The 141,501-nt window shown below is 52.9% G+C and overlaps 1 protein-coding gene across 2 annotated transcripts; it reads left to right on the top strand.

The window, feature by feature from the left end:
• The first annotated feature begins 60,096 nt into the window (after window positions 1-60,096).
• On the top strand, window positions 60,097-113,814 carry DISP3 (dispatched RND transporter family member 3). 2 transcript variants are annotated; one of them, XM_054009485.1, is made up of 21 exons: window positions 60,097-60,171; window positions 88,122-89,067; window positions 91,188-91,407; window positions 93,458-93,594; window positions 94,444-94,578; window positions 94,870-95,030; window positions 96,062-96,201; window positions 97,372-97,517; window positions 100,259-100,420; window positions 100,942-101,103; window positions 102,705-102,827; window positions 103,542-103,678; window positions 104,383-104,564; window positions 105,356-105,486; window positions 105,597-105,772; window positions 107,116-107,242; window positions 108,553-108,698; window positions 109,412-109,571; window positions 110,069-110,182; window positions 112,016-112,182; window positions 113,360-113,814. In XM_054009485.1, exons 1-21 carry the CDS (start codon window positions 60,169-60,171, stop codon window positions 113,720-113,722), a joined length of 4,038 nt encoding a protein of 1,345 aa, XP_053865460.1. In that variant the 5' UTR covers window positions 60,097-60,168; the 3' UTR covers window positions 113,723-113,814. The 2 variants fall into 2 exon arrangements, with proteins under 2 accessions (XP_053865460.1, XP_053865461.1); XM_054009486.1 differs by lacking the exon at window positions 60,097-60,171 and adding an exon at window positions 60,308-60,630.
• The last annotated feature ends 27,687 nt before the right edge of the window (window positions 113,815-141,501 follow it).

Below are 141,501 nucleotides of genomic sequence, written 5' to 3'. Positions count from 1 at the left end.
GAGACAATCTCTGCCACATCTGTCACATTTAAAGGAGATGCTTTGGCCCTTTGGGGCTCTGCTTTCCATGAGCTCTTTTCTCCTCTGCTAAGTTGGATGGCTTCCTCTCAGAACTCCGGAGACCTTTGTTAAGCTCTTGTTTCCAAAGGCTGTGTCTTGAGTGTGATCTTCCCATTTGTCTATATCCGCGTCCATTTCTTTGAGGTCTTGCTTGCACACATCCTTGAAACACAATTTTGGGTCTTTTTCCAGATGCCAATTTGCTGTGTAGAGGATGTCCTTTGGGATGCACCCATCATTGATTCGGCACACATGCCCAAGCCAGCGGAGGCGTCTCTGTTTGAAGAGTGTTTGCATGCTGGGTATGCTGGCCCATTTGAGCACCTCAGTGTTGGTGACTCTGTCCCTCCAGGAGATTCCAAAGATTCGACGAAGATAACGCATATGAAACGTTTCTTACCTAATGCCATGAGAATGATTTAATGTTTGCAAAGTGCTTTGGGTTCCCAGGACAGATCCTTGGCTGGTGTGAAGTGGGCTAGGTCCATTGACAGATCTGGCCCACAAATGCAAAGTGTCATAATATCAGATTTACAGCCAAGGGGGGCGCTGTTTTTTTTCCATCTGGTCCACCAGGCAATAGGAAGATGCAAGCCTCCTATTCAGGAGAACCCAAGTCAAAAGATCTATTTTTCAGCAAGGTGTGTGTGTGTGTGTGTGTGACCCTCCAGTGTCTAGTTTACAGGCAAGATAAAGGGCCTTGGGCCAGGACTACCTAGGGCAGTTCTGCTTTAGCTTAAGTGGCAGAGGGCCATGCTATTGGAGCTACACAACCACTGTTCCAGTCTCTACTCCCACAATTATGTAGTAATTGTTTCTGTTTCAACAGGACATTGGAAAGAGCTTCTGTGCAAAGAGAGTTCAGGACTCACAAAGGGGCTGAATTTCTGTCATGAGCCGCTGTGTTTTGAGAGTGCCTGGGATAATGTACCGCACCGCTAGTCTCTGAAGGGTTTATATCTCTTTCTAATGCACTGGCCAGGGAGTCGTTCCTCTCCTGTGTCACAAAGGCGAAGGGAGCGAGCGCCAAGCTGGCCAGGGCTTGTTTCACAAATGGGAGCTGGAGAGCGAGTTTGTTTTTCATTGTGGGTCAAAATTGCTGATGCTGGTTTTCTTCTTCCGTTGGCGGTAAATGAGGCCTGGGAGGGAGACAGACAGCGAGGTAAAAGAACAGCCCACAGCCTGTCAGCACTCTTTGATCAATAAATCTTTTCCCATTAGGAGCTAAGGAGACAGGATGGGTCTCATGGCGCAGTGGCTGGGGCCAGATTCTGACCTCACTCTGGCGTGGAGTCAGTTGAATGATTCCAGATTTACACTGGTGTCACAGAGCACAACCTGGCCCGTGTTCTCCATCAGGCTGCGTTACGGCCCAATGGCGAATGCTCTCCTCTTCCCCCAGAGAAGGAAGCTGCCTTGCTTCTTGGGGTTATGTTCAGGCCTGGTTCCATGGGGTGCAACTCCATTGGCTCTGTTGGTCCACAATTGTTTCTAACCTAAAGGCTTTTGTCTCTTGCCCGGAATCCCCATCTACTGCTGGGAGTGATGCAATTGCTTTACGTAAGGAGAACTTGGAAGGGGCAGAAAATGGTAGAGCCACGCTGGGATGGTGAGGGGTGGCAAGGCGGGTGGTGAGCAGAAGGGGAGGGGAGAATTGAAGAGAGAGGACCAGGTCATCAGCTGATGAAAATTGGCATTGATTTCAATGGCGCTAGGCCGATTTATCGTCAAATGAGGACGTGGCTTATTGTTACCTCCCCCTCCCCACTTTACTCTTACATTAAAAATCTGTCCGCCTAGCACAGCAGTCACAGGTGAATGCTGGCAGCACCAGGCGTTGTCAGAGGTGAAGTGGAAAGGCCTAGACGAAGGAGAGACTTGAATATCAAATGCAGATCACAGCTGGCGAGAGACTTTAGATGTGGCGGCTGGGACATGAGCACGAGAAGGGACATGGAGAGAGCATCCCAGGAAACACTGAGCTCTTCCAATGGTCTGTCTGCTGGAGAGGCAGCAGCTGTCAATGCAGATGATTGGATGATGGATTGGCACTGCGCTGACAGAGATGAATTGCGTTTACTATGGAGTGGGGATTTTTTTTTAATGATGCGTTACTTTTTTCTGCTCTCCTGAATCAGCCAGATATTGGGCCAGATTCTGATCTCAGTTGCATGCTGTTAAATCCAGGATAAGGCCAAGTCATGGTGTCGTGGAAGTTTTGCCTTTCACATCAGTAGGACCCTGATTTGGCCCTAACTCCAATGATGTCAGTGAAGTTGCTCTGGGTTTGCGACAGTAAAAGAGAAATATAGAATTGGAAGGGACCTCAGGAGGTCATCTAGTCCAACCCCCTGCTCAAAGCAGGACCAATCCCCAGACAGATTTTTGCCCCAGATCCCTAAATGGCCCCCTCCAGGATTGAATTTACAACCCTGAGTTTAGCAGGCCAATGTTCAAATCACTGAACTATCCCTCCCCCTGACCAGCTATTATCTTGATGATATCCGTGTAACCTCTGACTTCAGTGGGCTTGTGTGCTTAGGGAACATGCCTAGGACTTGCCAGAGCTGGGTTTGAGTCTTTGCTCTGTCATAAACTCCCTGGGTGACCATAGGCACCACACTTAGCTTCTCTGTGCCTCCATTCCCCCTCTGTGAAACAGAGATAGCAGCATGGCCCTGCCTCGCCGTGGTGTTGTGAGGATAACTACACGACAGACTGCGAGACGCTGCAATCCTATGGTGATTGGGGGGCGTGGATAGCTTAGCTTGATAGTATAACTGAGGGCAGAATTACACAGTGTCAGAATTGCCCTGGGATTTTTCGGAGTCTGTGTATCTCTCCTCCTTCTCCTGCCTTGAGCCTGATCAAGGGTTGATTTCCAATTCTAATCAGATTCATAAAGCATTCCTGTGTCTCCGCTGCATCAAACCAGTCCTATTCTGTGCAACTATTAAAAACCATCCCTGCAACCCTCTGGAATGAGAGTCCCTTCTCCCTCCATGCCAACTGCAGAGTCTTCATTTCATGTGTTCAGCTTTCTAGCCACTTCCTTCCCAGGGCACGTTGGTTCCACTTGGTGTTCGGCCGGCAGGGAGTCTTTGGGAGTGGGTGGCTCTGCCAATGTATAGGTCTCTAGCAGCTAGCTTGGGGAGTGAGAGCATGTTTACACTGCAATAAAACACACATGGCTGGCCTGTGGGGTTGTTTAATTGTGGTGTAGATATTTGGGCTTGGTCTGGAGCCTGGGCTCTGGGATCTTCCCACCTCACGGGGACCCAGAACCTGGGCTCCAAACATCTGTATAGCCCTGCAAGCCCTTGCTGGCTGACCCAGGCCAGCTGCAGATGTTTTACTTCAGTGTAGATGTACCCTGCTGCATCTGGAGCAGGTCACTGGGGCATCAGGATTTTGCTGCTGCTTTATTTGTCCCTGTCCCATTGCCCAGTGACATTGAGGAAGGATGTTATCATGTTTTAGTCTGGGGGGAAAGAGGCTAGCTATTGTGCCTGGACAGTGTGTCCCATTGTGCAGCCAGACTGGGGCAGGGGAGAGATGTAGGAGCACGGTGATGAGAAGCTGTCTGGCCACGAGACCCGTCAATCAGGAGAGTTTTCATGTCAGCTGGGAGAGTTGGAAACTTCAGAGACAGGGAAGGGTGGCGAGAGGGGAAAGGGAACTGTAGGGGGACCCATGCAAAGGCAGAGAGGAAAAGGCAGAGGAGAAAGCAAGAAAGAACTGGCATCAGAGCGAGAAGAGGAGAGAGACCAAAAGGCAAATGAGGACCTGATCCTGCCTGGTGCTGGGCCCCTCCTGGGAAGGGCTAGGTGATCTCAGTGGGAGGTGTCATGTATGTATGTATAGTATGTATCGTAGCCCTTTGCCATAGTTACAAATGGGATGGGAGCTGAGTATGCTCAGGGCCTGGCAGGATGAGACCCAAAATGACAGAGAAAAGCAAAAGTCGTCTCAGGGAACAGGAAAGGGAGTTATTCTAGCACGTGGAGTAGTGAAAACTATCTCTTTAAGTTGGTAAGGGATTTTCTGGGCCTGCTCCCAGGCTACAGGGCTCTGTAGGGAAGCCTGTGATCTGGGCCTCACAGCAGTCTGTCCAGAGAGCCAGCCTAGTGCCCAGTGGGGTGAATTGTGCCACTCAGCTTCAGCGAGCAGCCTGCTTTGTGTCCCTCTGGTTTTGGGTCCTTGTATATGAGAGTTTTGGAGTCTAAAACCTATATAGAGAGAGGTGTGCGTGTTACGTTGCAACCTTCCAACAAGAGTATTTTATGGTTTTTATCAAACTTCTGTGTGCTGTGAATGTGACATAGCGCCTGTCCTCCCAAGTCTCTGAGCTCATTCCAAACACAACGGAAGTCCTGCAGCACCCTTCTTGGGCACGCAAGTAGCATTAACCCCATTTTACAGCAGAGGAAACTGAGGCTCGGAGAGAGGAAGGCTCCAATTTCCAGAAATGACCTCTCATTTTGGGAGTCTTCATTTCAACTGTAGCCACCTAGCTGGTTTGACCAAGGTTGCAGATTTTGTTAGCAGCAGAGTCAGGGATGGAACCCAGGAGTCCAGGCTACCAGTCCCTTGCTCGGACCATTTCCTCCAGGAGCATGATACAAAGATCCAAGAAACAGTCAAAAGGAAGATCCCTCCAGCCACGTGAGGGAGGACTCTGCGATTGTGCAGCCAGTGGATAGTAACCGGGGGGAATATTCATTTACTCTTAATTATTTAGAGCCAGAGTTCATTTTACAGTTCCACTGGCAGATTTTCTCTTTGTTTTGGTAGTTAGGGAACTGGCTTTGACTCATTTCCAGCTCTCCAGCTATTGATCAAGTCTTGTGAAGGCTAATGTGTCACCGGAGCCAGCAATGTCTCAGGGCAGATCCTGAGCAAGGCAGAATTTATCTGCATACTTACACGTCTCCCTTTTATTTTTCCTTCCTAAAGAGATGATAAAATAAAGATACATAAACCCAGAAAGAAAGAAAGAAAGGCTTTGCCCTGCTGAGGGTCTGTATTTTAGGGGTTTGGCTGGATTTCATTGTAAGTGCTGCTGACTCGAAGAAATTCTTTTGATCATCTAAATCCTGGCTGGATTAATTCACCAAATCCCTTTAAACACCCTGGGATTTACAGCTGATGTCGAATGAGAGATCACTCCATGGCCCCAGCCAGGCCTGCCAGACCTTTACCCAGAGCCCTCTGTCCCCAAGGCTGTAGGGCAACACTGGAGAAATCATCCTTAATCACTCGGCTATTGTTCAAAGGGATGAGATGCTGCAGGGGCTGTCTGATCCCACCCCAGAGACATGGACTAGAAGGGGGCCTGGATGACAAACCAGGGATGCCCCAGGCCCTCTGGGGGGGGGGGGCTCTCTGTGCATGTGTCAAATGAACCCCAGGAGCCGTTGGGTGCGGCAGTCACGAAGGGTGGTGGAACGCAGGGAAGGGAGGGCAGATGACGCTAAGGCAGCATTGTGTGATCTTTATTAGTCCCGGCATTGCAGATCTGTCACTTTAACTCATCACCACCCCCCCCTCCATCACCCCTATGCGTCTGGGACACTAGGAAGAGCTTATGTTATTCATAACGGTAACTAGTGCCCAGGCTAACCAAGCCAGAGCAAAGCCAAAGCTCCATTTCATGCCCTGTTTCCACTTCCCCTGGCTTGACTCTTCTGCTCTATTTGTCTGAAATGGACAGAGATGAAGTGAAATGAATTATCGTCTCTCTCAGGACCTAGAGCAGTGGGGAAGCTAAGTGCCAGTGCAGCTGGCTCACAGCCTGTGACTCCTTCGCTGCCAGGTAGCTGCTTCCTAAGAAGTATCTCCTCCTCTCCCATTTTAATCCTCTCGTCTGCACCTACTCCCCTCCTTCTCCCCTTCCTGTCCCTGCTTCCCCTCTCCCCTCTCACCCCCAGTCCCTTCTCTCCCCTCTCCCCCACAGTCCCTTCTCTCCTCTCCCCGCCAAGTCCCTTCTCCCCTCCTAAGGATGGTGTTTAACGTCGCACAGGACTTGATCCTGCCAGGTGCTGAACAGGTTCCAGGAGTTCCCATTGAGGGCCTGATCCAGAGCTCGTTGAAGTCAAGGGAAAGAGGCCCATTGACATCACTGGACTTTGGAGCAGGCCCTGAGGGTGCTGAGCACCTTGCCTGGGTGAGCCCTAGGACCGTATGATGGAGTCATCAGACCTCTGATGGATGCGAGTATTTGCTCTTAGTCCCCGTGTCTGGCACATGCTCATACACCCTTAGCGTTTGGCTTGCTGGATGTGGCACTAGTATCCTGAGCAGTCACAGCAGGTTCTTACTTCCTGCCCTTAGATGGAGTGGGCTGTGGAGCGACGCCTCCGTTTTAAGCCCAATTCAATGGAAGGGCTAATCCATCCTGAGCCCTGGCTTCTGGCAAGGTCCCCTCCATGTCTCTGATCACAACTTTGGAACAACCAAAGGAAAGGTAATTCCCAAGAATCCTTCCCAGGTTTTACAGTGAGCCTAGGAGAGGATATGGAGGGTCGGGGGGTTAGGCCATGCCTGCTGTGTGGCTGCCCAGGCAGTGTGGACATGATCAGTAGAGCTGGTAGTTATGCCCCTCCATTGAGTCCAAGGAGCGAACAGGAGTGACCCGGGGCACAAGATAATCTGCCCCCTCGCCCCGCTGCCAATTCACACAGAAGAGCCAACAGGCTGTGGGTATAGGAATTAGCCTAGACTCGATCTTAAGCGTTTTCTTTTGGAAGTAGGCACAAATAATGTGACGATGGCAAAGTAGATAAGCAGCACCTAATATGACAATGCACGCTCAAAGGGACATTGATCGATATGACCCTATCCTAGGGGTTGAGCCTTCCGCCTTGAGTCAAACTGCAGCTGGAGGGCCCCTGAGTTTTCTGAGCAACAGCCAAGTTTGCGCCAAGAACACCCACCCTATTTCTCCCGGAGCACTATTCTGGTTCAGACATTCCTCCTGTCCCCTGTTCTATACAGATGCCTCCAAGGGTGTGGCTTTGTTCCTCCTGCTTCGCTAAATGAGTTTTCAACCACCAGCCTGAAACTTAGTGGATGGTAATTATGCTTTGTCATTAATATTTAAACCACAAACAGAGTTAACACTCTAATATCATCCCTGAAGGCTATCGCTCATTTAAGTTTTATTCTTATGAGACTTAATTATTGTCAGCGATGACTCCTAAAAGGCAAGAAAGATTAAGAATGGAAGACGGAACCTTCCCTTGATCATTGGAGCCGTGGGGTAAGGGCAGAACATATGAAGAGCGCCTGGGTGGGTGGTACCATTCATGCTATCACTGATGCGTGTATGAAGCCCCATTTTAGGGCGTATTTAGAATACTTTGCTTAGCACCCTCCATACAAGGGTCTCAATGCTCTTTACAGACATCAATTAATATAGTCTCACAAGAGTCCTGGGAAAAACCAAAATGGCACTGCTCCCATTTTACAGACGGGAGAACAGAGGCAGAAGGAATTTAAGTGTCTTGCCCAAGCTTACCCAGTAAATCAGTAGGAGAGCTGGGAATAGACTCCCGGTCTCCTGGACTTCCCTCCTACCTATCCCTTAACCCATCCCTCCGGTACAGCCTCCTGGCAGGCTGTATATAAGGATTCAGCCCAAGATCACACATTTTATCAATCTGTACAACCACAGTTAAATTACAGGGACATCACAGAACCAGCATGTCATTTTACATGCTCTTTGGCATTCTGAACAACAGTATTTTATTTGCAATCCAATGGTGTGTGTGTGTGTGTGTGTGTGTGTGTGTATAAAATATAAATTAGCTGAATTATTGCTTTATTGTTTAAAAATTGGCTTCTGCAAATGCCATATAAATTTACTTCTGATCTATTTTTGCTCCACACATCTCTATTAACGACATCATAGTCCCAATGACTGATCGATAGAAAAAATATGAATTGGTGCATCTCAGCCACTCTGGATGATTTACCTCCGTCTTTTCTTTTCTTTCTTTTTAAAGATGTACTATTGTGTTCTACAATAATACCTGGTTCTTATGTAGCACGTGCATCCTTAGATCTCCGGCAGTCTACAAAGAAGGTCACTTTACTGATAGGGAAACTGAGACACAGTTTGGGGGGGGGAGTGACTTGCCCAAGGTCACTCAGCAGACCAGTGGCAGAGAGAGGAGCAAAACTCAGGTCTCCAGAGTCCCAGTCTAGTGCTGGATCTACTGGACCACATTGCATCCCAAAAGTGCCAAACATGGCAACTTGCTACGGTATCACCATGAATACGTCCAACCAAAATTGGCAATCCTAATGATCAGTCTTAAGTGGGACTGAAGTGGTGCCTATATCTTGCTTTGGCCTCTCAGAAGTGGATTTCTCCCAGAATGAGTCCTCTCCAACTTCACCAGGTAAAGAATATGAGCCAGTTTCAGCCCAGGTGTCACTCCATTGTCTTCAGTGAGGTTCACATCACAGATGAACTTGATCCAATTGATGGGGGCTCTGGCAGTGTAGAATCTGCCCCAATGCCTATTTACCCAAGGCATTTACCTGGTCCTACCTTCCAGTTCCTTGTGTGAAAATTTCCTATTGACCTGAAGGTGATTCCTGAATGCAGATCTGGGTCCCCCATGAGCAGGTCTGAGGTGAAGGAAGCCCAGCGCTGTTGGGGGGGCGGGGTCCCATTAAGTTTGAAGTGAAGATGCATTTAGTCATCAATCGCCTGCAATGCAAAAATTGCTGTAAAAGCCAGCATCCTTTGTGGCCGCTCTGCTTAGGGGAAATACAGGTGAGTGAATTTTCCCAGCTGATCTGTTACAGAAACACCTGTAAATAAAGCCAGATTCTCTGGTGGCACCAATGGATTTATGTGGGTAGAGAATTTGGCCCAGTATTTTTGTGTTGATCCTCAGTGCAAAAAAACCTGCTCAGTTACTTTTCTGAATGTTTCATGCCCCTGAGCTAGTGGCTGCATGCTGGACGGCTGCATTGCAGTCTTCTGGAGCAGGGAGGAAGGCGTCCTAACATGCTCCTTTCTGTGCCAGCACCAGCATGCAGATAATATGGTGATGGGAGATTAGAAGGGCCTAATGTAATTACACAGGGTGTTGCTGATTGGATTCAGAGTGCTCACTGTTTTGGGTCTTTAACCCTCCTGCATCAAAATCTGTCTTGACAGCCCTACTGGTGTCAAAAAAGTTTCCTGGGATGGAAGTGCCCGATCCAATGCCCACTGGGGTTAATTCTTCTGTTCTTCAATGGGCTTTGGTTCAGACCTCAAACCAAAGCAGAATTGGGTCCACTTTATGATTTTACACTGATAGATTAGGGTCAGGGTCTGTTCTCAATTATGCTGGTATAAATCAGGATTCAGTGAAATTACACCAGGGTAAGACTGGAATGAGAGGAGAGTCTGGTTAAATTGTATGTTGTCCAAGTGAATATGGATGGGTTAAAGCCAAAGCTCTGCAGAGCTTGTTAGTTTCTATTCAGAGACCTCTTCTGTGCTTCTGATTCAGATGCAGTTAGGTTAGTGCCTCCTGAGTTTTGCTTTGTGTTCTGAGTGGAAATATTCCCAATGAAACCGAGCAGAAAAGGCCAATTCCACCTTGTTTTGTGCAGAGGAACTGCCTGTTTCCTGTAGTTTGGAGGGGAAACCCTGAATTCTATGAGGTTTGATAAAACTGGACTCAGCGTGAAGCTGGACAGAGGTTTGCATAGAACTGGGTCTCAGATCTTGACATTGGGCTCAGGCTTGCTTGAAAGGTTCACAGGCTTCAGCAAACCTCTATCTGAGTCTGGGCAGAGCGTCAGTCTCGTGGCCAAATTAACAGGTGAGCTTTGCCTGGTTTGAGATTTCATCATCTCTGCTTTGCATGGCTCTAATTAAAATGAATGCGGGAGGCTGAGTTCTCTCTTTTTTCCCTTTGGAGCTATATTTGCCCATTAGCAGGAAATGGTATCGTGTGTGGTGTGAAATCTAAGCCCCATCGTAGGTGAGAAATCCTCAGACATGACTGTTCAGATCAACTATGGGCTTCTTGAATAGTCACAAAGCCCTTAATGGAGGGCAGCACCAACTCTACCACCTGCATCCAAGGGAAGGCAAGGCTGATCCCATCTGCTCCATCAGCCTAGAACTAATGAGCACATTAACTTCCAAAGAGAGATTCATTAGCTTCTGTTATCTGAGGATTCTGAACTGGGGATGTTCAAAGAGTAGCCTGCAAAGATGACTTTGGCCAGCTGCGCGCTATTATATTTAGAGACACCCATCGGAAGGCTCCATGACTCACAAAAGAGCACATGGTCTTCCTTGGGGGTGAGAGGTGTATGAAGGCAGATTAAGCAAATCATTTCCATGGAGAGCACCTTCCAGGCAAGGAGCTCAAAGCGATTAGCTGGCATTTCTGAAGCCTTGTCTGAGTGTGGTAGAAGCACACCCGCCTGGCAGAGGGCTTTAAAAAAACAACAACAAAGCATTGAGGGGCTTGGTTCTGTTATCCTTCACGTTGTACGGCCACTCATACCAGTGACAAATGGGTGTAAAACATGACCAGCTCAGAATGGTGAGTGGCTTATGTTCCCCATGTGCTGGTGTAAATAATTGTGCAGAGCAACGAATAATGAGGCCCAAAGAGTTTAAGTGACTCAACCAAGGGAGTCAGTGACAGAGCCAGGAATAGAACCCAGGAGTCCTGTCCTACCCCCGCCCCCAATCACTGTAAAGTGCTTCCTTTTATTATGCCCTAGCACTGCATGAATTTTCTCCATATCCCACTATTCAAAATAGATTTGTCCTCCCTTTGAGTGTCTAATTAGTCTCTATTTAACATGCTCTTGTGCTCTGTTATAAACGAGAGAGCTTGATTTGTGGATAGAGGCATTGAGGCTTGATCTGTATTTAAATTTATGGGCAAACAGCGTGTGGGGAGAGACACAAAATTGGTGAGGTTCCCAGTGAGGTTGATGCCGTGGGCTTGATTCACCAACATGTTTACTCCAGTAAATCAGTGGAATTACACGGGCATAAAACTGGAGTGACACAGAAGTGAACCAGGCTCTGTGACTGTAACCCATGCTGGTTTGCTGGGGAAGAGGTGGGGAGCATGGTAGTATGTTGAATGCACATGCCCTAGCTTCACTGCATTGGATCGGTGCTGAGCTGAGCAGAGGTGGCGGATGTGTGTTTCTCTGGAATTTGAGCAGCAACCCTCTAAATTTTCCAAGTAGCTCATATGGGGCTCAGTCATGTGACTCCCATTACAACAATGGCCGTCACATGGCTAAGCTCGCTCGTAAATGTATGTCAGAGCATCGTGGGATGTGACTAGCGGGAGCCATTCTGCATTCGCCAAGCTTGTGAGCGCGGTAAATTTCCAGGCTGTGTTTCCTGATGAAATACGGTGCGGTAGAAAGCTGCTGGGTGCCAGCTTCTTCGCAAAGGGAGATGTGAAAGCTGCTGCCGCTGTCGGCGTGGTTGAGCGGATGGGGGGAGGTGCGGGTAAGTGGGTTGTCTGCAGAGTAGAGGCAAATCCAGAGAGGTGCTGAGTCTCTCAGGACTGGGGTTCTGTGCAGACAGTTTAATGAAATTAAAAAAATCAGAGGAAATGGTGGTGGTGGTGGTTAGTTTAGTTATAAACATTCCCCTGTAAGGCAGTGCAAAGGAAGCCATTTGCAGTGCACAGCAAGTTCTATTGTGAACGATATTGTATCTTCTGGAGCTCGTTCTACTGGCACCTTATCTATTAATGAAATCTCTGCACATACATAGGTATCTCTCTCCTCGAGTACTCTTGTAACACCTGAGATTCCAACCCCAGGGCGTCAGGCTAGTGCAGGAGGACTGGGAAGGGATCCGGGCTATAAAATGGAAAGCATTGCTGAACGGGTTAGGGCCCGCTCCTGAGGGGGGCTCCCCACCTTCCCGGAGCTGCTGGGGCGGCCTTACCTCTCAGCTGAGGGTGCTTGGTGATTCACAGGAGGCGCTGGGCATTCGATGCAAAGGTGATGGGTGTTTTACAAATACCTACAGCAGATTAGATTATCTCAATTGAGGGCCAGATTCTGATGCACTGACTCACTCACAGGAGTACCTTTGTGAGAAGTCCCGCTGAAATGAACTGGATGTCTTGTGGAGTAAAACGCTGCTCGCTATGAGTAAAGGGGATTGAGTCTGGCCTTAAGTGAACTGCAAAGAATTAAGAAAGTAAAAATGGTGAAAAATAAATTTGGATTAAAAAATGTCTTCATTTCCAACAATCTGAGCGGCTTTAGTAACACAGGAAAGAATAATTTTGTACGCGAGTAGACTTACACAGATGAATTTGGCCCGTGGTTTTAATCTTTCCACTGTCTCTTTACATTTAAATATATTGATCTCTTTACATTTATTTTTTTGTTTGGTATTTCCAAACAGAGATTATTCCATGCTGTGGTGCAATCACGCGGCAGTTTGAGTGATGCAGCATGGCCTGTATATCCAGTGATTTAAATGGAATACAAGGGAGAGCCACTTATCTTGTACCCCAAGGTGTGTGTTTGTTCATTCTTTCTTTCTGAAAACTGGTAAAATTGCATGTGAGCTGAGAGATTCTGGGCCAAGTTATGGCACGGAGTTAAAATTTCTGTGCCTGGCCATGAAAAAGAGAAGCTGGGGGAGAAAAGGGTGTTAAGACGGAAGTGTTGAGACGACCTTAACTGTAGCGTCATGCACAGCAATGCTTTAATTTATTCAATCAATTTCAGAGCCCCTAGGCTGGGAGAGGATAACGCTGGATATTAAATCTGTCCCTCTCACCAATCTGTCACTGCTGTGTCAGAACACATTGATTCTTCTAGTCCTGCCTTTATTAACTGTCTCCTCAGTGTGGCCTCTCAGTCTATCAGACTCTAACCTGCAGCCACTTGTGGTGGCTTGAAAAGCCACTCGATTCTCTGTTCCTGCCACCCCTTTGCACAGTTGGCACAGAGCGGAGTGCCCTGCTGCTGAAGTGTTGACTGCACAGCCCCAGCGACCCAGAGATTGTCACAAAAGAACAAACCTGTGGACCATCTTGTCCTCTATTGGTGGATAGTGACCAGTGATAGGTGCAGCAGAAGTTTAATGCACCCTATTGTGCTGTATTATCCCAAGGGGAGACATTTCTTCCTGACCTCAGCTGGTGAGCAGATTATGCCCTGAAGCATGGGAACTGATAGCCCTTGTAATCTGAGTGCAGCTTCTCCAGTTTAATTGCACATGCTATTCATATTCCCATATGAAGGCTGGCATTTGCAGCCTATGAAAGAGTTGGGCCCTGGGGCTGGCTCTGCCATGTGAGGGGTCGCCTAGGGCAGCAAAAGGTTTAATAGTAGCTTGCTATGCAAATGACTCAGAGCTGAAAGGCAGACATTTTCCAGTTAGACTAAACCACCAGAGCCCCTATAGCTGGCCTGACCAACTCCCGAAAAGTCCCTTCACTTACAGTATTAGAGAAGTCAGAGATAGGTAAGAAGAGCTAATGGGCCAAATTAATCCCAGGTGTAACTTGATTGGCTTAAATTCAGATCAGTTTGGTAAAACGTTTTTAAATCCAGAAGAGACCACTGTGATCATCTAATCTTACCTCCTGCATAACATAGGCCAGATAACCTCACCCTGTAAACCCTGAATCCAGCCCATGACTCTGATCTGGGCTAGGACATGTCTTTTAGGGAGACATCCAGTCTAGACTTAAAGACTGCAAGGGATGGAGAACCCACCATGCCCCTAGATAGGTGCAAGAATGTTTGCAGGATCAGGGTTGAAGACACTTCGAAAGAGTGTGTTTGTTTTTTCAGAGGGTGACAATCTTTACCCCCAGCATTTTCTGAGAAAGGCCCCTTTAAGGTTTGTCAAGTGGGGCACCCCAAAAACGAAAGCATCTAGACACACCCATGACTTTTTAAACCCTCAGCCTTTGTGCTGCAGGTTGTGGAATCAGGAAATGGCCAAAACACGAGGCAAGAAAAGCCCTCTGACTCCAGGGTGGTGAAGACTGCAGGTAGAACCTGCTAATGCTGCATAGACGACCTGGGGGGTTAATACTTAAGGACTTGGAGACTAGCAGAGGAATCCTTTGAGTCCTATACTTTGGAAACTCTGTTTGTGACACCCCCCACCCCACGGTACAACCTGGACTGTGGGACTGCTGCGTCCCCTTTAACTCTCTGGATCAGGGTATCCTGCACACCACTCTGCTAGTGACAAGCAGCCCCTTCAAGGTTTGCTCTCACACTGCAATTAGTATGTGAAGGCACACCCAAAGTTACACGCAGGATCTCTCAGCCTCTCATGAACTATACACAGGGAGACACCAGCAAATCCACCCCACCCCCCAGCCTGGCACCCCAGAAATGTACCATCTTGTACTGCTCAAGACCTTCTCTTGAACAATGCAAGCTTATTAATTAGTTCGCCATTTCATCCAAGGATAGTGGATGTGCACTGGCCTTTGATCTGAGTAGTATCAGGGGGTAGCCGTGTTAGTCTGTATCTACAAAAACAACAAGGAGTCTGGTGGCACCTTAAAGACTAACAGATTTATTTGGGCATGAGCTTTCGTGAGTAAAAACCTCACTTCTTCGGATGCATCCGAGGTTTTTACTCACGAAAGCTCATGCCCAAATAAATCTGTTAGTCTTTAAGGTGCCACCAGACTCCTTGTTGTTTTTGATCTGAGCAGATTCCTCAAACACTTTAGACAAACTCACTGGTAAAGATAAAACATGAAAATAAGTTTATTAACTGCAGAAAGAGATTTTAAATGATTACAAGTGTTATGCAAAGAGGTTAGAGTTCGTTGCATAAGAAATAAAAGGTAAAATAGTGGTCTAAATCCTAAACTTTATCAGACTAAGCAGGTTTTGAATCAAGCAGTTTTTCTCACCTCACTAGGTGTATTGTAAGCAGTTCAGTTTTTAATACATAGGCTGAATTCCCTGCTCAGCCTGGGACCAATCTCTGAGCTAATGTTCAATTTATGTTTATAAAAATCTCAGATTTTAAAAAAAACGAAGTGCTTATGCTGCTTTCGAAGGGCATTTCCCGTCTTGGTCCTAAACCACAGTTTTTCTTTTTCTTCTCCCCCACCCAAAGTCTTTCAAGATTTTCCCCTGTTTAAGGTTGAGGGCTATAGGTAATTGTGTTTCATCTCCATGCATGATGCAGCCTGATCTGGTGACAGGTTCCCAGCCCTGCGAATAAATAATGAAATAAATGCCTCCATTGATCTGAAAGCGGATTTCTTTTCTTCTGTGTGTGTGTGTGTGTGTGTGTGTGTGCGTGCGCGCCTGTGTGCATAATTACTGACTGCTCGTCTCCAAAGATCACGGTATGACGGGGGAGGCATGAAAAGCCAAGATGCATTATCATGCAAATCCTGGGAGAATGTGTTTTCCGCGTGGGGCTGGATTCTTCACTGGTGTAAATTTTGGCCTAATCCCATTGGAGCCAATGATTCTCCCCAGCTCAGGTTCTGGCCATGGGCTTTTAGCAGGCGGGACAGAGGGAGGATTTGTTTCTAGGATAACTCATGAGTGCTGCTGGGCTTCTCGGGAAGGCGGATCTCCCTCCGGTGGCATTTGATCGACAGCCCTGATGTGCTTCCCCCTCCCGCCCTCCTCTGCTGCAGCTTTGGGACTAGGCGGAAATTAACAAAATAGAAGACTTCCTTCTTTGTTTAATTAAAAATTAAATATTAACGGTAATGGAGGATGGTGCTGGCTGCCCAAATCCCCCCGTCTTATTGAAGGGGGCACCCATTGCAGTCCTCGGGCAGCCTGAGAATGGGCTGCCTGAACAATACCGGAGTAGCCAATTAGGCTGAGGGCCAGCTGGTGCAGGCTAAATTGGCTGACATTGCCCTGAGGGAAACCATCTCCGACTCCAGCTTTCAGGAGGAAAACTTCCACTCGTTTTGAGACTCATTATTCTGTAATTGGCAGTTGAGGACTCTGGCTCGGTGATGGGCCTGTTTCCCCTTCCTCCCTCTGGGTCCGACGTTGTGGGTGCGAAAGTGAGCGAAAGTGAGCGTGGGGCTCTGCTGGAGCAATTCTACACAGGAGTGAGAACACCAAGGGCCCTGCCCACTAGCACCCCTGAAGCGCTCCTGGCATTGCTCTTGCAGGAGTCGGTTATTAAACACAGTGTACTGGCCCGATCCTGCTGGGAGTCAGTGCCTCCTGCCTGCCCGCCTGCCCCCTGCCCTTTCATCTGGCTACGGCTTGACTCCTCTTCCCTAAAGTCAATGGCAAAACTCCCACGGGTGTCAGCGGACCAGGATCAGACCCTCCCTCCCCTCCCCCATTGTGTGTAGCATTCCCGTGCACGGTTTAAATGGCTGTTGTGTCCCTCCCAGATGCCGCTGCCTTTCAGGGGTGAGGGCAGTGATTCCTATGTACAGCATATAGGGCAATCTTGTGCCTGTAGGGCCCGAGCCAAAGTCAATGGAAGCTTCCACTCGCTGCAGTGGGCTTTGGCTCCGGCCCCTAGGACACAGCCTTGTGCGGGGTGCATTGCCCCCGTGGGAGGGATTGTGTCAGCAGTTCTTGGAGCTCTAGGGAGCTCGCCTGCTGCACTGCCCTCGAAAAGGCAGCAATAGGACAGGGAGGCTGCAAGTCCGTCGGCTCCACTCTGCCTCCTCCGAGAGGCTTGCAGTGCTGCCTTCATGCAGTCTGTGTGCATCCCGAGTGCAAAGGCTGCTCCCCCTCCTCTGCCCAGGGGATGGAGACCGTTCTCTTGCGCAGCTGACGAGCAGGCAGAGAGTCGACTGGAGTCTGACTGTCCCATGGGGTAGAACGCTGCTCTGTAGAGTGCTCCCCCGGCCCCACAGTGTTGGGGGCAGGAGAGTGGCACCACAGAGTTGGCAGGGCAGGAAGTTAGTTGGTGGCTCTCCCAGCAAATCAATTTCTCACACATAAAACATTGCCATAAATGAGGAGCAGGTTTCTCATCTAACCACTTTTTCACTTCTGGGACCAAGAGGCGGCCCTGAAGTCTCAGAGAAATGAAATACACCGCGTGCAGGATGGCTCAATGTTCTCGCTTGTGGGGGGAAAGGGTAGGGGAGAGCTGTATTCAAGATTAAAGGGGGAGATAGCTGCTACCAAATGGTGCACCATTTTCTAACACAATTTGGAAAGCGAGGGTGGGAGTTTGTATGATGAGAGATCAGGGAGTTAGAGAAAGGAATGGATTTACGTTTCTCTTAGGAGGTTGTTTTCCTGTCACTAGCAATAAATGATGTGTGACTTGCAGTTCATATATGGCAGCCTTGTACAAGAGCGATAAGTATGGACAGTAAAATGTATTTTGCAATGTTCTTATCACTGGCTAATTACATGCTCATTTACTTACAGAGAGGAAGAAAGGGCCAGCAGCTAGGAGACCTGACTTCAAGTCCCTGCTCTGTGTGTGACCTCAGCCAAGTCACTTAGGCACCTAAGTCCTAGTTTTAGGCTTCATTGTGATTCACCGCTAAACCCTGTAGGCACCTAAATTCACTCGTTGCCTAAGGCTTTGCAATGAAAGTTTCCTAAGTATCTATGTCTGTCTCTGAGCCAGCGCACTGGATGCCTGGCTCCCGCCTGAGCCACAGAGCGATTCACAAACCAAGGGAAGACAGGTGTCCAGCCACCTAAGTGGCGTGTGGGGCCCAACCTGGTAGGCGTGCTCAGAGGCCGCCCACCGGATCGGAACCCTCGGGTGATTTCATGCAAAACAGTTGGACTGGACCTCTCTTGTGACTTTTAGCCCAGTGGGTTGGGGTACTCACCAGGCCTGCAGGAGATTCCCAGTTCAAGTCCCCCCTCCATCTGATGAGGAGAAGGGATTAAACAGGGATCTACCACCTCTCAGGGGTGTACTCTAGCCATCGGGTCATTGGGGATGCTGATGTGGAGCTCCCTCAATCTCTCCTGTTGAAGCTGTTTCACTCTGCTTAAATACTTAGTCATCTGGGCCAGAGAGACCCAGAGCACCAGAAGGGAATGACTCTGCCCTGGTGGTTAGAGCGCTCCCCCAGGCTGCGGAAGACCCACCATCCAGTCCCACTGCTCCAATGACTCTTTGATGATAGTAGAACAGCCTCAACAGAAGAGACTGAAGGAGTCCTGTGATAGGGTGTCTGCCCCACACTGGCCCATAAGGGGTTAGAGCAACCCTTTGGAGGTTGCGCAAGAGACAGCCAATCAGGAGAGAGATTATAGGAGCGCAGATGGCAGCCAATCAGGACCGGGCTGGGCCATATAAGAAGGGCTGCTGGGCAGAGCAGCTGGAGTCACTCCCTGGAGCTCAAGGAGGGAGGACTGGCTGCCTCGCAGAAGGAAGGAAGATAGCACCTGGGACAGAACAGTGCTGGGCAGGATCAGGGAGCGAGCTCCCGGCTACCTGCTGACAGGCGGAGGCCCTGATACAAGGGCGGAGAAGGTGCTAGGGCTGTGGGGAAGTGGCCCAGGGAAGTGGACTGCGGGGCTGGAGGGGACACAGCACGTGACTGCCAGCTATCGGGTCCCCCCCCACCTTTTGCCGCCACTCGCCACTGAGGAGGAAGTGGCTGGACAGTGGATTGCCGGTCCCCCCAGAAGTGGGGAGAACCAAGTAGGGCACAGCCGGAGGGCTGTGTCTGGAAGAGGACACTGCGGTCCTGGGAGCGACACGGGCTCTGGAACAGAAGTGACGGTGGCAAGATGTCCCCAGATGAAGGCGCACTGGTGATCTAAGCTAATTCCCTGGACAGCCAGCAGGAGGTGCCACAGCGGTGAGCCACACCGTCACACGCCCCCCAACAGAATAGTCCATAGCCCTAGGGCTAAGGGACTCGCTGAAGAGGTCGCAGCTCCTCCTAGTGGGCCATTGAACTTGGGGTCTCCTACGTGCTAAGTGAGTACCCTAACCAGTGGGCTAAAAGTCAAGGGAGGGTTCCCCCTTTATTCCTCCGCAGCTTGTTGCAATAAAACACCCTACGTGCCTAACTCCAAGTGGATCGCCAGCAGAATTAGGTGCCTCCCTGCAGCCTGGACTTAGGCACCGATGTCTGTGAGATGAGCAGGGCTTAGCACACGTCCCTGACGTTGGCATCCCCTATTGGCTGGCTTAGGTGGCGCCCCGCCTAGTGTGCTGGCTTTCATGAGTTGCCATCTCAGCCCCCTCATTCAGTGTAGAGGGAGCCTAGGCGCCTAGCTCAGGCTTTGTGAATCACCGGGATTTTCTGGGTGCCTAGGTACCTTTGTGAAGCTAGCCCTTAGCCTCTCTGTGCCTCAGTTTCCCATCTGTACGATAAGGAGAATAGCCCTGCCTGGGGCATTGTGAGGATCAGTACAGCCACCGTTATGATGCCCCGGTGATGGGGGCCGGAGACAGACGTATGCGATGGTTCCGCCACTCCTTGTGCCTTACAGGTTTAATCGGGCCTGAGTTTCTGGGGGATTCAATGAGACCCAGGATTTAACCCATACGGAGTAAATTGGAAATCACTGCAGCCATTGACTAATACCTTAAGCGGCATAAAGACCGGCGGGATGTGCCTCTACCACTCTTGATTTCTAAGCAGCCTGACTGGATGGGGGTGATGGGGCACTTCCCGAGGGAGAGCAGTATGTGTGGCTGGTCAGAGTGCTTTAAACAAGACTGAGATTGGGGGGTGGGGTGGGAATGGGGGAGAGGAGTTATTTCACAGTTAATGACTGGTTTATATCCAGAGGGCAGACTCACTGTGTCCCTAATCGTCCCTCATCAGAACAGTTCCAGCCCCAGATTGAATTGCCTGGTTAGGTCATCTCCGGGTCTCCTAATCGTGTGTGACATCAAACGCTTATTCAATGAAACTCTCTTCCCCAGAACTAATTATTAAGCATGAAAAGCTGATATTGAGCGAGGCCATTGAGCCAAGACGATTCAATAACTAGTGGAACCGAGCAGAGATCATTTTAATAAAATAAGTCCTCCCGAGCCAAATGGAGTTCCGGGGGTGCGCTGGGAGAATGATACATGAGATTGTCCTCTGGCTTGCGTTGGTGACTCTAACGGCGCTATTAAAAAGCCATCAAAGAAACCAGCATTAGGGGTTGTAAGAAGGGAGACGATGAGAATGAGGGGGAAATTCAGGGGATTTCAGACAATACACAGGGTCGGGGAGGGAAGGGAAGGGAGGGGAGGGGGGAAAAGCAGCCAGATGTGGTTGGGAGCCTGTAAACTTCCATGTGACCATAAACGAGAGAGATCAGCATTCACAGGGCGGGTTTACTTATGGACTTCCACAGAGGTGCAGAGGCAGACATTACAAGATAACTTCCTTAAGGGGTCCTCCACACCTCTGGTAGGAAAACCAGGCAGGTATCTGAGACTTGCACAGCCCCAGTCCCGGAGCAATAGTATCTGAGCACTTCAGGAAATAAAGGGATTGCTCTTCACTCTGCCCTCTATTGTTACGCAGATAGGTGCTGGGTTAACATTTCAAATGTGGCCTCCTATCCTGGCTGGGTCTGCTTTTTGGGATCCTGAGTTAAGACATCTTAAACGGCTCTTAGACGAGAGGACAGCAGCAATGACTAGAACATCTTCTCACCAGCAACCTCTAGCCAGAAGGTTGTAACTGTTTTAGATGTAGACTTTGCTGTCCCCATCCCTGCCTTGGTCTCTTCAAGATTAGAGTTTTGCAAAGCATTCCATGCATACCTGGAGCTTGTCTCCTCTAGTCCGGAGGAACTACAGAGCTCGCAGGAGTGTAGGGGGGAGCTATGGAGCCCTCTCTCCTGGCCAGCAGACACATGCCTTGCAGACCCTTGCACAGCAGACACTGAGCAGTCAGCACTGCCTGCCAGCAGAGCGCACGGTTGCATAGATCAGGAGAACCTTACTAGGGAGGGTGAAGGAGGCATTGGAAGAAGGCGCTTGAGGACACTGGGGTGTTTGTCCTAAGACCAGATGCATGCATGGTGAGGCTAGCGGGCGCCCAAGGCAACAGGAGGGGTGGGATGTGTGAGCAGCATGGCGCTGCTGGGGTAGTTGGGTGCTTTGGTGGCTGTACGCTGGGGTGGCTGGGAGATACTAGAGGAAGTGGGGGTGGGTGGGTGGGGTATGGCTGGCTTGGGGTTGAGCAGGGGGAATTTTGGGGGGGGCACCTTGGAGCTGGGAGTGGCTGAGGAGGTGCTGGGTGGGAACTATGAGATGGTTGGATGGCAGCTGAGGTGGTGTCTGTGGAACGGGGGTGGCTGTTAGGTTGAGAAGTGCCTGGGGTTGATAGTGAGGGTGCTGGGAGGTGACCAGGGAGTCTGAGGGGAGGCTGGGGACAGTCAGTGAGGCCTATGCACTACTAATGGGTTAGTGGGCGGGTGTACTGCCCTCCTGTTGCGGGGCGGGATTTCACCCTCGACTCTAGTTACAGGGCTTCACTCGGCGTAAAGCACTTGGAGTTCCTCGGAAGGAAGGTGCACATCGTTGCTGCTGTGCGGAGAATGGCTGAGCCTTGCAGCCCTCCCAGCTCCCTTCTACACTCAGCCCGGGTGGGAAACAGCCTTTTACATAGATGTTCATGGAACAGCCGCACTCGATGGGGGGAGAGTAGGCCCACACTCAAACAAACTCGCGTTCAGCCCAGCACCCGGGAGCTGGTTTTCCCACTGAAGCCCAGGAACGTCTCTGTTCTGTGGCTAACAACGGGGGTCTGAACGGAACTGGTTAAGGAGCGTTCCCGCACCACCCCAGATTCTTCTGTTCTGCTCCAGCCCCCCCGGCACCCCGGCTCTTCCAACTGCAGTCAGATTTGGGAAGTGGAGTAGAGAGGAGATGCTCTGCCTGAGAACTGTCGCCTTCCTATGGCCTGGCAGGTGCTGAGACAGCTCCACCAGCACAAAGTACATTTTGCTACTGGCAAATACTTACTAATTCTTCCGTAGCCATTGTTCAGACACAGTCACTCTTTGGACACTGCTATGAGCATTTTCACAGGCACGGCTGCCTAGCCTAGCCCGTCTAAGTGACAACAGCCTTCTCCTAGGGACCATGGCTCGCGTCCTGGGGGACCCACCGGGGCATCCCAAGGAGGAGGAGCTTTATCTGAACCCCGAGCTCCCATCACCCTGTAACTGCCCTGTGAGGATAATGTTGATCAGCTCCAGCGAACAAAGCACATTCTGCTTCATCCGGCAGCAGAGACGCAAGAACAAACTCATCGTCTGGCTGGGCACATTTATTTCATTTTAAAATGTATGGAAACATAAATAAAAAAAAATAAAAATAAAATAAAATAATGGAGATATCCCATCTCCTAGAACTGGAAGGGACCTTGAAAGGTCATCAAGTCCAGCCCCCTGCCTTCACTAGCAGGACCAAGTACTGATTTTGCCCCAGATTCCCAAGTGGCCCCCTCAAGGATTGAACTCACAACCCTGGGTTTAGCAGGCCAATGCTCAAACCACTGAGCTATCCCTCCCCCCTGCAAATAACAGGCAACCCCTGGGTCCTGGGAAGGTGCCAACACAGCCCTTGGCCTTGCAGTACGAGATACCTACCCGTGGGTGTCAGGTTGACTTGGCCTGCCCTGTTCTGAGACCTAGACGACAGGGTTGTTACACTGCTGCTGTCGCTTGGCCCTGAGGGTGCCTTTCCACTTTTTTGCCCCTCATTATTACCTGTATTAGCGTAATGCCTAGAGACCTAAGCCAGAACCCCACCTTTCAGCTGTCACTGGCTTCCAGTGTCCCTGTTTTGTCTCATCTGCTACTCTGCAGGCGTGCTGGGGAAGAAGGATGGCCTTGTGGTGAAGGCACTGGGCTGCGACTTAGAGTTAGGGTCAGTTCCAGCTCTTCCCCTGACTCAGTGCGTGACCTTGGGCAAGTCACCTTGGCCAATATTTCCAAAAGGGGCCTGGTCTGAGGTACCGTATTTTTCCAGTGCTAGATTTGAGACAATTTAAGATTTGATTCCTAGATTGTGAACTAGAGTAACAAATGGCAGAGAAACCCCCTGACTCCAAGGGGCAGATGCAAACCTCTCTGTATCTTCTGGTTTCTTCCCCCAGCCAGCCAGCATCATTTCCTCTGCCCGTGGAGCAAGTCTCAGCCAGTTTGCTCCAATCCCTGCCCCAGTGCTGAAAAGCAGTTCTGAGACCTCCCCCTGGAAGGCTGCTCAGCAAGAAAAGACTGCAGCTACCTCGTCCACCCTGGTGTGGCTCACAGGTGAGTCAGCAATGCCTCCTGCTCAACGGGACAGTGCTAAAAATATCAGACCTTACTCTTCATCCATCCCCAGGCAGGGGTCATCTCTCAGGGCCGCTATTAGACAGCATAGACTCTCGGGCCAAGCTTTTCAAAAATGGCTGGTGATTTGGGTGATCAACTTGAGACACCTTGAAAGGGTTTGATCCTCAGAACGTGCTGCGCAAAATCAGGCTGCTCTGAGGTGTCTGAATCTGGGCACCCAAACGTTGAGCCAACCAAACCACCAGATATTATTGAAAGTCTTGGCCTTGCGTGCGTTTGGACTCCCTGGCCCTGCTTTGATGCCGTCTCTTAGGAGAGAAGATGTGTGAATGGCTCCCTTCTACCTGCATTTGTCTTCTCAGTTACTTCCTCTTGCTTTTCATTCCACTGCTCACCATCGGCCACATTTTCCAAAAGATCTCAGACTGCTGTCCGCGCGCACACTCACATGTCAGACTGTACCTGCGCCGGGGGTTTGCATGCACGGAGAAGATTGGCGGGTCCATTTTGTGGCTCGCAAATGATAAATGTGCAAAAATTGCATGTGGCTACGTGCACAAAACGGTATGTGCACAAAACAGAAGCTGTGCTTTGAAAATGAGGCCCTCACTGTCTATCTTTACCCACTTTTTCCAGCTCCCTGTCTTTCTCTTGCCCCTTTCTCTGATCTCTTTTGTGTTTCTTTCTTCCCTTTTCATTCTCTCTTTGCCTTTTTTTGTCTCTGTCTAGTATTTCCTTCCCTCCTCATGTTGGCCTGATCCTTTGCACTCCCATCTCCTTTGAAAGTCAGTGGGAGTTGTGAGTGATCAGGGCCTGTCTATCCACATCTCCTTTTCCCCTTCCTTCTTTCCCCCACACTGTATGAAACCGCTGCCTTGCACCCTGGGACATTGTGAACAGCCTGGAGGGGGAAGGCAATGCCATCCTATAACAAGTAGGGTGGTATATGACATCCAATTATCCGAACAGGATATAATGTAATTTCACCCATGGGCAGCGCTGAAAGGAATGAATTTCCTCGGCGTGTGATGTATGAAGCCACTGCTGCTATCTCTGTTTGCCGAGCCTCCTGCTTCATTCTCGGCTCCTTGGCAAATCTCTAAAGCTCAGAAGATGCTGGAGCACAGCACGTTTCACAGCTGAGGAGCCAAGATAAACTCTAGACATAGCAGCTTGTTGTTAAAATCCCAGAGCAAACAGAGGGAAATTAATGGGTCTATCTATACCCCTCCTTTTCGCTCTTCTGTTTGTCTTTCCCTTTCTTGTTTCCTCCCCTCCTTCCTCCTTCCTTTGTTCTCTGCCTTCCTTTGTTTCTTGTTTGTGATAAACATGATTCATGCCACAGTGGCATTTAGCCCTGGGAGCTTTGCTTTACATCAAGGAAAGGGCTTGGACAAGACAGGACAGTCAGGGGATATTAGCGAAGAGAATGTAACTAAGGCTTTTCCAAGGGAAGGGCAGAATGGAGGAGCTGTGCTGTAGGGAGTGGCTGGCAGAAGGGGAGCTGGGTGCTTTCAAATATGTATTGTCCCATCTATTTTGAAAATGCTGTGAAATAACATACTGTGCAATAGCAAACAGGGAATCTACCGTCTTCCTGGATGGACAGTTTGGGCCAGATTTTCAAAGGTATATAGGTGCCTACAGGTGCAGATCGGGAGCTACAAAGGCTGTGTCTACACTGCATTCGCTACAGCAGCACACCTCCGGCCGCGCTGCCGTGCTCCTGTAGCGCCGGAGAGAAGATGCTTCCTACATGGCTGGAAGAGGAACTTCTGTCGGTGTCGTTAATCCACTTCGAGAGACGGGAGCTAGGTTGATGGAAGGAGTCTTCTGTTGAATTAACAGTGTCTACAGCGGAGGTTAGGCTCGCCTAAATAAGGCACTTGGTGAGAAAGTTTTCACAGCCCTTGAATGATATAGGTTGATCTAAATTTTAAGCATACACCAGGTGAGGTGCCTAACTCCCCTGGGTGCCTATCTGCATCTCCTGGTGCTTACATCCCTCTGACAACGTGGCCTTTTGTTCTAGGCCCTGCTCCATGAGGGGGACTCTTAGGTGCTATGATAATACAATGAATAAATAATACACAAGGCTGGTGGGACTCATCTGAACAGCGTCCGTGGCTTCGCTAAGCACCTTGCGCTCCCGTGGCTGCGTCTGAGGCCCTGAGCTGGAATCTACTCGATATAGTGCCATCCCCCACCCCACAGTGCCTCAGACAGCTCTGAAAGGGCAGTAGAAAGATGTGAAGGCTATTAACATGCTAGCCCAGTGCGCCTGAGACTTGCCTTTTAGCGGAGAATTGTCCGGCTGGGAGAAGCAGATGACACAGTGATGAATGAAGCCCGGGTGTGGGGAGGAAGAAGGAGAGACTCCCACCTATTGAGTAAAGCACTGCCAGCCCAGCCCTGGATCCAGCGCTGCCCTCACGGCCCCTGAGTGCAGCTCCCAGTGACAGCAGTGACCTTCAGGCCAGGTGTGACTCAGCCTCCGCAATAGGCTGAAGAAATGTCTTGTTGCAGGTTGGAGTTGATGGACCCAGGGTCAGAACTCCATCGTGTTGTAGGCTGACCCCGCAGGGAGACCTGCTTTGATCATTCCCGGGTGTTGTGGGAGGAGTTCTCCAAGTGGGAATCTTAGGAGCGGGCGGCCATGTCCAGCTCTCATTTGCACCACTGTAAATTGGGAGTAACTCAACTGACGTCGATGGAGTGACTCTGAATTTACACGAGTGTAACTGAGATCAGGCTTGGGCCCCAAGGAATTCCCAACGATCTGTCTAGTCCACTATTCTAGCTCTGGCAGTGGCTTCAGAGGGCAGCATAAAACACACTGCACGGTATTCATCGTATAAATGCATTCTCCAATAAGAATTGCTACAGTAATGATTCTAGTCAGGTAGTGGGGTAAAGGCAGGCAGGAAGCAGCAGGAAGGCCAGGAGATGGGAAGTGTGGCAGGACACAGGGTGAGGCGGGGGGTAGGATCAGAGTCAGAAAGGGGGCTGGGAACTGGAGTGTTTTGCAGACACAGGGAAAGAGCTGGGCTGCCATTAGACAGGATGTTGGGGACTGAGGGTTGTTAGGCCAGGCCCTTCTCCTCTGCGGGCAGCGGGGGGCACCTTGTCCTACTGCTGCTTATTCCCACCCCTCTCTGTCGAGGACACCTGTTCGGATAATCGGGCCGACAACGTTGCTCTAATTGCGAGCTTGACTGTAAAAGTATGTGACAGTTCAGAAGGTGTCACAATAACCTGTAATAACAAACGGTGATGGGAAAAGGTACAAAAGGGAGACAGGCCGACTGAATTAGTCTAAACAAAATGGTCTATTGGTATGGTTCAAGGACTATGCCAAAATCACGCCTGGGGTAAACAGAAGACATGGAACCAGAGGTTAGTGAACCAAAACGGGCGTGTCTCAGATGTTAGGCCTAATTGGTGGACGAAATAATAAGGGGATGGGCTACTCCACCCATCCGCCCCTTTGTGGTCCTTGAAGAAAGACTTTGCGGGGGCAAGAAGAGATGGAGGCAACTGGGGAGAGCTGCTCCGTCATGGCCACGGCCCCCACTGTTTCCTGGAACCCGGGGCCTTCCGCAGCCTGATGCCCTGACCAGAGAGGGATCCAGGCGCCATCACCACCCAAGCTAGCTCCAGTTGAATCCCAACCATCACCTGAGAGAGAACGGGATCGGACTTTAACAACGGCAGCTCCACTAACTTGGTTTCTTTTCTCCCAAATCACAGCGATTACCATCTTTGATACCCTCGAAGAGACTGTCAAACAAGGGGGGGGGGGGGTTCCCTCTCTGGCTAAAGGGAAAGGGAGCAAGAAATGCTGTTAAAATGAAAGCCTGACTTAATACGTTCCTTTCAAACACTTGAACTGTTTTTCCTTCGTTTCTGGTCCATGTAATGAAGCATCTGTGCCACTGAGTGGTCGACCCAGGTGTTTGTAACTATTCCTGGGGAAATTCCTGTCTCCCAAAAGCTGGACGAGAGGTCTGCCCTCACAGCAAGCGGGTGGAGATTGGGGGCAACCTAACAAAGGGGAATCCCCACCATACGTAGAGTCATGAACAGGATTTGAGGAATCCAGGAAGGACTATCTAGGCCGAGAGCTGAGGATAATCCTCCACTGGCAGCAGACATCACGCCAGAGATGATGACCTAACACATAGCGGCCCGGGCCCACTGGTGACTGGTTTATGGGGAAATGACCAGACAAGCTTGGTGGTTTCCTGAGAAATTTGGCATGAAGCCTCCAGGATCTATCACCGACCTGAGCATCAGAGCTGGGGTCCTGCATGGCTGCTGGAGAGGAGCTGTCTGGGATGTAATGAGGCAAAAGGACACAGGTGAAAAGAGTCAAAAACCCACTGAGACGCTAGGAATTTGCTGTCGGTCTCCAGCTGGCCCTGCAGTGTGCTAAGTGCATGGATCCTACACTGGCACATGTCCTCGACAGACAAATTGGCAGAGCGATTGACAGAAAGGGCCTATGTCCTTGTTACTTAGCAGTTGTGAAACAGCAAGACCCAGTACCTGGGCCTGAACTTCAGGCTGATTGGGCAACAGGTGGAGCACAGGAAAATCAGAACCGGTCCACCTCCGACATGCTGTTCCCAGCAGCGCTGGAGGCATACTATTTCCACTCCGTATTTGGGGCTTGGCTGGGGACGGACTGGAGCTCTCCAGTCAGTGGAAGAACACACAACATCACCCTTGCTGATACAGAACCAGTAGAAACAAGTGGTCCAGGTCCCAAGGCCAAATGTCTTTGCTTCTGCAGCCCTGGGGTCGGTGGCTGAATGGTCCAACTGCCTCATTTATGAGGGGTGTGGAAGAATGGAGATGCTAGCTGGGGCCAAGCGTGGAAGACAAGGAGCCAAGAGAAGGTCTGGGACAAATTCAACCAGACAGGTGGACCCCTTTGCAAGTGGTGTGGGGAAGCTAGCTGTGCTGAGTGGAGTTCTCAGGGTGTAGGATAGCGCTCTGAACAGAAAACAATGAGGCCTAGCACCTGACTGGGAGTGGTCTATGTTCATGGGGAAGTCCCCAAGCATCTCTGTCCCCTGCAACAGCGTGGGGATGGCTGCCCTGTGGGACACTGGCTTGCTTGAGGCTAACATCCAGCAGGGAAGGTTCTTCAAGCACGGCCAATAACAGGTCAAGTCAGTTCCTTTATGAACCACCTGAGGTCGTTTGCACTGGGCTGTCAGTGTCTAATTGCTCTGGTTAATTAACCATGTGTGTAACTCCTGGACCCTGCTCCTTTCATTGGCACTGGTTCTGAGACACGTGAGGGTGGTTGATAGAAGTGTCGTAATGATTCCTGGGTGAATTCCTGCCTCCCCAGAGGCTATAGGAGGGTTCTCCACTCCGCAGCCAGCGTCTGGGAATTTGGGACAGTGGCGCAAAGAGAACAGCCGCTGCTGTGGCACCGTTCAGTCAGGAAACATGAAAGGGAAAGTTGTGTGAGGAGCTTTAACTCTTCCCCACTGTGCCTGCGCACTGTCGCTCAGCCGTGAGTGCACACGGTCTCCTCCGTAATGCAATAGATGGGGTACCATGCGCTGTCCGTTCGAACTGCTCAGTTCCGGGCCAGGACTGCAGCGTTTCGTGAAGAGAGCCTGGTCAGCCTACGCGTTGGTAAATGCCAGCAAACATCCCCAAAGCCCATGGTGCAGACCCCCATTCTGTTGGGTGTTCCCTGTTATTCCTGGCCTTGCCAAGGCCCCCATGCAGGGGAGCCGTCTTCCCAGGCAGAGCAGCGCCAGCTATCCCTATTGTATTTGTCTTCCCCTCCTCCTCTGGTCCTGTAGAGTGGGGTTCCTTCCTTCCTCCTCCTCCTCCAAACTCACCTCTGCCTTGCTGCCCCGTGTAAATGTGACCGGGGTGCTCCAGTGGCGGCACCTGTCAGATCTGCCCTTGGAAAGGGCCCCTGTACGGAGCCGTTCGCAGCATGTTCGCCTTTCATGCTTACTGGGCGTGGGTTTGCCAGGGGTAGAATTTAGGACTAATTAGTTCCCAGCTCTTGGACAGAGCCTGAGCACCTGGCCGACTCTGTTTGCTGAAACCGACATTAGAAAGGAGCCTGTTGCTCTTTCATCTCCTTGTATAAATTAGAATAACTCAACCCAGGCCCTTTGGGATGCAGCAATTCTCTTCAATGGCTGGCTACGCTGGCAGCCCCACTGTAGAAGAGCTGATTGGGGGGGAGGGTTTGAGGGCTTCTGCTTTCAGGGGCTGCCTGTGTCTTCTCTGTGCCCCAGAGGGCTCCAGTCCTTTCCAAGGAGCCATGGCTGAGTCAGGCCTGAAAGTTAACATGACACGGACGCCAGCTTGGGATTGGGGGGGATGGAGTGCGGCCAGGGTGTGTGAGCACCACAGAGTCTGTGATGCTTCCCCTGGCGTTGCAGACAGCCACGCTTCACCAGTACCCTGGGGTCTGTGATCCCACATGGCTGGCTCAGGCGAAGGGCTCACGCTGGGGATCTGCAGGGATAATGGAGTCTTGGGACTCACTATATCTATGTGCGACGCTTGAAGCTCTCGGGTCTGGGAGTCTCTCACTGGCTGCGTGTACAGGTGCAGGGGTCACGCTTCCAGGTTCTGTGACCGCGCCTCTGGTTGGAGAATAGCTCAGTGTCTGCGACTCCACTTCTCCGGTGGTTCTGCACTGTGGGTGACATCTCTCTGGCCCCAACCAAGTGGTTGTGTGTGTCTATGAGAGCTGGACCCATTTGCGTGCTGACAGCCCATGATCTCTGGGGATTAAAGGCTAATGCAGAGTTTGGCGTGGGAGTTCCCATGCCCCGCAGGAATTTCAAAGTTCCGTAGCCCTCCCAGGGCTGGTAACTCAGCCCGCCCCGTGCACAGTTGATTGCTGCCTTTGGTGATAAATTCCCAGGCTGTAATAAATGGGGCCAAGTTTCAGTTGCTGTGGGAACCAAAACTTTGAACTTCCTGATTTAAATAAAAAAAAAGAATGTGTTTGTAGTGGGGGTTTTTTGCTTATGAATCAACATGTTAATATTGATGCAACGGAAGAAGAAAGGGAAACAAACTTCTAAACAGAAAACACAACATCAAATAATGGTCTGTTTATTTTCCCTTCTGGAAAGTCCTCCTAATAGGCAGAAACCTAGTGATAAAAGGAAATATATTTACCAGGGAGAGGAGACGACAGTTTGGGGAGTTAAACGAAATTGATGAGAGATCAAATGAGGCCGTTTACTGGCTGGGGATTGCAACATAATTGGAACTGCTGGAAAACCCCAACCTATAAGCGAATCCCTGAGCTCAGCAGCCTCTGAACCTGTATGGGCGAGACAGGGCTGTTGACCACTCTGCCTGTGTTGAGCAGGAGCGTGTAGCGGGTCAGGGCACTGGTACCCAGGGCAGGCATTGAGGAGCGCTAGGAGCCCGATCCAGTGTCCATTGGAGTGAATGGGAATCTTTCCACTACGGGAGTGAAGCCCAGAGCAGCCCCCGTTTCACTCTCTTACAGGATACAGCACGCGCCAAAGGCCTTGTGTACCAGCCAGGGGAACGTGGGGAGTAGGGCAAGGCCAGGCCACGGCCCTACCCCCTTTGCAGAGCCTATCCGCACCGGAACAAATATCACAAATGACGGTGTAACAACGTAGGACCCTGTGGAGCTAGTTTTCAGTTCAGGCATCCCCATCCTGGTGTGCGCTCCCGGTACCTTGCTGGAATGCAGTAGCTGCCCTGCACAGGCACCGGCCAGGAGACTGCCTGAGCTTGTCTGCACTGAGCTTTTACCTTAAAGTTTCTGACCTTTGCCCTGCCACCAGCACGGCTCCCCCACAGCAGCAGCGGTGGAATTATCAAGCTTCTGCTCCCCCAGGACCCAGAGAAGGCCGGGAGGTGTTTGTATAGGAGACTGGGTAAAGGGTGGCACCTTCTGGGTGGAAAGTTCTTCTCACTCTTGAAACGTGAAGCCTGATTCTGAAGCCTGGCGTGAATCAGGACTGACCCCATTGTGGTTCACGGAGTCACATGGTGTAAATCAGGATTAACAGTGAATAATTAGGCCCCGGTTGTGTGCCTCATTGTTCCTTGCTCCCACAACAGGGTAGCCAAGGTGCTGGCATTTTCGCCACCCTACTGGCTAAGCCTCAGCACGCTGAAGACGGTAAAATGCCTGTGCCCTGTTGACACCAGACTTCTACCATCATCAGTGGAGCTGTACTCGTGGGAAAGGTTAAGGAAAAGCTCAGGGCAGAGGCTACCTATGGTGCCGGGGCCTGGAGAGCTACCCGTATGTTAGTGCACTGGGGTGCTCAGCTCAATTATCTTCTTTTAATTGCTGGTTTATTTTTAAAACATTAAATACTTTCCCTTTCCCAGCCAACAGTTGCTGTGTTATTATTTTATTATTACTGGATTATTTATTTGTACTGAGGTAGCACCTACAAGCACCCGTTAAGGATCAGGACCCCATCACGCCAGGCGCTGTACTAACACAGAGCAAAAGGACAGTGGGAAACTTGCCAAGGGTGGAGAAATTTGGAAGGACAAACACTTTGGCCACGATTCCCAAAAGTGATTTTGGGCGTCCGGTTTGAGACGCCTTAACGGAGCCTGGTTTCCAGAGGGAAGTACTCAGCCCTTCCTGAGAACCTCGCTTCTTGGCATCCCCTGCCAAACCTGAGTCACCCCAGATCACTAGCTGCCCTTGAACCTCTTGGCCAGCGTGTTCCTGACCCAACTGATGGAATAGTTCAAACAATTTTGAAAGACAAAATCAATCGGGGCCCCTTTTGGAAGCTGTTGGGTGCAGGAGACAAAGGCAGACATTAGCGACGTGAATGTGTGAAAAATTGATGGTTTCAAAAGCTTTGGCTGGACCCTTGTGTGACAAAACAGCTTTGTTTCCTAAACACAGACCGGGGATTTATTTACCCAGCAGCCAGCCCTGACTGAGCAGGAGTCACTCTGGTGTGCTAGATAAATAATGTTTGTAACATCATTGTGCACACCACAGCCCAGAGAAATCATAATGGTTGACGGGAGAATACATCTCTGGAGCAGATTATGGATTTAACTGTTTAGCTGCTGGCTGGCTCTGTGATGAGATTTTAAACCAGAGTTCCGCCACAATCAATTGAGCATCAAGATGGACCATTCTCTGCTCTGTTAGGGTCGGATCCAACTCCCATTGACCTCGTTTGAAACCATGTGCATGTCCAAGGGGCCTGCTCTTGCTGCCATTGCGGACAAGCACCCAGGCTTTCCAACGGAGCTACATCAATGGACTTAAATAGTCACCAGCTCCCTAGGAGCGAAGAACCTCGCAGGTATTTCTAGATTTAGCCCCACAACATCTCTGGGAAGTATTACTGTCCCCACATTATGGGTGGGGAGCCAGAGATTAAGGTGACTAAATATCTTTGAGGATCTGGGCCGATGCGACTTGCCCAGAATAACGCAGGGAGTCTGTGGCAGGAAAAGAACCCAGGTCTTCTGAGGGTACGTCTACACTACAGTGGCACCGCTCCGGTGCTGCAGCACTGTAGTTGTAGATGTTTCATATTTTGACAGAAGGGGTTTTCCCATCGGCGTAGGTGATCCACCTCTCTGAGACGTGGTAGCTATGTGGATGGAAGAATCCTTCTGTCAACCTAGCCGTGTCTACACCAGGGGTTAGGCCAACTTAACTATGGCCTTCAGGGTGTGAAGGTTTTCACATCTAAGTTGAGGTGTAGACCAGGGCTGAGTCCTTGTCCAGCACCTTAACTGCCAGCCCATTCTTTTCCCCCTCTGATCTTCAGCAACGTGTACACTATCAGAGGGGTAGCCATGTTAGTCTGGATCTGTAAAAAGTGACAAAGAGTCCTGTGGCACCTTATAGACTAACAGACATTTTGGAGCATAAGCTTTCATGGGTGAATACTCACTTTGTCAGATGCATGTAGTGGAAATTTCCAGAGGCAGGTATAAATATGCAGGCAAGAATCAGTCTAGAGATAACGAGGTTAGTTCAATCAGGGAGGATGAAGCCCTCTTCTAGCAGTTGAGGTGTGAACACCAAAGGAGGAGAAACTGCTTTTGTAGTTGGCAGTTTCTCTTTGAAGTCTGGTCCTGACGTTTTTTTGCTGCAGGATGGCTATCTTTAAATCTGCTATTGTGTGGCCAGGGAGGTTGAAGTGTTCTCCTACAGGTTTTTGTATATTGCCATTCCTAATATCTGGCTTGTGTCCATTTATCCTTTTTATGTAGGGACTGTCCAGTTTGGCCGATGTACATAGCAGAGGGGCATTGCTGGCCCATGATGGCATATATTACATTGGTGGACGTGCAAGTGAATGAACTGGTGATGTTGTGGCTGATCTGGTTAGGTCCTGTGATGGTGTTGCTGGTGTAGATATGTGGGCAGAGTTGGCATTGAGGTTTGTTGCATGGATTGGTTCCTAAATTAGAGTTACTATGGCGCGGAGTGTGGTTGCTGGTGAGAATATGCTTAAGGTTGGCGGGTTGTCTGTGGGCCCAAGGCCTGTGAAAGTGAGGGATCGTTGTCCAGGATGGGTTGTAGATCACTGATGATGCGCTGGAGAGGTTTTAGCTGAGGACTGTAGGTGATGGCCAGTGGAGTTCTGTTGGTTTCTTTTTTGGGCTTGTCTTGCAGCAGGAGGCTTCTGGGTACACTTCTGGCTCTGTTGATTTATTTCCTTATTTCCTCATGCAGGTATTGTAGTTTTGAGAATGCTTGGTGAAGATCTTGTAGGTGTTGGTCTCTGTCTGAGGGGTTGGAGCAAATGCGGTTGTACCTCAGCGCTTGGCTGTAGACGATGGATCGTGTGGTATGTCCGAGATGGAAGCTGGAGGCATGAAGGTAGGCATAGCGGTCGGTGGGTTTTCGGTATAGGGTGGTGTTAACGTGACCGTCACTTATTTGTACCATGGAGGTGGACCTCCCATGTAGATTGGTCCAGGCTGAGGTTGATGGTGGGGTGGAAACTGTTGAAATCACGGTGGAATTCTTCCAGAGTCTCTTTCCCATGGGTCCAGATGATGAAGATGTCGTCAATGTAGCGTAGGTAGAGAAGAGGCGTGAGTGGACGAGAGCTGAGGAAGCATTGTTCCAGGTCAGCCATAAAAATGTTGGCATATTGTGGGGCCATGCGGGTGCCCATAGTGGTGCCTCTGGTCTGGAGGTATATATTGTCACCAAATTTGAAATAATTGTGCATGAGGATAAAGTCACAGAGCTCAACAACCAGTTGTGCTGTGGCATCATCAGGGATACTGTTCCTGACTGCTTGTAGTCCATCTGTGTGTGGGATGTTTGTGTAGAGAGCCTCCACATCCATGGTGGCTAGGATGGTGTTTTCTGGAAGATCATCAATGCATTGTAGTTTTCTCAAGAAATCAGTGGTGTCACAGAGATAGCTGGGAGTGCTGGTGGCGTAGGGTCTGAGTAGAGAGTCCACATATCCGGACAGTCCTTCAGTGAGAGTGCCAATTCCAGAGATGATGGGGCGTCCAGGATTTCCAGGTTTGTGGATCTTGGTTACTTGATAGAATAACCCTGGTCGGGGCTCTAAGGGTATGTTGATTTGTTCCTGTGTTAGTGTAGGGAGTGTCCTGAGTAGATGGTGCAGTTTCTTAGTGTGTTCCTCAGTGGGATCTGAGGAAAGTGGCCTGTAGAATTTGGTGTTGGAGAGTTGTCTTGCAGCCTCCTTTTGGTAGTCAGACCTGTTCATGATGACAACAGCACCTCCTTTATCAGCCTCTCTGATTATAATGTCAGGATTGTTTCTGAGGCTGTGAATGGCATTGCGTTTTGCATGACTTTAGGTTATGAGGCAAGCAATGTTGTTTTTCCACAATTTCTGCCTGTGCACGTTGGCGGAAGCATTCTATTTACACTGTAAGTCTGATTTTTTCAAAGGGGTGCAGTGATGATCTTGCCCTTCTCCCGGTGGAGTGGGGGCCTCACATGGCTGCCTGCATTTCTTGGGCCAGCTCCTCCGCTGGTGGAAATTGGGGTAGCTTTGTAGAAGTCAGTGGAGTTACGTTGATTTCCACCAATGGAGGAGCTGGTGCCTTGTGTGTAGGGCCATGTTCCCAGCTGGGTTCATTTCAGTATCTGCGTTTCGTTTCTAAGAGAGAGAGCGGTGTCCTGAGGAGGGTGTGGATTGGTGGGACGGAAGATAGGATCGGATGGAACAGGATGGCTGGAGCTCTGGAGAAACTCCTCCCCCCTTCATTGGAAAGAGCAGGGAGAAGGGAATGTGACACAAGGTGAACACAACGGTGAGACCTTCCTGACTGTCCCTGGGCATGCGTGAGCATAGCCTGAGACAGGAGGGGCTGAGATCCGCGTTCAGAGGGGACGAAAGCAGTGGGTAAGTTATTGAGCAGTGTGTGGACACTGGCATCACTTCCGCACTGAGGGAGCCGGGCAGGAGGCGGGGGCTGTGGCAAGAAACTAACCAAGATGAAAGCGTAAGTAACGACATGGGGGCAATCCTTGCTCCCCCATGAGCGAGGGGTTAACTGGCTTCCCTCCGCTCCCACAGGTACTTAGGGAGCCTGGGAAAGGAGATGGCTTTTGGGGAGGAATGGGTTGGCACCCTGGTTCTAAGGACCGGCTTGATCCTGAAGCAGGGCAGGGCTTTGTGTCATAGTGATAGAGATTAGCTCCTGACTAATGCCGTGTGTCTGCTGAGTCACCCCTCCCAGCTACAGGGGGCCTTATCTTACCATCCACTTAGCTGCTTTTCCTGCCCCAGCCTTGCCTATATGCCCCATTAGCAAGTAAGTTATGTCCACTCTCCCTTGTTTACTGATGTCCAGTTTGTACCATCATTTGTATCATTGTATCTGAATTTGGGCCCGAGAAAGGGAAAGAAACAGGGAAGGAACAAGAGCAGTTCCAAGCAGGATGTGATCATGGCATAGAGCGCTGATCTCCTGAGTGTATCTTTGTTCCAATTTTTAACAAACGTATAAAACGGGGAACCGCCTTTCCTTATTCTTGTCATGTTGAAACAAACTGCCAGTCTCAACTCATCTCGGGATTCTTCATTGGTTCCGTTTCCTTTCAGGAGGGAAACAAAAGATACCAGCTCAGCTCCTAGTTAAGAATGAAAAGGAAAACCACACATTCCGGCAAACGTCAGAAAACATTAAAAATGATCCTAATGGTAAAAATGCCCCAATTATACATTGAAAAAGATCAAAATATCCTGAGAGTCCTATTTTGTTCATCATGAAACATGCTTCATGCACTATATTTTGGAACTGTCTCTCCACTTAGCTCAAATTAAGGTTGTTGTTTTTTTTAAATTTGGATTGCAAGATCTTGGCTTGGCAAGAATGGGAAGAAAACCAGGCTTCTCAGACGGTTCAGAAGTGTATATATAAAACTGTATATAAACAATTCAGTGTGACAGGGGAACTTTTCCTTTTCCTCTCATTATGCGGCAGATTTAGAACGAGAAGGCTCTGTTATTTAGCTTGTCTAGGAGTAGAATCCCATAACAATATCTTCCTTTGATATAGTTCCTTTCATTCTAAAATGCTTCGCAAACTCTAGATGTGTTCAGGAAACACTTCACCCTCATTGGAATGCAGGTAGGACGTAGCACCTTTGAAACAGCATACAGCGATGCAAGCACGACGTCAGGCCCGATAGCCTCTGTCGCCTTGCACCTCATGTCATTTACAGCTGTGCAAAGGGAGAGGGGAACTCTATCATTTTGCTTTGGGAGCATTTGATAGCCGCTGTGCATGGGTGGTAATGATGCCAGAGGCCCCGATTCCTGGATACCTTCTCTCTGCTTAATGCCAGCTAGGTTGCCGCAAAGTAGCCACTTGGCAGGCTTAAGGCGGGGCTTAAACTTCCTGAAGTGTAACATGCCTTGGAATCATGGCTCTAAATGGGAAACTCTTACAACTCAATCAACAGTAAACCACCCCAAAGCACATGGACCCTGGCCGAGCCTGTACTTGGCAGACAGCCTGTTCAGAACGTCTTGATTTCTAACCCCTCGCTTTACCTGTGTAAGAGGTCAGAGAGCCCTCAGGGTCTAGCCACCCGTTCTCTGACGAGGGCCACAAAGCATTGTAGCTCAGCATTTCCTGACCCTCTGGAACTAGGAGCAACACGGCTGAGCTGTGATGGGAGCTCGTTCGGGAGCGGAGGGCTGGATGGGGCCTCTGCAAAGGACAATATTGGGAGCAGGCTGGCATGGGGGGTCATTGTGGCAAAGGGAGACATTCAAAGAGACTCCCCCTAATGAAAGAAGAAGGCAAGCACATTGCCATACAACTGTGCGTGCAGCCTTTAGGGTAGAATCATACATGACTCAGCCAGGAATCTGAACCCCATGGGGGAGGGGGTGTACAAATCCCACACTGGGCAGCCAGGGGTTAACGAATGACTTTGGGCCCAGCCAGCCACACCCTGCTACACCTGCAGCAAATGCTCCATCTGGTGGAGGAATTAAAAGGCAGGGAAACAGCTCATTTGTGGGCAGACCTGTAGCTTCAGCAGCGCAGCGGGAAGGCTGACATTGTTAAGGTAGCTTCCGCAAAGGACCCTCCCTGAGGGAAGGGAGGACCCACCCCAGTAACCGTCAGAGAGGGAAGCATTCCCCTCTCCCCCATATATGGACCCTGGACATTGGGAATCCTGTTTAATTCTCTTGGTTTGGACTACCCCAGCAGAGGGAAGCCTGGGACTGAGCCGGGGAGGGCAGAGCACCCCAGGGAGGGCAGAGTGAGCAGCATCAGTTGCAGATCACTGATAGCCCCAAAGGGCTGGGCTGGGAGGGCTCGGGGTTCCCTACCAACAATCCCTGTGCCGGTCACGGGTCATAGCTCTGACCACTAGGCTCTGCCTCCCAACCAAGCCCCGAGTGAGGCTCGTTACAGAGAGAGAGCAAGCGGAAGGATGAGACAGATCAGTGGGAGGCTTGTGTTGCAAAGGCAGCAGTCAAAGCACAGGGCATTCTCCAGCTCTGGGATTAGCCTGGCTCCGGGGTCCGATTTCTCACTAAGACTAGTTCTGCATGCCTACTGCCTCCACCTTGCACGGCTGCCAGATGCGTCCATGGGCACGTCAGCTAGACAGCCCAAACAAACCGTGCCTGGCAGCCGCGTTTCGGACAGAGCATTGTCCCAGAGAGGGCTCCGAGGACTGTGGAACGCCATGGGGCTGGGAAGGTTCTCCCGGAGCTGGGTGCTCAGTCCCGCTGCTGGCCTCCTGCCACATGGCTCCCGGGAGTGCCTCGCGTTTGATTTCCTCAATAATTTATCAGTGTCTTTAGGGTTCATTAAAGTGAGGGACTAATAAAGCTGGCATCAGCATTGACTAATAGCAGCCAGCCCTGTGGGCCTGTGCTCGGGGAGCTTCCCATCCATCTCTAGAACAGAGACGGTTAATTACTTGCTGGAGTGTAGGGCTCATAGATGGCATCCTAACCTCCTTCCCTAGAGGGCCGTCTTCACTAGGCAGCTCTGAGTGTGTGCCTTGGACCGAGCAGCGTTCCCACGGCCTCTGGAGCAGTGTGTTCCACACACAGCACAGGGATTGCCCTCAGCTGCGCTGGTCCCCACTGAGCGTTGTAACCACCTGCCCTAGGGATACAGCACTGTCTGCACATACCTGCCAGCACCCGAGCCTCATCCCCCGCAGGGTGCTCTTCTGCACACTCGATCGCATGTTTAAAGGCCATTTGGAGTTGGTTGGATGGGCCTGATCAATCCTTAATGACTCCCTCGTGGGAAGGAGGGCCGGGGCTCTGCTGGTGGAAACTGGCGTCCCTCCATGCGATTCATCGGAGCTGCGCTGACTTACACCCCCGGAGGATCAAACCCTGGTGTTGATAGTTAGGCGACTGGAAGGCCTGGTCCCATTGGGATTAAATCCATGGCATACTGCAAGCAGCAGCAGGGTCTCCTGCTCCTTGCGATCTGTACAGAGAGGCAAGACTGCCTGAGAATCCATCACTTGGTTGCCTGCCGCTCCTCTGAGCTGGGCAGCAGAGCCTGGGGACTGCAGAGAGGAGTCCAGCAAAAGGCCTTGCAAAACTCGCTCGGGCACCCAGTGACCCAGTTTCGGGGATCCGCAGAGCACTCCAATCCCGCTCTCAGATGTGTGCAGCCCTTTAATTATGGCCACATCAAATATTTGATTTCAGTCTAATGTGAAAGGAAAGGAAACTTCCCATCCTTCCCGGCTGGGGGTGGGGGACGAGGGGAGGGCTGGGGGAGCAGCGCTCTTGGAGTGTGGATTAAACAACATGAATATGTCTGAGGCTCTAATTGGCTCCCACACGTAACCAAGGTGCCTGAAGGCCCAGGCATCCTGGCTAATTGTTGTAGACAATTAATAACTTGGATTTTGTTAATTCCATACCGTGCTGTGCAGTTCATTTGAGGAGCAGGCACTGGGAGCCTCTGTGAGCTGCTTGGAGTCGGGGAGGTTTTGTTTCCAGGCTCAGTGGAAGGGCAGGTCATAGCTAGGTAGGCCCCGTTCCCAGACTGCAGGGCATGCAGGGGTAGAAGCATGTCATTGCTAATGCAGCCCATAACTCCAGAAGTCCCTGCCTCTCACCGTCCCTGCACCTGTCTTAGTCGCTGTCTGGGTTGTGGGGCTGCACCTCGCCCTCGCCCTTGGGTCCCTGCAGGCAGGAGCCTGGGAATGGGTCCATGGGCTCAGAGCGGTGCTACCATCAAAGCTGGGTAAGGAACGGATTCTGTGGTGTGGTGGCAATTTTGAAAAGTAAACCGAAAAATCACTTCGGGTCGGACTGAAATCAACAAATGTGGAACTTTTCGGGGAGCTGAAACAGCAACAGCAACGTTGACCGTTTCTCGGCTTTTTGGGAATTTTTACGTGAAATGAAAGGAAGTGTTGGACCAAGTGTTTTGTTCTGAAAAATGTCCAAATGAAACGGTTTGATTTTCCCCTGAATGTTTTCGAGGGGCTGGGGGCTCTTGGTGCAATTTGCGCCGACGCAGATTCATGGAACGTTTCATTGCTGCCGAATCTGCGGGTTTTTTTCAATGGAAAAAAGAGTTCTGGAATTTCTACCCACCCCCTCCAGCCAAACTGAGCATGTGCACAGGGTGTATGGATGGGGTCAGGCTGCCGGCTCCTCTCCCACTCCAGCTGCAGAGGAAGGAAGCATGGCCCAGTGGTTAAGGGAGAGGACTTGGGTTTAGTCCTGCCTCTGACACTGGCTCACTATTCCAGAATGTCTGTGTGCCTCAGTTTCCCTGCCTGTGAAATGGGGATAATGGGATTTCCCTAACTGACAGGAGATTGGTTGATTGCAAGGCTGTATGGAGACAGTCCATCACCTCTCAGTAGCAGCAGGGCTCTGATCCTCTTTGCAGGCCGGTAGAATGCGCCGAAATCACAAAGAGGAGAGAGGGATCCAATTTTACGCACTGAGGCTAACGTTCCAAGTTCCAAGTCCATTTGGGACTGACCAGGAAAGGCAGAAGCCTCCCACCACAAGGCTGTCAGGGTGGCCCCATCTTGTGATGCTTTGATTCCCTCATGCTAGAAAGGCTACGATTCTGTTCTGCTCCATCCAGGCTGGGCTGGGCCCTGCGTGGTCAGATGGGCTCTGGCTGTTTCCTGGTACTGTTCTTTACTTCCCGATGGCTGGGGCCCTCCCTCCAAAGAGGCCAGTGAGGAAAAGTATATTTGGATGTTTCGAGACTCCACATTTCAGCCATTCATGCGCCGCACCCTTTGTCCTCCCGTATCCACACCCTGCCCTGCAGTCCCCATCGTAGGCCCAGAGCTAAGAGACCAGACAGAAAGAAGAAGGGTGAGGCATACTCCAAACTCTCCCTCTACAGCCAGCTGAAGCTCCCAAACCCCTGGCAGACCCAGGAGTGGGTGCGAGTGCCTCGTGGTGGTGGTGGGGACTCCTGCCGAGGCTGGCGGTGCTTCCCCAGGTTTGGGCTGTGAAGTGGTGTGAACAGCGACAGCCCCTGCCTTGCAGGCTCTACTAAAGTCCCCTTTCCCCGGGCTTCATTATGTGTCACAGCAGGGTTCCTCAAACGCAAACAGCACCGGGGAGAGCATGGCTCAGCTGGCCTGAAGAGCCTGGGACATGGATGGCGCTTGGCGGCCGAAGCACGAGGCCTGGCAGCTACCCATTTTTCATGGCATTTGAATGAGCAGCCATCGGTTCTCCCCTCCTTCAGCCCATCAGCTGCATCAGCCCGGGATTCTCTTGGCATCCTGAGTGTCCAGCATCCTGAACTTGCTGGCCTTTTAACAGCATGGCCCCAGCTCGTTTTTGTACCTTCTATTTCCCTTTATTTGCTTTTCTCTTTTCTCCCAAAGGAAAGGTTCCCTAGGTATTCTGAACATGAGCCAAGCACCCCTGTCTATATGTCTGTGTGTCTTTTGTGTACCCTTTAGCATATTATCTAGGTACCGCATTCAGACTGGGCTTTCCTTTATTGTCTCTCTCTGACCCGTCTCTTTCTCTCCTACGCTGTTTCTTTCCCTCTGTTTCCCCTATTCTCTCCTCCTCAGTCCCCTCTCCTTTCCCTGCCCCCCACCCCACCTCACCCCATCTCTGTTTGGAAAGCGGGTGGGTGATCTGTCAGCCAGCTGCTGGCATCTAGATCCCAGATGTTCAATCAGGAGATGATATCTCGCTCCTAACCTGCCTCCCAAAGCTCCACTATGGGAAACGTGACTGAATGGAAAGGCCCCTTTCCCCTCCCTCGCAGCAAGAGGCAGTCATGGGGCTGCATTTGGTCTCTGTGATCTTCTGGCTACAAAACTGACCTTTCACCGCGGGATGGCAGAATCTGTGGCTACTTTACAGGGGCATGGGAGGGGCAGATTTTCTGGCCTTCTAGAATTTTTTTTTTAAAGTTTTGGGGTTTGCCAAACTTTTCTGGAGTTTTCTGAAGCAGTTTCCCCTTTAATTAAACCATCACTCTTCCAAAGGGGGCACTGAATGTAGGAAACATCCCCCTGAATTGTCTCTGAGACAAGTCATTCTAGTGCCTGCTTCCAGGCTGGCCAGGGGAATAAAATTAACCAACAAATCCAAAGCCAGCCAGCAGCCCGGAGCTCCTGTACTGTGAGAAGCTAACGGAAGTTCGAACCTCGCAAGTGTCAAATTTAGTTCCAACTCCACGTTGCCACGTTTCATCGACCAGTGTATCTAATCTGCGTCTTATCTATAGATTCTCTCCCTCGTCTCTATCTAACTTGATGACTTGTCTTATCTATATATCTACACATGATCTCTAGCGATATCTTGTCTATTGATCTAGTTAGCTAGCTGCATTGAGTTGATCTCTTGCCTAAACCATCTCTTTCCTAGATCTAGCTTGTTTATCTGTCTCTTCTCTATCAATCTAGTTCCTCTCTCATCCGTGGTATTTATATACTACCAATGGCCATAGTGTCTAGGGAACCAGTGAGCGCTCCTTGGTTTCCTCCCCTGTCGCCCAGAGTGGTCCCTTTCCCAGCTCTGTGCTTCCAGCAAGGGCTGAGTCGTCCTGTGAACTGCAATGTTTGCATTAAATGAACCCAGGCTTTGGGTGTGCATAAGGAGTATTTCCTGCTTGCGCCGGGTAAGAAAACAGCGTGGGCTTTTCTTCCATTTCATCGTCCAAGGCAGGCTGCTTTGCTGGGTTCCATGGAAGGACACCGAGATGAAAGGAGCACGTAGCTGCTTAGCGTCCCAATGTATAAATAGCGGTGGCTGAGATAACGCTGTCTCAGCTATCGCAGAATGGGGACAAAAGGTTTATTAGCCACACAGTTACCATGCAAAATGCCCCCCCCCAATATATGTAGGGGGGCCACATCTTCAGCTGGTGTAAATTGGCCTAGCTTTGCTGAAGGCAATGGAGCCAGGTTGCTTTACACCAGCTGTGAACCTGGCCCATGGTGTTTTTCATTTGCCCACAAGAATGAACTAGACGCACAACAGAAGCGAGTGGCGTTTGAAGAGGGATGATGAACAATGCAAAACCCTCGTCACCTTGGGCATTAAGGCAGAGCTTGCACAGCCTTGCTGGGGGGACACGGCCATTCAGGGATACTGAGGGCACTACTAATTTATGGCTGGATTAGTGAGCCTGATTTGCATATGATCTGCACACCCGCGGGTCCCATTGACTTCCACTGGGGATGTGGCACTCAGCAGCTCTGATAACCAGGCTCCTTGTTCTTATGAGGTATGAGTTATAGAGCAGTAGCACCCAGAATGTGACAGGTGCTGTAAAGACAGATAGGAAGACGTGGGGTCTGATTTTCCAAAGAGCTCAGGGCCAGGTTTTCGAGTGCTTAGCCCCCAACGTGCACCCAGTATGCCAAGCTCTCTTGCAAACCTGGGCCAGACTGCGAGCGCTGATCTCTTGATATTTCATTGCCTTGCATTGTGCGTCATCATTTATACCAGTGCAAAGTGCGAGTGAAACACAACCATTGTGATTTGGTCGCTTTCTGTACCCGCTCACTCACTTTGCACTGGTATAAGGACTACATGGCTGCAAGGTGCAGAGCAATGGAGACCTGGGTGTAGAGTCCCTGCCCTGAAGGGTGTAGATGTATCATCACCTAATGAACTAAATCTTCCCTTTTACATTAAAGCCAACAGAGTTGCACAGATGTAACTAAGGGCTGCATGTGGCCCTCGTCTCTGTGCGTGGCCTTGCTCTCCTCACTCTGTTTTTTCTCAACCCAGTTGCTCAAAAATAAATAAAATTGGGGCTGGAATTGTCCCCTCTCTGTCTCAGCTCAGAGGTGAACGTGCATTGCAAAATCTGAACCAATCTGCCGGGTTGGAGTCATGCAAGAGGCGTGGTCCAGAGACCCTTTTTCCATATGTTCTAATGGAAACGTTTGTGCTGCCATCACTCAAAGAGAGTGGAGGCTGGGAGCATCAAGCGGGATTTGTTTTATAGTCCTCATGGGGAGAGAAAATACAGTCCCAGTTTCAGGGAAATCCGTTCCCCAGCTCCATGAATGTTTCCAGTGCCAGGTTCATCTATGCCCATTAGACCATCTTCTGGGCAGCTGTTCATGGTGCCCTTCAACTAGAGCCATTTAGGCTGATGGGCAGCTCAAGCCCTTGTCTACTCACAAACTTGCCTTAGTTGAGTGAAACCGGTTCAGTTAAACTGGTGCAAACCCTTATGTAGACATTCTTAGAAGGTGTGAGAGGCGCTTATTTCATTTTAGCGTACACCTGTTCTCCGCTGACTTAAGCTACACCAAAATAAACCTAGTTTAAACCAAATTGAGTGTCTAATCTACACAGCCTTTTGCCCTGGTTAAAAATCACACCTTAAATTAACCCAGTGCAGTTCTGTGCCTGACTTAGTTAATCCGGTGTCTGTTAGTATGTGGACAAGGCCAAGGACACGTAAAGATGGCTGAGTTAAAAATGCCTCAGTGGCCCTTTTGTTCTGACATTCCACTACCGTGATGCATCAGGGAGGCTATGCAAACCTCAGGCTTCAGCACTCGGGGCACACCAAATCCTCCATCTTACAAAGCTGGCTGGGAAGCAGCTCCCCCCCCCCCCCCCCCCCCGGCCAGATCTGCAGCTCCTCCCGTCTCTGGCTGCCCCTTACCCAACAACCTCTTATCCTTGCCCACTAGCTGGCATGCACTTCCTCTTGTCCCAGAGCATGGCTCCCAACCAACATACCCATCCTGGCCGACTGGAAGCTGTAACTTCTTGTGTCTGGTTGGTGCACCTCTTAGTCCCTTGATAGGCTCCCCCATCGGCTTCCACTTGTTTCATCTGATCAACCTGCACCCAGTTCTCCTTATGCTGCCTCTTCTGCTTCCTCTTCCATTCCACAGCATTGCCACCTAGCACCTCCGGCTTCTGCTTTCCATTGCCTGCCTGTCTCTCCCCCATCTGCTCCTTCTTCCCTCTACCCATCCTCTTCTCTCTCGCTGCACCTTGTCTCCTGCTACTTCATCTGCCCACTACTCCTCCCCCTGTTCTCTGAGTCTGCCAATTGGGCCTCCCGCACCCAGCACTCCATTCCTCCCTGCTCCTTAGGAACACCTTCCTCCTCCAATGCACCCCCTCCAGCAACACCCTCGCAGGAGGAGTTAAGGATGCTTCAGTTAAGGAGGTCCAAGTTAAGGATGGTTGGATTAAGGCAACCTCATTTAAGGATATTTCCTTTAAAGATGCTAAATCAGGTGTGATTGTCTTAAAGTTTTCTTTTATTTTCTTTCACAAAACCCCTAAGGAAATACAAAACCTATGGTTACTGGAGCACTAAGGCTGAGAAACACAGAAGTCAGAACATTCCAAAAGGTTAGGTTTCTAGCGCTATCCGCTGGGCTTTGTTAGACATACGTACACCGTCCTTTGTCAAATGTCAACCATACGATTTTACAGTTTATTTGATTGCGTTGTGAAACACGTGGGCTGTGCCATGTAGCTGAGTTAGGGCCTGATTTGGTGCCTATTAAAGTCAATGGGAGTCTTTCCACTGACCTCAGTGAGCATTGGATCAGGCGCTTTGGCTCCAATTCTGCAAAGCACCTAAACTCCTGCTTAGCTTTAATCACATGCTTAAGTCACACTGGTTTCAATGGGAGTCAAGCAAGTCTTTTAAGTGTTGAATCAGAGCCAGAATGTACTGGGAATCAAGGCCAGCATTTTCAAATCTAGGGGCCTAAAGGTAGGAAATTTTTGGAAATTTTTCATGTAAACTATTTTTGACAGCAAATTGGATTTTTGACTAAACACTTCCCCACCCCCCAGAAAAACGTGTCTTCTCTTTGTGGAAAATGTTGATTAGTTTTTGTCAAAAAAAAAAAAAAAAAAAAGCCAACACCCACAATATTTCAACTGACATATTTAGATTTTCAGCCACAATTTTTGAGGAATCAAATGGAAATAAAACACTTTCCAGCCGGCTCAAGCTCCCACTTTCAAATTTAGGCACTTACATATAAGTGGCCTGATTTTCAGAAGGGCTGAACCCCCACAAATAACATTGAAGTCAATGGGAGCTGCAGGCCACTTATATTTCCGTGTTTAAAATTGGATTTGGGAACCTAACTTTGAACACCCTGGTCTGAAAATGTCCCTTAAATTCTGGAATGTCCTGACTTCTGAGGGTTTGATTTCTCTCTCTAACCTTGGATTACTCTTACGGGATTTTTGCCTTTAATATATGTATATTTCTATTTTCTACCATTCATCAGGGACTTTTCCAAGAGTTTTGAAATGTCAGTCTGTGGTGCTCACCCAGCGAGACAATCTGAGATTCCTACTGCATCTAGGTCAGGCAGCTGCTCGGACATTACTGTCAGTGAAAATGCAGTTGAGTAGCTCAGTTAACAGCTTTTCCTCTGGGGTGACTGGGTGGCTTGAGGGATTGGTAATGGAATAAAGAGCCCTTCCCCTCTGGGTCTCAAACACACATCCATCTCTGGTGAGTAATGACTGAAAACCATTATCAGCGGAGAGCTTGTTCAGTGGCCTCTGTGGAATGAACTTGGTGGTGAACTCTCAGCAGGGGTGCCAGAATGGGGAGGAGGGGCTTGGCTCCATCACTTTTAAAAGTAGGAAGGCTATGGGCAAATAATGGGGGGAGGGGGCGGAGAGGAGCAAGCAGGGAGGGGCAGCACAGGGGCAGGGCCACGGTTCAGATGCCAGTGGCGCTGCCCCCCACTTTTAGGGAACTTCCACTGCTCCTGACTCTCAGCCTAGTTCTTAAGGGCCAGATCTCGGTGGGAGTGAAGTCCCATGCCCAGGAAGGGTGGCAGAATGCAGCCCTGAAGTGACAGCTGTGAAGGTCTGAACCCTGGAATTCACCCCTTGCACACGACTGTAGTAACCTTTGTGCAAAGTGTGCCTCGTGAGGTATCGTTTGAAAACTCATAATTTGCTGGTCAATATTGTCCTGATAAAATATGTACGGCAACATTGTATGGAAAGTTATCAGAGTCCACTGTATGGTGCTAGTAACACCTGTTCCAAACCACAGCCCTCCTCAGACAGAAGTTGGCAGGCAAAAGTGTGCTCTGCTTCATTTGCATTTTAAGCAGTAAGTAGAGTCATCAAGGACAAAGGAAGTTCCAGCAGGTGGGGAAACCAGCAGATCTCCTCCCCTGGCGCCTTTTTGTCTCCTCAACCCGAGGGCAGGTCTCCATTTAAAACTCTGCATTGGCACAGCTGCACCAATGCTTTAATGAAGATGCTCTAAGCCGACAGGAGAGAGCGTCTCCCGTTGGCTGAGTTAATCCACCTCCACGAGAGGTGGTAGCTGTCAGCAGGAGAAGCCCTCCCGCCGACACAGCACTGTCAACTACATTCACAGGCGGTGACTTTACAATGCGTGGGGTGCTCGACCCCTGGCTCTGCCCCAGGCCCCGCCCTCACTCCAGTCCTTTCCCCAAGGCTCACCCCACCCGCCTCTTCCTGCCCTGCCTCCAGGGCTGGCTCTAGGTTTTTTGCTGCCCCAAGCAAAAAAATTTTTGGCTACCCCCCACACACCCTGCCTCCCCAACTCTGGGCTCTCCCACACCAGTGCTGACTCCACCTGCTCCCCCCTCGCCTCCAGCCGGTCCGGCGCTGGCAGGGTTAGAGTAAGCAGCGGGGCTCCCTGGCCGCGCTTCAGCCCAGAGCCCTTCCAGCCAGGGCTCCTGCCTCCAGGACCGGCCGGGATCCAGGAGGGCAGAGCTGGGGGACTGCCCCGGCAGGGGACTGAGGAGCTGGGGCAGGGTAGCCCCAGAGGGAGCGGAGCCCTGGAGAGCGGGACGCAGGCCCCACATGGCAGCACCCCGGGCACCGGTCCCCACTATGGCCCTGCTGCTACTGCTCCTGGCCACCCTGCCGCAGTCCCTAAGCGGCTTGGGCCGCTTCGCCCAGCCCCAGCTGCGGCGCTGGGGGGCAGCCACCCTGCGGCACCTGCAGGCAGCTCCCCCCGCCCGGTGGCCCCCAGCCCAAGCGTCCCAAGCTCGGAGCCCACTCAACCCAGCCACAAGATGCGGGCGCTGCTCCCGGACACGAACCACAGCGGTCCCAGGGCGCCTCCCCCGCACTGCTGCTGGCAGGGCTGGCTCTAGGCTTTTGCCACTCTAAGCAAAAAAAAAAAAAAAAAAAAAAGGATGGCCGGAATGCTGCCCCTGAAAATGTGCTGCCCCAAGCATGTGCTTGGTTTGCTGGTGCCTAGAGCCAGCCCTGCCTGCCTCTTCCCATCCCCTTTCACCCCTCCCCTGAACACGCTGCTTCCTCACTCCTCCCTGAGCCTCCTCTGTGCCGTGAAACAGCTGTTCGCGGGAGGTGCTGGGGGGAGGGGGAGTTATTGATGGGGGGCTGCCGGTGGGTGCTCAGCACCCACCATTTTCTCCCTGTTGGTGCTCCAGCCCCATAGCACCCACGGAGTCGGTGCCTATGACTACACTGTCGCTTAGGTTGGCATAACTGTGTTGCTCAGGGGTGTGGATTATTCACGCGCTTCAGTGATGTTGTTATACCAAGTAATTCTGTAGCGTAGACCAGGGCTCAGCTGGAAATGTTTTCTAAGAGGGGGACTGACACTATAAAAGTGAGGGACAGACACCCCACAGCACCGCTCCTCCTCTCTCACGCTCTATCCGTTGATGGACTGCTCCAGAAGGAACGAAGGAAGTAGTTGTTACACTGAAGTAGGGCTTCTGACCCAGAAGTTTTGCCAGTAAGACTATTGAGAGCACTTGGTGAGAGAAACTTGCTTTGAATTTAACATAGGCATTAGTTGCGGTTTTATCTTCATTTCTTGTGTAATCATTTCCGACTTTTATGTCTCATTACTTGTATCCACTTACACTCTCTCTCCTTGCAGCTAATAAATGTGCTGTCTTGTTTTATCCACACCAGTGTGTTTCCCAAACACCGCATTCAAACGCCATTTGGGTTAACAGGATTTGTACATATCATTTCTATTAATAAAATGGCGGACTTTAGATGAGCTTGTATTGGCCAGGAGAGGGCTGGATAGCGCAAGGCGTACGTCTCTGGGCAAAAGGCTGGGAGTGGGAGTGTGCTGGTATCATTGAGGCTGGTAAAAGCCTGGGGGTGACTGGCAGGTTGCAAGTGCACACAGTCGTAGCTGGGAGCGACTTACTGTTTGTGAGCAGTTCAGGAGTGGAGGCTACAACAGCAAAGCAGTGTAAAGGGCACCCCAGGTTAGAGGGCGGGATGACACAGCTACTCACTAGTTCTCGATTGGATCCTGGGTATGTCACACACAAGTGTGGGGTCACAAGTGAGCTCTTGTGGGCAGAGAGGCCGCTGAGTCCGTGCTCCCCTCCAAGCACCTACAGAGAGAGCCGCAGATGAGAGAACAGAAGACAACTTTGCCACCATAAAAAGCACCCAGGCCTCTCTCACCAGCTTAGTATCTGCCCCACACTTGGGCAGCATGCTGCATTGGTCGCTCTTTGCCCTTCACCATTACTATTCTGTTTGCTAGAAGCTGGGAATGGGCGACAGGGGATGGCTCACTTGAAGATCACCTGCTCTGTTCATTCCCTCTGGGGCACCTGGCATTGGCCACTGTTGCCAGACAGGATACTGGGCTAGATGGACCTTTGGTCTGACTCAGTGAGGCCGTTCTTATTACCTTCCATCTGAGGATCTCAAAGCACTTTAGAAATTCTTTGATTTAGCCTCTGAGCCTGCCCTTGAGACAGACGTTGTTTAGTCTTGTGGCTGTTGTAATAATGCAGCAGCATCCAGAGGCTCTAATTGAGATCATGCTCCTGTGGTGCTGGGAGCTGACCAGACGCATAGTACGAGACAGTCCTGCCCCAAAGAGCTCACTGTCTAAACAGACAAGACAGGCAAAGGATGGGAGGGAGATCAGAGGCACCGCATGTGGGGAAGTAGCCCAAAGTCTCACAGCAGGTGGGAGGATGAGCTGGGAGGAGATCCCAGGTCTCCTGACTTCCAGTTCAAGGCCCTGCCCATTGGACCGTGCTGCCTGCCTAGAACCTGTGATTATTACTTATTTTATTTTATAAGCAGAGGAATAATTAAAAAAAATTGAATTGAAGACTGTATTTGGGACATCCACCTTTGTGCCCCTTCTGGGACCAATTCCCTTTGCCATCAGTACAATGGAGCTTCTCATACCCAGCCCAGCAGCTGCATCGAAGAGATTATTCATTATGAATTACGTGCTGAGCTCTGATTATTATCCTCATCTGACAGATGGGGCAACTGAGTCCGGGAGCGGGTCTGTGACTTGCCCAAGAGGATAAGCGAGTCAGTGGTAGAGGAGGCCCACACTCTCATGCTCCTTCCAGCAGACCCTGGTGCCTCTCAATAGTTAGAGGTAGGTTTTGCATTAAAGGGCAAATAAGATGGTTGGTACTTCCAAGTGGGGGCGTAGGAGAAGGGTTTGCGTGTTGGACAGGGTCCTTAGTGCAGGTTTCACTGCTCGGTGAAAATTTTCCCTGGTGGGCGAATGTATATTATTAGTAATCGTGTTAATTACAGTCATGACTGGGAAGCAACCAAGATCAGAGCCCCATTGTGCGAGATGCTTTACAGAACAGCAGACAGGCCCCACCTCAAAGGACTTACAATCTAAATAGACAAGACAGCCCAGGGGAGGGGAAGGGTCCAACACGCAAACAGAGGGATCAATGTGATGGTGACTTAATTTCAAGATTTTGTTTGTGGAGTGGGGTTTGGGGAGGGGATCAGCTAAATGGAAACACAAAGGAAGGGAAAAGGGCAATGAGGACAGAACAGGTGAGGAGAAGAAGGACAGGGGAGTATAAAGGGGAGAAGCACGTTGAGGCTGAGGTGAAGAGACGCGAGGGTGGACAAGAGGGGGGTTGGAGCCAACAACCCATCACCGCAGGGCAGAGAAAGCCCAGTCAGTCAAACCTGTAGAAAATATTATCGTTGTCGGTCAGTCCTGATTAAGCTGTTCCTGCAGTTCCTCCACTGGCTTCAGTGTCATCAGAACCTGTAACAGATAACCTCAATAACGTGCAGCATTATCCCCCCACACCCTTTCTGTACAGATGGGGAAACTGAGGCAACTGGAGCAGGGCAGTGACTTGCCCAAGGTTGCCAAGGAGCCAGTGGAAGAGCTGAGCACAGGACTGGGATGTCCTGACTCCCCAGCGTGCAGTCTATTGACTGGAACACACAAGGCTCAGTAAACCCTGGGTTTGTTACGAGGCGATAAAGCTTTGCTGCGTCTGTCCTTTTTTTCTACAGCGTCTTTCAAAAACCAGAGGCTGATTTGCATTTAAAAAAACACCAGTTACCGCGCAGGAAAATGCTATTCAGATGTTCCCAGAGCTCGGGAATCAAAATTCCCTCTCTTGCTCTCGGTTCTTCTGTCTCAAATATATTTGGGGCCAAATTGCACAATACTTATTGCTAATGTTTGTGCCATGAATATTCATTGCGTCCCCGGGGCCCCGAGACTCTGGTGGAAAAGCAAGTGCAGACAGCGTGGCAGCCCTGCATGTTGCTGAGCTCTGCTCCTTGGGGAGGGTAAACACATCGGGGTGGGGGAAATGTTTGGATAGGATGGGAACTGTGGGATACTAATGGCATCTCGGAGTCTTTGGGGAGCGCTGGTGAAACTCCATTAAACAGCGCAGTGAAGGCCTTTTAAACAAACAACTCACATAAAACCATTAAACTGACTTAATTGCAAGGAAAAAGCCCTGCACTCAGCTGGGCTTTTGAACATACTTGTCTCGCTCTCTGTCTAGTTTTCTTTCTTTCTCTGATGCTCTCCTTGGGGGGTATCCCTGCCCCAGGCCTCAGGAGATTCTCCCATTGACCAAACTCATAGGGTCAGACTAATCCCCAGGGGGAAGGCTTTATTGGATTGTCAAGTGCAATGCTGTGCTGGGGCGGCTACCCCCCACAAGCCCTGTGCAGTTACCCTGTGACAGGCTGCACCTGGAGGAGTGTCACGGCTGATTGGGCCTAATTAGGGTGACCAGCTAGTAAGTGTGAAAAATTAGGATGGGGTGGGGGGTAACAGGCGCCTATATAAGACAAAGCCCCAAATAGTGGGACTGTCCCTATAAAATCAGGACATCTGGTCACCCTAGGCCTAAGGGCTGATGAAGCCCAGCTGGCAGAGGAGCTGGGACAGGCGTAAAAAGAGGACGTTGATGGTAAGAGAGAGGGCTGCGGGAAGGAGCTCTCTAGTCACTTCCAGGAGAGAGTTGGGTCTGCTCTAGTCTGGGGGGAGTAAGCCCTGGGATCCTGCCTGTGAATATAGACTCTGGCAAGAACCTGAGAGGGTGGAGTATCCACAGGGAGCAGAGGAGGCTCCGGTGCGGCCAGAAGACTGAGAAAGGAAGGTAGGAGAGAGTCCAGGGAAACGGCGATAGAGTCTGAGGCTGGGTAGACTGTAATTGCTGGGTACAGGGTCCCTAGAACGCGGAGTAGTGGATGGACCCAGGTTCCCTCCCCAGCCAGTGGAGAAGTGGCACAGTCTGGACGGTGGAAGCGAAGACTGCCTGAGATCATCCAGTGGGACTTTGATACCCCAGAAGGAGAGAACGACAGTGTCCTGCCTGGAGCCATGAAGAGGCAGCAATAGAGTTCAGAGAGAGATGGAGGGAGCAACCGAAGGTGGGATTGTCACACTGGTCGAGAGCTAATCCCTAGATGGGGCCCCAAGGGGACACCACAGTGGTGAGTAGCAAACCTCACACACACACACACACACACACACCAGCTGCTTTCAGACCTGATCAATGGTCGCTGCCCCACTTTCGAGGGCAAGCTAAGGTCTGTATTCCACCTGTGAGCCAAAGCTGGTGCTGTGTGCACTGCCGGTCTGGATCAGGCACTGTGGAGACTGATGTGGCTAGAGGCTGCAGGCTCGCTGCCCTTCAGGTGGTGCCATCTGGCTCTTATGAAATAGATGAAGCATATTATCTATTAAGGATGGGAACTACCCAGCTCAAGGCTTTCACCTTTGTGCTCTCTGGGGAAGGGACCGTCTCTGAGTTTTGGAAGCCCCCAGCACACACTTGGGTGCTCCTGGTTTCTAAAGAATAGGCTGGCAGTTTGAATCCCGCTCTGCGTCTGTAGTGGGAGTGGTTCCCATTTGACGGCTGTTTGATGAGAAATCAGTTCCTGGGCTGAGTGCAGTTCCCAGGGCATGATGTCCACAGCACAACCACCACCAGTGGCCACGTTGAGACTCTCAGCAGAGTCCCCGGACTGAGTGAACCTTGGAGATTGAGTGTCCCTGGTCCTGCAGGACGTGGGTCCCGCCAGTCCGGGCTGAGGCTCACAGACAGCATGCAGAGAAGCCTGCACGGCAGCTCTGTGTTTTGGGCATAGGGAGAATTTCATTCTCCAGATTGGTCCACCTAAGTGGAAATTCACACTCAGAAAGACGAGTGGCCAGGGGAGAAATACTCTGGCAGGGGAGATGCTAGGAGGCAATGAAAACCCCCAGCACACCATGCCTGAGTTTGCACTGGGGACTGAAATGTGCACCAGAAGCAGGTTTCTGACCCGCGAGTCTGCCCCTTCTCAAGATGTCCCAACTTCAACACATTTTGTTGTCTGCTAAACATGTGCTTGTGTAAAGGTGCAGGACTCACCCCTGCGCAGGGCCGGCTCCAGGGTTTTTGCCGCCCCAAGTGGCGAAAAAAAAAAAAAAAAGTCGCGATCGCAATCGGCGGCAGCTCAGCCCCGCCGCTTTCTTCTTCGGCGGCAATTCGGTGGCAGGTCCTTCCCTCCGAGAGGGGAATGAGGGACCCGCCGCCGAATTGCTGCCGAAGAGCCAGACGTGCCCCCCCTTCCCCTTGACCGCCCCAAGCACCTGCTTGCTAAGCTTGTGCCGGAGCCAGCCCTGCCCCTGCGGCACCTCCTGCTGGTCATCTCAGGGAATTAGCTCTTTTCCAGCCTGGGCGCCCTCTGCAGGCCAGTGTCCTGCTTGTTGCTGGCCCCTGTGTCCCGCCCAGACCCCAGTGCCCTTTACCCTGGGGCTGCCCCCTGGCAATACCCCACCAGTCTCTATGGGTCTCCTCTCTCCAGGAAACCCGCAACCCTCTAATCCCCACCTTGCCTCAGTCTGGGCTACTGCCAGTCATCACCAAGCCCCCGCTCCCTGGGGCAGCCTGCACTGTAAAAGCCACTCATCATAGGCAAGGGGGTTCGGACCTGCTGCCTTCCTCTGCCACCCAGTACCTCTGTGGGCCTTGGACCAGGCTCTGCAGCCTGGGGAGTTGCCAGGCTGGAACTCCCCTGGTGCTTCCCCAGCCCTGCTTCACTCCCAGGTACCCTCTTATTCCCCTGCAGCCAGGCCGGTCTCCTTCCACAGCTAGAGGAGAGACTCTGAGTGCCTGGCTCATTGGCCTTTTATAGGGCCAGCTGTGGCCTGATTGGGGCATGGCCCAGCTGCGGCTGCTTCCCCAATCAGCCTTGTAGCTGCTTTCTCCCAGCCACAGCTCTCCCCAGGGCTTCTTTTAACCCCTCCTGGGCAGGAGCGGGTGATCACCCCGCCACAGCTTGGTTTGGGGTTGTTTTGTGTGTGCCTTTTTGCAGCAGCCAACCTCTACTAGAGACACCTGGATAGGATCCAGGGACCTTTTGCCAGCTGTTTGTGAAGCAGAACCTCCCCTTGTTTGTGGACAGGACCCTTTCTCCTCGTCCTGTGCATGGTGGACTGGGTTCCTTGCTTTTCTCCATGACCTCATCCTTGGCTTAAGCTCCTTGCTTTACTCAAACAAACAGCCTCATTCCCCCTCACTTCCCCTTGCTTTGAGCCCTAGCCGCAATTATAAGGAACATCAGGCACTACCTATTTGATTGGCAGATGGCTAAAGCTATTCAAATAGCAGCATGGTAGACTCCCAGGGTCTGACTCTACCCTCAGTTGCTGTGGTATAAACTCAGAGTGACTCTACTGACTTCACGGGAGCGACTCCGGATGGATGCTAGCCTAGCTGAGCCCAGAATCTGGCCCACAGACGTGGGCCTGCTCCTTTTCATGCTCACACGCATGCAGTCTCGCACTCGCTCATGCGGACCATCACCTTCCTGTCCGTATGCCTCCTTGCAATCGGCAGGCACGGCACACTCCATCGTGCAAACCCTTGTAGGCCCGTGTACACTCCAGGGGCACGCAGGCAGGCTCCACGTGTACACGTTCCCATCAATGTCTGGCTCCCACGCCACCAAGGCTGTTTAATAATGTTCGGTTCTTGGATGTTACCCAGCTTGCTGGCTGGCTGGGTACAAGCCTTTCAGGCAATCAGGCAGTAATAGAGCTAGTGGAAGCAGAATGTCCCTCAGATAAAATTTACAAGGCCTGAGTGAGCCTGCCTGGTGGTGTTGAGCGCTTTGGTAATGAGCACCTGAGCAGGCCAGATTGCTTGGGTAGTTTTATTCTGCATAGATGAGCAGACAGAATTTCAAAAAGAAGTCATAAATATAAGCGTGCCCAATACTCGGCAGTGGTTCATTTCAGCGTGGAAGCTGGCCCTGATGGGGGTGGGGAGGATCAGAGAGCCGGGAGGAAGGAAAGGTTTCCAGCTGAGAAACGCTTCCAGTTAGAAGCCTTAAGCTCCCTCCTCCCGAACCCTAAAGACTTTCTTTAGCAAAGTTTCAATGGGTTTTTAATCCATTGACAATTCTCTTTTCTTGTTTCTCTGTGTGCGTTGTGTGTGTTCTCAATAAAGATTGCACGACAGCACGAATAGCTCTCCGAGTGTCCATGTATTGTGAATGTAGATTAGGATAGTGTGTGTGAATGTTGGTTGGGATACGGTTCTAATGTGTGGGTACGGTATGTTTAATGGCACTGTGTTCAAAATACAGTTCTATTACCTAGGTGTGTGGGTGTGCAGTTGTAATATTACCAGCTTTACAATGCATTTCTAATACTAGTGGGTGGCTAAATATGGAGGAGGTTACATGTGATACCATTTGTGTATCTGTTGTGAAGTTTATGGCTTGAGTTTGAATGTCTGAACATGTATGTATTAACATGTGCACTAAGGCATAGCTGAGGTCACTGGGAACTGTGGTACAGTACTTATCTGGGGGTATGGTGTTTCTCATGTGCGTACATCTTCTGTGTGATCGCTGATCAATTCTAATACCTGTGTGCTGGGAGGGAGGCGTTTGCATATATTGTACATGTTTGTCTTGTGGAAACTAGAACACAAGTCTAATGTCCGAGGGTACAAAGTTTGTGTGTTGTGAGGTGCCTGAAGTGATGTGGAGGATTGTGATACAACTTGTGCATGTGAGTGTGAGCTGCCTTATGACGATGGGTTTACATCTGTTGGCTCTCAGCCAGGTGGCACAAGGAATGTCTGTGAGGATAGGTTTACAGGGAGAGATTGGGTTTGCAGGTACGTGCTGGCCGAGTTGCTGCTGAGGAAGACTGTGTTTGGCTGAACGCCTGCGTGCAGCACTGAACGATAGCTCACGGCTGTTTCTTGGGCTCTGCTGTGTGACTGAATACTGTCCCTCACATCAGCGTGGGCTCAGCTCACATTACTGAAAGTTAGAAAGAATGATTTTTCTTCTCATTTACTGCACACTCTCCGCTTTCAACAGAAACGCTACCCCCTGAGTGCCGCCCTCTCTGCAGAACCTTCCATCACTGGCAGACAGGCTCTAAGCTGGTGGGGTGTAATTTTTTTTTCTTTATTTCAGGAGCCTCATTAAATCCCCATTCACTGGAGCCTCCGCAAGCCAAGGGCTGGTCTGGTTTTGCCTGCATAGGTTCCTAATCCCTGCGGTAACACACTGGAAAAAGGTCAGTACCTCCCATATGGAGCACCTGCTTGGAGATGGTGACTCGGGTCTGTTCCCCGTTTTCTCTGCTGCTCTCTGGATGCTACTGGTTGACAACTCTGTGTGATCGGTTAGGTGTGGAGTGTCTTTGTGTGGAAAGTGTCAGAGGCCCTGGCAGGCTCAGGGAATCGATGACTGGACGTAAGATGGAGCTTTACACTTTTAGTTCAATCTGGCATAGGCCAGAACTGATTAAACATTGTTACCATCCAATGGCCGTGTGGTAGCCTGTGTGAAGCAATCTCCCCTCTGCAGCTGTCCGCACCACTATAGCTGGCACCATTATTGGCAGTCCCAGCAGACAATGGGGAGTGAAGGTTGAATGGCCATCTCGCTTCTCTGCAGGTACAGGGCTGAGGGCTTGTCTACACTTATGCTACAGTGGCACTGCTTCACCACTGTAATGCTTCAGTGAAGACGCTGCCTACACCAATGGAAGGACTTCTCCCATGGGTGTAAGAATCCACCTCCCCAGCAAGCGGTAGCGAGGTCGATGGGAGAATTCTCCTATTGCCCCAGCACTGTCTACACTGGGGGTTAGGTCAGTTTAACTATTGCTCGGGGGAGTGGATTTTTCACACCCTTGAGCCACATAGTTATATTGACCTAATTTCCTAGTGTAGAACAGGCCTAAGTGATACTGGCACATGCCATTGCTCCTGGTTGTGCTGTCGATAAATGCATCACTCCAGTTTCTGGTGCTCTCCCAACAGCACCACCCGTCAACTACCTCCCCTTCAGCATTGAAAAATGTCTGTATGATAAGCATGGCTCGTTAGGTTTCAGAAACTCAAGGTGAATGACCATTGCTCGAGTTATAGGAGAAGCTATGCAGGCTGGTTAGCTGCGCTAGTGAGGGACAAGAACATAAAAAGGACTCCCCATCACGTGAGCTAATAACCACGGTCTCCCACCTCTCCTCACTAAATGTTTTGTTCGGCCTTTGTCAATGGGTAATCCTGACACAACAGTCGTATAGAAAACAATGTTCTAGATAACTCCTATATGGAGCATTTTCCAGAGGCAGGGGTACGTGGGTTGTGGCTTAAAAAACAATTCCAAAAATTCTAGAGTAACGGCTCCCAATGCTACCGTGATACTGCAGTGCTAGGACGTGACTGCAGAATTCTGCTGTAGGTTTGTTCTAAGGTTGTTTTATTAAATCCCAAGTCAGATAAGGATAGGTCAGCATGACGCCGGAGAGATTCACTTGCACCAGCAATAACTAGATTTCCATGCCCACCATCTATTGGCCTGCTAAACCCGGGGTTGTGAGTTCAATCCTTGAGGGGGCCACTTAGGGATCTGGGGCAAAATCTCAGTACTTGGTCCTGCTAGTGAAGGCAGGGGGCTGGACTAGATGATCTCCTGAGGTCCCTTCCAAACCTGATACTCTGTCCTCTCTGCCATCCTCTGAGATAGAGGGTGTCTGACTGGCAGCAGTGAGGTACAGGGAAAAGGCACTCATTATACCAGAGTTGCAGAGTGCAACTGGGACTCCTACTCCAACAGAGGGTGCTCGCAATTGCTTCTCCTGCCATCCACACCCTCTGGGAGAGGAGACTGTCACAACAGAATTAGAGGCGGTGTAAATAAGAACTGCCCTATAGGACCAGGTGGGTGGTCCTGCTACTCTGTCAGTGGCCTGCCTGCCACCAGTGGCCAATAATAGAAACACAAACACTTAACCCTTTCTGCGCAACATTAACTAGCGAATCCTCACAATATTCAGCAGAAGAGTCTTGTGGCTAAAGCCCAGCAGATCTGGGTTCCAGCCTGTGTCACAGCTAGGAATTTTGGTGTGAGTTTGGGCCAGTCACATAGCCTCTCTGTGCCTCAGTCTCCTCATCTATAAAATAGGGGTAATATTATTGCCTTCCCTGGGGATGTGGTGTGGAGGCTCATGTGTTCCAATGATCGCGGTCAGGAGTTTAAACTCCTCATAGGTCCTCTCAACCTGAACAGGGTGAAGTGAAGTTCTGGAAACCATGCTGGCCATCAGCCCGTTTTTGTGCCTCAAAGCAACATCTGATGGCTCAGGAAAGATTTAGAATATTATTGAGCTGCCAGAGGCTGGGAATGGGCGACAGGGGATGGATCACTTGATGATTACCTGCTCTGTTCATTCCCTCTGGGGCATCTGGCATTGGCCCACTGTCGGAAGACAGGATACTGGGCTAGTTGGATCTTTAGTCTGACCCAATATGGCTGATCTTATGTGATGTTTGTGAAGCTTCCTTCACCAGTGTGGAAGTGGGTTTAAGAGTCTCAAAGGAAAGGCAGAAGTGGAAAACTCCCCTCCCCCCTTACAGGGGAGGTAGCTGAGCTGGAGGTTAAGCAGTGCTTACTTTGTAATGAAAGAGGTACTGGGGCACAAGCAATTTTTTTGCATTCATAACTGATGGAGCAAGCCCAGAGGTGCCGGGGCTACGAACGGCCGAGCCCAGAGGTGCCGGGGCTATGAACGGCCGAGCCCAGAGGTGCCGGGGCTCAGTCTTGGCACAAATTAAGCACTAAGCAATGGGTGCAAAGTGCAAGTGGGGGAGCAAGGAGCAGAATGGAGGGCCTGGTAATGTACAGTCTCTCTTAAGGTGGCCACAGCCATCTGCTTTGAGGAAGGCCTGAAACACCTCTGCAGGGCACCTACCGGGGCGATGCTGTGACTGCCAGTGCTGGAGCAGGAGAAGGCTTCCTCATCTCAGCCGGGGAGCGGCTTGCTGCAGACAACACGAGTAGTGTAGCCCAGCCGCCCTGCGCAGGAGGGTGGGCCAGGCAGGCTGGGTAAGGAGCAGAACCGAGAAGCGCAGGCTAGATTCAGCAAAGCACTCTCCCCTCCTAGCTTCAACTCGCGACTGCCCCAGCGCCAGCCTCTGCCGGCAGAATATATAGCTCGGCTGAACCAACGCTGCCGTCCCTGCAGGGGGAGAGGGAAGCCAAGCCGCAGCACAGGACGCCTCGGGCGCGGCGCGGCGCCGGCTGAGCCCCGGCACGGCTGTCACCCCGCGGGCGGAGGGGGGCTGCGAGCGGATGGGGCGCGCGGGGGCCTGATTGCAGCGCCCCGCCCCCGACGGCCCGGCGAGCGATGGTAGGAGCCGAGACCAAAACAAAGCTGGGCGGCAATAAAAGGAGGCGGCGGCGGCTCGCTGGGCTGGGTGCGGGGGAGACGCTCCTCGCTGGTCGGGCTGCGGGGGCGCTCCGGGGGCGCGGGCTCTGTGCGCCGGGCGGCTGGGGAGCCGGTGCGCTCCCGGTGCCTTGGATCAGGGCCAGAGGAGCCAGTGCGCTCCGGGTGCCCGCGGTCCGGACCGGGGGCGAAGGGGGCCGGGCTGTGCCAGGCGGGAGCGGTGCCCCACGAGGCGGTGGGGAGCGAGCCCGCTCCGGTGCTGCGGCAGGAAGGGGAGCCCCGGTCCTTGGGCACCGTAGCGCTCCGGGGGGGACCCAGCAGCCCGGTGGCCGAGCGCCTGCTGAGAAGAGCGTCTGCCCCCTGCCCACCGCAGTGTTCCGGCCACCGGCCACCCGCACGGCTGCTCCCACCGGCTGGGCCGAGGTAAGCGCTGCCCCACGCCGCGCAGGGGGAGGGAGGCCGGTGCAGGGGAGAAGGCTGCGGCGATGGGGAGGGAGCCGAGCGGTAGCAGCCGGGAGTGTCCCGGCTGGGGGGACGACCCAGGAGCTCTGGACCCAGCTGCTTCCGATCGGGGACAGGATCCCTCCTGTCCCGGCTCCGAGCCCCAGCCGGCCCGTTAGGCCCCTCTGGGTCACTTGCCTCCCAGCCCTTCGCCTCCCCGCAGCTGGCTCTGAGTGTGCCCCGTGGGGCTGGGCTGCGGGGTCTGAGTGTGGCAGGGGCTTGCGATGGCTACCGCGGATCAGTCCCTGGGGCCGGGGTGCGTGCGGCGCGCTCTCCGGGCGGGCTTTGGAGAGGTCCCGAACGGGCACCAAGGAGAGTTTCCCCGGGCGGTGACTCTGTCATGCACCGATTGCGCTGGGGCTGCGGCGGGATCCTTCTGTTCGCTCCAAGCGGAGTGTCAGGACGGAGCCGCGTTGTGTCCCAGGCTGTGCGGGTGGAGAGGGTCCGGGGAGCGCACAGAGTATGTGTGAATACGGAGATCTGACCCAGATTGGCTGTTCCTAAAGTGCAGCTAGGACAGGGTCCGGTCTTGGGCAGTGGCCCCAACCAATGTGTCGGAGGACGGCGTAAGAACCTCGCAGCAGCAGTTGTGGGTCCTCAATCTGCTCCCCTCATTAGGTCTTACCCTAACAGAGATCAGGGCATGGGGCCAGGGTTTGAACTCCGGCTAAAGCCTTCTCTCCTCCTACCACCTTCCCTCAACACACTCATCCTGCTAACCTGGGCTTGGACCCAAGACCCCATGAGAGTGGAGGGTCCCAGCCTGAAGCAAGCTGGCACCCAGGGTTCAAGCCCTATTGCTTTGCAATGTAGAGGCAACCTCCATGGACTTGTATTTTGGGCAGACTCCCAGAGCGGCCATGGGCTGGCTTCCTTTGTCCTCTGGACAGTCTGGTTTGGTGGACAGTGAAGTTTTCCCACCCGGCACCATGAACAGAGGGCTACAGCGGCCACACTGTGGGAAGACTGGGATGTGGGTGGTTGGACTCCGGCCTGCATAATACAGTGCAGATGCCAGAGGCCCAGGCTGGGGCCCAGCGTTCGATAGTTACAACCTGAGGTTACATGCCCAAGCCTTAGGTTAACAAACCCAGGGTCTGTTACCTTGAGTTCTACTAACCCTGGGCTTACATTGCAGTGACTTCATCAGGATAGCAATGTGTGCCCCCCAAACTAGACCCGTTTCTGAGGATTATTGTGTATTGTTTTGTTGTTTGTTTGTATTGCTGTAGCTCCTGGGAGCCTCAGTCGTGGACCAGAACCCCATGTGCTAGGTGCTGCACAAACCCAGAACAGAGAGAGCTCTGCCCCCAAGGGTTTTACTGTTTATTCGGGTTTATTATTAATGTGTGAAGGGCTGGGCTGTAGGGATCAGACTTTCCAAAGTGCTGGGCATCCACCGAAAACAAAGGGAGCTACTCCGAGCTGGGCTCTTTTGAAAATCTGCCTCTAGGGTGACTAGGAAAGAGGCCTTGGGTGAATGGGGGCACATGGGGATGAGAGAAAATCAGCCCTCCGCTAGGACAGGTGCAGGATGCTACACATGTCCTGCATTGAGCCCTGGCTCTGTCCTGTTCCATTTGTTTCCCACACAAAGCGACCCTTGTACTCTCCCGGCAGTAGCATGCCAATTATGTTGCTTCTGCTTATGCAATTACTGGGATAGCATTTTGACAGCTGAACCAAGTCTGTTAGGGTTTAATGTAATATACCGGCAAATCAGAGCCTTTTAAAACCAGGCTAGTGCATGCTCGGTTTTGCCTCTGGAGGATGCAGGATCAGTGAAAGAGGGTGAGTAGGTGTGTGTTAGGGGGATCAGTCTATCAATTTGCTGCTGTTGTGCTTGAATCAGAATACACTGCAGATGATGGAATAAACACACACACATGTAATTTACCAACCTACCAAACTCAATTAAAGAAAAAAAACAGGTCTAGCCAAAAGTGGGATTAGATTTTGGAACTTGATTCTGTTCTTTCGTATGAGACCAAACTTTATTCAGGACCCATCCATCCCACCCATCCCTCCTCCCAACCACCCCTGTCAAGCACTGATAAAGCTATCCACAGCAGCAGCGCCTCTCTCTCTCTGGTTGCTCTTTTTTTTAGGCTGTGTCTGGATGGAAACCTAGCAACACAGTAACTGTATTGTGGGAAAACGTTTCAATAGCTGGATTTCTTTTATCATACTCGGAACATCTTCAGAGGTTAGAAGCATCAAGCCAGTCTCTCTAGCACCTTGCAGAGGCTTATAGGTTGATAGGCTCAGAGCCTGGAATAATACAGACGTGGGTTGGTGAGAGAGACAACAGATGGAACAAGTCTCTTCAATATGGTGAAAGATCTGCTCTCCCTCCCTCCCCCCTCCCCAATCACTCTCCCTGCAAAGACTGCTGTTCCTATGAGGGGAACACTTCCTTGGGGAGGGCAATTCATATCTAATAGAAAAACCATTCAAGGGGGAACTAGCCATCACTATTTTTGACTGTTTCCCCTAGATACACACTGGGATAAGCCAGTGGCCCAAAACAATGTATAATGGCGCAATATGCGCGGTCCTGGCTGGGGACTGGAAAATAATATCTGTATTGTTCCAGTCATCCACTGCTACGAAGAATATGATTCCGTTTCTGCAGTATATGGGGCCAAATTCATCCCTGGGGTAACAAAACTGAAGTCACTCATTACACGATGGCTAGATTTAGCTCTCTGGGCTGGATTCTGCCATTTTTATCTACAGTGAGAGGTACCTTGCCCTGCGAATAGTCCCTTTGATCTGAGTGCGCTAAGGCACTTCACGGTGAGTAAGGGCAGGAGAACCTGACCGTCTATATTTCGTATTTGGAATATTGCAGAATTAAATGATTTAATGTGGACAAAGCCTCTACTTGGTTTTTCTAGAGATGGTCACAGGTTTTGTTACCTGTTCTTAAAAATAATACTTTGCCCTTTACCGTCCATGGTTGATTCCATCCAAAGTTCTCATGCTTTATGAACATTAAGCCCCACAAACACCCCGGTGAGGCGGGTGAGAAGAGATGATCAGTTAGGGGAGAACTTTGAACAGTTGGGTGTTTATCATTCATCGGCTGCAGATCAGGAGGGTGAGCATTTCGTTTAATACTTTGTATGGTATGAGTGTGTAGGGGTAGGCTTAGTGTGTGTGGTATTGAGAGATTATGTAGGGCTATTAATTTGTTGGTGTGGATTGGGGCAGAGGATGTGGGGAGGTGTCAGCCAGTTCACCTCCTTCCCGCCCCCCACTCCAAAATCCTCTTATGATGTCAATGATCCAAGATAAAAAGCCCACTGCTTATACAAAAACTTGCCTGTTGTGTACGAGTGCTTAATGAATAACAATCCCGCTCCACTTTCAGGGGAGGGAATTCTTGCCCTGGCTGCATATGGAATATCTGGATGAATCGTGATTTTTATTTCTGAAGTTATAGTTGGTCGTACTGTGAGTCTCTGAGTGATATTGCTGTGATCTCTGTGCGTGCCAACACACAATAAGCCCTGGTGTGGCTCTCTTAACAGGGAGCATTTAGCATAAAGTTGGTTTAATCCTCTAATCTTATCAAGCGAGGACAAAAATTAGAACTCAACAGTTTAATTCATTAAAAAAAAATCAAACCCTGTTGTGTTTGTCTGTGTAGAGCGTATGATGTTTCCTTTCATTTGCGTTATAGGCTTATTTTATTATCCATTGTTTGTTTAAAAGCCTCTAATTATAGATACAGGATTGGTAGTGAAAGGTACCCAGTAATTAACTCTCCTCTTCTATAGGCTTATCTAGTATTCATGTAAGTTGTTTTCAGAGCTAACAAGGCCAGCAAAGTTCGAAGGAGAGAGATCTGTGTGGCATCCCCAACTGTTGAGAATCTGTTGCTGGTTTGACAGACGAAGGAGACAGTGGGAGTTGTGGGTCTTGGGATTGGGCCCCTCAATGGGGAGAACTCCCATTTACTACTTGTCTCCTTTATTTCTATCAAGAGGAGCAGGAAGTGCCCGCATTTCCCCCCATGCTGAGAGATCACATAGTCATCACCAGGAGTATGCCTGTCTATATGTGTGGGCAGAGGGCAGGGGGATTGTGTGTCTGGTCACAGTTCTCATGATCATCTTTTCCGAGGACCTGATTCTGCCTCCCCTACTCAGCAGCACCGTACTCCTGAATTCAGGGTGGGGTCTACTCCAGGAGTAAGGAACTACACCGTGGATGTGACTCAGCCCTCGTTGAAGTGCCATTGCTTTCAAAGGGCTGTGACTCAATCCCAGTGCAAGTCAGGGTGGCGGAATCTGGCCCTAAATTAATAACCGAAGGACATGAAGATGACTGTAGGCACTAAAAGCCCAATCCGGCTCCCATTGACTTCCAGGGGAGCTGGGCTGGGTTCTGCAGTGCTGATTCTGAATATACATAAGCATGTGCTTAACTATGAGCATGGAGCCATCCTATTAAAGGCAATGAATTCAAGATCTAGATGTGGCTAGACACCTTTCTGACCCGGGAGCCGGTGGTTACTGTAAGAGCACTGGTGATGATACGGTACATGGTGCTGTCATTAATACATCTCTGCAGCACCATGAGGGAAGTTTTTTGTGAGATCTCTGCATCACACTGAGTCATGCAGAATAATATATAAAGACCGATTAGTAACACAAATGGAGGGGGGGGGGAATACAGATCTTTCAAAAAAATCTGTCAAAACAAGCCACAAGTATGTAATTTTGGCTGCATAGGATCTGCGGGGCTTTTTCTTTGGCGGGGGGAAATAAATAAATAAAAATGCTAAACCAGCGACAAGAATAGAAGCAGTCTAGTCCTTCGAAGCATCCCTTTAGAGGAGCTAAAAACTCGCATTGAGGGGAAAAGTAGACCAGATTCTTGCTCCAGCCACTGGATAAAGGCTAAAAAAAGACTGCATCTGAGTGGCTGAAATATTAGGTTGTCTCAAGAAAACATGAATTTTTTTTTTTTTTTTTTTTTGCTGCATATTTTTCAGTGCTGGATTATGCCTGTTTTTGTCACTGGAAGTGAAGCCCCTGATTCTCTGCAGTCCATTCCAGTTCAGTAAAGCACTTACGTGCATGCTTAACTTTAGGCACCTGCTTGGGGCTTGAAGTTAAGCATGTGCATTAATGAATAGTAATGGATGCCGGGGAGGGATAGCTCAGTGGCTTGAGTATTAGCCTGCTAAACCCAGAGTTGAGAGTTCAATCCTTGAGGGGGCCACCTCAGGATCTAGGGCAAAATCAGTACTTGGTCTTGCTAGTGAAGGCAGGGGGCTGGACTCAATGACCTTTCAAGGTCCCTTCCAGTCCTAGGAGATAGGATATCTCCATTAATTTATTTATTTTATTCAAGCATGTGCTTAGATGCTTTGTTGCAGCGGGGCCTAAAATATGTACATTCTGCCCCTTTCAAGTAACACCAGGTAAGGGATGCTTCTGAAGCCAATTGGATTGTAAACTTATTGGTCCAGGGACCATCTCTTACCGTGTGTGAGTGTTTGTGTCTACCGTGTGTGAGTGTTTGTGTGGACTGTGTGTGAGGGCCTGGCACACTGGGAGCCTAATTTTGGTTGGGGTGTGTCAGCACTGCAATAATACCAATCATGCTCAAAGCCAGTGGAATGACTCTTAGGGAGCCCAACGGGGTTTGGAAAAGGATTCAAAAGAACAGACTAGTTTTAAACAACTGTTTTCCATTCATTAAACCCCAGATGTAGAAACCGAGAATTCGTAGTTCCTACCTGACAATCTTATTTGATCCGGGAGAAGACCTAGATCTGGTTTGGGCTGGATACATTTTCTGTGTCCTATTTTGAATAGAACAGCCAACCCTTTAGAAAGGGACTCACCTGTGGACCTGGTTTGCTTCCCAATATTCCTTTACTTGTTTAACAAATCGCCACTGGATTGTCGCTCAGTATATTGTATAATCCAAGCTGTGTCCAGTCCCTGGGCTTGTTTTGTGCTTGCAGGCTCCAGGAGCTCCTGTGGGGTTGGTGGAGGAAATGTGCTCTCAGATGAGCAGGATAGAGACTTCCAGGGTCCTTAATCCCCCTGCATTTGGAATTGCTTCAGAAAGAGAGAAAATACGGTAACAATGTAGCCATTCGTCTGTGCATGGATCAAAACAAACAATTCGGGGCCTGCGTCTGCCTTCCTTGCTCAGGCAAAACTTCCAGTGATTCCAATAGTTAGGCCTGAGTGAAGACAGCAGGATCTGGTCCCTGAGTGGGGGCGTTAGCTAGTGAGAACGGTGACTCTCAGGTGGTTTGATGGTGTAGTCGCACTGCCTTGAACAGATGTTCCATCCAGCTGGAAGGTGGTGGGGTTGTCTGCGGTGGAAGTCCATTCACAATGCAAGGCTGACTCCTTTTGGCCAAGAATCCTGGTGCGTCCAGTCTGTGGGCCCCTTCCAGCTCTCAGTAAAACTGTTTTTGCCATTGATTTCAGTGGGAGTGGGATTGGGTGGTCTGGAGCTGGTGTCCAATAGGCTCTTCCATCTTTGAACGCTATGTCCATTCAGACTTCCGTCCTGGAGGTGCACGAGACACAGGCCTTGAGCTCTGTGGCTTGTCCAGCAGGCTTGGAGGCTATAGTCCAGTCCCTTCCTGGGCCCTGTCTCTGGCCAGGTGCCAGCTCTCTGCAGATAGCTAATTGAGATGGTGGTGGCAGGGGGTGGCTTTGTTCAAAAGCAATGCAACAGTTTCATTAATTGGAAACCTGCTGTGGCTGAAGTGGGATCTGCTAATGAAGGTAGCTGGATACCTGCTCCTCTGAGTACATCCAGGGTCTTGCTTCTCCTGGGAATAATGGCCCGTTTTGCCCTATGGCTCATTGTCTCCGTGGCAGCAATATTGGTGACACACACATTTCAGGCCCCATAGAGGAGCTATGATGATTGTGATTCACTATCAGGCTGAACTGTGGGAGTTTTTTCCCCTGCGGGCTTTGCTGGGGTCAGGGTTTGTCCCACTGTTTCAAGGTGATAAGGGTGGAATGGAAAGGATTGGAGACTGAAACCCGAATGGGCTGCAAAACTGCCTGGATGTCTGCCTACAAGGCTCGTGACAGAGACCCAGCATGTCCATTTCACTTGTCAGAACAGCATTCCAGAGCTTGGTGTGTGGGTGGGGGTTGGGAGGGGAGGGGGAGGCAATGAGGAAGTAGTTGCTTTTTAGCTCAGGAGTGGGGAGAAAAAGCACCTAGTGATAGCATTACAGGTTTATTTTTTGGGGAGGGATGGTAGGGTGTAGAAGTGGCGCTGGATAACACTGGTGCTCTGCCTTTCGGGTTCATGATGGCCCCGTAGATCAGATGCAAGAAGCTCATCGCTTGATGGGGCTGTCAGTAGGTTTGGGGAAAAGGAGCATGGTGCGTAGGTGTGATTCTGGGTTTATGGCTTTGCAGCTGGCGTGTGATGGTGCTATTCTGGGAACTGGCAGAACAAACAGGTACCACATCTCCTCCTACCCATCCCTATTTGGGAAGAGACACTGGCTTCCATGCAGCATAGACAGCTGTGGCTTTGTGATTTACTGTTCTTCAGAGATGAAAGAGTCGATTCTCGCTTCATTTCTGGCCCGGTTATGTAGAAACGTCCAGCTTTTCCATTGTGATATTAATTTGGTCCTTGGGTGAGTAAGCGAGTGGCCGGCTGAGTAGAATGACATGGGATGGGAATATGACAATCAGCAGGCTACGGTTATTACTGAATATGAGCTATTTATATTGCATTCACCAGCCTGCACTTCTGTCTATTAAGGCGTGTGGATTAGCTTTATTTTCCATAGGTCTCTCGAGTAAATGGTTCTACCCAGACAGCAGCTGGGACAAGCAGCGGAGTTAGGATTTAACAGCCTTTGATTGGAGTCTATACCTTCCTGATCTTGGAGCTCTGAGTTCTTAAACTGTAACAGTAGGTGGCACTGCTCTGTGCATCTCGAATCTCGGAGGCAGCTTCACCCACTTCTCCCTAGCCACCTTCGGCTTTCAGCAGCGAACACTTCCCCTTGACAACGCTTTACGTGGGGAAGGGGGTCTGAGCTTGGATCCCATAGTGCTTGGTGCCTTAGAAATACCTTAGTCAACCCCCCAAGAGAGCCTGACGTTCTGTGAACAGAGTAACCACCTCGATCCCTGGTGTGCTGAGCGCTCCCAACTCCTCTTGGCATCACTGGGTGCTCAGCGCCTCATAGGACCAAGCAGGATGTAGTTTAGGGACCCCGGCCTGCCTTCCCTGACATCAGTGGCCAAGCTCCAGCTGACTGGATGGGAGCAGGATCAGACCCATTTTGTACTGGAAGCACAGCACTGTCCACTCCCATTGGGTGCCCTCCCCCCCCCCCCCCGTGAGGGGTTAGCTTGTGTCCTAGTCCTGCTGGGATTGTCGGGAGCTGTACAAAGAAGAGTGTAGGAATCTGGATGCTGCCTGATTTTGCTTCCTTCCCCCAAATGTAGGACCCGGTCCTCCTGGTCATTGGCACCACCCCACTACCTTTGATGGGAACAGCATCGCCTCCTTGTCTTCCTTCCTGAGATTAGCAGGGCCTCACTCTCCTTAGCTGAGGGTGAATAAGGCACCCAGCAAAGACCTCTAAGCAGTCCCGTGCCCTTGCGATCAGCCCAAAGGCCTGGTGGGAGTCGAGAGAGGCCCCGGGGCTCAGAGCAGAGTGCATGGCACAGCTCAGGGGCCCTCACGTCTGTTCGATGTTGGATACTGACATCAGGATTCCGCAGATGACTGTAACCTTGGACACCTGCCCCCTTTATTCTTGTCTAGAGTTCTCTGTTTGCTGGGAGAGGAGGTGGGGGAAGCAGGGCTGGAATACTTTCCCCGCCATCTGCCTTAAGGCATCAGACTCGTGAGCTGGCACCATTAATTTCTGATCTCAGCCAAACCTTGTTAATAGAGAACATTCCTGCTGAACTGAAGGCAGTTCACGTTCCATAGACGCTGTGGAGGTGGGGAGGCGGCTGTGCATGCAGGGGACGAAAAGATAGGCTCTGACAGTCGCTCTGATCGCTCCCAGTAGCCGCTTCTTCATGTGGGGGAGTCAGAGGTGAGAATCGTTTATTCGCACACTCTGGACTCCAGGGCTGGGGCCAGATGCTGATCTCACTCGCTCCAGTGTCAGTCCGGTGACATCACTGGAGTCGCTTTGGATTTACATGGGATCTGTGAGCTCAGGATCCAGCCCTTGGATCACGGTGTAGCAGAGTCCTGAGTAGTGGGTGTCAGTGCCGTCTGCTTGAAGTTGCCCACTCTCTTCCTTCCCAGCATGCCTTTGCCTGGCACTTGTGTAGCTGATACGAGAGCCCTCTGTACTCTTAATTAGCCCTGGGTCTAGAGTTCAAATCCCAGCTCTGCTGACTGACCTTGGGCAAGCCACCTACCCACCCTGCCCGAGTCTCCTCCCCTGCCTGCAAAGGGAGCTAATGATCCTTTTTGCTGACGGGGTTAATCAGAGAAATTGTTTGTGAAGTGCTTAGTGCTGTTAAAGGGAGAGGGTGGTCATGATCCACATCACACCACAGATCATGCATGTGAGTGAGGGGACAGCACCCGGGGTGTCATCAGGCCCAACCTCTGCCTTTGCTTCCTCCTTGCTGCATCAGCAGGGTGTGTGTAGTGGAGGAAGTGGAGACCGATCTGGGGATCAGGAGAGAACTGACAGGCCATGCTGCTGCTGTGTTGAAGGAATAACGTCGGGGACCAGGCCCTTGTGTCTCTCCCAGCCTGCCACCTGTGGGCGAGGGGATTCTGGCTGGACTTATCCCAGGCTGCCCAGGGAGGTGCTGTGCAGCTGCGGAGAGGTGGGATGTTGATTGTTCCGGGTGTTCCTTTTGAGTGACTCTCTCTCCCCGCCGGGACGCTCCTCAGCATTACCAGTCCTAATGATACCTGTAGAACGATCTGATCAGCTGCTGACTGTCACGTGACTGCGTCGTGTCCTTTGCATGGGCTCTTCTCTTCCCCTTCTGTTTTCTCCCGTCCTCCGAATGGACGTCTCAGTCGATGCTATGGACCGGCTTGGATATTGGCACAAGTGGGCACAGCTCCATTGACTTTAAGGGAGTCGCACCTGCTTAAGCCAGCGGTGAATTGAATAAATAATATTCCGTTGCCTTTTCATGGCACTTTCAATCCAAAGATCATATGTTGTTTCGTTCCCAGTCTAGCTACAAAAATACATAGCTGGAGTCATGCCAGCTCCCCTCAAACTGCACCGAAAAGAGTCTTAGGTTTGCAGAATGACAGCAAAGAAGGAAATCTGGGGCTAGGCATAACAAGGTTTGCTTAATTGTTGTTTTACTCTCTGTTGTGCCTGGGCTTTGGAGCGGTGTCAGGATTCCTGGTTCCTGTTTAGGGTCTGCCACCAGCCTGTGTGACCTTGGGCGGATCACGTAGGTCAATATATCAAAAATGGCTACTGATTTTTGAAGTACCCAATTTGGGCCTCCCTTCACTGGAGCGATGGGTGCCATTGCTTTGGAAAATCATGCCCGAGGTTCTGAATTGGGTACCCTGAAACTGAGGCAGGCGGGATCTGGGGCTACTTGATAATTTGAACCATAGTCTGCTGGGCCTCATCTTGCTCTCGCTACAGTCGACGGACGCTTTGGCTGAATTCAGGGCGAGCAGGAACAAGTCCCTCGTGTGTTTGTTTATTAGTGTGGAAAGTCGGGTATAATCCCCACACCCTCCCAAGGGGGCTGCGAAACGTAATAGGCGTCAGTGAAAGGTTTGCACAGTCTCTGGTAAAAGAGGATGGGATCTAGAAATGCAAAGTGTTGGCTGCTCTGAGAGAGATCTGCTATGTGCTGGCTGGTTGGTCCTCCTCTGTCGTAACCTGGCGTGGTGAGTGACCTGCTTCTTAGTGCTGGTTTAGAGAGAGTTTGACAAATCCTGATTCTCCCCCTTACTCAGGGGACAGCCACATGTGCAGCCCCCACCTCCCCGAATCAAAGGAAGGGCTTTTTGTTCTCTTTATGTAAACAAGCCAAACAACCTCCCTGGGAAGAGGGAGCTGCAGACTTGCCATCGAATGCCTGTGGGAAGGTTTAAAAGGCGTGAAGTGAAGTGAAAGAGAAGTGAAGCGCAAGCCTCCCTCTTGCTTGTAAATCAAAACCAACCCAAACAGTTTTTCTTGAAACTTCCTCCTCCTCCTTCCCCCGCTCCCCTCCCCGCACTCGCTCTCCCACTAACGATTCATGCGCTGAGTTTAATCTCCAAGCCAATTTTTCTGGCTGAGTTGAAATGAAAAGGCGGAGACAGGCTCACAAGAGCATGAAAGGGACTCACTAAAACAGTGGACTCCATTTCAACTGGGGTCTGAGAATCTGGACAGCCCAGGCCGACGCTTGTTTCGAAAGCCAAATCCATTTTTCTGTAGAGCGTGTGCCATTGCTTAAAGCAGGTAGGACGCTGCTCTCTCTGGTGCTTGCTGCCAACTGCAGCAGGCTCAGAACACCCCGGAACTGGGCCTGTGGGGGAGAGAGATGCTTGTGTCTCTGAACCCACTGGGCTTTTTTGCAGTGGCTTGTACTCCAGCTCGTTTCAGACTTGTATGGGGATCCATGCAGGCGTTTAAATAGCTATTTCTGGGAGTTCTACTCCCTCCACTGAAGTGCCTTTGGAGTCTGCAATGCGTGTTGACATCCATCATTTTTACACAGTCAAAGGTCTGAGATCAGCCACCCCCACCCCTAATTACCAACCCCCACGTCTCCGCTCTAGTGGGTCATGTGTGTTGCTTGGAGAGAGGCTGTGGTCTTGGGTGTCACTAGTGTCTATACACCCAGGCACAGAGCGCGATAAAGATTCTGCAGCATCATACGCAGCAAGAAAGCACCATTCAAGAGCACGATACATCAGCAGGTAAATGTTTTATTCCCGATGGAACTGCTTAATCTGTAGATAAGAAGCTACCGTCTTGTAAATCTGCTGCTGCTACACCGAGCGAATTCCTCTGTGAAAGTCACCGTGTCGTTGCTCTGGAGTTCGCAGAGCAGTTTGCCACGTAACTGGCGCAGTGAAGCGATGGACCTTGTTTAGATCCCAGTACCTGAGAACTAGGCGGGGAGTAGCACAGATAGTAAGCCTGGGATGACCTTTCCATTGGAAAAAGCCTCTCTCTGTTTTGTCTCCTGTGATTCAGAACTCGCTGGGTTAAGACATCCCTAGTGACCGAAAATCTTTGGCACAAATTCACCCCTGCCACAACTCCAGTGAAGTCAATAGAGTTCCAGCAGGATGAGTTTGGCCCCATATATCCCATCAACTTCAGTGTGCTCTGGGTCAGGCCCCTGCCCACCAATGCTGCCTCTGTCCATTCCACTCCTCTGTCCCAGCTGGGGGCTGGCTCCAGTGATTCTGCTGAGGCAAGCGGAGGGCCTGACTTCCCGAGGGGCCTGACACCCACAGCACCCATTGGCCCCAGTAGGAATGCGGGGAGCTCAGGTTGTCCATGTCTGCACCGTGCACAGCCAGCCAGTTCTCTTTGCTGCCTTGGGCCAACACCAGCTGGGAGTCGGCCTTGAACGGATAGAATTTAAAGAGCCACAAGTATATCAGACTTGACAGATGGTGGAAGTTGCAGCAAATTCGCTTAAATGACTTGTCCACGGCCTTGCGAGAGAACCTGTGGCAGAGTCAGGAAGAGAACACAGGTCTGCCTTGACTCTCACTCCTCTGCCTTAGCCACAAGGCCATCCCCTGGAGAACTGCAGCATTTGCCTCTGGCCTCAAATAAGAAGGGGAAGCAGCATCTCAGCCTATGAAGGGGTGTGTGGGGGGAGTGCATCCTATGGGCAGATCCCCTTGGGTATCATGTGGTATATTCTGTTTATTTCCCTTGGGCTGGGTCATTGCAGTGCATAGGGGCTGGGAAAACTCCATGAGGCTGGACTTGGGAAGTGTGTGTGTGAGGGGGGTGGGGTGGTTGGGGAGAAAGGGAGGCTGGGAGGTTATTTGTCCCCTGCAGAACTGGCCTGGCAGGGAGATCCAGGCTGAACTCAGATGGGCCAAGGCCCATCCCATCCGGGGAGGGGCATTTTGCCACCACAGCCTGGCCTGTGGTCACCATGGTTCTTGCAGAAGCTGGGCTCCCTGCAGGATGATTTCCCCTCCCTAACGGAATGGAGAGGAAAACATGTGACTTAATGTTCATGGGAATCAGCACAAACTTCTCAGCAACAGTTAGTGGGTGTATGGGGGGCGGGGGGTATAGGAGGGGGAGCATAATCCTGTTTCTTCATCTGCCTTCCCAGCCCTCCTTGCCAGCAGCTCCCACACCCTATGGAGCACCCTGGCAGTGCTGCAGCCCAGGACCTGCCCCACCCGGCAGCATGCCCCTCTCTCTCCGGTGCTAGCCAGCAAACGCTGGGGAGTATCTCTTTGCAGCAGCCCCTGTTTGCATTGGAAGGATCTTGGGCTCTAAATGAGATTAAGGTGCCCCTAAAGCATGTTTGCTCATTCTCCCCAGTTGTCCCCTCCTGCACCCCGGGCGAACGGTCTGTAGGGCTGTGCCCTTTGAGCCGTGGGAGCCCTTGATGGGAGTTTCTGCTTGGCTGGCACGGTTGGCCGGAGCTCTAAGCCCTTGTCCTGGCAGGGCAGCTGCAGATGTGCTGTTTAAGCATCAAAGCACCCTCTTCCCCCCCCCATCCCGCCCCATCCCTGGGGAAGTTTTCGGTGAGTCACGATGCTGCTTCCCTCCCGCGCTTGGCCAGAGCGGCGGTGGCGGAGGCACTCCAGTCTCTGGGTTTTACGCCTCTGCTTCCAGATTTCTCCCTGATCCCGGGAAGATGAGAAATTAGTGCTAATTGATCTAATTCTGGAAGTGTCAGGTTTCCATGTGAGGGTAGCAGCTGGCTGAATACATTTCTAAGGGGGAGGGCAGCCCAGCAGGGGATCCGTGAGCCTACTTAGACCCTGCCCTGCAGGCTGCCAGGACCTCAATGTAGGATGAGGTGAACCCTCCTGGGTCCAAAGGGAGCGTTCCTGTTGATTTCAGTGAGAGCAGGCTTTGTCCCAGTGACCCCCCAAACCAGCTGTGGGGATTTGTCATGAAAAGGGGTCACTGGGGAATGAACCCAGGAATGAATTCAGCACTAAAAGCATGTCTCCTTCACTTGAGTTCAAGGGATAACTCCATCACCTGGTAGATGTAGGAGACTCTTATCCTCTGTGGACCAGCCAGGAGAAGGTGATACCACAGATATGCACTGAATAGTGGGGTACACAGGGACACAAGAGAACAATGGGGGCAGTTGAGAGGCAGGATGGGCCAGGGATTAGGGCTCTAGCCTCAGACTTGGGAGAACTGCATTCAGTTCCTGTTCTGCCACAGACTTCCTGTGTGACCTTGGGCAAGCAGCTCAACCACTTGGTGCCTCAGTTTCCCCTCTGTAAGAAGAGGATAGTAGCGTTTCTCTACTTCTCAGGAGTACAGTGAGGACAACTACGTTGAAGACTGTGGGGGGCTCAGATGCTACGGGGCAGATAAATACCACAGACACACTTGCCTTTTGAGATTCGAACAACTCACTGCCCCCTCTTTATGCCTCCATTTTCTCATCTGTAAAATGGCTATGCCAACACTTACACCCTTTTGCAAAGCACTTTGAGCTCTAGGGATGGAAAATGCCATAGAAGAGCTGAGCGCTGTTAAAGTGCCATTGGGATCAATTTTCTAGCCCAGATAACGTCCCCTCTAACCTCGATGTCTGGAGTCTGGCATTTCTGGTGTCAGTAAATTATAGCAATAAAAGTGAGACCTTCTGGTCCATGTGGAATGGAGGTTAAATTGTGTCTGGAATGAGGAATGGCTGATGTGTGTGGCTCGTACGCCCCTCCCTCCACAAGGTACTGTCTTCTCATGCCGTACACGCCTGGGAAGCAAAGGGGGCGCGTGGAACTGGTAGAGCTGTCTCCAATGGAAAGAAGAAACCATTGATTTATGTGTGTGAGGCTGAGTCGCTGCTCTGCTGAGGTAATGGCTGAAGTCTAAGGGCAGGCCTGTGCTGGGGGTTGTTGTACCAGCGTAGCTACACGGGTATGTAAATGTGTCGCACCAGGGTAAGCACTAGAACACTGAAGACTTTGGTGAGCTTCCTCCCCATGCACAGAGAGCTGGTCAGGAGGTGGGGCACAAAATGGACTCAACACTCTCCTTCTCATCCAAACAGAAGGAGTGCCCCCCCCAATCACATGATTTTTAAAAATCATGATTTTTTTTCAGCCAGTAACAAATCTTAGGGTCACTTTCTTCTTGCCCTTTGGTTTCTGAGCTTTTTAGCCATCTCATTTTCCCAGCTTTTTCTCTGCATCCATGAAATGTAAAAGAAAGCTGACAGTCTCACATGTTCACATGACTCCAGGAGCTGGGGCTTTAAGAAAAGCCCCGAATATGGCAAACCTTGCCATAAAACCAGGAGGTTGGTTACTCCAGTTCTGTGTTACAGCGTGAAAAGGAAAACAACAGGGTAAAAACACAGGTTTGGTGGAGGGGTATCGTGGCCAGGCCCCCTCTTCTCCAGGCACACCCACGTTCTCCTGCTATGCCTGCAGTAGGGTGGTCAAGTGGCGAAAGGGCCCTTAGTTTGTGTCTCAGTCCCTGACACTGGGGTGATTCTGTTGGGGCCAGTGTAGGGGCTGATTATTCGGGTGACACCGTGCAAAGCAATGGCCTACGCCGAAGGATCAGGCCCACAGATTTTTCCTCTTTACCCTCCGTGTTGGTAGGCAAGTGGTTGGCATATTGGTGGGGGGGTGGGAGGCTGCTGTCCCGGCTGTCAGGTTATGGGGAGACTCTCTAAAGGGGAACTTGGGGGGTTAATCAGGACACACTCGTCAGCGTCACCATGCACTAAAGAACATGCTATTGCAGGGGAGCTGCAGACAGAGGCCAATGCCCAGCCACCCTCCCCCTTGTCAGTACTCCCTGGCCAGCCCTGTGTGAAGCCGGTGCCAGGGAGCTAGGTCAGGGCTTAGAAGCATGCCCGAGGAAACAGCTGAGCAAAGAACGGCATTGCTGCCCACGGTGACGTAAACGGGGGAGCCGGCGAGCCTGGGTTGGAATAATAAATGGACCAGAGGGGCTGACAACAGCCCACCGCCTTGTCACGGGTGAGGTGGAGGGGGAGCTGTGGGGACCTGGGAATCAGATGAGGATCTTGGTGTGTGAGATTCCTTCCTGGCTGGAATCATGCCCGGCTTTCAGGTAGTGGATGTGTTTCTTCACTGATGTACCGAGGTGCGGCTCTAGACGCAGGAACGGGAGGGGTAGCAGCCGAAGCACTGAAATCCATCCCCCCTTAACAAGCTCGTTCTCGTTTTGCTCAGCGCCAGCGAGGGGCTCTGGCTCAGGCTCAATCCCAGCAACTTTTTAACCGAGCTTGTTACTTCCGAAGCCGCTCGGTGGCTCCGTTCGCTCGGTGCTGCCGGGTGGAAGCCTGTCAGGGTGTCGACACTATTGCTGGGAGCAAGCTGTGTCAGCGGGCTAGGAATAGCTTCACCCCAGCATAACCCCCAGATCAGAGCTTGTGTGGCTAGCCAGCGCCTCCGCCAGCAGTGTCGCAGGGTCCACGCAGCTGTGTTTCACGCACTAGCGCAAACCCCCCTAACACAAGTCTGTCTACAAGCTGGGAGGCTCGCAGTGTAGACATATGCCACAAACCTGAGTCCCAGTGGGGCTTTAGCATTAAACAATACATAAATAACTCCAGTAGCAAACACGGCAGAAGGGGTTTTGTATGATTAAAACCAAGGGGCTATGTTTCAGCACCCCCAATAATTGGTTGCAATAACCCAGAGAGACAGATGATTAATTTTCTTAGCCAACCTCCATCTGCTTTCCTAAAATCAAGTGTCATTTAAGATGTAAAATGCTCTCTAAGGGGTGGGATTATACTCTGCCCTTTATTTTATTCTTTGTGCTGTGGTAGTGCCCACAGGCTTCGATGGAGATCAGGACCCCCTGGTGCTAGGTGCTGTACAGATGCAGAAATAGACAAGACCGGCAAGGAGAGGTGAAATGACTTGTCCAAGGGTCACACAGCAGATCAGTGCCTGAGCTGGGAACAGAAGCCAAATCTCCTGACTCGTAGTCCAGTGAACGATCCGCTGGAGCAGGATATTCTAGGTGGGGCTGATAGCACTGCCTGGTAAGGTTGTCTGACACTTCCCATGATAAGACCCTGGTTTTGGTTTTTTGTAACTTTGCCAGATTTTAATCATTTGGGCTGAAATTTTCCATGCCGAGTGTCTGCCTCAGGCTGATTATTATTTTTTTGGTTTGTTTTTAATTTCTGCCCAAATGGTTCAGCTGTTCTTGAGAATGAGGGGAAAATGCATCGTTTTCCCCATGTTTAAAAAAAATGCTGGTGACTCTTTCTTTGAAGTGCTCTCACACCTTCACGCTTTGGAGCAGCGACTCGACACTTGGTAGGCAGGTGCTTTGTGTCATGCGTGCGTCTTTTGCTATCCCTGTGAAAATCCACCCACATTTGGCTGTTATAAAATCTGTGAGGGGGGGGAAAAAATCCCACTTCTCACATGCTCAGTACAGATTCCTTAGACTTGCCCTGAAGATTCCATCTGCGCTGGGCTTGTTCCAGCCCGGGGCTGAGCAGGCCACAGGCCATACTTGCATCAGGTTCATTGGCACAGACATACCCCAAAATGTCACGCTAAAGCCACCCCCAAATTAGTGGATACTTTAGACCTTAATCTGGGTCTCAATTCCCCATCAGTAAAATGAGGATAATATCACCCCTCACCTCAGAGGGGCGCTGTGAAAATAACTCCATTCATGTCTGCGAATAAGGCTTGGGACCTCACCGTGGAAAAACAAAATATTGAATCGCTGCTCATTCGGTGAGCACCATCCACCAGGACACTGACTGAGGGAGAGAACCCGTAGCAAAAATAGTATGTGATACATGGCATTAAAGACTGTATCAAAGCGTACATACAAGGGGGCTGAATTAAGGTTACACAAGCAACCTTAATTCTGGCATTTCCTAACTTCTGAGGGTTTGACTTGGCAACCATATTGTTCTTTTAGTGTGGGATTTTTGTGTGTAATTTCAAGTTGGTCCAGTCACCACTTGTAAGACACCTGGGATGGCAGTTGCATGTGGGTACCAAGGGTATCACAGGTGTCGCAAACTACTCTAGCCAGCCTTTTTGCCCGGTGGAGACAAGACCTTAGATCTAACTGGCCTCTTCCATCTCTAGCTGCGCTGATGTTAACCAGGATGAAAACTTCCCATGCAGCGCGCCAGGCAGGCTGGAAATGAAAGCGAGGGCAAAGGTGAGACAGAGACGGTCATTGGTTTGAAAGAGAAGGCCTTAATTAGGCGTGTGTGTATGCTTGATTCTTTGCAGAAGGGTTGGGAGTTTAGTCAGCTTTCCCTCTTGCATGTGGCCCATTGTGAAGTCTTGCCCCCCTCCCTCTCCGGGGTCTTCAGATAGCAGAGGATGGCCCCTTTAAGAGAAAAAGAAAAATCCAGTGGAATTAATTTCCTCTGACTTCTCTCCCAGCAAACCCATGTCCGCATCATCGCCTGGCAGTTCCGACACCAGCGTGCTGCTGGGGCGTCTTGATGTCGTTCTGATCTGTAAAGTGCCTGGGGGCCTGTGTGCATCTTTCCAAAGGATCTGGAGCGAACGGAAAGGGAAATGCAAGGAGCCAAGAAAGACAATTGACTAACGCCTTGTCGCTGATCTGCATAGTTCAGTACCAAAGGTGCCGACTCCCTGGGTGCTCAGGGGCTCAAGCACCCATGGAGAAAAAATAGGGGGTGCACCCTGGGGCTGGCTGCCAATCAGCTGGTCAGCGACCGACCCTGCGCCCTCATCAGCTGTTGAGTGGGGCTGCCCCGCTACTCGCTCCTCCCCTCCTGCCTTAAGGGCAGGGGGGGACAGAAAGGAGTGAGTGGTGGGCAGGAGGCACTCGGGGAGGGGGAATCGGGGAAGGGGGCAGAGCTGATGTGGGGCACCCACCAGCAAAACCAAAAGTCAGCGCCTATGTATGGTACGAGGAGAGAATCTGCATGGCTTGCAACATCCGGGGGAAGGATGGATGGGTGGCACCAGCACAGGGCTTCAAAACAGGAGGCCCGGGCCCTGATTCAGCAAGGTACTTAAGCACATGCCTGACTTTAAGCATGTGAGTATCCCCGTTAACGACAACAGGACATGTCCCAGCCGGCGCCCATGCCGAGCCCCACAATGCCAGGGGGGGTCTCAGCATTTCTGAATATCCGATGCTTGGTGTCTCCTGTTAGGGACGCTCACAAAATGTGGCCTTCCCCTCTGTGTGTCTCCTTTTCCCCATGGGTGAAATGGGGGTGACACCACCCCTACTTCACAGGGCATTGTGAGGCTTAATGAATTAACCACGCCAAGGTCGTGTTGGCGTGGGGAAGTGGAGACCAGAGAAGACCCTGGACCTCATCAACGCAGGGTTGTGCTGGCTGTTCCGCACGGGGATTTGGCTGCTCCTCTGAGCTGGCATCTGATCAAATGATTTTGCAAGCTGTGTGAGAAGGCACAAAGCCCCCCCGTAGAGACTTTATTTAGATGACGAAGAGGCTGAAAGCTGCCTCCTGTAGCAACTCTGTGAAGTTTCAGGAATACAAATTCAGCCTCCGAACGGTTAGCTGGGCTCTGGAAGCTTTGCCCGGGGGAGCCGGGAATGCGAAGTTGAATTATTTTGTCGATCGGGAGCTCGCATATTACAGAACTTCTCTTTCCCTCCCACTTCTAGCCTTTTTCTCTGTCTCCCTTTCTTTTGGTCTCGCTGGTGCGCACGGTTCCCTTTTCCCTGTAAAAGGAGCAACCGAGTAATTGAAATGGAACACTAGCAAGGATTTTTTTAATCAGAAAGTCGGCATTAATTAGTCAGGCCAGGTATAATTAGCTTCCTTGTCTGTCACTGCCTCTCCCTGACTGGGTGATGACTTGCTTTGTATCCCAGAGTTTACTAAATCGAAATCATCCTTTGTCATGGAGGTTTTGCTGGGCCTGGGTGTGAAGGAAGATGTGTGCTTGCAGATCTCTGGGGGCACGAGCTGAAGGGTCGGATTTTGCCCACTCCAGTGACTGGTAAAACTCTTGCTGATTCCAATTTGGTCCAGCCTCCTCTTGTATGCTGGGAGTTGGGTATGCTTACAGAGCTATAGGAATAATGACTCAGCGCTTGGCGCTTCCCTGGTCTGCAGCCCCTTAAATGACTAATTAACCCATTAGTCAGCCTGGTAAATGGCAACAAGACGCCAGGTTGACTTGCTCCCAGGTAGAACGGTAAGGTGGGCCTGGTTCTGCCTGGCCTTGCCTCTTGTGCCGTCACGTACGCCCATGTTGCGGGGGCATGAGACCCCGCGGGTAGCGTTTGATGCAGCCCACTCTGCCCAGGTGCAGGTGATGAGCCCCGGGGGCGAGGCAGGGGAGAATGGGGCCCAGCGTGATGGTGGGGTCTTGGCTTCTCCTGTTGTGGTGCCCATTTATCTGCAAAACCGGAGATCAAGTCCAAGGAGTAGCTATGACTTCTCTCCACCTTCCCCCCGCAAATTGACATTAGCATTACCGCAGTGCCGAGGAGCCCCCGTCATGAACCGGGACCCCCCCGGTGCGGTGCAGTGCACAAACCCAGAACACACACATCCCCTGAGCTGCTTGTGCTAGCAGGTGAGGTGCAGACCCAGCTCCTCAGCTGGTGCCCGTTTGCATTATTGACTCCACCGTCGTCAGGAGAGCTGGGCCCTTTGACATCAGCTCAGCTCCTGATCCTTTCAGGACCATGCGCCTGTCCCAGCCCCTCCTAGGCGGCAGGCTGAGCTCCCTGATGTTGGCAGCCTTGGCAGGCATCCCAGGAGGATGAATGGAACTGAATCGTGGCTGGCTCTGGTCCATAGGGCTGGATGCTGAGGAACCACAGAGGCTTTTTATTTGCTTGATTAGGGACTCGTCCCCCGCCCCACGCACTCCCTGGGGCGGATAGTTTTCTGCACGGTCGCTCCCAGCTCAGCTGTGCTGCTGAACCTGCGTCTTTCTCCCTCTCTCGCCGTCCTCAAGCGGCACTTAGCTGGAGAAAGGCACCTCAGAGGAGCACACGTCTGGGCGAGATTGGGGTGGGTGCGGTTGGCTGCACGTTCGATGCACAGTCCCTGCTCAGCAGAAGCAAAGCGAGATCTGCACCCAGTGACTTCCCGGGGAGCTGGTGGGGAAAGCTGCCACTGCTGGAACCAGTGGGTTAGGCACAAGGCTTGGCTCTCCCCTGCGTGGCTTGGCTCGGTCAAAGTGGGCGCTAGACCCCTCTCCCAGTGACTTGCACTGGCTTGGCACGTGTGTGTGTGTGTGTGTGTGGGGGGGTGTCTGCCATGGTACCGTCCCGCAGGGTGGCTGTGTGAGCAGAGGCTTAGCAGAAGCGGACACTGTGCGTGCTCTCCAGCTGGGGGTCTGGATAAAGTCAGTGCAAGTGGCGGGGGTTGACTACAATGGCCATCATGTTGCTCAGATCACCAGTGCAAAGAGACCCAGCAACAGCCTCTAACGCTACGCTCTGTGTCAGCCCCTCTGCCTGTGTCCCTTTGCCGGACGTGTCCCTTTCCACGCTGCCCTTTCTGGTTCCCGATTGCTGCCCGGAATGGGCATCCGTGGTGGGAGAGGCGATCTGAAAGGCAGGGCATTGCCCACGCAGTGTGCATTTGCGTGGGAGTGCAGTGAGCGGCAGCCGCAGAGGAGGACCGTGCTGGGCGGGCTGTGGGAAGGAGGGATGGAAGAGCGAGTTGTGGCAGAACAGCTGAGCAGATTAGCAGCTGCTTGAAAACCAGATTTTTCACCCAGGGGTCATCTGGTGTGGGACAGAGCGGCTCGCAGGCGGATCCAGGCCTGCGGAGGGGGTGGCTGTGCCACGGGAACAAAAGCATTTTCCTCCTCCGCAGACTGAACTAGCGTTTGCTTTATGAGGGCATGTGCCTGTTTTTACAGGCAGCAGCTGTGATCCCTCGTGTCCTGGTGCCAAGCGGCAGTGGCAGGACTGTTCGGTGTTCAGGGAGTCCCCTGCCCCCCGCAGAAAAGGGGATGGGTGTGTGGCTACAAGGCCCCCGACTCTGATTCTTCCCGAGCGTCTCTCTGCACTCGGATATTCCTGGTGTAAAAGCCACTGGAGAATCAGGTTGGTGTGACCTGGCGAAGGGCACCAGAGCTCTCCACTCCCACCTGCAGCCTAGAAGCAAGGATCTGGGCTGTGCCACTGCAGAGGGGACTGGTCCCTGCCTGTAAAAGCTTGCAGTCTAACGAGGCCGAGCAAGCTGTGCAGGGAAGCCGTGGCTACGTTGTCAAGAGTGGAGCTTGCAACTCGGGGAGCATGGCAGATGTTTGGTGTCTGGGCCTTTCTTTCGTTCTTTTGGATTCGATTTGTTTTTCCATGGGTCTCCTCGTTCCCCTCCTCTCCCCCATCCTACAGGACAAGCTGGAGCTGAGCCTGCAGGGGGGGTCCTCAAATCAGAGCCGCCTCCCCTCATTTCAGGGGGTTCAGCCACCCTTTGGGGTACAGGATTGTTCCAAAGTTGAAAGGGGGAGTGACAGGGGAGCAGGAACTCCATTGGCATTAGTGGAGTGACTCTGGATTTAGGCTAATAAAGGCCCCAAACCTCTGGTAAGAGGAGGTGTCCCTACACAGGGATACAACGTAGCTCCCCAGTTATAAGCAGCTTCCCAGCCCCAGTTGGGCTAGAAGCAACGGGTAGGGTGGGGATCTTGACGTCTGATATCCTGCCTCAGGCCCAATCTGCACTACAAAGTTAGGTCGACCTAAATCGACTTGTCTCAGCTCATGGTGCGTTTCCACCTAAATTCGTTTCCTGCTGACGTAAACCCCCGTTACAGTGAGGCAATAACACCACCTCTCGAATGCAGTGCAAGTGTAGATGCTGCATTACCTGTGTCCACCCTAACAGTCCTCCAACAGCTGTCCCACAATGCCCTGCATCATGGGATGGAAGAAGTGGCATTGTGCGTACGTGACCCCCGGTTCCTAGCAAATCCTTGGGCGAATTGCTGGTGTCTCACAGAAGCCCTGTGAAAATGTCGCAAGAGGCTTGCGCCAGCCAGCGGCATGGGGCACGCTGGAAAACCTACCCATGGTGCATGGCTTTTTCCATTGACACAGCCACTTGTGAGTACACCCAGCACTGATGCAAGCAGCCAAGCGTGCATGCACCCGAGCAATAGACAAGTCAGTGGCTGCATACTGATGCAACGTGAGTCGACCGACCATTGTAGTGTAGACATGGCCTCAGATTGCAGCTTACTGGGCTTTGGTCAGAAAAGAAGAGGGTGTGTGTCACGGAGTATGGGGGACTCAGGGCCCTGCACCCCCGGTTTCCTGCGATTCACCATGACTCTCAGCCAGCCAGTAAAGCAGAAGGTTTATTTAGACGACAGGAATACAGTCCAAGACAGGTCTTGCAGGCCCAGACAACAGGACCCCTCTCAGTTGGGTCCATCTTGGGGTCTCAGGGCACCCCAGCCCCTTGGGAGGTCAGAGCCCCGTCTGCCTCCCAGCCATCTCACCAGCCAGCTCCTGAAACTCCCTCTTCAGCGACCCCTCCCATAGCCTTTGTTCAGTTTCCCGGGCAAAGGTGTCACCTGGCTTCTAACCCCTTCCTGGGTTCTGATGTTACATGCTCAGGTATTCTCTGTCCGTCAGTCTCCCATCCCCCAGTGCAGACTATCCTAGCCACACTCCCCTCTCAGCATTCACAGACCACAGTAAGAACAGTCCCAGTTCGTCACAGTGTGATTATTCTTCCTCCTGCACTGTTACCATGTCAGTTTCTCGCTCTCTGTGTGTCCCCTCTTTCCTTTCTTGTCACGCACAGGCACTCCTGTTTAAGATTATTGGCTTTTCCCGCCTCTCCTCAGAAGCTCCATAAATGCGGAATGATTATAGCTTTTTACCTCGCTTTCACACTAAGATTATTTAAAAAAAAATTATATACCTGCCCTTGGCTGGGTCGTGTGGTACTCCCATCCCCTAGGAGGGAAATGGGGGCCCCCAAGTGAAGTGTCTGGGCAGTGGGAAGGGAGGTCAGAGGAATGTAATTGCATGTCTATAGCATCGTTTCCACATGGGTCATCAGCAGGGTTTGGACCTCAGATCTCCAGCACCCATACACAAATACTGGCTGGGTGGGGATTGGCTTGAAGTTGATCATGTGAGCAACACTAGTGTCTCTGCTTACCATCGTTAATCTGCTTTTGGTGTTTCCCCAGGGCCTCAACCCCGTGCAGCGCCGCACGGATGTGCAGTGAAACCCAAAGGGTGCCCTGCCTGGTGCTGGAAATGAAATAACCCCTCAGTTGATCCTGAACCCAGCCCTACTCCCTCTGGCACGGCCTGAGTGCTCTAATGAGACACCCCTTTGCTGCCTTCCCCCGGGGATAGTGCTGGAGCGGCTGCTTTTTCGGGTGGGGAGTGTTGTGAGGCAGACTCCAGTGACCCCCTTTTTGGCCCGCATCCCCTTGCACCCTCAGATCTGCATTAAGAGTCTGGTGAAAGGGAGACTTCAACCACGCCCTGGGGGAGCGGAGCAGAGTGAGGGGCGAGGGCGGGAGCTGGGCACAGCTCCCTGCAGGCTGGCGGAGGCAGGCAGGCTGGGAACACGCCGCCTGTTCCCTCTGCAGACGCGGCAGGTGGGCGGAACAATCCCGGCGTCTGTGGCTGACGAGATGGGATTTAATGTGTTGTGACAATTCCCAGTGTTGCTGGGGGCTGGGCTGCAAGGGCCGGGGAGGTGGGGGGAGATGGGAGCTCCCCACGGAGGACTCGAGCGAGCCCGGGGTGGAGGTGGGGCAGTGACTCAGGATAGCTTCTCCCACAGCGACGTGAGCATGGGCTAGTGTACAGGGCTACTGGTCGATTGGGTAGGAGCGTGTGCCACAAGGGAATGGCCAGGCCGTCGCCACCTGTGTGTCCAGGGAAGTATGACAGGGAGGTGCTGAGCATTATGGGAAGGTCCCTGTAAAACTGGACTTTGGGCCAAATTCTCCCGCCGTAAATCTGGGGCAGCTCCTCTGAGGAGGCTTCTTTGGATGGACGCTGGTGGTGGCTGAGAGCAGCATGGATGGGGATGCAGGGCCCCAGCTCCAGAGCTTTCTCCTCCTGGAAGCAAAGACCCCTTGCTGATCCCCGTGCTCTGCAGCAGCCAAGGCTCCTTCCCCAGGACACGCCCCACAGCTTGCGGATGCAGCAGCTACCCAGCCGTGCCAGGGAACGGGATGCAGGCTGCACAGGGGATGAGGGGCCTGTCCATGCACCCGGGGCCTTGTCGGTACCTGCTGCCCGAACTGAACGGATGTGCAGAGCCCCCATTGCAGCCGCTGCTGGGACGGGAGCTGTGGGACTCAGAGCGACTCTCTGCGCCATCCTCTCCTCTCAACATCCCTTTCTCCTCCTCTTGACTTTGTGCCTCTCCTCACTTTGCACGGGGCCGTAGCAGCAGCTAGGAGCCCTCTTAGCCCTGTTATCCAAACTGTGGGGAGTGCACTGAGCCCCCTTTGCCCAGACTGCCCCTGTGAGCAGAACCAGGGAGACCCTTGGCATCGCCCCGCGGAGAGTGGCTCTCGCGCATGACCTGGCTGCAGGCTCAGCCCTGCACAGCGAGATCTTCACAGCCCTGGGGGCTGGACGCTCAGGCCGATGTTCTCAAAAGTGGCTGCTGATTGAGTGCTCTGTTTGGTGGGTGCTCCAGAGGGGCCAAGCACCCGCCGCTGCCGTCAGCTTCGGCTGGAGACGCAGGTGCTGAGTAGTTTGCGAGTTTTGGGCCTTCATCTATACTTAAAAAATGGGAGCTTAAATCCTGTAGGAGTTGGTGAGGCCAGCTTGGGAGCTCCACTTCACCCCCACAGCCCGTGAACTCCACTGCACCCCAACAGCCCGTGAGCCCTGCTGCACCCCCATCGCTCATATCTGCTGACCACAACTAGCTCTCCTCTGGCCTCCCAGCTGCAACACTTGCATATTTCTGGGCGTGGCTCCAGCAGTCCGAGGGCATGGGAGGGGGGCTTCCTTTAGTCTCCCTGGTGTTTGGGGCCCCATTAAAGCAGAAATCTGGTGCTGTTTCTCCCCGGAGGGTAGATTGCTTGTGGCTCTGGACCGGGTCTTTGCAGCGAGGGGGAGGAGTCCAGCCTTTGCTGCCGAAAGGAGGGGCGAGGAAATTGCTAGTTGGGCTTCTCCACCAGGTGTCCGGGATTCCCTGTCTGCCTGGCTGGCTGGAGAGGAGGGGATCCCAACACACCTCTCTTTAACCCAGGATGGGCTAGGCCAAGAACCACTGTGCTAATAGCTTCCTTATGGAAAGAAGCCCCCCTGCTCGCGCTTTGCCCTGAGGTGTCCTTCTTGTCTTCCCCGCTGCCCCCACCATGAGCAGGCCCCGCCCTCCCCAGAGAGCCCTAGCCACCGGGATTGCTTGTAGCTTCCAGTTGTTCCATAGCAAGGGATGCAAATTCATGCAGTAAACCCTGGCGACGGACTCCCATGGCAAGGGGCTGGGGGGGCCCCGAGGCTGGGCAGTTCTAGGCCGAAGTGTTGGGGTAACTGCTGGTAAACCAGCCCGCCGCTTTTGCCCTCGGGGACCATGGTGTTGCAATTGTCTCCTGGAAGTTAGAAGCATTTTTCACGCGTTGCCCAGGAGATTCCCGCCTGGCTGCCCGTTCCCCACGCGGGCGAGGTTTGGGGACTGATACCAAGGCCCAGGATGAATTGTGCTTGTGCGTGTTGTCAGGGAAGATACATAACACGGCTATAAATATCTGGGTTCCCAGCCTCAGTGCGAGGAGTCCTTGGCAGTGTTCATCTGACGGCATAAACTATTCCCGGGCACGAAGGGGGGGGCGGCTAACTGAAATGGCCCAGCTGCTGCAATGCAGGCGGGGGCTGCGTGCCCAGAGATTCCCTCCGGGCTGTGTCGATGGCCGTTGGAGGCACGCTGGGCCCCTCTGACAAAGCCCCAGAAGCTGGGACAGTGGCGCAGGCCGCTTTCGATCCCTGTGTCTGAAGCGCCTGGTGCGGATGGAGCTGGGCAGGGTCCCGGCGTTTGGCTGTTATGGGAGCTTAGCAAGGAGGCAGGGCTGGCACGGCTGTAGCCACGGAGCAGCAAGGTCTAGGCCGGGGCCTGAATGAGCTGGGAGCCTGGGACTCCATCCCTCCCCCGAGCCCGGCATGCCTAGTCATTGCTGTGACTCTAAGTCTGTGGTGTCTGGGACAATTCCTCTACCCCCCCCCCCCCAGCCCCTTTGCGGCGCTGTGGGCCTAGCCGCAGCTCCCTCCTGCTCTCTCTCCATCCTGCGGGTGCCCTGCTCACTCCTGTTTCTCTCCCCCTTCGCAACAGGCGCTGGACATGGACGCTGAGGATGACCCCTTGTTGCAAGACGCTTGGCTCGAGGAGGAGGAGGAGGTTGCCTTCAGCCCCCGGAAGAGGAGCGAGGGTCCCCAGCTGTGCGGCAAATGCCAGTGGAATCCCAGGCCGCTGCCGACAATGCTGCCGGTGTCTGGCTTTTGGAACGTGCTCGGCTGGGTCTTCACCAACCCGTGCTGTGCTGGTGTTATCCTCTTCCTGGGCTGTGCCATCCCTGCCGCCCTGGCCGTCATCATGTTCCTCCACTACCCTACCCTGGATATCGACATCTCCTACAACGCCTTCGAGATCAGGAACCACGAGTCCTCGCAGCGCTTCGATGCGCTCACCCTGGCCCTCAAGTCCCAGTTCGGCTCGTGGGGCCGGAACCGCCGGGACCTGGCCGATTTCACCTCGGAGACCCTGCAGCGGCTGATCTTCGAGCAGCTGCAGCAGCTCCACCCCAATGCCTCTGGGCTGGGCGGTGGGGCCAGGCCAAAGCGCAGCGCGGCACTTCCCGTGGGTGGAGGGAGGACCAGCCCTGCTGGGCCCGAGGCCCGGCGGAGCCCAGGGAACCAAACCTCCCGCCTTGCCCGGGGCGCTCCGCACTGGGACTACTCCAGCGCCTACGTCAGCGCCAACACCCAGACGCACGCCCACTGGCGCATCGAACTCATTTTCCTGGCCCGAGGGGACTCCGAGAACAACATCTTCACCTCCGAGCGCCTGCTCACCATCCACGAGATCGAGCGGAAGGTCATGGACCACCCCCACTTCCGGGAGTTCTGCTGGAAGCCCCACGAGGTCCTGAAGGATCTTCCTCTGGGCTCCTACTCGTACTGCTCCCCTCCCAGCTCCCTCATGACCTACTTCTTCCCCACCGAACGGGGCGGCAAGATCTACTATGACGGCATGGGGCAAGACCTGGCCGACATCCGAGGTGAGCCTGGGCAGTTGGGTGGACTTGGACTGAGGCGTGTCCCGGGCCTGGGTCTCCTTGTATGGTTGGACAGTGCCTCTGTTGTGGGCCCAGCTAGATTAGCTACAGTAGTGCTGATATCCGTCCGCCCTGGGGAGGTTTGGCCTGACTGTAGAATGGGGAGCTCAGGATTTTAGGGCATGGGGCTCTCCCTTTGCCTTTCCAGACAGTCTCAGGGGTTATGTCTGTGGAGTTTTCCCACCCTGGCCTTGTGGGTTTGTCACTGGATCAGCGAAACCGACTATGAATCTGCCCTCTCGTCCCTGTTTCAAGACTTAGTACCAGTCTTCATGCCACTGAGATGGGGACCTGGCAGAAGCCCTGCACTGCTGGGCAAGGGCCCTGGGTCTGAGTCCTTTTGGCCTGATCCTCTGCCTCCCTGCCCCTCGTATTGTCACGAACACCAGTGCAAAGCAGGTGCCCTTCTGCTTTAATTGCACCCGGTGTCAATGGCAGTGCGAGGTGCAGAGCGATGGGGAATCAGGCCCTTTGTCCCCTCCATCATCTGCCCGATCCCCAAGTCAGACAGTGAGCCCTGGACCCGCTGCTAGTGATTATCATAGCGCCTAGGAATCCCAGTCAGAGATCAGGGGCCCTCTGTGCTAGGCCCTGTACAGACAATCGTTTTGCCTTGGAGAGCCTCCTGTCCATGACTACGTCTGTACTTGGAGTTGGGCGCGGGGGCGATTCCCAGCTCACGTAGACGTGCTCGCACTGGCTCTCACCAAGCTAGCATGCTACAAATACTAGTGTAGCTGCAAGAGCCCAGGGAGCAGGGACTAGCTGCCCCCGAGTGCCAACCCGCCTGGACCCCCTAGGTATGTACTCGGGCTGGCTGGCCCATGCCTACTACCTGTGTGACTGCAGCCCCACTGCCTACCCCAGCTGGGTCACCCCCCTAGCTCCGAGTGTAGATCATCATAGATCAGCTAGCGGCTGCGGGGTGAAATGACTGCCTGTGCGTTGCCACCGGGAGGTAGGTGCTGGGGGGCGAGGGGGAGGAGCACTGACTCCTCGCAGCAGATCTACAATGCTAATGCCACCCCTCCTGCAGGGGAGGGTTTCAGGGTAGCTGGAAGTGAATCATTGCTAGTCCGTGGGAGAGATGTGGTTGTGGGAAGCAGCTTCCATCTGTCTCCCAGGCATATGCTGCCGATTGAAAGCCAGCCAGAGCGGCATACAGGGAGCAGGCAAGTGATTTACTCCATCTGGTACATTGCAAGCAGCAGCTCTGCTACCCGTTAAAATAGGTCCTGGGTCCTTGCTGCTGGAGCCCGCCGTGTGGACTCATTGCAACCTAGAATTCACAGATTTGTGACTCAGAGCCACCCGGCTCGGTTCGCTGCTGGGCCCTGGAAGCAATGTGCTCTCCATTCGGTGGGACTGTGTTTTCCAGCATGCGTGGGAATCCCAGCTCCTCACCGGAGTTGGGTGGAGCAGGAGCCACAGGCTTTATTGGCCATGGCAACCTTACGATCAATGGTGGCCTTGGCCTGCGTGATATACGATGCTGCGTAGGGGCACACTCTTGCTAGTGCATCCCACCCTATAGGATGATCCTGATCCCGTGGGGCTGCAGCAGAGTCAGGATTCCCTAATGACCCCGCCCCTGATCTCCCATGGGGAATGTTTGGCTCCATCTTCCCCTTGTGGGCTTCTCCGATCACTGCACTCAGGACCCTCTCCTAAGATTATCTCTCTGGGTAACAGGGCCTGGGGTTTCTGAGCTCCAGGCCACCGGTTCAGAGCAGCTGTGGTTGATACCGGTGTGGCCGCCCTTTAGCTCCGAGCGCAGGTGACGTGGGGAGCAAAGCAACTGCATGGAGACAGGATGGCCGTCACAGCCGCGAGCCTTCTTGTCGGCCTATCCCCTTCTCAGGCCGGGCTGTCCAGGTGCTCTCTGGCCGGGAGAGCAGAGGCCGGAGATGGATGGGATGGGAGAGATCCCCCGGAGCCGGCTGCTCTCTGATGAGAGAGAGGGCGAGAGCGCGTGGGGCTCTGTCAGCGTCAGGCTGGCCCCATACACCATACCCAGCCGGCAGAGCGTGACCTAAAGGGTTCTGTGCTGGTCTCTCCCGCAGGGTCCCTGGAGTTGGCCATGACCCACCCGGAGTTCTACTGGTATGTGGATGAGGGGCTGTCGGCGGAGAACATGAAGAGCTCCCTCCTCCGCAGCGAGATCCTTTTCGGGGCCCCCCTGCCCAACTATTACTCGGTGGAGGACAGGTGGGACGAGCAGCGCAGCAAGTTCCAGAGCTTCGTGGTCACCTACGTGGCCATGCTGGCCAAGCAGTCCACCAGGTGAGGACCGTGCACGGACTGGGTGACTTCAGTATCCAGCCTGCAGGGAAGGGAGGAGACTGGAGAGGAGGGGGGGAAGATTGTCTGTCACTTACATTAGAGGAGCAGCTGGCGTGTTAGGTGCACGAGGGGTTAATCCAGCTTCCTTCAGCTGTTACTGATGCTGGAGGGGCGAGGCTCTGAGGTTAATGCAGGAGGTGCCAGGCAGCCACGCTCCCATGAACCCTGCCGGGGTAAGTCCGATTCGGAGGCTCTCCTCAGCGTTGGAATGAGGAGTGCAGGATTTGGCAGAGTGGCTCGGACCATTGGCCAGCCTGGGTGGTCTCCTCCCTTGGGCAGTGGCCAGCACAAGGACGGAAAGAAAGCAGGCCTGCAGAACGCCCTTGCCACTGGTGCTGGAGCGTGCGGCAATGAATGGGTCACACAGTTCCTCTGTGCTTTAATACCACACGGCCCCAGCAACGTGTATGAGACCGTGCAAGGACCTAATGCCTCAGGCCAGTGCCAGTTGGCGTGGGGTTCGGCTTGTGAGCCCAGGGCAGCTGTTCCTGCGAAGAGCCGCGCAGAATTACTCCCCCACACAAAGGGTGTTTATACCAGTGTAAAGGTGCCTCACATCAGTACACCTTAGTCCCCTTCCCATACGGGAGTAGCTCTAACAGGATAAGTGTCTTTATACCTTAGACTGCATCCACACTAGGGCGCTTGTACGGTTTTAACTATGCCAGTACAGTTACCATGGGACAATGTGTGTGGGGGGCGGGGAGGGGCAAGGCCTGAGTCTGGGGGGTTCCTGGGGGTATGCAGGTGACAGCAGAACCTGGTGCTAGGTGAGGCTGTCCTTGCAGGGCCTGGTTCAGTCAGGTGGAGGTGTATACAGATGCATTGGGCTAATCTTGGTGTCACTTGCATCCGTCCTGCACCAGTCTAATCCCACTGGCTTCGGCAGAGTTGCCTCTGTTCACACGGGTCTGAATTGGGCCCTTGATGACATACTGGCCTGTTGAAAGGGGTGGATGAGTCTAATTAAAGCTAGCAATTTAAGGGCCTGACTCTCCTCTTGCTCCTGGTGTCAGGCTGGAGGAACATCACTAAGCCTAGCAGAGCCAGTGAGTGTTACCTGGAGCAGGATTTCCCCCTGTAAACGTGAGCTTGCCTCCCTGGGGTTCTGTGCTGCTGGGAGCCAGCTGGTCGGATTTGGGCTTTGTTCTGTGCCTGCTCCAGCACTTGGAAGGGGAATCTCGTCTGGTCAGTATGGGGGAGTGGTCCCAGGGAACCGGATGGCCAGGCAGCAGCTTGGAAGAGGGCTTTCCAGCGGGCCACCTGCCTGTGTCAGGTGTAACTTCTTGTTCTCCGGCCATCTGCTGCTCCGGATCTCGGTTCTCCTGACCTGCGGGGCCTCTGATCTTCATCAGCCAAGTGAAATACTACAGCCAGTGCGGGGCAGCTCTGAAATTGCAGCAGTGGGAAAGTCCTCTCAGTATGGGGCTGGGGAAGGATTGCAATTATGGGGAGCAGGGAGGGGAATAGGGACGCAGGTGCATATAAACCCTTAAAAAGGCTGGATTAAGGGCATGCTCCTGCGGTGCAGGGCTATTGTATTCCTGGGTTTAATTATCTCGGATTACCTCTGCTCAGAACCAGCTGCCAGCAGCAGAGGCTGGTAAATCATGCAGCGGTTCACAGGACCCGGGCTCTGCCTGCCCCCTCTAGTTATTACATCTGCGCTTAATATAATAAGCAATGATTTAAGATTCCAGATGGGATTGGCTTTGGAAGCTTCCGGAGCTGTTTGCTGACAGCAAGAACTCTATTAACATCTCTGACCGCAATGCACCGGAGGAATTTTAAAAATATGCGACCTGCTCTCCTGATGCAAACCTCGGCCACCCCTCCTTGCAATCTTGATCCGGTCGATCAGCAGCTTCCCGGGTGCTTCGCATGCGTGGCCTCCCTCTGGTTTTGGAGGAGATGCATTTGGCTCGATCCTCCGGCCCTGCTCACTGTATATTCTCCTCTGTGCCTTCTCCCTCCTCTCTCCCCACCCCAGCAAAGTGCAGGTGCTGTACGGTGGGACGGATTTGTTTGACTATGAAGTGAGGAGGACCTTCAGTAACGACATGCTGCTGGCCTTCATCAGCAGTAGCTGCATAGCGGTCTTGGTCTATATCCTCACCTCTTGCTCGGGTAGGTTGCATTCAAACCCTGCGTCCCTTCCCTGAGGCAGAGCAAGGTCTGCAGTGAGCAGCCTGATGGAGTCCCTTCCTCAGCTCCCAGGAACGTCCCCGGGCAGGTCATTCTCCAGTCTGCTCAGGAATGCGCTGCCCCTGTTGTTAGGCAGAGTAGCAGGGCCTCCCATGGCCGCAGACACAACCCGAATTGTCCAAGGCAGAGATTTTCGGGGGGGGGTGGGGGGAGGGGTCAGTGGAAGGGCTCCCTTGAGGGGATGTGGCCAACTGAGAAGCAGCTTCTCCTCTCACTAACTCTGGTGTAAATCTGGAATAACTCCACTCACTTCAACTGAGCCCGTCTAGATTTACCCCAGTGTAACGGAGATCCAGATCGGGCCTGTTTCCCTACTGACCTGGACGAGAGTTGAACTGGTGGGAAGTGGAAGACTCCATGTCCCACAGTGTGGTCCTGGACCCTCCTCACCGCTGAGGGGGCACTTAGGCCGATCCGGTCAATAACAGCCTCTGACTTTGGGTGCCCGAATTGAGACTCCATGCATCTAATTTCCAGAGGTGCTGAATGCCCCCAGCTCCCATTACACCCGCAGGAGAGGTGGGTGCTCAGCACCTCTGGATATCCAGCCCACAACGCCTCAAAACCACCACCCGCCTTTGGAAACATCACCAGGCCTTGCTCTAGCCAGCATAGGCTGGAATCCCTCCCTCCTGATCAAGATACCCCGTGCCAGCTGAAACTCTGCCCGGGGCGGGAGCAGGCCAGGTGCCCACCCCCCACGCGCAGGACGGGGATTGCAGCCCGGGCCGTTCCTGTACCGAGAGTCCTAGCGTCGCTCTCCTCCCGCAGTGTTCTTGTCTTTCTTCGGCCTGGCCAGCATCGGGCTGAGCTGCCTGGTGGCACTGTTCCTGTACCACGTGGTGTTCGGGGTCCAGTACCTGGGCATCCTCAATGGCGTGGCCGCCTTTGTCATCGTGGGGATCGGTAAGTCTTTCCTAGCCTCCTTCCTTTGCTCCTCACCCGAAGGCCCTGCCGCTCCTGCGCCAGCCTGCAGCACGGGCTGCCCTTGCCTCGCTGGGCGACGAGTGGCAGGAGGCACACGCTCGACAGTGAGCTCAGACTTTGGTGGGCCAGGTCCCCAGCCGGTGTGAGTTTGTCTAGCCGCACTGACTTCAACAGAGCTGTGACGCCTTACGCCCACTGAGGATCTGGCCCCAGGCATCTCTCCCCAGTGCGAGCGGCATTTCTGCCCCCCTCTCTTGTGTCCCCCCCCAGGTGTCGATGACGTCTTTGTCTTCATAAACACCTACCGCCAAGCCACCCACCTGAAGGACCTGCAGCTGCGCATGATCCACACCATCCAGACGGCAGGGAAGGCCACCTTCTTCACCTCCTTGACCACGGCCGCGGCCTACGCCGCCAACATCTTCTCACAGGTGCGCCAGGGCTTTGCAGCGGCCCCCTGGAGGTCACGGCCGCCTGCTAGAAGGCATCATCCCCGGCCTTTCAGCAGCTCCCCTGCCACCCCCATGGGCCTGCTCTGGAGGGAGACTCCCTGAGCTCTCAGGCTTGTGTAGATGCTCCTTGTGTGCTCTCCCTGCTTGAGACTGACTCACTCTAGGCCAGCTCTGTTGCCCTGGGCCTGTGGCAAAGCCAGCTCTCCTGGTGCTTTGAGCCATACAGCTTTGCAGGGAGCTGGAGCTCAGCTGATGTGCTCGGGACTCCTGTTCCCAAGGCCTGTGGCACATGCAATGTGCTGGACCTGGGAGGCAAATGGGGCACGTTGCTAATGTTGTCATCTACACCTGGCTCTCCTGGTCTGGCTCCCCCAGCTGGGAAAGGAGGCTCGGTGGGAAGCAGAGCTGAGATGTCTAAGGATCACAGGGTCCCTCCACAAACAGACTGGGAACTTTTCCCTTCCTGACTCCAGTCCCATCAGCCAAACGGGGGAGCTCTGGGGCCTGAACTGCAGAGGGAGGAATCCCAGCATATTCCACCCCAGGATTTCCCTCCGCTGTGGGCACGCTGGTGCTGCTGTCCCTGCCAGCACTGTGCTCACCAAGCACAAGGAGGGAATCGGATCGGGTCTGGCCCTGAGCCACTGGGGGGAGCTCTGCCCCCCTCTCCTGCATGTGCACAGGGCCGATACATGGGAGAGCTCCCCTGGCCTGTTAGCAATGCAGTAGGCACCCGCCCTGTGAACACCCCGACTGCCTGGGCAGCGTCTGCAATGCTGAACGATCAAGTGCCACCCACCGGCTGAGCCCCAGACTGGTGCTGGCTGAGTTGTCAGCTTTCACCAGGGCAGCTGGCTCCATGGCCTTTGGGCCGCATGAAGTGGCCAGTGTTCCCGCCCCCAGGCTCCTCTTGGGTTCACTTCCCTCCATTATGTTGCCTCAGTGGGGCCTCTTGCTGGAAGGTCTCTGGGCTCCACCTCCTCTGTTCTAGCTGAGAGTTCTCTCTGCAGATCCCGGCCGTGCACGACTTTGGTCTCTTCATGTCGCTGATTGTGTCCTGCTGCTGGGTGGCCGTGCTGTTCACCATGCCGGCTGCCCTTGGAATATGGACCCTCTACGTATCCCCCCTGGAGAGCTCCTGTCAGGCCAGGTGAGAGTCCTCGCGGGGCTGTTCGATCAGCGGCAGGGTGCGGACTCTTCCTGTCTCCCCCACAGTAGCCTGCCTATGCCAGGCAAGGAAACCACAGCCTGGGCATTGATTCCAGGGAACAGCTGGTCGCCTGGGTTGTCCTAGCCATGGGTTAGTGCATCCACATGGTGCATCCAGACCTAGTGCACCTTGCGGCTGTGGTTGTACACTGTATTCAGGGAATTCGGAAACCCCTATCCTGCAGTGCTCAGCCCTGTTGCGAGGCAGTGCATTGTGGGACCGAGATCGGAACTGGCTGTCTCAAAGCAGCTGCAACCTCTTCAGGTTTCCTCTCAGGACCCAAGCTACAGGTGTTGCAATCAATGCATCAAAAGTGCTGTTGCACCAGGCCCTGTCCGGCACTGCGAGCGTCATGCATCCCAGCCAGTTGTGTGCCTCTCCTCTAGCAACACCCTTCGCCCCACATGCCTCCTGCCCCCCGGGGAGTGGAGGTGGCGCACTCTGAACTCAGAACTCTGCTGCCAGCCAGATTCAGCCCTTACCGGAGGGGAGGTTTATTCTCTACCTTCGGGATCAGGCCGGGAGTCAAGGGCCGCATATGGATCTTGTTTCTGCTGGTGTAGATAGACCCAGGGTGGCTGCTGCAGAGTGACTCCAGATTTATAATCAGAGGAGCCAGGTTCCCTGCTGGCATCAATGGGTGCAGCCCCATTGACTTCCATGGAGTTTGCCCCACTTACACCTGCAGAGAACTTGTCCCAGGATCTAATCTGCAAACTGAGGCACGCAGGCCCTGCAGACGGACAACCAGCCCCTGGGGGCACGGGGATGCAGATTTGTATCTGTAAGTCTGTGCGCCTTCCCCTTCCCCCCTCTCGGGTGTGGCACAGCAGCCGGCCCGGTTTAATTCCTTAGCTGGTTGATGAAGAGTAGAAGCACTTGGGAACACGCCCCCCACCCCTACCCTACATCTAGCCCAGTCTCTGATGATTTGCTAGCAGCAGCCGAGCTCCTGATACCCCCCGGCACATTAGCAGTGGAAATGGCTGGCGTGGTGTGTAGCAGGTCACTGGAACAGTCACTTTCCTCTCAGGAGGAGACCAGGCAGCAGCTGTTCACAGGGTACGTAGCCCAGAGCTGCTGACTTTGGCTGTCTCTCTCCCCATCCAGCTGCAGTCAGAAGTGCGGGAAGACGAGCACCTTGCCCATTGCCGATGACCTGTTACTCGCCTCGGAGGACACAGCCGTTCCAGGCCAGGGGTCACTCCCGTACCTCGATGATGACATTCCACTGCTCAGCGTGGAGGAGGAGCCGGGTAGGTGTTCAGAATCCAGGGACAAGGAACGTCCCCTGAGGGAGTGGCAGTCCTGGGTTCTCCTCCCGGCTCTGCCACTGGCCTGCTGGGTGATCACTGATCTGTGCCTCGGTTTCCCCATGTGTGAACTGGAGCTAATGATCCTTTGCTACCGCCCAGGATGCTGTGAATCTGAATTCACTGTGGGTCCTTGGCTGGATGTCACTTGAGGCATGACATTATTATTTATCAGGAGTCCAATTAGGATCCAGTTTTGGCCAGAATAACTAACTACCCTATGAAGGGACCCAGGAAACATCTGGCTAGAGCACCTGGGCAGTACAGTCCTCCCTCGTGGAAGGCAATATTCAATTAAAATCTCAGTCCCCTCTTTAGTCTTTAATGTAACATTGGGTAAGCAGGTGTGAGCAAAGGTACTTTGTCATTCTTCAGTGCCCGGCGCCTGAGGCCTCAGAGCACTTCACACGCATAGAGAGTTGGGCCTCACAGCCACCCATGAGGCAGGTCATTACAATTATCCCTACTTTCTAGGTGGGGAAACTGAGGCACAGTTCAGGGCAGTGACTTGCATGAGCTCAGAACTGGGAATAGAACTCACGAGTCCTGGGGGCATTGCTATGCCTTAATGACCAGACTATCCGATTAGCCCTGGCTGGAGTGAAGGGGATCTCGCTGGGAAGGGCCTCTCATCCTTGGATTTTTAAAGCTGGCTGTTAGCGCTGCCTGGTTGAAACTGCAGCCCTGAGCTCTGGAGAGTCCCCGTCAGACACAAACCCTGGGGGATAGCAGCAGGCTTGGCCTGCAACCCCCCCCCCAACCCCCACCCCGCCCAGCCCTGTGGTTGTGAATTCACCAGTCCCAGAACAAGCAGAGGTCAGGCTGCTCTTAACATGCTGCTGGGCTCCCGCTGCAAGTGCCGAGCTTCCTCAATATGCCAGAGCCGCACGGGATGGTAATTTATGGAAATAACTCATCCTCCACGTCTCTGGACCATACTAAACAGAAGGACAGTTTCCTGTAGGGCCCCTTGGGCCCTGGGCAACTTGTGAATGTGGCAAGGACGTGGCTCTGTGTGGAGGCCCCGGGTGGCGTGCCGGGGCTGCCGGAAGGCATCTGGTGCCCTCTCCGACCCCACCGGAGAAAGCTCCATCTTGCCACTTGCAAATGAGAGGCTGATTCTTCGTGGCGCAGAGGCGGCACGTGGCCATCGGATGGAAATTGGATGCTGTCATTCTCCTGCCACGTTAAAGAGACTGGAGTGCCTGCTGCCCCGGAAAAGCCCTGGGGGTTGTAGCCTGGGGGGGAGGGTACAGGGGGGACCAGGTTGTATTGGGGGAAGAGGGGTGGAGGGATCATTGTTTCCTTGTAAAGGTGAGGTTCCTACCAAACCCCAACATTTTGCATCACAAATTGCTTTGCTTTCTATAGGGCTGGATGCTGCCAAGTGCTGAGTGACCCACACCCAGCACAGGCAGTGGGAACAGAGGGTGCTGGTACTTTTGCAGGATGGGGACTCATTTCCCCCTGGGTTGTTTATGGCCATGGGTTTCAGTGGGGTTGATTCCATAACAGGGAGACACATAGGTTGGTAAGTTCCCTGCTACACAGGACGTACCAGGTCAGGCAAAGGGTCAGATCCTGCCTGGAGCCACGTGTGCTGTATTGATGGCAGAGTTCAGACCAAAGTGGGGGAAAGAACCAGCCGAAAGCATAGTATTGGGACTCAGGGCAGCTGGGGTCTGTTCCCAGTTTGCCTCTGGTTTAAATGTGTGATCTTGGGTAAGTTGCGGACCCTCTTTGTGCCTCAGTTTCCCGATCTGGAAAAAGAGGATAATGGTGCTTCCCTATCTCACGAGGGGGCCGCGAGACTCAATTGAAATGGTGTTAAAGGGCTTGAAGATCCTATAGACCTGCTGAGTGATTTATTCGCATTTAAGAACTCGCCCAAACCTTCACCCAGGGGCTACACTGATGCCAAATCTATTAGGAGGTTTGAAAGAAAATGGAATGTAACATTTTTTCCCCCTCTTTCTTGGTTCCAACTGGTAGTAACTGTGGAAATGCTAAACCCCAAGAGAGACAGGGTGTTATCAGGGCATCCCAAGCCGGAACAGAAATCCTCCCGCCCTGCTCTGCAGTCTCCAGAGGTTTGGATACTTCAGATCAGCAGCCCAGCCTTTGTCGGGGTTTTCTCCAAACCAAGCCTCTCGGAGGGCTGCTGGTTGCTCTCCTTAGCAGTGTGGTACGTGCCCGAGTGAATAGGGCACTAGACAAGGACTAGGGAAAAGGGCTTCGTTTCCTGCCATTGACCCGTCGCATGCCCTTGGGCAGCCACTTCACCTCCCTGCACCTCTGTGCCCCTCCCACCCTCCCTCAGCTTCGCGTGTAAGAGTTTGTGCAGCACCTGGCGCGCCGGCGCCTATAGCGGCGACCACAGTACAGATGAGAGCAGCAGGTAGCGGCTTGCTGGGCACATACGTCTATTCGTAAGAGGAGCTTTAAGTCGCTGCCTTGCTCTGCACTGGCTCCTGCTCCAGCCTGGCCAGTGGGTTTGATGTACTGAAGGGTGCAGGGCTGAGTGAAATTCTAAGTGTCCCCTAGTCTGTCCATCTCCCTGGCTACTCTGGGCTCCAGGAGAACTTGCCTTTCTCATTCTCCTTGGCTCTTTGCTCTGTGCCCCTGCGAGGGGCTTGGGGGCTGAGCCAAGCTCTGAGCCTGCCTTTGGTCTCTTTCTCCCCTAGTGGCTCTGGAAATGGGGGATGTGCCCTTGGCGTCGGCGCTGCCGGAGAACTTGCAGCTCCCAGCCGAGAAGGTCAGGAAGGGTCACTTGATCGCCCATCTGCAGGAGCTCCTCCAGCACTGGGCGCTGTGGTCTGCGGGGAAGAGCAGATGGGTGATTGTGGGTAAGGCTGGCCAGAGGGACGCCCTCCCCTAGGGTGCGTCCCACAGACTCTAATTGGGCAGCGCTCCCAGAATTCCTCAGCCTTAATGGTGAGGGGAGGCCGAGGTTGGACATAGCGTCGCGGCCCCGCCCCTGTGACAGGCACATGGGACATAGATCTCGCCTCCTCCTGCTCTCCCAGGGGAATGACCGTGTCCTGAGACCCTGCTTCATCTCTGCCACCTGCATAGGTCTGTGTATGGCAGATAACTCTGCCCGTTCCCCACTGGCACAGCGCTCCTCCTGGGCTTTGCCGGCCACCTTACATTTAGGGAAGACACGGTGCTGCCGTGTTCTGGATTGCATTAGGCTTTCTCTCTGCACCTTGGGCCTCCAGCACCCGTCGCTTCCCTGCTAGCCTGTGGAATCCCCTGGCACCCTGCTCCCCTGGGTGCCGCTCTATGGCCAGCCCCTGGGGACACTGTGCGGATGAGAGCTGTGTGTGTGCAGAGTCCCACATGCTGGCTGTGCCTCTCGTTGCAGGGCTCTTTGTCATGGTCCTGATCCTGTCCATATTCTTCGCTAGCCGCCTCCGCCCAGCTAGCCGCGCTCCTCTCCTGTTCCGGCCCAACACCAACATCCAGGTGCTCCTGGACCTCAAGTACAACCTGAGCGCCGAGGGCATCTCCTGCGTCACCTGCTCAGGTGAGAGTTCCTAAGGGTCGGATGGGGGCAGCCCTTCGCCGCTCCTGCACGGCAGAGATGGGGTGAATAGCCGCAGGTCATCGGCGCTCCCCTTGCAAACCCTGCCTCCCGTCAATGCCAATGTCTCTTGCCTTCTTCTGAGCCCTCCTCAGCTGCCCTCTCTTCCCTTCCCCACTGCACTGCTGGCCTCCCTGGCCCGCTAGACATGCCCAGAGAATTCAGGAGGGAGAGAGATTCCTGTTGTATTGGGCCCCTTTTCCCCACACTCTCTGGTGCTCTCAGCTCAGAGGCAGGGGAAGGAAAAACCCAGGGATTGGGGAGCAAATGTTCCCTTCTCGCCATGGTGATCAGTGTTAGTCCCACGCTTGTGAGAAAGACCCGCCCCTTTCGGGACAGCTGGGGCTGCCCGGGACTTGCCCGTTGCCCATGAAGGTGGGTTTTGTCACTGTGAAGTCCGTGTCTATTGGCTGGCAGCAGGCAAAGGCCGGTGCCCTGAACTCCTTTGTCTCTAAGCCGGCCGTGCAGGGCGGGGGTGGCAGCCGGGCTGGAGGAGGGAAAGCAGAAATGCAGGCGCTCAGGACAGTCTGTCTCTGGGAGCTCACTGCCCTGCCCCTCCGCAGCGAGAAATGGCCACTTCAGCCAGGCTCTGGCTGGGGGCAACTCCAGGGGAACTCCCCTCCCACTGATGCCAGGGCAGCCCTGCTGCAGCTGGAGCTGAGACGGGGTTAAGCTAAACCCTCTCTTTATTGCCACCTATGTTGCTGTGACAGCTGGTCTCCTCCTCCTCCTGCACCCCTCTAAGGGAACATTGCCTGGCCGGCAGAGGGGCAGTGCCCCTGCTCTACCTGTGCTTGGCTGGGGCTGAGCTGACAAGGCCTGGTGTGTTCCCGGCCTAGGAGCGCTGGGTGTGGGGCCGAGCAGACGGAGATCCCGGGGTGTGAGCGGCCCAGGAGGGGGAGCGCTGGGTGAGGGGCCGAGCAGACGGAGGTCCCGGCGTGTGAGCGGCCCAGGAGGGGGAGCGCTGGGTGTGGGGCCGAGCGGACGGAGGTCCCGGGGTGTGAGCGGCCCAGGAGGGGGAGCGCTGGGTGTGGGGCCGAGCGGACGGAGGTCCCGGCGTGTGAGCGGCCCAGGAGGGGGAGCGCTGGGTGTGGGGCCGAGCGGACGGAGGTCCCGGCGTGTGAGCGGCCCGGGGGGGGAGCGCTGGGTGTGGGGCCAAGCAAACGGAGGTCCCGGGGTGTGAGCGGCCCAGGAGGGGGAGCGCTGGGTGTGGGCAGAGCGGACGGAGGTCCCGGGGTGTGAGCGGCCCAGGAGGGGGAGCGCTGGGTGTGGGGCCGAGCGGATGGAGGTCCCGGGGTGTGAGTGGCCCAGGAGGGGGAGCGCTGGTGTGGGGCCGAGTGGTCGGAGGTCCCGGCGTGTGAGCGGCCCAGGAGGGAGAGCGCTGGGTGAGGGGCTGAGCAGATGGAGGTCCTGGGGTGTGACCAGCCCAGGAGGGGGAGCGCTGGGTGTGGGGCCGAGCAGACGGAGGTCCCGCTGTGTTACTGGCACACCGAGCTCTGACAATGCCATTCTCCTTTTCCTCCCTGACTAACCTTGTGGGACAGGTTTGTTTCAGGAAAAGCCCCACAATCTGCAGAGCAACATCCGAACCTCCTTGGAGAAGAAGAAACGGGGCTCGGGGCCCCCTTGGGGGAGCAGAGGGGGCACGGCTGATGCTGTGAAGCAGGGTGAGTGCACAAGGGGACTGGCCGTCGGTCATTCTGTCCTGTCGCCGACTTCCGGCCGGGCTCGAGATCCTGTTTGGGAAGAGACATAACAAAAGTCGGCTCTGAACAGACAGAGAAAAGGGACGTAGCTTCAGATGCCTCCCTATCAAGCCCTGATTTGATGCTGGGCGTCATATGGTTCAGGGAATGACGAGCCACTGAGAACATTCGCCTTCCTTCTGCCCCAAAATAGTCATTGCTCCCGGTGCTTCAACTCCTCAGAGCTGCACAGCAGACAGGCACTTGGGAAGAGCAGCTTAACAGAGTGGCAGTGTGGTCTAGTGGTCTGAGCATGGGACCGGGAGCCAGGATCAGCTGAGTCCTAGTCCCCGCTCTGCCACTGACTTGCTGACGGGCTTTGGGAAGTCATTAAACCTGCTAGTTTCCTCACCCTGCACCCCAAGGGGTTGGGGGATGGGTCAGACCCCGAGCTTCATAGCCCCAATGGGGTCAGTAGGGCTCCATAGCTTGCGCCAGATTAGGATCTTGCCCCCGTGTTCATAGAGCATGGTTGGAAATGGCACCATCCTGTGGAGAGGCAGAGAGTTGTGTTTGGCTAGTGCTGGGGAGAGGATAGACCGGACGCCCTCTGCGTTCGCTCCCCTGCTTTGTAGCGTTAGCTGGCCGATCAATATCTTTCACCTCCACCCGGCTGACTGCGGTGTGTTTTTCTAGATCCCCAGGGGACTGTGTATGTCTCCAAGTCCAAAGGCCAGGGCAGGCCAGCCGTCTACAGGTTCTCCCTCAACGCCAGCGTTCCTGCCTCGTGGCAGACGGTGTCCCCGGGAGATGGGGAAGTGCCCTCGTTCCAGGTGAGTTCAGGGAGTGCATTAGACTCTTTTACGGCACACTTGCATTGCAGAGCAGCCAGCAGGAGCTCAGAGATGAGAGCAACAGGGCACTGCTGTGAGGAAGCTCGCACCGCTGGCTTCCCAGCTGGCACGGACAGGAACACTGCTTGTGTCCTACCCAGTGCTGCTGGGATGCCAGGTGTCGATCCTGGGCTGCCATGGTGCCACCGTTCATCCCAGAGCCACTGCGGGAGAGCAGGCGGGAGGCGGCGAGGGATAAGAACTGACCTACGGGAGGTTTCTGAGCCGTTCTGGGATCCTCGCTTTGTCCGTCTGTCCATGTGGAGGCAGGGCAGCCGAACGGCTCAATCCCAGTCTAAGGGGCTGAGCCGGGCCTGCACAAGGAGCCTGGTGGCTGTCTGGCGGAGATCCCCCTAGCACTTGATTTGCAGCGGGGGTGAGCAATCACAGCTCCAGCTGCAGTCTGGGGGAGCTCAGCTCCCCTGGCAGCCAGGCTCTAGCTGGATCCAGCTCCCCACGCTCGGGGAGGAGGCAGAGGCGTGGGAGGGGCAGGTCTGGGTGGCAATGGAATCTTTTCTCTCTGGCCCTGTGAGGGTTCAGGGTAAAGAGGGGCGGGGAGTGTCTGATGCTAACGTCTCTTTGACCTTTGCCTGCTTTGCGGCACTGTGCGGTTAAGTGTCTGTTTTCGTTAATCCATTGCTTAGGTTTATAGAGTTCCTTTCGGTAACTTCACCAAGAAGCTGACAGCTTGTGTGTCCACAGTAGGGCTGCTTCAGCAGACGAGCCCCCGGAAATGGATGATGACCACCTTATCCTGCGATGCCAAGAGAGGCTGGAAGTTCGACTTCAGTTTCTACGTCGCGGCCAAGGAGCAGCAGCGAACGCGGTAACCGTCCCAAGTGGGTTCAGAGCCATAAATGCTCAGCAGCCAGGGAGTGGCGCTGCCTCGTGGTCAGTGCAAGGAGCGGGGAAGTCAGGATGCCCAGGTCTCTCCTCAGCTCTGCCACAGACTCGCTCAAGAGGCTTCGTTTCTCTGAGCCTTGGTTTCCTCATCTGCAAAATGGGTCTAATTCTGCTACGTATTGTGCGCTGCTGCCCTCTTCTGGGTAGAATTGGAATTACTCAGCTATGCACCATAGCCCCTTCTGGCTAATGGAGAGTCTAGCCTGTGTGTTTGGAACAGGAGGTTCTGCGTTCGGTGTGTGGCCGTGGCGCCCTGCCCAGGGAGCTCTGTGAAGTCATGAGTTTGTTGCGATACTCTCCCACCTTTGCAGAGGCCACCGGGGTCCCAGGGTGGGAGGTTCTGTCCAGGAGCGTGGGATCATCGATGCTGTTAGTGTAACAAATGGATGGTTGTTAGTGGATTCCTTATGTGATAGAGAGAAATCCCTCTCTTGGCTGTGTGTGGCTGTGGGCAGCGCAGATACACCGCTCCTGTGGGCACAAACTCATGACATCTCTGAGTCGCATTCTCCCCTAATTCTTTTCACTGCTTCTCCAGAGCTTCCTTCCCTCACCTGCCCCCTCCTTCCCTCTCCTCCCCCCGGCGCCGTTTCCATTGCCAAGCCCCTAAACCTGCTTCCTAAGGGCCCGGCCGCACCGAGCTGCTTTGTGCTGGCATCTCGCGCCCGCCTTGCTGCGCTGGACGCTCCGTCATGTCCTCTGTTTGCCCTGCAGGAAGCTGTATTTCGCCCAGTCGCACAAGCCCCCTTACCACGGCCGAGTGTGCATAGCGCCCCCTGGCTGTCTTCTCAGCTCTAGCCCAGACGGACCCAACAAAGGTTTCCTCTATGTGCCCAGCGAGAAGGGTAAGCTGGGGAGAGCTGCAGGGGGCACGTGGGCACGGCTGCAGTGGAACGGCTGGCCAGGGGGAGTGTTGGCTTTCTTGGCTTGTAACCCTCCCCTCTTTGTTTGACAGTGTCCCCCAAGGCGAAGCTCTCGGCCACCTCGGGCTTTAACCCGTGTGGGAACACTGGCTGCGGGAAGCCGGCAGTGCGGCCGCTGGTGGACACAGGGGCCATGGTGTTTGTGGTGTTTGGCATCCGCGGGGTGAATCACACCCGACGCCCGGATAACCACGTCATCGGAGACATGGTACACGTGCTTTCCTGCATGCGGGCCTGGCAAGCCCTGGGGGGGGCTGATGCAGGAGGACTTCCCCGAGTTAGATTGCACCAATGCCCGCCTCCCCGAATTCTTGTGCGCACCCCGGACTCTCCCGCAATCCCTCCCCACCCGACCAGCTAAAATAGCAGGGGCAGCAGTGCTGTGATGAGGCACTTACTAAAGCACGTTCGTTGTTTGCGAGCTTACTGCAGATGTAAATCAGGGACCCCTGGTGCAAATTATTTCCAGCTTCCCAGAGCCCAGGATCTAACCACGTACGTTTGAGACCCTCTGGGGTTTGTTGTGGATTTTAGAGGGGGACCCAGATCAGACTTAGGGTGGAAACGTGGCTGAAAGCTTGACTGTGGAGCAAAAGCCATTGCTGCATAACTGTTGTCTGGCCTGCGGTGAGATGTTAGATTAAATAAATACGAGTCAGTTACTCTAGGGACTCTGATTGTCCATGTGCAGCCTAGTTCCCAAGCCGGACACATGGATGCTGCTTCCCCAATAAACACCCGCTTACCTCCATTTCCAGGCAACTGCAGATCCTTCCCATAGTGCAGTACCCCTCCGGAATGCAGCCAGGGGATAGAGCTGCAGGTCCCACACGGAGCTGTCTGGGCTGCTCCTACAGGAGGGGTAGGGGGTCCGTGTGCTTAGTCAACATCCGATCAGCCATGCTGTGAATGCCCTTGTGGTCACTTGCCCACACGCCCTTTGTCTAGCCTGGGCGTTGGATTGTCTAGGGCCTGCTCTGCCCCGGGTTTGTACCAGGCTAATGATGTTGGGGAGTTAAATCAGTCCAAACCCTGGTGTGGACGCAGTTATATCAGTATAACGGTGCCTCTTCCTTGCAGGAATAAGTTATACAGCTGTAAGCACCGTTATACCAGCAGGGGGTGTGCCACTCTAACTACACCGGACTAGTTAAAGAGGTGCTCTTTTGGGGTGTAGATGGGGCTTGTATCTCACATGTCGAAAAGCCCTTGGGGTGTAGCTGTAACACCTCTAGAGCTCTGGTTGGCTCGCCAGACTTGTCTGGATGCTGCTGGGAGCTGGGCAGGGTTCTGGGTACAGGGGCACCCCAGGCTAACCTGCTGAGCAATCCACGTTGCCTCTTCATGCCACTACTCCTGGTGTCCAAGGCAGGTCTCCGGCTCCCGGAACTAGGATGCCAGTTGTTCTCTCTGGACTGCGTGCCCAGCTGGGGGGGATGGGGGGGTAGAGAATGTGTGGTCAGTCATACACCCGAGTCCTGCCCCACCTCGCCAGGCGCTGGGCGCGTGCCTCACGTGTTTGGCTCTCGCTGTTGTGTCTCCTTGGGAAAGGGCAGCGTTATCTACGATGACAGCTTTGACCTCTTCAAAGAGATTGGCAACCTGTGCCTCATCTGCAAGGCCATTGCCGGCAATGCTGAACTGGTGAAGCCAGGAGGGGCCCAGTGCCTGCCCTCAGGTATGTAGGACGAAAGTCCGGGGACAGGTGCCCGGCATTGACAGGTCCCCGTGTAGAGGCCAAGCCCGCGCGGCGGGTGGGCTTGGTAAGAGCCGTAGAAATTGCCCCATCCTGTCCTATTCTCCATCTCACAGCAAATCTTATCTGAAATCGTACTTCCCGAGTCTCCTGCCACCGGCTCCCAGGGGCTGTGACCCTTGGCTCCGTCGCTCTGCCTCATGCTTTGGGGAGTAGTTAAATAATAGACGCTGGGCCCAGTGGAGCTGCTCCCCGAACCGTGCTTCTAACCTTTTCCTGTGCTCGTAGCTGGGTTTGAGCAAGACGTGCCCTAGCCAGACAAGCTGCAGAAGGGATCTTTCAGCTTCCTCTATCACGGAGCTGAGAGATGGAGCAGATCATCCCCATCACGGTGGCTCCATGATGTCCGTGGAGTTCCTCCACTTTACCCCCGTGCAAGGTAGAGCAAGATCTGGCCCACTGTCCCCACAGAGCAGAGACTCCAGAGAGTGAACCGGTAACCGGTAACCCCTCCTGGGTACGTGGCACGGCTTCGTAGTCACTCACCCGGCATGTCGCACCCCAAGGAGGTGTCCCCCTGGGCCAGGACGGCAGGGAGCCCGTGGTGGAGATGATGCAGCAAACTTCTGTGTTGGGTTTGGAGGGAGCTGCAGGTTAACCCATATTGGGAGGAGCCCTGGGCCAGTTTTAGACCTGGGTAAGGAAGGGTACCCCAGTAACCCAGGGCAAGGCCAGCAGTGTTCTTGGAGCCAGCCATCCCTGCCTTCAAACATCTGTCACTCACCCTGCCAGCTGTTGATTTGGGGTGTCGGCCTTGTCTCCTGACCTTGCAGCTTTGCAACCCGACGCAATGTCTTTCTGCCCCAATGTAAATGCCACCGAGAGTTCAGGAGCTGCCTTTGGGGGCGGGAGGGATCCCTGAGGGCCAGTCCCACCCTCTCACAGCTGGGGAAAAGCTGGCATAATGCAATGCCACTGCATTGACTCCAAGCGAGCTGTGTGGACCCACATCAGCTAAGGGCCTGGCCTAGAGAACAGGGGGTCACTGGCCTACCACCCCATCCTGCTGGAAGACTAGCGTCTCCTGAGAGGTACCAAATGCCCTCTGCTCCCTTTGAAGCCAGCAGTAGCTGAGGGCTCTCGACCCCTGGTAGGGACAGGCCCCGTGGTGCCAAGAATCCAAATCTGGAGCCAGGGGAGAGCAGGTCACAGGAGAAGCAGCTGTTCATGAACAAGAACTGCAACTCTGTCTTCTCTGCCCCTCCCCCCTCTTCCCCTCTCTCTCTCTCCAGGCTACAGCATCTCCTCCTTTCTGCAGATGCTGCACCCCGAGTGCAAGAACCTCCCTGAGCCGAACCTGCTCCCCGGGCAGCTCTCCCACGGGGCGGTGGGGGTGAAGGATGGCAAGGTGCAGTGGATCTCCATGGCTTTTGAATCGGTGAGGGCGCTTCCATGTTCCCTGTTCCTTCCCCTGCTACCCGCTCCCCCAGCACGCGACGCGGGGGTGCAGGAGGAAAGCAAGCAGCCGTGTTTCAGGGGCTGTCCAGATGGCGTCATTGGCTTCCGCACCGATTCTCCCAGACGTCCATGTACTAACCCTGGTCTCTCCAAGGCTTGGCTTTGCAGCGCCAGCCCTGCTTCATCTGCAGGCGTCATTTTGCACTTGCCAATAGCTGTGCTCCCGCTGCAGGTGGGCGTCGACCTGCTTGGGGCTGCAAATGACGGCGGCATCTGACTGCTACCATTCGCGCCCACAAAATGGCCTGGACAAAGGGGGAGGCTGCAGGCCTGGCGCGTAGATCCCCGAGGTTTTTCTCAGCTGCCAGCACTGTGGACTCCACCTGGGAGCTGCAAACCCAGTTGCCTCTTCCCCAGCCCTAAAGAGCCTGCCCTGGCGGTTGTGATCACTGGTTTTGGCCCATCAGACGGGCTGGCTGGCACTGGCTTTGCGGTGCCCTTGGTTTGGCTGTCGGGCGTGCACGGAGCAGGCGTCCTGCAGACGAATACACCTGCTCCTCTTGCTGGGCTCCAGAGCAGGGCAGCTGAGTGGGTCCCCGGATGAGTGGGGAGAGCTGGGGCGGGTAGGTGTGAATGGGAGATGGTGGGGTTGTGTTAGCGACTCTAAGGACCGGCCCATTTGCTTCCTTGCAGACGACCTACAAGGGCAAGTCTTCCTTCCAGACCTACTCCGACTACCTGAAGTGGGAAACTTTCTTGCAGCAGCAGCTCCAGCTCTTCCCTGACAGCTCCGCTCTCCGGCACGGGTTCCAGACCTGCGAGCACTGGAAGCAAATCTTCATGGAGATCATAGGTAGGGGGCTTCAGCACCTATCCCCTCCCCGTCACCCCGCCCTCCTGTCACCCTGGCTCAGTCATTGATCTTCACCCCAACTTCCTTCTTATTCTCGTGTGTTGTGGGAGCACCCCCAGGCCCCAGCCAAGATCAGGCAGCTATCGTGCTGGGGGCTGTACGAACACCTGTCCAGATGCTCACTGCCCGAGGAGCCCACAGGCTAAAGAGACAAGACAGAACCAGGCTGGGAGGGGAAACCGAGGCCTGGAGAGGAGAAGCGATTTGCTCACGCTCACCCAGCCAGTCAGTGGCAGAGCAGGGGTAGAACTTGGCTCCCCTGACTCCCACTCCATTTCCCCATCCCCTACATCCTCCCCGTCACGTTTGCCCCAGCTGGAGTTAGTTCCCAGCTGGGTGATTTGCCCCATAGCCAGGCCCTGCTCAGCTCAGCTCAGCTGGGAGCGCAGCCGCTGCTGCAGTCCGAGGCTGGAGCCAGGCCACTTGCTCTCTTCCAGGTGTGCAGAGCGCCCTGTACGGTCTCCTCCTCTCGCTGGTTATCTGCGTGGCTGCAGTCGCCGTGTTCACCACCCACCTTCTCCTCCTGCTGCCGGTGCTGCTCAGTATTTTAGGTAAGACACCCCCAGAGGTCTTCAACTTCTCATTGCCAGCAGGAATCGTACAGGGCTTGATTCTCCTCTCGTTTACACTGCTGTGCTCCTATTGCCTGCACTGGAGTCACTGCTGATTTACAGCAGAGTGACTCCAATGGGCCCTGGCCTCACTCCTGATTGCCCTGGGAGTGGGTGGGAAGGGACTCAGGAGCCGCGTTTGCAAAGGGTCCCCAGCTTGAAAGTAGATTTTTTTCCCTGTCTACTTTCTGGAACGTTTTCTCTACACAATCTCCTCTATTGGTTTAAATAAGGGTTTTAGCTACCCAAACGCCAGCCCTGCCTCTGGTGTATAATAATGTGATTAAGGCCCATGTGCTCTGAATAGCAATCACTCTCCTTTCCAAAGATCCTCAGTGGGGGATTATAAACACAGAATATTTTAGTGAGTTCGTTAGTGTTTTAAACACATTTGTAAATAGCCTGCCTCTGCCTGGCTGGTGATTTGACCATATTATGGACTGAGCATGTTGCTAAACTTCCCTTTTTAAAAAGCAAATCTATCATTTGAAAATGATTTAGTCTCCCACTCATGACTCACAAATAAACATCACTTTCTTCTAGAAACCAAACACATGCAGAACTCAGACAAGCAAATCAAGGGGGTTTTGTAACATGGGTGCTCCCCCACTCCCTTTTGGGCTGTGCTTCATCGCCAAAGGTTACTGTCGATCAGTGGTTCTCAACCAGGGGTACACGTACCCCCGGGGGCACTCGGAGGTCTTCAGGGGGTACATCAACTCATCTAGAGATTTGCTTAGTTTTACAACAGGCTACAGAAAAAGCGCTAGCGAAATCAGTACAAACTAAAATTCCATACAGACAATGGCTTGTTTATACCATACACTGAAAGGTAAGTACAATATTTATATTCCAATTGATTTATTTGATAATTATATGGTAACAATGAGAACATGAGCAATTGTTCAGTAATTGTGTGCTGGGACACTTTTGAATTTTGATGTCTGATTTTGTAGGCAAGTGGTTTTTAAGTGAGATGAAACTTGGGGATACGCAAGACAAATCAGATTCCTGCCAGGGGTACAGTTCTCTGGAAAGGTTGAGAACCACCGACAGTGGTCGGTCAGTCTGTATATCCCTATACACAGTCAGTCGGTCTGTCTCTCTCATACAGTCCCCAATCACTCTCGTATCTGAGCGACTCACAAATCCGAGCGACTCACAATCTGAGCGTAATTTGGAAGCTCCACCCCTAGGTTCTCAGCAGAGCTGCTCGGGAATTTTTCAGCAAATCATTTTTCACCAAACAAATACAGATTCTTAGAAACAGAAACCGTTTGTGGAACCAGGTCCGTGTCGGAGACTCTCCCCACTTGAAAAAATCATCAAAAATGAGACATTCCCAGTTTTCTGGTTTGAAAGGACTTTTTGTTTTGAAATTTAAGCTAATTAGACTGGGGGGAAAAAAGGTGAAAATCAAAATCAAATCTGTCAATCGGCAGAAATGGGAAAGGTCTGGGGCTTTTTGATTGATGAATGTTTTCGAGATGTTGACTTTCCATCCCGACGGTAAGAATGTCCAGACTCTCGGAAAACGTCTGCTACGGGAGGAGGGCAGAGTGCCCAGTTCTGGTTCGGGGTCTCTCCCCATCTGATGCGGGGAGGAAGGGATCGGCTGGCTGGGACGCCCTGCGGTCGACGGCGGTGCACAGGGCTGTCGCTGCTTCATTGGCTTCAGCGAAGCTGCTTGGATTGATGCTCCCTGTCCAGAGAGCCCAGGCTTGATCTAGCCTGAAGCCCGACTTCGCTTGCTGTTCCCCTCTCTCTGTGCAGGGGTCGTCTGCCTGGTGGTGACCATCATGTACTGGGCCGGCTGGGAAATGGGAGCCGTGGAGGCGATTTCTCTCTCCATCCTCGTCGGCTCCTCCGTAGATTACTGCGTGCACCTGGTGGAGGGCTACCTGCTGGCGGGGGAGAACTTGCCCCTTCACCAGGCAGAGGTGAGTTCCACCCCGGCCTCTTCCTCACGCTGATGTGAGGGCACGTGGAGCCGGGCCACGGCAGGGGGCAAGCAGCAACGCGGCTACATCCTCCTTGGGGGGATTCCTTTCCCCCATCAGCCCCAGAGGAGCTCCCTGGGGCCCAGGCTGCACCCCCGGGCTTTGACACAGGACTCCGCTGAGCTGCGGCTGGCAGAGTGATGGTTCTGAGCCGGGGCCTGTGTCCCCGTGACTGGCCCCTCCCTAGTACTTTGCCCTTATGAAGACAGTCCCCGTGCTGGGGTGGTCACTGGAGTCCAGGGGCACCCGTCTCTTCCCCTCCCACTATGGGTACGTCTATCGTGCAGCCAAAACACTGCAGCACCAAGGCTCCGTGACCAGGACGACTGGCTCAGGCTGTGGGGCTAGAATAGCAGCCAAGCTGTTCGGGTTCGGGCTGGAGCCCAGGGAAGGGGGAAGGTCTCTACGCTGCTGGTTTTAGCCCTGCGAGCGCCAGGCAGTTGGCCAGGGCTCTGAGGCTTGCTGCTGTGGGTCTTGTATTGCAATGTAAACACCCCCTGAATGCTGTGCCTCGCTGCGCTTGGCCATGCTCCTTCGGGGCAGGACAGCTGAAGGGCCAGGAGGTGCCTCTACTGCAGCTTTGGCCCCGTGCACACTGTCCCCATTCCAGGCATTGGGGCATCTACAATGCAAGGGTCAGAGTTACGTCCCTCAAACTGGAGTAACTCCGCTGGCTTCAGGGGAGTCCCTCCACATTGACACTGGGGTAGCGGAGACCAGACGCTGCTTTACAGGTCTTGGCTTTGCTGGGATTGTAACCCCGGGTGCAGGCTGTCAGCATCGGACTCGCACCAGTCCCGTGCGATCTGTACGGGGGCTGCACGGGTACCACTTACTCTGAGAGCACCTCCGCACGAGGGGCTCGCACTGCACTGCTTGCAGCTGCGCCGGGGGCTAAAAATAGGGTGACCAGGCAGCAAATGTGAAAAATCGGGATGGGGGTGGGGGGTAATAGGAGCCTATGTAAGAAAAAGACCCAAAAATCGGGACTGTCCCTATGAAATCGGGACATCTGGTCTCCCTAGCTAAAGACCCCATGCAGACGAGGCCCCAGCCCTCCCGTGCCTTCTGGGTGCAAGCACCCGCTGCCCATTAATGCCGCCATCTGCCCTGCCAGGACCCCACCTCCTGCCGCCAGTGGAGGACGATCGAAGCCGTCCGGCACGTGGGCGTGGCCATCGTCTCCAGCGCTGTCACCACGGTGATCGCCACCGTCCCGCTCTTCTTCTGCATCATCGCCCCCTTTGCCAAATTCGGGAAGATCGTGGCCCTCAACACGGGCGTCTCCATCCTGTACACCCTGACTGTGAGCACTGCCCTGCTGGGCGTCCTGGGGCCCAGCACCTTCACCCGCAGCAGGACTTCCTTCCTCAAGGCTCTGGTGGGCGTTCTCCTGGCCGGCGTCCTGGGGCTGTGCGTCTGCCTGGCCCTGCTGCAGAGTGGCGTGAAGATCCCTCTCCCCAACGGGACATCCCTGTAGTCCCCGCACCGGGCTGCCTCCGTCTCTCTTTCTCCCTATTTTTTTTAAAGGATATTTTTTGTAAAAATGAAAAAAAAATTCCTTTTTCCGGACGTTTTTTCAACTCCAGAGGCACTTTATTTTCTACTGGGTTTTGCTCTAAACTCGTATTTATTTTGGCAGTGATGGATGGATGGACGGACAGTGCACCAGGGCCTCAGTGACTCACAGCCATCTCCTCCTTGTTCGTTAATGAGTGGAGACCCTGGCACCCGCCCCCTGTATGACACCCCCGTGATGTATGTGCCACCACAGACGCTCCACTTAAGCCTTCAAAATAGGACTTAAGGGAGAGGCAGGCCTTGTGAGTTTCATCCCCTGGGCCCGATCCTTGGCTGGGGTAATCTACGTCTGCTGATTTATGCCCGCGGAGGGTCGAGGGGGTTTTGGGGGCGTTGGAGAAAGTCCGTTGAGGCTGTCCAAGGGTCAGTGATTCCCAAGGACGCTTCTGCTGCCACTGGTCCGCGCCCCAGCCTGTGGGGATCTAGAATGTGCACAGCCGAGTTGTCTATTGTGGGAGTTCTTGGCTGAACTCGCTTGTTGCTTTGGAGTTATCTGTCTGTCTGGTTTGGCTGGATGCAGCTGCTGGTGCGTCCTTTTCAGGTGCAGTCCCAGAGCCGAGAGCTCAGCGGGGTTTAGGGGTCCCTTTTCCTGAGTGTGTTGTGTGCTGAGTTTGCCGGATACTTTATGGGCACGTTCCCCTGTCCTGGTGCTAAGGTGAAGCCCACAGGGTCATCTGCTTGTACCTGCCCCCACCCCCTCTCTTTGCCTCCCCACTGAGCCCCCGATGTCCACTCTGACCCATCCTCACCTCTGTGCCCCAGGTTCAATTTGTCAAGTGAGCCGCTCCAGGGCACTGGCATGGGGTTGGCGGCAAGTAGCATCTTCCCCTCTTCACTGGGGGCACTGCAGAGCTCGCCCCACTGTCCTAAACGCAGCTCTAACGGATGGGCCGGTGCTCCCGTCTCCCTCCATAGCATGGTGCAGTTAGCGCGTGAGCATATGTAGAGTCAGCAATGCAGTGACTGCTCCGTCTCTCTCCAATCCCAGAAGTCGGGCTAAGGCAGTAACAACAGCCAGCACCCACGATTCCTACCACTCCTCCCCTGCGCCGCTCGGCATGTGTAACACCTCCTCCTGCTACCGCCACTGGGGAGAGACCCCTGGGCCTTCAACCCCACCGCACAGGCCTCTGCCACGGGTAGCCCCCGTCCCATTGATAAACGGGGGGGAGGGGCCTCATCCTATGTGCTTTGGTGCAGCTGCCGGCTTGGAGCAGATGGTTTATATTAAAGTAGAATGAAATTGCAAAGTGGCACCATTAACGAGTACATTTTAGGCATCACTGATTCCATCATATTCTTAAAATGGAAATAACTAAGTGTGGGCATTGATATGCGGCACATCTGTTCCCCGGCAGAAGGGGCGTGGGTCAGGCGCAGTGGGATCGGCATTAAACATTATTTACCAGGAGACGTGGCAGCAGGAGTGGGGCTGGGCTCATCATTTGTTTGCGGATACTGAATCCCCGGTGGATGCGGGTTTGCTAGCTGGATTGAATGGCCCCTTTTTAAACTGTAAGCGCCTAGTGGGATTAGATCTCTCCATCCCCCATTCGCTGCCTGGGCCAGCGACCACGCCACTGAGCTCAGCACCTGCTTTTGCTCGGGTTAGTGTCCCCAGCTCAGAGTCCATGATGGATTCACTTTGTGCATTTATTGGCGCCTTTTGAGGTGCAGGATTTTCCCTGGGAAACCGGATTTAGGACCAGACCTTACCAGGGTGTTCGGCTTCCGTTGGCTTGAACGGGAGCGGGGGGAGGGCTCAGCACTTCTCTCCTTCATCCCTTCCACCCCCTGTAAATTCAGCTACCAGATTGTCTCCTGTGTGGCTCAGGAGGGACCCGCATGCTCGGATGTAGCCCAGCTCTGAACGCAACCTGTCAGTGGTCCTGCGGCCGGGGGAAATTAGGAGCAACTCTACTGCCGGCAGAGAAGTCACGCTGGTGTGAGAGTAGAATCAGGCCCAGGGTTTTCCTTTTGTCCCTTCCTGCCACAGCTGCTTTGGCATTTGATGAATCCTGGGGCCATTAGTCATTCCCTATTAGCTCAGATTGCAGCAGGGGCAGGTTTGTGTCTCTGACCCGGGCTTCTCCATGGGCCCACAGAGCCCTATGTCCCCTGATTTCTGAGCACCAGCTTGCTCTGACATCCCAACGTTGAGATGAATTCGCCAGCCCCCCGGCGCGGCACTTGGTCGCACTGAGCACCGGTGGCAGCGTGGCTGGGGTACAGGGTGTGTGGCTGTGACACCGGCAGAGCGTGAGTGTAGATGGAACCGAACAGCATCACCAAAGCGATGGCGGGTCTTGAACTGAACAAATGCTTCAGCCTCCAGAGGCAGATTAAAGCTGCTGTTTGTTTCCAGGTCAACAGATGGACAAGAGGAAAAGGGGCCTGTGTGTGTGTGTGTGTGTGTGTGTGTGAGAGAGAGAGAGAGAGAGAGAGAGAAACAGAGAAAGCCCCTGGAGAAAGTCACTCCCGCTGTGTGTGATGGGAAGGATTGGAGTGTCTGGGTTAGGACAGAGATCTGTGTCTAGCCCTGCAAACTGCGCATTAGAGCGAATGCGAGCCCAGGGGGTTCTTTCTTTTTTTGCTGCATATACAAAGACTTCTGGTGTAAGTCCTGCCCCCTCCAGGGGCCGGGAACTGCATGCTGGGATCGCCAGCTCAGCCACGCCAGGGAGGCGAAACAAAGCAGCTGGAAACCTTTTATATCTCTTGGGTCCAATCTGGTGAGGTGCTGGGTTCCCCTGGGGGGGGTTGCCACGTGTCCTCAACTCCCACTGCGGTTTAGCAGTTGGAAGACACTCAGGACCTAGCAGGATTAGGGGCTGTCCATAAATTATGCAATGCATTGGGGTGGGGGGGGTAGGCGCTTAACTTTGGGGGATTGTTTCAGTGTCACAAAGGGGGGGCAGGTCTTGAAAATGACCCAAAAAATGTATGTAATGAATTTATGGACACCCCTTGGGGCCTGGCTGCAGAGAGGTTCCCATTGTTTCTCTCTCCCCATCCCAGCTGTAGTAGGGGAATGGGGGTTGGCTAGCGTCAGGCGCAGGACGTGATGTTCTGCTTGTGCTTTTGGAAGGTGTTAGACAGGGAGGGGGAAGTGAGAGCAAAGAGCAGAATAAGTTAGAAAGTGGGGAGAGTGAGGCCCCATTGTGCCAGGTGCTGTATAAATGCACAGTGAGAGGCAAAACCTACCACAGAGAGATCCATCTATGGGGCAAGACCCAGCATGGGGGGGGAACTGAGGCACAAAATGGTGAAAGTGACTTGCCCAAGGTCACCCAGCAGACCAGTGGCAGAGCCAGGAATAGAATGCAGGTCTCCTGACTCCCAGGCCAGTGCTCTATCCACTAGAGAACACAGCTCCTATCCTCGAATCCCTCCCACCCCCCAAAACTTGGTGATATGAACATTTAACTTCACATATCAACCTGCTTTTAGCAGCTCTTCCCTTAGGGGCCCAGCTGCAACGTCCCAGCCCCCTCTCACTTTTATCCAGCAGCCCCCTGGCCATCAGGTACCTGAAAGGAGAACATGGCGGGTTCGGTGAGAGGATGTGAGTTTCAAAGGTTGCTGTCTCCTAGCAACGCCCCGGCCGGGTCTCCCCCAAGGGCTGCCTGTAAAGAGCTGTGGGCTGCTCTCACCTGCTGATGACCCTGGCTGCTGGCTGCCTCTAGGATGCACAGATCACTGGGCTGATGGCTCCTTTAGCAAATACCACCTGACTGTATAATGGAGCGGGACCAAACCACCCTAAAGGTGCTTCAGACCCTCCACCTCTCCCCAAGAGTCTGAGGAGAGGGCCCCTCACTGGCAAACGTGCCCGCTTGGCCCCAGGGAGCCAGGGTTTGCTTTGGCCTTATTTCCTGTAACAACAACACAGTCTCCAGATTAGAAAATGACCTGTTTGCTTGAGCAAATGCAAAGGTGGGTCTGATGCTGCCATAGTGGGACTTGGAGCCCTGAACCAGCTGCTCATAGCGCTGGGAACCAAGAACCGGCTGGTGGTAGCAGCCCTTCAGCAGATGCTGTGTCTAAATCAGCCCCTCCCAATCTTCACCTGTCTCCCCTAACGGCTCCGCTGTAGCCTGCATCTGAGAAGAGGCTCCATTGGGGTCCTATCCCTGTAATCTCCTGGCTGGGAAAGTGTAGCCTAGTCCAGGTTCATCTCTCTCACACTGCCCGACTGGTCATCGACCGCCGCCCGAATGAGGCGTCCCGTTGAAATTGATTAGAGCTGGGCGGGAAATGGTTTTCCCATCCTGCAAAACGTTGAGATTTCCCACATCCCAGGTGAGTGCCAAAGCCAGTGGGCTGCAGGGTCAGTCTCTCTCTGGGGCCCCAGGAAGACTGAATCACTTACAAAGTGGAACAGCTCCAACTGGACAAAGCTCGGGGACTTGAACCGGGGTCTCCCAGGAGAATGCCCTGACCACCAGCTGATTGGCTATTCTGTGGGGAGGGTCTCGCTCACTCCATCTCTCACCAGAAATTCCCCCCTGGACCTGAGAAATCTTTCCTGGTGAAACTGGCCTGTTCCTGCAAAAACTTTAGGTTTTGCCAAATGGGCATTTTCTGATGCAAAGCCGTTTTGTCCAAAAAATTCCTGCCCGGCTCTGAAAGCGATAGGCAAGCTCTTGGCGTGGGTCACTGCCCAATGCAAGCAAGGGTGGTGGGGGCAAACCCTGAGAGAGCGCATGGAATAGCAGGGCAAAGGAGGGGACCTGTATTTAACAGCACTGTGGTGGCAAAAGGCTGGGGGGCTAAGCTCAAGTGTAATTCCTGTTGATATTGTCCGACCTAGTCAGGATCCGGGCCGCGTGTGCTAAGCACTGTACTAACATACAGAAAGACCCAAATTCCTGCTTGGAAGGATTCCAACAGATTAGTCCGACGCAAGGGACCACACACAACATCTACACCAACACACCATGTTTGAACCCAAACCACTACTGAACAACCGCACCCCATAGAAAAACGCAAACTGGTGCTGGACACACACAACATCAGCGCGCAGGCAAATCCTGGCTTTCTGGGAGTAAACTGATGCTGCAGGTTCATTAACTCTGTCATGGCTTTTAAACCACTTGATTCCTACACTAAGCCTGAGACTGAACTATTTGTCATGCAGCATTACCTGTGTCGCATGGACTTGTGAGTTCTGGTCTAGTTGCTGAGGAGATGGGGATTAGCTGGTTCAGGGGATCAGTGAGAGAACTGGCTGGGAATTTGCTGGTGGAACGATTTTCACTGGATTGTCCAAGGCGAAATGTTTCCTAGAAATGTGGTTGTGGGGTTTGTTTTTGACAAAACTGTGTTTAAAACAAAAATCAGAAGGGGGCCTTCTGCCACGGCGCACATGCCCTGTTTCAACCATTGCAGTCCGGACCATTTTGATTTTTCCGTTTCAAAGCAATTTTTAAAAATGTTAGATGATGGAATACAAAACAACCTTAAAAAATTGGAACAAAACGTTTAGACATTCCCGAAATGAAACGTGTCCATCGACCCAAAATGAATTTTTGTTCAGAATTTTGTTTTGTGGGGAAATTTCAAAACTGGGTGTTTTCGTTACGGTTCGGCCTGGAAAACCCTTCCGAAAGCATGGAATCTCCTGGAAAACCCAGTTCCTCCCCAGCCATAAGCAGGAGCCTCCCACCACTTGGCCGCAGGTGGGGATCGAAGGGTGTTGCTATTCGGTGTTGTTTGTTTTACAGCGGCACGGCTGTACTGTGTACAATACGAATGTGACCGTTGTTTGTGCTACCAAGAGTCCGCGAGGCAGGTCAGGACCCCACCGTGCGAGGTGCTGTACGGACACACAGTAGGAGGCAGTCCCTGCCTCAAAGAGCTTACGGTCTGTGTTGAATGGGGGAGGGGGACAGGGGAAATTGAGGGCAAGTGACTTACTCCAGGTCCTACACTAGTGGCAAAGCTGGGAATCAGACCGTGAGCTCACTCCTCATCCGGTGCATTGCCTGCACTGCCTCCCTTGCGTAACATGCTGGTCTCTGCAATGAGCTGATGGTCTCAGCCCAGATCCAGGTGAGACGTACCCATATTAAAGTTGGCCTCCTTTTGTGGCAGGTTCAGCCTGTAAGAGCTGAAGGGGTCATGGAGCTCCAAGTCTCTTTGAGAGGGTTCCCCTGGCCGGTCAGTGAGCACTGCCCCGGGCGCTGGCCCTGTGCTGTGGGGCATAGGGCACAGCAGATGCCGTAAAGCCAGCTTGAAAATTAACTGTAGGAAAAAGGAATGGAAAAAACGGCAGCATTTGCTGGGTAGGGGGAGAGGGGAACAGGCCAACAGCCAAGGGAGGACGAGGACGAGACGGTCACTCTTGAGGGCCCCGAACCTCGGCTCTATTGGAGCCAGATTGGCATGGTTGGTTTCCAAAGAGACTTTTCTGGCCCTTCATTTTCTTACTGGAGAACCCTGCTCTCCTGGAAGGCTATACAAGGTCTGTTATTTATCCCGACAACTGACCTAATTCCTCCCGCCCTCTCCTGCAGCTTAGCCTTGCCGATGGATTTACAGCCAAGCAGGGCAAACTCAACGCCTCCTGGTTAGTCCTTTTAAAATCCCTCCTCCCAGGGGGTAGCATTTACACCTCCACTCACACTGTTTCAATCAGCGCGGAGCATGGACCCTGAATGCCACAGAGCTAGGGCCCTTGGTAAGGCTGTTGTGGGGTGGGGTGGGGGTACCTCAGCTAACTCCCCATCTGCCCCGGGTTAGGTTCAGCACTGCCTCTGCTGCCTGGGGGCAAGTGTCCATCAAGATCTGGTCTCTCTCCATTGTGAGCAGGCAGCTGTCCTGCCTAGGGTCCCGTTCTCCCCCTCCGCTGCACCTGGGCAGTGTAGCGATTCCGTCCTGGCAAGAAGGCTGCTGGGAGGGCAAAGAGGGGAGCGGGAGGCTGAGCGAGCTGGGCCGGTGGAGCGGTGATGGGGCAGGAAGGTGGGAGGGTGAGAGCCAGGCAGGGAGTTCACACAACTTGGAGGTGGGTGGGCAGAGACTGGAAGGAAGGGATGGCTTTGGGAAATGGAAGAGTGGGGAAAGAGCTAGTGGGAGTGGGTGGGCTGAGACCTGAGGGTAGCAAGGGCAGAGGGCTGGGCCGCGGCGCCTTTCCCGTTGTGTGCAGACGTGAGAGCGCTGGCTCTCCGAGTGACATAGCACAATCCCCGATGTCATGTACCCACGTTACTTTTGTAGGTCCTCTCCTGCCCGCACTACTTTTGGTGTTCCTTGACTTTTGGAGACTGTTGTAAATAAAAGATTTTGACATTCACACAGGTGCCTCGGTTGGTCTGTCTCAGGGCTTGCACCACAATTTGGAGATAGCTTGGGACCTTTTAAAAGCTCTCAGAAAACTTCAAAAGACTCTGGACCAGATTCTCCAGTGCCCTGCCTGTTGTGTCACCATTTACACCAGTGCGACGTGCATGCCAGAGTGCCCTCTGATTTACTAGTGTTTCACACCCACACGGTGCTCCCGTTGCACTCGGGTGAGTGGCTCCATGAGCATCAACACAAGATCTAGATCTGAGGCCTTCAGCATCTCAGCCAGAGGTTCTGAGCCCATTACAGGAGTGGGAGGGTGAGGTTCTGTACCCTGTGATGTTCAGGAGGTCAGATTAGCTGATCACGATGGTCCCTTCTGGCCTTAAAGTCTATGAATCAGGGCCTGATATTGGTTGCCACCCTCCATAGCTGGCTATAATTCCCTACGGATTGTGCTGGGTGGAGAGCATTTAACCACAGTTGAGGATCTTGGTAAGAAAAGACAGGCCTCCTAGGTCCTTAAGGGTGGCTGATGACCATCTTATATAGTGAGGGGAGTCGTCTCATAGGAGGATAGTGGTGAGCTTGTCTGCTGCTGTCCACAGTGTTTTATTACCCCGTTACCTGCTGAAGAAATGCTGGTCATGAGCACATGGTGCAGCCTTGACCTCTTCTCTCATTAACATTCACGTCCATCCCAAAATCGTCCATCTCCTCAAAAGGAAGTAAAATATTGTCACTCCTTTTTGACCTGAGCATCTAGTCAAAGTTCGGGGCCCTGGGGACGTTCCGGTGGGAAGGAGAAATCAATGGCGTCTGGTATTTTCTTTGATGCGATCTTATTCAGTTACAAGGAATGTGCAAAAGTCCTGTGTCTCTGAATGGAAAAGAAACCATGATCAAAAGGAGCAGGGTCTTCGCTTACAGCCCCCAAGCCGCTCCAGCCAACACCAGACTCCAAAGCGCTCGCCCTTGTTTTCTCCAGGGTCACAGCGCGCTCCCAGGCTCCTGCCTCTCGTCTTCTCATTTCTCGGTTTCTGTGAGTTCTCTCAGACACGGTCACCCACCCACATGTGGTCCCAATGGTGCTACTTTCTAGGCAGTCTCCGTGGGTATGTCTGCACGGCAAAGAAAAACCCATGTCTGGCCCTTGCCAGCTGACTTGGGCTAGCAGGGCTGGGCCTGCGGGGCTGTTTCATTGCTGTGTGGACTTGCGGGCTCTGGCTGGAGCCTGAGCGTTGGGACCCTCCCACCTCGCAGGGTCCTAGAGCCCTGGGGTCAAGCCGGAGTTTGGAATTCTACACAGCAATGAAGCAACCCCGTCGCCTGAGCCCTGCGAGTCCGAGTTGGCTGGCACAGGCCAGCTGCAGATGTCTAATTGCTGTGTAGACACACCCCGCTAGGCCGCATTTTAGGTGTGGCCCCTTAACTGTCTCTTACAACTACCTTAGGTGGAGGACCCATTCCCACATCGGTCTGGATGAGGTTTTAACAGCCTATTACAAGGTTTCACCCAGCTCATTACAATCTAACACGGAGCACAACAGCAGCCATTAGTTTCATCCAACAATCTCCAAGCACTGTCTGAACCCCAGTACGGCGTCACAGCCCCATCTGGGAAGTGGATGTTCTCCCCTTTCAAAGGGGGAAACTGAGGCACACAAAGAGCTCAAGTGACTTGTCTGACATGCCAAAGCTTGGCCCACAGCCCAGATCTCCTGACTTTCAGAGTGGGACTGAAACCCCCAGACTCTGTATCCAGTGAACTCAGCAATGCCCCTTTCCCTGGCAGGATGAGACTAGGGCACGGCTGCATTGCAGAGTTACCCTGAGCTCTTACTGGGGTTTATGAATATGAGAGAACGCCCCACTCTGTTGACACACAGAAACCTTATACCTGGGATTGGAGGTGCTTTAAGCCCAGGGTAGTTTACCTGGCTTTGGGGGTGGGGGGTTAGAGCCTAGGCTCTGTTTAACTCTATCTGGACCATGCTTCCCCCCCCCCCCGCCATTTTGCAGTGAGGACGCAGGGTAACTCACTCCACTGCTAATAGTCCTCCAGTGCATCCCCACAGTCCCCCGGTGGTGAAAGAACAGCTCTTACAATCGACAGAGAAAGAATCCTAGCGTGTCTCAGCACAAAGCACTATGGGAAATGCCCCCAGGCAGACACAGGGGAGCACAGAACCTGAGAGGACTCAGAGAAGGGGTAGAGCTTTGCAGTGGGAATGCTCACACACCTGGGCTAGGCTGCCTCAGGTGCCAGTCACCTGAGTTCACCTGCCGCATAGACGTAGTTCTGGGGGTGGGTGTTCGTTGGGCAGGGGAGTGTAGCACAGCGGAGGGCCAGGGAGTTCACTCATCTGTCTGCCCCTGCTGCCTTCCTGACAATGAGAAGCAAACCCTTCAGGGCAGGAAATGCCAGCAGACCAGGACAGCCGGCTCCTATGGGCATGTTCTGACCAGGAGGAGGACTGGATTGGGGTGGGAGTCTTGGAGGGAAGGTCACTCCTTCACCAAGTGACCGGCTGTCCCGTGGGGCTGACGAGGGTGTCACGGGGATAATGAGCCTTAGCGTTGGCGTGTGAGAGTCAGTCATTGTCCGGCCAGGACGACTAACTCGCTCTATCGATGCACAGTGCCAAAGACCTGGGTGAACCCAGCCCCCCTTCCGCTATAGCCTCTCTCTTCCAACATGCTGTCCTGCAGCAGGAAAGTGCTTGTAACAGAGCCAGAGGCCCACAGACACGGCTGTGTCATCATGAGGTGCCCAACACAGGAGAAGTGTCTCAATTCTGTACACAGGATGGTGCCCCAAAGTCATTGGCTTCTGTAGGGGAAGCCTACCTGCCTGCTCCCTCCCCCTGAGGCCATGGAGGAAAGTCCCAGTGAGCTGAATGGGAGGCGGATTTATGATAAAAGGGGAAGTGACTCTGCCCTGCTGAATAAGGGTGTGGTGCCTTTAACGAGGTGGGCCTGCCTTGCTGCAGGTGGTGGGAGGAGCCAAACCCAGGACTGGCCTGCTACTGTAGCTCCAGCCTTGGGAAGGAAGCAGGTGGCCATATGCTGAGAGGAGAAGCTGCAGGGATACGGGGCCTGCGAGGCCCAAGGAGGGAAGCACACGCTGCTGCTATGAGGCTGTGAGTAGTTCCTGGAGTGCCCCTCACTGTGGTGGAACCTGCTCAGGTGCAGTGACTCCCTGGCCGTGGGTCTAACCACAGGGCAGGTGGTGGGAGAAAGGCACTTGGGTTAGCTGGGTTGGTGCCTGAAGCGACCTGGTGCTGTGTCTCCTTTGCAGAGTGGCATGGAGGGGTGAGGGGCAGGTGGGAATGGATGGTGAACTCAGATTTGAGTGAAGGAAGAAGGGTGGTAGCCGGGGTGGCTTTTCTGGCAATGGGTGCTCTGCCCCAGCAAGGGCTGAGAGGGGGCTTCTGGGTTTTGCCCCCATGTTAATAGTGAAGATCAGCGAGTACTGGCACCCGCTGAGTATGATTTGGGAGCAGCTCCTGGCTTGTCTGACCCCCATCCTTTCCTCCTCCTGAGGGCAAGGGTAGTGAGTGCTGGCTCGGTCTTGACCTTCTGATCTAGTTATGAAACTGTGCTGCCTCCGTCTGCTGTCTCCTGCACCTTTACGGTTCTGAGGCCTTTGCCTCTGTCAACAGACAGCAGTTGTTTTACTCTCCTAGCTGTTACAGAGCGACATGTGCGCTGCCCTCTCTCTTATAGAGCTTCTACTGTACCAAGAACACAGCAGAACCTCAGCGCAACGAGGCCCTGGGGAGTGGAGGTTGTTCGTAACTCTGAAATGTTTGTAACGCTGAACAAAACGTCATGGTTCTTTCAAAGGCTGAACATTGACTTACTACAGCTTTGAAACTTTACTGTGCAGAAGAAAAATGCTGCTTTCCCTTTGGGTGTTTTTGTTTTTGTTTTTTGGTTTTTTTGTCTCCGCTGCTGCCTGCTTGCGTACTTTCAGTTCCGAATGAGGGGTGTGGTCAGTTTGTAACTCCGGGGTTCGTAACTGTGAGGTTCTGCTGTATTCCTTCAATTTAAAGTATGCCAATAGCCTGGTTGCTTTCTGTGTAGGAAAACATAATCCGGGCCCCTTTTACTCATGATTCTAAAGGTGCAAAATCTACCTCTTGCTGAAGGATTGCACTCCACAGCCTACGCTTCCTATCCCCAATGGTCATTCAGAAAAGCTTCACATAGGAATTGAGTATGACTGAGGCCTGCCTGAGTCTGCAGGGGGCTTGAAAACAATGGCTCCAAGAAGAGTGGAATCCAGTGGTGCAGATTTCACTGTCTGCGTTGTTGGCCATTTCACTGATTTATTTTAGCATCCAATGATTGTCCTCCCCTTGCAACCCCAAACTGGCTTCCCCGCCTTCCTGGGTGCCCTCAGCCCCAACTGCCCCCTCCTCAAGCTTTAAACCCTCCGGCTTCCTCCCTGACAACTTGCTTAAAACAAACCCGTGAATTCTGCAGCAGGTGGAAAATTAAAAGTGTAGGGGGCAGCGTAGGATAAACAGAACGGAACGTTAAATACCAGCAGGCACACATGGTGCTGACTGAGTTGCTTATTCTCATATGTAATTCAGTAAAAACCTCGGTCTCCTTAAAATGCGTCTCATGCTGCCATTGACCCTCTAATCTGCTGCGGGATTTAGAGCAGTAGTTCTCAACCAGGGGTACGCGTACCCCTGAGGGTACACAGAGGTCTTCCAGGGGATACATCAACTCCTCTAGATGTTTGCCTAGTTTTACAACAGGCTACATAAAACGCACTGGCCAAGTCAGTGCAAACTACAATTCCATACAGACAATGACTCATTTATACGGCTCTACATACCATACGTTGAAATGTAAGTACAATTATTTATTTATATTCCAGTGGACTTATTTTCTAATTGTATGGTAAAAATGAGAGAGTCAGCGATTGTTCAGTAATAGCGTGCTGGGACACTCTTGTATTATGTCTGATTGTGTAAGCGAGTAGTTTTTAAGTGAGGTGGAATTTGGGGGGACTCGAGATAAATCAGCCTCCTGAAAGGGTCTAGTTCTCTGGAAAGTTGAGAGCCACTGATTTAGAGCAGACTTGCTGCACAGCAGGGGGACCTCAAGTGTAATTCACAATGGCTCAGAGGCAGGTGCACGGTGTTCTTCTCTGTAGCTTTAATGTGGTTCCCTTATTGAAAGGCAGTTATATTAATTCAGCCCACAGGGCCCCCTGGGCAGAGCAGTCTCTCCAAGCCTCTCACAGTTGTGGCTATTGCATTAATCAAGGCTACTGATGCCGTTAAACTACAAGGGAGAGGGCCTGGCAACTCACTGAGGGCAGAGGCATGGAGTGCTGGATTGTAGAGGAGACAAAGGGTTAAGAGCAAGTTGCCCTAGGAGTCCTAGGGCCCTGACCTCTGGGGGTAGGTCTACACTGCAATTACAAACTCACAGCTGGCCCAGGTCACAGGGGGCTTGGGCTAAGGACAGGGGTGGGCAAACATTTTGGCCCGAGGGCCACATCTGGATGTGGAAATTGTATGGCGGGCCATGAATGCTCACAAAATTGGGGGTTAGGATGCGGTAGGAGGTGGGGCCAGAAATGAGGAGTTCAGGGTCCGGGAGGGGGCTCCGGGCTGGGGCAGGCGGTTGGGGTGCAGGTGGGCAGGTGAGGGCTCTGGCTGGGGGTGCAGGCTCTGGGGTGCAGGAGGGTGGGACTGAGGGGTTCGGGGGGGGACATGCTGCAGCTTCTGGGAGCTGCACAGAGCCACGGCACATGCTCCCCAGCAGGAACTCGAGGGCCAGATTAAAACATCTGAAGGGCCAGATGCGGCTTCCGGGCCATAGTTTGCCCACCTGGCTTAGGGGCTGTTTAGTTGCAGTGTAGCTGGTTGGGCTCCAGCTGGAGCCCGGCTCCAAGACCCTCCCACTTTGCAAGGTCCTAGAGCCTGAGCATCTACATTGCAATTAAACAGCCCCTTTAGCCTGCGCCCGAGTCAGCTGGCACGGGCCAGCCACAAGTTTTTAATTGCAGTGTAGCCATACCCTGGGAGACTGGGCATCCTCTGAGAGAGACAGTAAATACAAATAACACCTGTCTCCCTTCATAGCACTCTTCAGCCATAGCTGTCAAAGCGCTTCACAAAGGAGGGTAAGCATCTTTATCCCCATTTTCCAGATGGCGCCAACTGAGGCACAAGGAAGGAAAGTGACTTGCCCAAGTCACCCAGCAGGCCGGTGGCAAGCTAGAAGTAGAATCCAGGTCTCCAAGTCCCAGACTGCTGCTCTACCCACTGGCCCATACTGAATGGGAGCCGGAGAGTACGGCAAGGCCAGTCTGAAGCACTTGGATAACAGGGGTTGAACCCGCTGGCTGGCAGAGAAGCTGGTGAGCTTGTCCTTTGCCAGGGCCCTGCCAGCTCGTTAGAATCTGTGACGAGTGGATGGCGGCAGCATTCCCAGCTGACTCTGGCCTGTGTCCTGGCTAGAGGATTCCTGTCCCATGAGCCTAAGCAGTATCCCCTTGAGATTTACGCCTGGATCTTTAAACACGCCCCACACACGACCCCCGCTGGCAGCCCTCTGTCTAGTTTTACAGCACACAGTAAATTTCTAGAGTTCATTCTGACCCCAGTGCCAGCAAGGGGCTAAAAAACAACAAATGCCCAGGGCTACTGCTCCCGTGGCCTCAAATAACCTGTTGGACCATGATCCAGCCCAACGCGTCCACCATGCAGGGGATGAGAGAGCGAGCGGAGGAGCCTGTCCTCTTTCAATTGCTTCCCCAGAACCAACTTGAAATGCTTTATTTTTGTCTAGGACCCGGCACGCCGGATAGGAATCAACCCTTTAATTAGTTTTCATCCAGCCTTGATCAGAGCCTCCTCGTAACCAGCAGCGGGGCTGTTAGCTGGAAACAGCTCTGCTCTCCCAGGAGGGGCTTAGCCCAGCGTGCTGTGTGCTGGAGCAGATTGGGAATGGATTATTAGGAAGATGGCGGTGACATGTTTAAGGGTCCCTGGTGGCTCCTGATCTCTCACTGCACAGCCCTTGTTTACAGGGACTGCCTCTGATCTTGCTGATGTGGGTATAAATCTGGAGTGGTGCCCTTGGGGAGAGTGCGTTATGCTGGTGTAAATCGGAGCAGATCCTGGTTTGTAGAAGCTGTTATGGAGGGAGGCGTGAGATGGGGCTGCATGCAGAGGGCCCCAGCTGAAGCCAATGGGTGTGAAAGGGACGGTTTCTGCTGATGAGCTTTGGATAGGCCCAGGGCCGGCTCCAGGCACCAGCCCACCAAGCTTGTGCTTGGGGCAGCACCTGGAGGGGGGCGGCGCGGCGCTCCGGCCGGTCGGGGAGAGCGGAGCCCCGGCCGGGCTCGCCGCCCTCCCCTGCCGCGCTAGGGGTGGGGGCGGGACGGCGGGAGGCTTTTTTGCCTTGGGTGGCAAAAAAACCAGAGCCGGCCCTGGATAGGCCTTGGGGCAGATTTCCAAGAGCCCTCGATGGTGGCCCTATGCTGCCCTCACTGCAGTCGATGGTCAGAACCCCACTGATACAGTGGGAGAGAGCTTGGCCAACGCGGAGTGCTTCTGGGCACCTCCAGCTGGACAGTGCATGACCCCATGCTCACTGTGGATGGGATTAAAGTAGCCTTGGGGTGGAGAGATGGTGCTACAGGGAGCTTTGCAAACAGGGCTGCTAACAGGGAGTTTTGCAAGGGAGTTGGGAAGGGGGTGAGGTTCACTTGCCGCCCTTTTAAACCTGTAAACTAAACTATATTCAAAACTTTTTGATTTAAACAAAACCCTTTTATTAACCTAGGTAGCTGTAGGAGAGAATGCAGGCAGAAGTACAGCAGCAGAGTGGGGGGCATCCAGTTTATTGCGCTGAATGCAGCATGTATGACTACCTGCTCTGTGGGCAGGTGGCGTATGTGTGCATTCGGTGCAAGGAGCTCCTGGCCCTCAGAGGCCAGGGTGGCGGAACTGGAGGAGCTAAGAGAGGCAGAGAGGTATGTTGATGAGGCTTTCCGGGACACTGTAGAATTGTCCCACCTCTGGTCAGACAGCCCCTGCGCTGTTAAGGAGGATGAAAGCCTCAGAGAAGGCGAGCAGTCAGCGGGAGCAGAGGGAAACCTTCCCATAGTTGGGACCCTCCTTCTAGATGGTGTTGGGGTATCCTCTCGCACTGAGGTTACCTCTCTGGGGGAGGGAACTCCAGTCGCTAGGAAAAGGCAGGTGTTTCTAATGATTGAATCTCCCATTACTGACCTAGATAGCTGGGTTTGTGATGACCGGGAGAACCATATGGTGACTTGCCTGCCTGGTGCGAAGATTATGGATCTCTCGAGGCATCTAGATAGACTTGTGTAGTGCTGGGGAGGAGCCGGTGGTCGTGGTACATGTAGGTACCAATGACATAGGGAAGAGTAGGAGAGGCGTCCTGGAGGCCAAATTTTAGCTGCTAGGGAAGAGACTGAAATCCAGGACATCTATGGTGGCATTCTCAGAAATGCTCCCAGTTCCACGCGCAGGGCCAGGTAGGCAGACAGAGGTCCGGCGTCTCAATGCGTGGATGAGACGATGGTGTAGAGAGGAGGGGTTTAGATTTATTAGGAACTGGCAGAACGTTTGGGATGGGGGAGCCTATACAGGAGGGATGAGCTCCACCTAAACCGAAGTGGAACCAGACTGCTGGCACTTAGTTTAAAAACTGCTCTGCAACCTTTTAAATGTTAAGAGATGGGGGAAAGCCGACTGCTGCAGAGGAGCACGTGGATCGGACAGACTGCTCTTAGAGGAGAGTCTATTGATAGAGATTCTCTAGGTTCTAGTCAGGAGCAGAGGATAGAGGATAAAGTAGGGGCCAGATCACACAAGAAACATTCACATAAAAAAGAATCCGACACATCAGAAAAGGTCAAATAAACAGTGACCAGTTTTTAAAGTGCTTGTACACCAATGCTAGACGTCTAAATAATAAGATGGGTGAACTAGTGCCTCGTGCTAAAGGAGGATATTGATATAATATCAGAGGGGTAGCCATGTTAGTCTGGATCTGTAAAAAGCAACAGAGTCCTGTGGCACCTTTAAGACTAACATGCATCTGATGAAGTGGGTATTCACCCACAAAAGCTTATGCTCCAATACATCTGTTAGTCTTAAAGGTGCCACAGGACTCTGTTGCTTTTTATTGATATAATAGGCATCACAGAAACATGGTGGAGTGAGGACCATTAATGGGACACAATCATTCCGGGTACAAAATACACCTCTATCCCAATATAACACTGTCCCCAGGAGCCAAAAAATCTTACTGCGTTATATTGAATTGCTTTGATCCGCCAGAGTGCGCAGCACCCCCGCTCCCCCCGGAGTGCTGCTTTACTGCGTTATATACGGATTCATGTTATATTGGGTCGAGTTATATCGAGGTAGAGGTGTATAACGGAAGGACAGAACAGGTCGTGCGGGGGCGGGGGGAGTAGCACTATATGTGAAAGAAAATGTAGAATCAAATGAAGTAAAAATTTTAAGTGAATCCACATGTTCCATAGAATCTCTATGGATAGTAATTTCATTCTCTAATAAGAATATTACATTAGGGATCTATTATCGACCACCTGACCAGGACAGTGATAGTGACGATGAAATGCTAAGGGAGATTAGAGAGGCTATCAAAATAAAGAACTCAATAATAGTGGGGGATTTCAATTATCCCCATATTGACTGGGTACATGTCACCTCAGGATGAAATACAGAGACAAAATTTCTCAATACTTTAAATGACGGCTTCTTGGAGCAGCTGGTACGGGAACCCACAAGAGGAGAGGCAATTGTCCATTTAGTCGTGAGTGAAGCGCAGGATCTGGTCCAAGAGATAACTACAGCAGGACCGCTTAGAAATAGTGACCATAATATAATAACTTTTAACATCCCTGTGGTAGGAAGAAAATCTCAACAGCCCAACACTGTGGCATTTAACTTCAGAAAGGGGAACTATGCAAAAATGAGAGGGTTAGCTAAACAGAAATTAAAACGTACAGTGACTAAAGTGAAATCCCTGCAAGCTGCATGAACACTTTTCAAAGACGCCATAATAGAGGCCAACTTAAATGTATACCCCAAATTAAAAAAACACAGTAAAGGAACTAAAAAAGAGTCACCGTGGCTTAACAACCATGTAAAAGAAGCAGTGAGAGATAAAAAGGCATCTTTTAAAAAGTGGAAGTCAAATCCTAGTGAGGTAAATAGAAAGGAGCATAAACACTGCCAAATTAAGTGTAAAAAATGTAATAAGAAAAGCCAAAGAGGAGTTTGAAGAACAGCTAGCCAAAAACTCCAAAGGTAATAACAAAATGTTTTTTTAAGTACATCAGAAGCAGGAAGCCTGCTAACCAACCAGTGAGGCCCCTGGATGATTGAGATACAAAAGGAGCGCTTAAAGACGATAAAGTCATTGCGGAGAAACTAAATGGATTCTTTGCTTCAGTCTTCACGGCTGAGGATGTCAGGGAGATTCCCAAACCTGAGCCGCCTTTTGTAGGTGACAAATCTGAGGAATTATCACAGATTGAAGTGTCACTAGAAGAGGTTTTGGAGTTAATTGATAAACTTAACAATAACAAGTCACCGGGACCAGATGGCATTCACCCAAGAGTTCTGAAAGAACTCAAATGTGAAATTGCGGAACTACTAACTGTGGTTTGTAACCTGTCCTTTAAATCGGCTTCTGTACCCAATGACTGGAAGATAGCTAATGTAACGCCAACATTTAAAAAGGGCTCTAGAGGTGATCCTGGCAGTTACAGACCGGTAAGTCTAACGTCAGTACCGGGCAAATTAGTTGAAACAATAGTAAAGAATAAAATTGTCAGACACATAAAAGAACATAAATTGTTGGGCAAAAGTCAACATAGTTTCTGTAAAGGGAAATCATGTCTTACTAATCTATTAAAGTTCTTTGAAGGGGTCAACAAACATGTGGAAAAGGGGGATCCAGTGGACATAGTATACTTAGATTTTCAGAAAGCCTTTGACAAAGTCCCTCATCAAAGGCTCTTAAGTAAATTAAGTTGTCATGGGATAAGAGGGAAGATCCTTTCATGGATTGAGAACAGGTTAAAAGACCAGGAACAAAGGGTAGAAGTAAACGGTAAATTTTCAGAATGGAGAGGGGTAACTAGTGGTGTTCCCTGAGGGTCAGTCCTAGGACCAATCTTATTCAACTTATTCATAAATGATCTTGAGAAGGGGTAAACCGTGAGGTGGCAAAGTTTGCAGACGATACTAAACTGGTCAAGATAGTTAAGACCAAAGCAGACTGTGAAGAACTTCAAAAAGACCTCACAAAACTAAGTGATTGGGCAACAAAATGGTAAATGAAATTTCACGTGGATAAATGTAAAGTAATGCACATTGGGAAAAATAACCCCAACTATACATACAATATGATGGGGGCTAATTTAGCTACAACTAATCAGGAAAAAGATCTTGGAGTCATCGTGGATAGTTCTCTGAAGACGTCCACGCAGTGTACAGCAGCAGTCAAAAAAGCAAACAGGATGTTAGGAATCATTAAAAAGAGGATAGAGAATAAGACGGAGAATATCTTATTGCCCTTATATAAATCCATGGTAAGCCCACATCTTGAATACTGCATACAGATGTGGTCTCCTCATCTCAAAAAAGATATACTAGCATTAGAAAAGGTTCAGAGAAGGGCAACTAAAATGATTAGGGGTTTAGAACGGGTCCCATATGAGGAGAGATTAAAGAGGTTAGGACTCTTCAGCTTGGAAAAGAGGAGACTAAGGGGGGATATGATAGAGGTATATAAAATCATGAGTGATGTGGAGAAAGTGAATAAGGAAAAGTTTTATTTACTTGTTCCCATAATATAAAAACTAGGGGCCACCAAATGAAATTAATGGGCAGCAGGTTTACAACATATAAAGGAAGTTCTTCTTCACACAGCATGCAGTCAACTTGTGGAACTCCTTGCCTGAGGAGGTTGTGAAGGCTAGGACTATAACAGGGTTTAAAAGAGACCTGGATAAATTCATGGAGGTTAAGTCCATTATTAATGGCTACCCGGCCCCTCTCGCAGAGAAATACAGAGCGCTGAAATCCTACACTGACACTGCAATGTGGTGTCTCAACCTCGCATGCTACCGATGAGCGCTGGGCTCTCCTGATCATCACGTTGTTGCACAAACTCTAACACACGCGATGACTCTTTTTCCCTTCTACGCACTATCCCTTTTTCACTTGCCCATTTTTTCATAAACACCCCCTTGTACACAAACCTATATGCAGCCACCTTTATATGTGGTGTGTGTATGTGCACACGCATGCACTTCTTCTCTGCCATAAATACAGCCACACCCCGTGCACAGGCAGAAAGGGGGTAGTGGTGGTGTGGAGTTGGTGGGTAGGGTGACAGACAATTGCATCAAGTAGCTATTGAGTTCAGTCAATCATTGCTTCCCAGACAGTCCTGAGCGGCTCATTATCAGCCTCTGAGTAAGTCAGGAAGTGCCGCCTCCCTTTGATGATTGACACGAAGGTCAGTCAAAGGGGATGATTCACATTCTTTCTTTCCCTGGCAATTTGTCACCGCCTAGATGACACATCTCAGTGGCCCAAACAGCTTTTGAATGGAGAACAACAGGGCTCGGGAGTGCTTTCGGGGCAGCTTGCCTTGTAATTCTGTTTCATCCCTCTCTGGAGGAGTTCAGGTTTGTTTTCCAGCTATGTTGCATGGATAGGAAAGGGTGAAGGACATGGATTTGGGAGGCTGGTGTGTTTAGTTGGCAGGGCAATGTAGGGACACTTGGAAGGTTTGCAACAAGTATTGGAGTGCTGGTCCAGAATGCTGGTCTTTCTTTTTGTCTTGAGTTAGCTTCTTGTTCTTCCGGCTAGGCACAAAAGTATATTGCCTAGCACTGCCCACAACAGGCAATGGGAAAGGGCCAGTGAGGCCAGCTGCTGAAATGCTAGCAGCTAAGCTGTCATCTTGTCAGGGGAAAAGCAATCAAAGAGGCGGGGGATAAAAAGTAGACTCAGTAAAGTCTGGATGGGGTGGATCTGCTGGGCCTCTGACTTGGGCTGTGGGATCATCCGAGGGTTCAAATTCCAAACCTTGCGTTAGGATGAGGAGTGCTCACAGCTGAGGGAGTGTTGCTGCTGGTTTTGGAGAGGACTTGCATAGCGTGCTTCCCAAGGATCCCAAAGTGATCCACAGTGATACATGGGAGGGGAGGGGATCAGTGCGTAATCTACCAGTAAAATGCAGTTGTTGCTGGGTTGAAATGCATCAGCTGTTTGACAGCAGGGCTAAACAATGGTGGACATGGAGGATGTCGACTCCTGTTGAAAATAGAGGCTGGAATGAGGCAGGAGGTAGAATTGGTCTGGGTACAAACCCCAAATCATAACTGTACGAGGAAGGTTCTGCAACTGGAAAAGGAAATGAGGAGGGAAAACAGTGGCAGTGAAGGTTGTCTATAGCTTTGTCTGGGGGCGGGGGGACAGTTCTCCTGTGTCTAGTCCCTCACTATCTCCACAGGCACGATGCCTCTAAGAACATCAGAACGGCCGTACTGGGTCAGACCAAGGGTCCATCTAGCCCAGTGTCCTGTCTTCCGACAGTGGCCAATGCCAAGTGCCCCAGAGGGAATGAACAGGTAATCATCAAGTGGTCTATCCCCCTGTCATCCATTCCCAGTTTCTGGCAAACAGGGGCTAAGGATACCGTCCCTGCCCATCCCGGGCTAACAGCCATGGATGGACCTGTCCTCCATGAATTCTCTGACATCGTTTCTCCCAAGGAGCCGTAACTTTCTCTGCAAATGGTGCTATTGAAATCAAAGTCGAGTAACACCCCCCCCCCGCCCACCACCACCACCCGAGAGCAAAGCAGGCGGGGGGCTGAGAAGGAGCAACTGGTGTCTGAATGAACGGATCGCAAACCCCAACCTGAACCTTGACCGCACTTGGTCTCTGAAGCGGTCAGCACAGCGGCCAGAGCAGGGCCAGTTTGATCCTGTAGTGGGGGGTGATCAAAGGGAGGCAAGAGTTGTCTCTTGGTAATGGTCAGCATCTGCCTGTGGAGTCTGTGTTTGATGGCCGATGTGCTGATCTCACTAGAGAGAGAGCAGCAGCGCATCTGGTAGCACATCACTGGTGCTGGAGTTGGCCAAGGCACTAGAAGAGGCCATAAGTTCTGAGGCAGTCACTGGCAGGGCCGGCTCTGGCTTTTTTGAAACAAACGACACATGTGTTGAAGCTGCAGGGGTGACACTGTGTATTTGCTCCTAGGAGAAGGGATCTTCGTGAAATCCACTGGAGGCCCCTTCTTACGTTGCAGCACATCTCCTCTGCAGTAGTACAGGGCAGGCCTGTAGAGGCTTGGAGCTTCCTGTGCTCTCTGGGCTAGCTGGCCCTCTGCTCTGCCGCATGGGGCTGGGAAGTCACACGAGCACAGGTTGCCTTGCAAGAATCCCTGCACTTCTGCTCCTGCTGGAAGCACCGGGAAAACGGACTCTGGTGCAGGGCTGAAAGCAGAGGAGCTGCTAAGATGGGCTAGGATGTTAACGAGGCATTTCAGTGCCTTGGGTTCGGTCTATTGGGGAATGTCGGCGAGACTCTTTTGAGGGGCGTGGGGAGACACCCAGCGTGCTGTCTTCTGAACTGGGTCTGCCCTCTCTCTGGATGACCCTTGCTGGGACTGGTGGGTGTTTTCGGAGGTGGGTCCCCAGCTGGGATACTCCGCCCTGCAGGCAGTTTGCTGAACGTCAGGGTGGGGTACAAGTGTAGTTCTATTGTCATGCAGGCAGCTCTGTCTTGTAGTGGCTGACCCCAGAACCTCTGACCCTGGCAGCCAGTGCAGGAACTCCTGCAGGGCCAGAGCCAACTCTCATTGAAGTCAATGGCAAAAATCCCCCTCCCTGCAGTAGAAGTCGGGGCAGGACCCTAGTTCAAAGGGTGGAGACTTGAGCTTTTGGCCCCCATGGTCCAATCCCTGCACCCAGACCTCTGGCCTCACTGGTGGTACAGCTGCTTGGGGGCCAGTGGAGTGGGCGGGGCCTGTTTGTATTGCCAACTGCAGGCAAGTTTATACAACCCCCGGGCAGTTTGTTCCATGTGGCTTTTCCCCAGTGCTAGGTGGGCACATTAAAAAGAACCCAAGCAAGCAATGCAGTATATCGTCACCTAGCAATTCCACGTCCTAAACCTGCAGCTCCGAGCCCTCCTTTCACCCCGTGAGCCCCTGGATCCGGAGAGGGCGCTTCATGAGCGCCAGCCAGCTAAGCAGTTAACCCTTTCCTCCCTCGGACTGTATCCTCTGCTCCCTGAGAATTGTATCCCTGGCTTTTGAATAGCTTATGCTCCCCACCATTTGATCTGCTACGAGTGTTTCTAAGACGCTAACCTCTGTAGAACAAACTCCACTCCCTTTAACCCACGGCGCCGTGTCCTCCCTGGGTAAGCTGGGCATCTCGCTCGTTCCTGGGGTGGCGTCATTGACCTCCGCGCCGTTACAGAAGGGATGAAAGTGCCAAATACCGGCCTGGTCTGACTGAGTGTATTAAGGTGCGTGGAGTCAGACCCTCTTACACTGGGTGTAAATTTGCCCTGTTGCATATAGTGATTTTAGTGCCTAGAGGCCTGCTGATGTCAGGGCCCCCGTTATGCTGGGAGTTGTACATACTTAGACATAGTAAGAAACAGTCTAAATAGACAAGACTGTGGGAGACAGGAACCGATATCCCCGTTTTATAGATGAGGAATTGAGGCACAGAGAGGTGACCTGACCTGCCCACGGTCACACAGGAAGTCTGTGGCAGAGTCCAGGATAGAATCTACATCTCCCAAGTCACTGTCCAGGGCCGCCCCCACAAGACCATCCTTTGTCCCCAGGGTCTAGCTTAATGGGAGATGCGGCTTCCTCTCTTTCAAGAATGGGACCGTGATGGGGTTAATATGGGCCTGAGAGGCCCGTTACTACAGCTGGCTAGTGGCAACACGTGGCCTGCGAGAGCCAGGCTTCATTGAGGATGAGGGAGCTGGGCAGGGAAGTGTCAACCAGAGAGACGCTGAAGTCATTCTCTGGGGGGTAAATGAGGTAGGAAGCGAACGGGAAGCAGCAAGGACTCTGAGGGAGTAGACGTGGGGTGACCGCTGTAGGGTCCCTGGGCTGGAACCCAGAACGGAGGGAGGGCCTGGGTTCCTCTACCAGCCACTGAGGACGGTGGGGTGAAACCCCCTGAAGTGAGGGGTGTAAGGACCATGGAAGGCCGCTGTACGGCCATTGGGCGATAGGTTGGTTGGACTCTGTTACCCCCAGAAGTGTGACCTGGCCAGCGGGCCAAGTGGCCGGAAGAGAGACCACTGCAGCAATGGAGAGACCGTGGGCGGGCGGGCGCCATCTGGGGAGACAACCGCTGCGCCACACCTGGCCAGAAGGAGGTGCTCTTGCGGTGAGTGAACCCCGTTACAGGGGGTTCATATTAACAACCTAAAATTCGTGCTTGCCCCTCTCCCTCTGAGCTGGGGAAACGCGTTTGCTTCCTACAGTGTGTCGAGCCATATCGGGGACGGAGTGACCTTAAAAGCCAAGTCTACGTGGCCAAATTGTGCGGGCTGGAGCAGCATTGCTGTCTGTAACCACTCACTTCACACCTAGCTACGGAAGGAAAGGGGGCTTGGCCCTAGCTCGGTGGCAGGACTCCACTCTGGCTGCTGGAGCCTGCTCTCGATGGACCAGTTGTAAGAGCGGGGGGCTGTTTTCTGCAGAGGACGCCGGACACGGGCCAGGGGCGAACGGCGTAGAACCAGCCAGCGGGAGCCTGTCCGCGCTCCAAACGGGAGTTAATTCTCAGTCGCGGTTCTGCCTCATTTCACGGCCCGACCCCACCACCTGTTAGTTCAACCCGTGTTGTTCAGAGAGCTGCTGATCAGAGACTTCTCTGGAGGGAGGGGCTAGTGGAACCAAAATACCCGCCGCCTGCTCTGGGAATGGAAACCAAGTGAGACCAGCCTGTCTCCAGTCCCCCAAATGGATGGGAGTCTTGATTTTCCCCCCCCCCCCCGCCGCCAAATATACACTCTCTAGCTGTCATGGTTGGCTTGTGGATCTGCCCTGGGGAATCTCTTCCAACCATCGGGGGAGGGGGAGGCAGGAGAGAGGAGGCGTCAGTCTTGGATCAGAGTCGCCCTGTTGGTACAAGCTGCTGAAAACAACGATGAATCGTGGGAATGGGCAGAACTGTCCCACCACACTATGTCTGCCCCCGAGGGGCACCCGAGACTTCAGGAGACCTGAAAGGGTTGAAAAAGATGAGGCGACCCTCTTTGGTTGGTGGGTAGGGGAGGAGTGAGAGCACCCTGCTTTCGCGTTGCTAAAGAGGTGTTCAAATCCCCGGTGCTTCAGTACACCAAGTCTGTGGGCTCGCTGGCCAAAATGACACATTGCTGTGACAAATCCTCTGTTTGTAAATCGCAGTTTTAATCCTAGGCTCTCCAAGCACTTCAGGGGGCATTGACAATTGCAAACTCCCAGCAAGCTCAGCCCCTGTGACTACAGATGGAGAAGACAGAGGCACAGGGAGGTGAATTCTCATCAGGGGGTCAGAGCTGGGAACAGCACCCAGGAGTGTTGGTTGCCATCCCCCTGCTCTGATCCCGTGACCGGCTAAGGGCTGCCACAGGCTAGATTAAAGGCGACTCCAAAACCGTGAGTGGCCCAGTCAGCCGTCTGTGTGCCCGTCTCCTCTTCCTCCATGCAAAGATTTCCGCCGGGCACTGTGGACTCCTTGAGGAATCCAGCCTGCCCCGTGATGGCACAAGTCGCTAACCGCCACCATGCGCAGGAGTCCGCCAGCCTATTTATTAGAGCTTTAAAAGGGGCTGTCTGGCCTCCGAATGGAATATTTACAGAGCTGACACGAACAGCTGTCCCAGTCAGCTCGATCCTAACAAATGGCACCGCTGGCTGGAATGTTGTTTTGCTGCGAGGGGGTAATACATCTTATTACTAAACAATGAAGCGCATGATGGATGGTGATGAGTCTCTCCTTTCTCTCTCCCTCTCAATGATCACACGGAAAAATAAACATCAAACCACCAGTTGGTCCTGGAGACTAAGCAAAGGCCATTCATTCCGCCAACGGAGAGACCACTTGAGAAGACCCCTGGTGCCAGCCGTGGAAAGCTCTCTGCAGCAGGCTATTAGTTATGCTATCTTCTTTTTGGAGACACGTGGCGGCGAGGAGAGACTGGAACATGAAGGGAGGAAGGAATAAGAGGAGAGAGGGGGTGGAGGCAGCAGAGCAGACACAGGAGAGATGCCTTGTTAGCGGTTTCCATTGTTTCCCCATGAAAAGTTCTCAACTAGCTGCACAGAGCCAAATATACTCCTGGTGTAAGTCCAATGGGCCGGACTCTCCTCTCACTTGCACCAGGAAGAGCGTCACTGAACTGGGAGTCGGGGGAGAGTCGGGCCTGTTGACCTCACCCCAGAGCTGGGTGGGTTCCATGCGGTATAACTGGGCCCTCAGTCAGTGGGGACGTCCCAGTCACTCTGAACTTGGCGAGCTGTGAAACCGCAGGGCACGACAATCCATGCAGCCTCCCCCTGTCTGAGCGGGGATGCTGGCAAGATAGGACCAGCCCGCTGGAGGAGTGGCAGGCTGGAGCTGCTGGCAGGCCAATGGTCTGATCATGGGAGGTGGAAGGCAGGGCCATGTGTGTGGAGGGGCTGTGACTCCGAGACGCTTTCCCCCCTTGATACAGACAGGAGCCCAACATTGACATCATTACGCGTGGGCCTCATGGTTCCCCTGCCTCCTTAGTTCTATGTGTCTGGGGTTGGGTCAATGTGAGCCTCCACCCCCTCCATTCGTTTTCCAGTCTCTCCCCCTGCAGCAACGTGTCTCCGAGAGAAGCTAGTGTAACTGATAGCCTGCTGCAGAGAGCTTTCCACAGCTGATACCAGCGGCCTTCTAAACTGGTCTCTCCCTTGACCGAATGAATGGCCTTTGCTTAGTCTCCTATGCCACTGAATGGGGGTTATGCTACTGACCTCAGGGGGGAGCAGGATTAGATTAATGCTGGATTTAAGACACTTTAAATCCAACATGAAGCCATATTGCATTGTGGGGAGAGGAGGGAGGGGATTCAGGGAGGCATGATTAGTCCCTGAGCCACATGGGTTTCATGGTTTGCATCGCTTTAAATGCTTGTGTGCGTGGGGTTTTAGCTGCTAACCTCCCCATGGAATCAGCTAGGGGGCCAGACTAGATTCTCATTCACACCTGTGTAAATCGGGGGTAACTCGGCCTAGTGTCACCGGAGTTGCTTTGGATTTAAATGGGTTTGACTCAGATCCGAAGTCTCTGCTTCTGAACTGCCACAACTAGATACAGGCCTGTTCTGGTATGCGAACAAAGGGCCAGACCCAAAGCTTATCTAAGAGCCGTGAAGACACCTCAGCGGGCTTCGGGGTCTGGCCTCCCAGGAACGGTGTGAAAGTAGTGGGCGTTTTGGGGCTAGCTAACTTCAGGAGGTGTGACTCACGCACGCACATGCTTCGCCTCCTGCTGTGTTTGAGAGCAGCCGGCATGGGGATGATTGGGTGGGGTTTTTTTATTTGTGAGCATGTTTCCTCTCAAACTGAGACTGTGAAGTGCTCAGAACAGGTGGTGCTGCGATTTCACACCAGACTAAAGATGTGTTGGAATGACACTGGGGGCGAGGAATCCAGCGATTGGTGGAAACTTTCCTTCCTTCCTCTCCAGACTGACGGCACTGTTCTGTGCTTCAGACTGGGACAGGGAGATGGCATTCGGCATGCAGCCCGCAGAGGAGCTGCGCTACGCACCAGCGTCGGGAAGCCAATTAAAGCTTACTTAAAATATTAGCATCTCAGCAGGCGGGAGTTTTTTCCAGTTGGATTGGTCTCACTAGGGGACCAGGGCCAGTATTCAGCTGGCAATTTTTCTTTTAACTAAATTACCTCCATCATCCGACCTGCCAGAGCATCGTCGGGAGCTGCTAGAGAGTAGGAAGCTAGGGGCCAGATCTTCAGCGGGTGCAAAACTGGCGTCCCGCTGTGGAAGTCGATGAGGCTTCCGTTGATTTAAAGTAGCGGAGGATTTGGCATTCGACTCGGGAGCTGGGGAAAGAAACAGCCCCTGTTCTACCATGTGTAAAAAGAGCTTTCCAACCCCCCCTGCAGAACCTTCCGTCTCTGCGTGCAGTGCCCAGCACATATTTCAACTTAACTTCTCTTCAGGTGAAGCTGCTACGCGTTTTTCTGGGAGATGCGCTCACTGCTGAGCGGCCTTGTCTGTCAGACAGTGAAAACAGTCTGAATGGAGCATAAATCAGA

The sequence above is a fragment of the Malaclemys terrapin genome, chromosome 19 (genome assembly GCF_027887155.1).
Source record: "Malaclemys terrapin pileata isolate rMalTer1 chromosome 19, rMalTer1.hap1, whole genome shotgun sequence".
Classification (NCBI taxonomy): domain Eukaryota; kingdom Metazoa; phylum Chordata; order Testudines; family Emydidae; genus Malaclemys; species Malaclemys terrapin.
This window is presented reverse-complemented; position numbering and strand designations above follow the sequence as displayed.

What these genes read in the sequence shown, in the direction of transcription:
- DISP3 (XM_054009485.1), top strand. An exon ending in CTGGCCAAGCAGTCCACCAG is followed by an intron (nt 91,408 to 93,457) that starts GTGAGGACCGTG and finishes TCCCCACCCCAG; the next exon opens with CAAAGTGCAGGTGCTGTACG. An exon ending in TATCCTCACCTCTTGCTCGG is followed by an intron (nt 93,595 to 94,443) that starts GTAGGTTGCATT and finishes CTCCTCCCGCAG; the next exon opens with TGTTCTTGTCTTTCTTCGGC.